The 112667-nt window shown below is 40.3% G+C and overlaps 8 protein-coding genes across 11 annotated transcripts; 3 read left to right on the plus strand and 5 right to left on the minus strand.

Annotated features, from left to right (window-relative positions):
- Window positions 1-349: 349 nt before the first annotated feature.
- Window positions 350-11444, minus strand: timeless (timeless circadian clock). 2 transcript variants are annotated; one of them, XM_056437667.1, is made up of 30 exons: window positions 11342-11444; window positions 10818-10900; window positions 10542-10695; window positions 10141-10255; window positions 9955-10017; window positions 9730-9831; window positions 9480-9635; window positions 9264-9397; window positions 8959-9046; window positions 8495-8671; window positions 7530-7747; window positions 7349-7452; window positions 6961-7130; window positions 6745-6870; window positions 6473-6624; window positions 6287-6384; window positions 6081-6198; window positions 5773-5974; window positions 5522-5661; window positions 5247-5326; window positions 5028-5151; window positions 4734-4816; window positions 4429-4583; window positions 2694-2913; window positions 2478-2546; window positions 2216-2334; window positions 1798-2035; window positions 1272-1323; window positions 1108-1172; window positions 350-884 (listed from the first exon to the last, which is right to left on the minus strand). In XM_056437667.1, the coding sequence occupies exons 2-30, from the start codon at window positions 10897-10899 to the stop codon at window positions 754-756; spliced, it is 3735 nt and encodes a 1244-aa protein (XP_056293642.1). In that variant the 5' UTR covers window position 10900; window positions 11342-11444; the 3' UTR covers window positions 350-753. The 2 variants fall into 2 exon arrangements, with proteins under 2 accessions (XP_056293642.1, XP_056293641.1); XM_056437666.1 differs by having other exon boundaries at window positions 10818-10929.
- Window positions 11445-15998: 4554 nt separating this feature from the next.
- prph (peripherin) lies at window positions 15999-21804 on the minus strand. The gene is made up of 9 exons (XM_056437668.1): window positions 21215-21804; window positions 19337-19397; window positions 18647-18742; window positions 17872-18036; window positions 17662-17787; window positions 17338-17558; window positions 17108-17160; window positions 16894-16967; window positions 15999-16808 (listed from the first exon to the last, which is right to left on the minus strand). The coding sequence occupies exons 1-9, from the start codon at window positions 21760-21762 to the stop codon at window positions 16740-16742; spliced, it is 1413 nt and encodes a 470-aa protein (XP_056293643.1). The 5' UTR covers window positions 21763-21804; the 3' UTR covers window positions 15999-16739.
- Window positions 21805-27202: 5398 nt separating this feature from the next.
- pmela (premelanosome protein a) lies at window positions 27203-33356 on the minus strand. Of its 2 annotated transcripts, none has more exons than XM_056437538.1 (12): window positions 33229-33356; window positions 32102-32197; window positions 31855-32001; window positions 31255-31389; window positions 30748-30909; window positions 30362-30646; window positions 29343-30251; window positions 29092-29253; window positions 28874-28976; window positions 28458-28663; window positions 28280-28370; window positions 27203-27791 (listed from the first exon to the last, which is right to left on the minus strand). In XM_056437538.1, exons 1-12 carry the CDS (start codon window positions 33284-33286, stop codon window positions 27638-27640), a joined length of 2508 nt encoding a protein of 835 aa, XP_056293513.1. In that variant the 5' UTR covers window positions 33287-33356; the 3' UTR covers window positions 27203-27637. The 2 variants fall into 2 exon arrangements, with proteins under 2 accessions (XP_056293513.1, XP_056293512.1); XM_056437537.1 differs by having other exon boundaries at window positions 29092-29256.
- Window positions 33357-36661: 3305 nt separating this feature from the next.
- cdk2 (cyclin dependent kinase 2) lies at window positions 36662-40676 on the plus strand. Its single transcript, XM_056437967.1, has 7 exons — window positions 36662-37343; window positions 37952-38029; window positions 38135-38255; window positions 38347-38517; window positions 38795-38896; window positions 39023-39226; window positions 39709-40676. Exons 1-7 carry the CDS (start codon window positions 37228-37230, stop codon window positions 39811-39813), a joined length of 897 nt encoding a protein of 298 aa, XP_056293942.1. The 5' UTR covers window positions 36662-37227; the 3' UTR covers window positions 39814-40676.
- Window positions 40677-40934: 258 nt separating this feature from the next.
- On the minus strand, window positions 40935-46845 carry olfml3b (olfactomedin-like 3b). Its single transcript, XM_056437966.1, has 3 exons — window positions 46747-46845; window positions 45152-45437; window positions 40935-44544 (listed from the first exon to the last, which is right to left on the minus strand). The coding sequence occupies exons 1-3, from the start codon at window positions 46843-46845 to the stop codon at window positions 43760-43762; spliced, it is 1170 nt and encodes a 389-aa protein (XP_056293941.1). The 3' UTR covers window positions 40935-43759.
- A 5356-nt stretch (window positions 46846-52201) lies between these two features.
- On the plus strand, window positions 52202-60569 carry avil (advillin). The gene is made up of 19 exons (XM_056437859.1): window positions 52202-52261; window positions 52520-52594; window positions 52780-52976; window positions 53060-53168; window positions 53261-53371; window positions 54185-54390; window positions 54515-54593; window positions 54811-54909; window positions 55055-55208; window positions 55302-55402; window positions 55973-56110; window positions 56291-56449; window positions 56541-56720; window positions 57429-57586; window positions 57695-57839; window positions 57968-58156; window positions 58233-58301; window positions 58776-58886; window positions 59607-60569. The coding sequence occupies exons 1-19, from the start codon at window positions 52202-52204 to the stop codon at window positions 59718-59720; spliced, it is 2454 nt and encodes an 817-aa protein (XP_056293834.1). The 3' UTR covers window positions 59721-60569.
- Window positions 60570-60580: 11 nt separating this feature from the next.
- si:ch1073-456m8.1 (leucine-rich repeat flightless-interacting protein 2) lies at window positions 60581-66938 on the minus strand. The gene is made up of 6 exons (XM_056437860.1): window positions 66719-66938; window positions 66358-66432; window positions 64731-64769; window positions 64331-64492; window positions 64103-64186; window positions 60581-63291 (listed from the first exon to the last, which is right to left on the minus strand). Exons 1-6 carry the CDS (start codon window positions 66815-66817, stop codon window positions 62770-62772), a joined length of 981 nt encoding a protein of 326 aa, XP_056293835.1. The 5' UTR covers window positions 66818-66938; the 3' UTR covers window positions 60581-62769.
- Window positions 66939-70469: 3531 nt separating this feature from the next.
- On the plus strand, window positions 70470-97471 carry gdf11 (growth differentiation factor 11). 2 transcript variants are annotated; one of them, XM_056438184.1, is made up of 3 exons: window positions 70470-71215; window positions 87692-88065; window positions 94065-97471. In XM_056438184.1, the coding sequence occupies exons 1-3, from the start codon at window positions 70801-70803 to the stop codon at window positions 94443-94445; spliced, it is 1170 nt and encodes a 389-aa protein (XP_056294159.1). In that variant the 5' UTR covers window positions 70470-70800; the 3' UTR covers window positions 94446-97471. The 2 variants fall into 2 exon arrangements, with proteins under 2 accessions (XP_056294159.1, XP_056294160.1); XM_056438185.1 differs by having other exon boundaries at window positions 94068-97471.
- Window positions 97472-112667: the final 15196 nt, after the last annotated feature.

Genomic DNA, 112667 nt, shown 5'->3' on the forward strand with positions numbered 1-112667 from the left:
GAAACTTCATAGATACAAAATCCTTGTTGAAGAAAGCTTAATCAAAATATATCTAGCCATGTCCTCTCTGCAGAAGTATAAAACACATAAGGACAGATTGAGATTATAATCAGTCATTTACATGAGCCTTTTCTCAGTCACTAATTAGCAACTAAAATACTTATACAAGTTGTTAAACAAATAAATCTAAAGGGATATACAATATATTAGAGTTAAAATGATATATTCTACATAGATATTCAAATAATACTTGAAGTAATTCCATAAGCCAATAGTGTAACATTGAAGTGCCCTCTACTGTTTAAAATGATGCAGTGCACAAATATGACAACAAAAGCTGCCAGTGAGACAATATTTTGACATACGTTTTTTTTAATTATATCACAACTTTTACTCTGAAATCCAAAAGATGTTACTGAAATAACGAGAAAACTAACTTTTAGCTAAAAAATAGCAATATCTGTATAATGTACACACCAAGAATGCATAGAAAAAAGGAACAAATCTGACAGAACATATAACATAAAATAACTACAAAAAGGCACCATAGGGATGACAATATGAAAGTAATTAATAGGATCCAACAGGCGCCGGTCTAAGGACCTGTTTTTTCGGGGTCGTTTGGTTCTCCATTAATAGTTTCTGCGCTCTGGACTACTCCAGACTCCAGAGGGCTGTCTCCACCTCGGAGCACAAGAAGGGCCTTTTAAGACTCCCTTGTCTGCAGTTTTTACAGTCCATTACATAAAGTCACTAATCCTCATCGTCCTCCTCATCAATTAAGACAAACTTCCGTCTACGCTTCACCGGCGCAGAGACATCCTCCCTGTCGGAATCTGGGTCACCGTTGGGATCCAGATCTATCACCATGGCGGAGTCATCCTCTGTAAAGACAGTCGATGTGTGAGACAAAATGCTGCAGCTCTGTCTTGATTAAACACCAATATCATCAGAGGACCATTGCTGGCCCTGGACTGCCGTAGCACGGATGTTAAGGATAGCCTAAAATAAAATTAAAGTGACAAGATACAACCTTTAGTTTTACAAATATTGTGAGTGCCCACTTAGTGATCTTTAAACAAAAACATGAAAATCCTAGTAAAATACCATCCTCCTCATTATCGTCGTCGTCCAACACCCGGCTTCGTTTAGTTGTGGTCTTCTCCCGGGACCTGATGTAAACAGAAATAGATTAAGTATTAAGGAGTGTTTAGAATTAGACATTTCTCAGCTGTGGGGCTTAACTGAAAAAGAACAGAGTAATGCCTCACCTCTCGGGTGGATGGTCTGTCTCCTCAGTAGGACTGAAATCTGAGGCAGCAGCTAAAAACAACATACAAAAATGTATAATATGAACAAAGTAATCTCAACCCAAGACTCATCTAATACAATGGCTTCACATATTGCTCATAAGAACAGCTGGAACTATCTTTTCAAACTGCTATACCAAAGCAATTTCATTATTAGGTGTAATTCTCAATGTCCTTTTTAAACCTCGATGCGTTGCTACTGTTATACGTTTCGTACGTTTGACATGTTGATGCAAGACAAGGATGACGTTTTTTTTTACAGTCACAATTACATTGATGCTTCACTCGACTGTGAGAACTTTGGAGTAGATTCATGTTATATTGAAATTAAATTGAAGTAGTGACATAGATTTTTACATTAAAACAATGTTTGGTTGCTAGTTTAGCCAGAGCATGTCATGTCATTGAACACTGACTTACGGGACAGAGCTGGAATTAACTGCTGTCATCTGAGACAAGTTTCAGGACCTAAAGCTGCCATGCATACCTGTATGCTCCGAGTTTGGGTGCTTCCTCTTGCGTGTGAGCAGCAGAGCTCTCAGAGCCTGAGCTCGCTGTTCACCTGAGACCTCCTCCTCCTCCTCCTCCTCCTCCTCCTCCTGAGATTCTCCAGTTGGACTCCTGGAGCTGTCTTGCTCCCTGTCCTCCTCTCTCGGACTAAGAGCTGCAGCTGCACTCTGGAGCTGGGATACACTGATATGTGCTGGGATCCTCCAAAAACACTCCTGGTTACCGAAAATTAAAAATGAACAACAAAATGATGTAACTGTAAAATATCAGCTGTATAGTATTTTTTTTAATGGTTGTACTCTCAAACAGAGAAACTCCAACAGTCTTAAATGAAAGAACAAACAGCAGATCAAAGGACTATCATTACAATGAGCTGATATGGTGGAAAACCACACCTGATTATTTTGAGGTGGTCGAATTCTCAGCTTGCGCAACAGCCCCAAGAAGCTCTTGTTCTCCATGGCATCGTCATTTTCATCCGACAGAGGAAGAAGTGGAACATCCTGGGCCAACTCTTTGAATGGATTGCAACAATTTCATCAAGAGACCAAAGAGCAGCATTTACATACATCTTTCACACATATTGTAACTTCACTGAAAACCAAACCCACTTTAAATAAAATAAAGAAATAACCTTTTTTGGACAGTTGCACGTACCGTCTGTTTGTCGGTCCTTGGCTGTTTTGTATAAACTATTTTGTAGCCACAACAAAGGTCCAGACATGCCTGTCGTGAAAAGAAAACATGAAACTATTAAGAGTGCATAATGGAGGAAAATATCTACTTTTTCAGGACTTAAAAACACAAACACTGTGTGCCTTTATAATCCATATTTATCATAATATCTACTATCATTGTGGGTCCTTGTCTCACCTTTCTGCAGTAAAGCAGACACCATGGCGCTTACATCAGGTATCCTCCCTACTGTAGAGGGCAGGCTCTGGCTCCTCCTTTTTCCATTTTGTGTTTCCCTTTCTTGCACTTCCTCTTCCTCACTCTCTTCAGATTCATCCTCTTCCTTATCTTCATCATCTCTGTCAACTGGATCATCTGGTAAGTCTTGTGTTAATTCGTCAATGAAATCTTCTTCAGTCTGAAAGAGAGATTGACCTTTATTGAATCTCTCTCGCTATACACACACACACACACATATTGTATGTATGTATGTATATATATATATATATTAGGGCTGGGCACGTTAATGCGTTAATCTTGGGTTAACGCATCAATTAATTAACGCCGACAATTATTTTATCGCGCGTTAACGCAGGTTTTATTATTTATTCTATTATTGTAAAAGTTTGTTGCTCACAGGCTTTTATTTTGTAAAAGTCTGCTACTGATTGCTGCGGAACCGGAAAAGAAAGTAATTCGCGGTTTAACAAACATGGAGAAGAGTAGGCTACGGAGATTTGAAATGGCCATTTTCAATTTAAAGTTCTTAAAGACAGCGGAGTCGACAGAAACAAAGTCATATGTAACCACTGCCAAGATGAATTGTCTTATCACCGGAGTACTTCCAATCTTAAATATCATTTAAATGCTAAACACACCGTTGATGCCAGCAAATCATACAACCAAACACACAGTGGAGCGAGGCTTCGGCAGACGACGCTCGCTGCAGGGAGGAGATGAACCAAGGCAAGAGAAGCTAACCAATGCCACAGCGAAGTGGAGAGCTACTGCAGGCCGATTAGGATTGTGGAAGATGTCGGTCTGAGAAACATATGAGAATCTCAACAAATGACGGCAGGTATGAGACGCCCTCAAGACACACATCACACGGAGAATACACGAGTTGTATGAAAAGGAGAGGACTGCAAAGCGACAGCGTCACAACGTGCACCCTGTTGCTCTCACTGGGGACGACTGGACATCACTCGGTAACCACAATGACCTCGGAGTGACTGAGCATTATATTGATGAGAAGTGGGCGCTGCATTCACACGCCCTGACTGATGAAAACAGAGGAGAGACATTCTGCTGAAACGTGCGCGGGACGCTTTACTGAAGTTGCACAGCAGTGGAATGTGTCAAATAAAGTCACCACACTGAGCACAGATAGAGCACCAAATATGATCGCTGCTGCGAGACAACTGCCTTGTGATCACGTCCCTGCTTCGCGCTCAGCCTCCAGCGTTCTGTCACAGTGTCTCTGCATAACAGCGTTTGACAATGTCCTGACAGATTTTATGGCACTTTAGTTCATATGGCAGTACATTTAAAATAAGTGTCAAGTTCTAGGAATTGACAAACTGCACTGAAAGGGTTTTCTGGTGTCTCACTCTAACAGGGACAACAAATGTTATGGCACTTTCATTCATATGGCAGAACATTTCAAATAGAAGTGTGCTCCTTTTGAATTAATTATTGGATTTTGCGTATACAAATGCGATTAATCGTGATTAATCAGAGAAATCATGCGATTAATCGCGATTAAAAATGTTAATCGTTGCCCAGCCCTAATATATATACATACACACACATGCGTATGACATGAGTAACTGTCTTCAATTCCAATTTCTTAATCTGCTCCATAGTGTTATTGTAAAATATGAAATAACTGCTTCACGGATCAGCAATAAGAAGTCATCTAAAATAACTTTACCATTCCTTTTCCAGAGCTCTTCCCATGAGTGCTGCGACTCCTCTTCTTATAAAGTTCTCGTCTCTCAGACACCAGGCCCATGCTGAGCAGCTTGTCCACCACACGTGCGCGGGACCGCTTAGCTGTGAGCTTCTTCAGGAGATCACCCAGAACATCTGTGAAAATAAAGTTTTATCACTCAAGAGGGTCACCACAAAAAGCATCCATTAGCATTCCTGAGACTGGAGCTGAGGAAAAGAGGTACACTGAGAGGCTTCTTCATGTTCCTGTCATGCACGACAAAATGAGAATATGGTGTCCAGTACCATCAGAGTCCTTGTACTCCTCGTAGAGCATCTGCAGCTCCTCCTCCTGCTCCTCAGTCCAAAGAACAATCTGGGTACCTTTCCTTTTGGGGAAAAAAAACTAAATTACAATGTATAGAACAAATTCTGCAATATATTCCTCACAACATTGTCCTGGGACAGGGATGTCGTATGTGTACAGATTGTAAAGCCATCGGAGGCAAATTTGTAATTTGTGATAATGGGCTATACAAAATAAACTGAATTGAATTAAATAAACATCAGTATATTACTCATTCTGTCTGGAATACATACTTCTGTTTCTTCAGCGCTTTAGCATTTTCCACCAGACCCATATGCACCAGCTGCGTTACTACGTGCCGCCGGGTGCGGTTGCTGTTGCTGAGTAATGGCAGCAGAGTCTCCACTACATCTGGCACTAAACACAAGAATGGACAGTCAATGACAAAATCTAGACCCAAGTGTGCAAATGTGTCTTGTAACTTATAATTCAACAATCAAAACAAAGCAGACCGTCAGAATAACGATGCTCCGTGTAAAGGTTGCGCAACTCCTCTTCTTCCTCTTCAGTCCACGTTGGTTTCGTTTCCTCTCTGACATATTTAGGACGAGATGAAATATTTAAAAAAGCGGAACACAAATGTTTGCTTATTTTACAGTGAATGGAAATTATGTTTTAATAAATGTTCTGAAAAAAATATTACACACGTGCATCTTTTACCTGTAACTTGGAAACAATATTCAGCATAACAACGCACAATGAGAGAAACGCAAAAACAAGGACCAACCTGTCTTTATTGTAGCCTTCAGTCATCTCACATACGGCACCCACATTTTTCCAGAACAGTAGTTCAACATATGCCTTGTTGTTTTGTGCTGCCAGAGAAAAGAAACGGTTCAGCACAAACTTGGCAAAGGTCACCAGTTCCTGTGAAGGAGAGAATAAAGTAAGCTCCCGGTGTCATATACACCCGCCCCGATATCGCAAATAGTTTGCTCGACAACATAGGAGAACATTTTCCTCATGTTATTACTGTACCTTGTAAGCAGCTGCAGCGGGGTCACTTAGGATCTTGTTGAAAAGGTTGAAGACTGACAGCTGGAAAATCTGGGCGTCCATTTTCAGGTCAACAGCCAAGCGGTGCAGCATTCGAGCGATGCAGTGGTTCGTGTGAGGTGTGTTTTCTGAGTATGATTTTAATAAGAGGAGGTATGGACGCACAACACTGGGGTTGGCAAACCTGTGAGGGGTAAGAGGAGGGCAACATGTGCCATTAGGAAGGTCACAAGAGTACTATTTGTGCATGCAGTGTCAGCAGGTTACTGTAATATAACGGTTTCCCTCACCTCTTGATGAAGTCTAGAAAGTTGAACTCTTTTTCGGAAATCTGGACAGACTCCAACTCTTCCTCTTCTAACTCTGCTGCATCATCCTCCTCCTCTGCTGCAGGCTCAGGAGATGACCCTGACATCAGAAGGAATGGGATGAATGCTGGACAGATGCTGTGAAACGAATGATCTCTTAAATACAAACAATAAATCAAAACACATACTTGGCAGGTTGGCATGAAGGATCTGCTTCAGGAGCTCCAGTTCCTCCTCAGGTTCCACATCCGCAGAACCAAACACATCTCCCTCTGGCCACACCTCTCTGAGAATAACGAGAGGATGGTGAATACTTAAATACATTAACATGTGCGATTAGCATGAGGGTTGAAGGCATGCCGAGTCTCCCCGACCTGGCAGCACGCAGCAACCCCAGCGCTTCTGGTGCGAGTCGAACCAGCAGGGCATCCTGCACGCGCACCATGGCCTCAGTCCGTTGGTCCTCAAGTGGAGTTTCAGACGTGGCATCAAATGGCACAGTGCCTTCAGTTAAAGATTCTGACAACTGAAGACAGAAAGGTTGTATTCAGTGGTGGAAAATACTTTGAGCCTTATATTCACTGATGTCAGACTAATGTGTTTTGGGGGCTCTCTCCTGCCCCTAGAGGCTGATTCTCACACTGACCTGAAACCCTGAAGCCTTCAGCTCTTCCTCCACAATCTTCCAGGTCTCTGCCAGGGCCTCCGGACTAGTTTCTGGAGCTGAGGTTTTTTTTTTACCTCGAGACCGTCTCCGCCTCACTTTCTTTTTCTGAAAAGTTTGCGGAGCTAGGTATTAACATGATAAGGAGATACTAACAGCAACTATTACACACGTAGAAAATGTAGCACAGGAACTTACCTGAACCATCAAGCTTCTGCGACCTTTGCAGAAGCGCTCCAACATGCGCAAGAAGAGATGAGTTGACTCCACCAAGTCTTTGAGGTAGGACTGAGGCTGTTTGGTTTCATCATACTTCCTCAGCAGGGTCAGGAAAATATCCCTGTATTCCATTAGGTAAAATATGTTGCCTAAAAGGGGAAGGCAAATAGATGAGACAACGAGGACTACAATCACATAAAAACATTTTTTAAAAATATTTCAGACGTAGAGTACGATTTTAAGCAGAGTACCAAATCCATATACTTAAAGCATTATGTCGTGAAAAAGCCATGTGCAAACTCTTGTTCCAACTATTTAAGTACTCAAAAAAAATACTCAAAGTTGATAAGATCCGTTAGCATCTTACATTTAATGACACTAGAACTCTGACGGATACTTTCATCCTGTGAGCAGTCCATCTGGTTTACAGTGAGCAGCAGCTCCTGATAGGCCTTTAGAGCCAGGTGCATCCTAAAAAGAACAAGTGATGTCAAACTGGGAACGAAACACAGATTTGACATTTTGAACATGCTTCCTCATGGCCTTACCTGCGTGACCAGGACGTGGCCTCTTTGCGATCGGTGAGCAACATCTCATAGTAGTTGGTGATGTTACGCTCAATGTAATGGAAAGCACGGATGGACATGGTCTCCGAAACTAAATCAGCACGAAAACCGTTGCCACGGTTGAAAGCCATGAAAAAGCTGAGAGCCCAGAGGTAGTACGTCTCATCGTGTTGCTGAGTTTGCTCTCGAACTAGACTCTCCTAAAGAGGAGACAAGGGAATACACAGTGTTGGGAGTACTTAAGAAACGATTAAATGTACTTATGAGTCACTTATTACTACACATATCAGAGATCTTCTGTAACAGGATGTTTAGGCAATATAAATTGTATCAAACCTTTATCAAACATCGATCTATTAACTCCACTCTGTCCACCAGAGCTGTCACAAACAGGGACTGTGAGGTCCCATTTAGAAAAACCCTGTTTGGGCAAAATGTGCTGTCCTTCAAAGGATGCATGATGTGGAACAGCCTACCTCCTTCTATAAGGGAAAGCCCCAGCCTGGTCACCTTCAAAGGCCACCTGAAGGCATGGCTCAGACTTAATCAGCCCTGTGACCATTAGAGTTAATCCGCACGGTATCCAAATGTCTTGCATGCACCTTTTTATTAATCTTTTTTTCTTCTTTTGTATTACTGTACTGTCATGTGTGAAGTGATGTGTGCTTTCCATTTCACTCTGCTTGCATTCTTAAATTACATCAACCTGCCAAGGGACTACAGATGGAAACTAGCCTCCCGGCTATAATCTGGCATATTTACATGTACATTGTACTGTCAATCAATATGCACTGTCCCTTATTCTCTAAATAAATTTAAAAATAAAAAATAAAAAAAATGCAACAACTTCAGGCCTTTTTACCATTTGTATACTCGTAAACAAGACACAAAAAGGATATTTGTTGTAATGGTGCTACAAATCGGTCATTAATGTTGAAGCAGCTGACCTTGACAAGGTACATGAGGCGATTGTAGCAGTTCTCCAAGAAGTCGACACAAAACTCTCGCAGGAAGAGTCGAACATTGAGAGCCGAGCGCCGCTTGTCCTTACATTCCCGGGCCTGACGATTCCTCTTGGGAACGCGTCTCACTGCTTTGCCCGTGTCATGAGTGTAGCTTTTGAACTACAACAAAAGAAGAAGAAAAAATAAACTGATATTCATATTGAAAATACAGATGATACAAAATGAAAAATCACAATTTAAATGTTCAACTCTTCAAAATAAAGAACATGAAAGCAACCGCTGTTACGAAACAGGTGGTTCTCAAAGCTGAAAACAAACAAGAGTAAACAAGCTTACTTCTATCTTAATCTATCTTTGTGGAAATGTGAATTTACAAACATCCATTACAGATACTGTAAGCTGTATTGCCTGACACCAGAGATGAGATCTAAGAGTTCAATACTCACATTATGAACATTTCTGTGATAAATCATGTCTCTTTCCCCAATCGACTTGAGGCCTTCAACAACATAGGACCCTCCAAAGCGAGAGTGTCTGAAAGAATAACATTGACACAAACACACACAACCAGATAGAACATACAATTAATTTCTAAGCTTCAAACAAGCCATATAAATATTGGGAAGTAAACAAAAGCTTCCTGAAAATAACATGCAAGGGTTCTATGACATTTCTCAGCACAAGATAGAAAATGTAAAAGAAATGTGTCTTGGTTAAAGAATGTGGTGACTTTATGTGGGCCGGATTGTACCTGGTTCCTCTTTGTAATGTGCGGGAGCGTTTGGCTGCATGCTCCTTCTGCCTCAGCGCCTCCAGCTCCTGACAGTCTCTGTGCTTCTCTTCAGCTGAACGAGCCTGGCCGGCACTCACCAAAGCTTCCGGAGTCTGTCAGGAGAGACGAAGAGTTTAAAACACAGAACAGTTGGAAACCGATACGTGTGCCTCCAAGAGTTTTTCTAGGTCTAACCTGGTCTCTGAACATGAGGGAGATTATTTCCAACACATGCATACTCCATTGCTGCTCACTCTGGGCCGACGCAAGGAACTTGATCAGGTCATCGAAACCGCTCATGTGAATAGCCCACAGCAGCCTATCATGAATGCTGGCATCATCATCCACTTTCTTCCGGAGAGACAGAAATTAAAGCAGAAGGTGAGATGAAGGGTTACATCTCATACACTGTATGTGTCATTATATATCAGTATATATGTCAGACCTTCTCTTCACCGGGGTCTGCAGGTACATGAAGCACATTTCTGACCAGCAGCAGGATTCTCTCTATGAGCAGAGTATCCTCTTCCTGTCTCTGCTCCCAGTCCTGAAAGAGAAGAAAGTGAGTTGGCATAGACATGAAAACATATGTGAAGGAGAACCATTTAACTGATATATTGTAGGAAAGAGTGAAGGTGAAGGTTGATTATTTTGCCATTGAAACACTCACCAGTTGTAGAAGCGTGTATAATGTCTCACTTAAAATGCCAAACACTGCTTCGCTGGCAAACGCCTGAAAATAAAAGCAAAGGACAAAGAAATTACAGACTATTTTACAATCCAGTAAATTATAAACTTGAAGTACTGTTATACTGAAATGAAATAACTTTTTACAGTTACACTATGGTCAATGTACCTCTTTATACGCTTGTAAATGAGATGTAACTTGCAAATAGTGATGTCTAAACACTGGGTCATCTGGGACTTTACCAAAGCAAAGCATGGCAGGCTGAGTAAGGTTGACCATGAGCCTGAGGAAAAACAGAGGAGAGTCACATGAGCAACAGTCAGCAAATATAATGACAATATTCTGTATTTTCTTTCTTTCTGGAAATGTCCCCATTGTGGGACTAATACAAGGATTATTTTATCTTATAAAACAATTATTGGCACCAGTATAGCCATAATGCATATATTGGTGTACCAATAATCCATTTTCTAAGACCATATTATAATATATTACTAAATTGTTTTAATGCCGCCCCCTCCCCATCAGCATGCATGTCAAGTTCAAGATGTTTATGCGAGTGTTTATACCTGATGCAGGCATCAAATAGGGCCTTGTCCTGTCCATGTTGAATGATAATAGGTAAAAGGTCATTCTGTACAATCTGGCCTGCACCCAGCTGCTGTCGGACGTCACGGGTGTCATCTTCATGTCGTAAAAACCTGATCAAGTCTTTTACACTCTCTGCAACACAATTAAAGAATAGTTAGAGGAGTAAGGGAGTTTTCCTGTTCTTAGTCAATAATATCAACATATCATTAACATGTCCTCTGATGATGCAGAACATGTACGTAAAAAAGACTCACCTAAGCAATCAGCTTCCTTGTGATAGGTGTCTTCCTCCAGATAGCCGAGAGCACTGCACGTTGCCAAAAGCTCGCAATTCATCCTGAATAAGACCTTTCACCATCAGACAGCCTGGAAGTGAAGGTTCAGTCTAATCAGCAACACAAAGACCAACTCAAAACACTTTCCATAATATGACCAGATCGAGCAATGTCTTGAAATGAACCTACACAACACACTTTATTCACCTAGTATGTGTTATACAGTAAATATAGAAGCAGTTAGCGTTAAAACATATTGGCTGATCTGTCACTTAGAGACGGGATATCTTTTCCATGGTTTGCTTATTAACTGATTGATTTAACGTATCGTTAATCTGTTCACTGTGACATTATACGTCAAACTAGTCAAGGGTGTGTATCAGCTGCGGGACCTCGCTAGCTTCCGCTCCACGTACGGCTAATGTTGTGCATCAGGGGCCATTTATCCGTTAACGTTAGTTTCAGCTTACAGCGTTCAGATGAAGAGAAATAATGTGATTTACCATGTCGTTTAAACGCTGCTATTCGACAGGTTCCGTGTTCAGCAGCCGTTCGGGTATAACGTTAAGAGCTTTCCATTAGTTGGTGGTTTTGTGTCTGAGAGAATCGGACAAGTCTCGCGCCAAAATGGATAACTCAGGAAGCGGATGTGCACCGTCTTCTGTGTACGCTTTGCCCTGAGCTTGGCATTTCAGGCAGTGTCTCTCAAGGTTTAGCTATCTGACGTTGTAGAGCATACGTGTCAAACTCAAGGCCCGCGGGCCAAATGTGGCCCGCCATGTCATTTTATGTGGCCCGCGACGGCATGGAATAAATATGATGTCTTTTCTTAAAAAAGGGAGAAAAAAAATCTTGTGCTTTTATTTTGAAGGTCATTTTTTTTGCAACGGACTGCGGTCTCTTCATTCTCCTTGATGCTGCGTTCACGCCAGAGAGGCGAACCCTTGCGTTGCTTTACTAAATGTACTCGCGTGAGTCACTCGCCGGACTGTTTGTCACGTTTTCTTCACTCGCGCTAGAAGCGCCGGCGAGGGGGCGTGGCTTATCGTGGCATAACAGATCGTTACCACCGTCCACCACAGAACAAATACACACTCTTTGTTCTGTTGAGAAAGTCCCACACACGTCGGACCATCAAGCCCTCGAGTCTGGGTTAATAATATTATTATATAATATTACATATTATATTATCCGTAGTCGCACGCAGCTTCTCCAGGAGCTGCGTCTGGATGACGGCTGCTTCCAGACGATCAATATTATCCGTAGGTTCTGATTCAATGGTATGACGTCAGTGATGTCACGCGGAGCATTTCAACAGTCTCACCTACTTTTACCGCCCGAGTTTAAAAAATCAGCCCGAATGAGGCGCATTTTTCGCGTGCTATCATTCACGCGCCCGGCGGACATCCAGACGCGCGTGCGTGCGTGCGTGTGTGACCACATTGACTTTGTATTAACAAACATTCCCAGTTCCCCTATTATGAATTCCTCCATCAGGTCTATGTCAGTGGTCACTAAGGTTGAAGTGAGTGCTGCTTCATGTTTTTCAGTATTTATAATATAGTCAGAAGAAAAGTTAATGTTGAATATGTGAATCTTTTTTAATTACCCTTGTTTAATTTATTTATAGTTTGTGTATAAAAGCTGCTCCTCAAGACTCTGACTTGTAGAGCAGCTTTATGTGCCATAGGTTCAGTGAGTGAGACATGAATTACATCTTTTGAGGCTTTTTAAAACCAGACTTTTTTATTTCATGTTTATGCATGAAAGTACTGTTTAGACATGTTTTAAAGTCTGAAGTTACTGAGTAGTAATGTATGTTGTATTACCTTGTGTCCTTAAGATTCACTTGTTGGTTCATAATTGACTGTAAAAGGGAATATTACTAAATAGTTTTGTTGTGCATACTGTGATATTCTGAACTCTCAGGTTCAAACTGCACCATCTTTTCATTAAATACATTTGAGAAGTTAAAAATGTCCCTCGATTTAGGTCATAGCTTGTCATTCAGGGGTGATAGTGTCCCAAAGCCAGACCAGTGGAAAACCACTACCCAGACCAGTAGAGAACCACTACCCAGACCAGTGGAGAACCACTGCCCCAGACCAGTGGAGAACCACCTGTCTCAACTGTGACAAAGCTTTTAACAAAGTTAATGTAATAATGTTTGTTTGATCTTTGATACAGTAATGTGGGTTAAAATAAATATAATGAAATTAAATAGATTTATTTTATAATATTACATACATTTGCATATATAGTTATACATTTATATAAGTACACCTAAATGAACAATAAACAAATGCAAAGACAGTTATTTAACAATATGTTCTGAAGTAGTTAGAATTATACCGTGTTAGTGACAACCGGCCCTTTGAGGGCAGCCATGAGGCGGATGTGGCCCACGGTGAAAATGAGTTTGACACCCCTGTTGTAGAGTGTATGTATCCAACAGACTCCAGCTCCAAACTAACCATAATCAACAAATTGAAAGTGTCAGGTTGAGACAGGAGCCCCGGTTGACGTTTATGTGCGCAAGAGTTTGAGAATTTAGTGGAATATAATTGCAAACGTGTCGCCTGGGAGGCTGTACGTAGGGCCTAGCGAACACAAAATAAGTTCCTTCTACTAAAACTCGCCGTTGTTTACAAACGTTCTTTGCGTAAAGTGTCTCCATGTTGTGTCATCACAGAGGTAGTGAGTGCGATTACTGACTGGCGAGTCGGTCAGGCGTCGGTCAGGCGTCAGGTCTGTGGCGAGTCTGTGGCAAGCGTGCGATAAGTCTGTGGCAATATCTGTAGTGAGTCTGTGGCATCTGTGGCCGCCGGGGCGTCTTGTGTCAGGACAGCGGCAAGCTGCACTCGTTCGGCACCCCTGGCTTGTTAATTTAAATGTATTTTGCCGTCACTTATTGACACTTTAGGAAATTGTACACGTGCAATTATTGATTAAAGGATAACAAATAAAAAAGTAGCTGCCGAGCTGAGTGCCACATTTCCAGGGAACAACCATTGTTGTTACGACAGGTCAGCTGCCGTAAATATACTCTTTCCAAATAATTACTTGTATGATCATTTACAACAATCGGTTAAAATAATGAAAATAAATCGTTCTTTTTAATATAATTGAAAACTATTTCTCAAAACGAATCATGTCTCCACTTATCCTCTTCTTGTATGTAGTGCGGTATCGGTAGGTGCCACAAGCTGTCATTGCCAACAGTGTCACAACTTAGTGCCACTACTAGTCAGAGACTTGCCAACATGTCACCTACTGACAGCCTGGCGCAACTTGGCACTCTGTGGCAATCGTCTGACGTTTGATAGCAGTCTGAGATGAACAGGTGATAGCTGACAGCTGTCACCTGTTCAGCTGACAGAATGAAACCCAAGAAATTAAAAAGATATTTAGAAAAATGACACCGCAGTCACATCAATAATAAAAGTGGTTTGATCAAATGTCCATGGAATTTGTGTTTTTCATTACTGAAGAGAGGTGAATAAAAGAGTAGGGGGCACACTCCTCTGACATGTGGCAATATCTGACAACTACGGGCACTTCTCGGCCATAATGAGCTGGGAAATGTTGCAAGTGACAGGGAGGTCTGATTATCTCTGACTATTAACGTAGGACTTATAATTTCCTGTTCAAAAGTGCCTAAATCATAATGTTCTAAGTGGAAGTATTTCAATAAAGTACATTTCTACATAAAGTTGAACCTGGTTGTTTAAAACAGGCATACATTTTTAAGCCAGCTACATAGATCGACTTATTTGCACCGTTGCTGAGTTACATTTCCCCATCCTATTTCAATGGGTCCTGTTTATATTCAAGGGTTTAAGGTCTACGTGTAGAAAAAAGTGTATCCTCACGTTTGTTAGAATCTATATAGTTGTGTGGTTATGATCGCTGATACACTTAAGAGATATGTGCATGTTTAGGTTTACCTGGTGGAAACATGATTCCAGTGTTTAGCTTAGACTAACAGTGAAGTCTCCTCAAAGTATAGTCTCATAATTGTGGTATAACAGTATAACATGATATGGTAAAATAAAAAAGGCTGGTACATTATGCACATTATTGTATATAAATGTAACATATTGTAAGGAGAAATGAAGTGGCAAAATTATATTCAGCATAGTACAGCAGTATTGCATATTGTAAGTATTAAGTCTACACAAAAATTATCTATATCTATTTATCTATCTATTTGTACACTCAGGTATTGACAAAAGAAAAAAAAACCAGCTCCTCCTTTACTGAACTTAAATCCATTTTATGATCATCAAACTGATTTACTGAACAGCAGGAAATATGTCTCAACCAACTCAGCGTGTCACACAAGTGCTGCTCGCTTGCCACAGACTCGTCTCTGTCCTGACGCCTGACTGACACTGACTGACACTGACTGACACTGACTGACACCTGACTGACACTGACTGACACTGACTGACGCCTGACTGACACTGACTGACACCTGACTGACACCTGACTGACACCTGACTGACACTGACTGACACCTGACTGACACTGACTGACACTGACTGACACCTGACTGACACCTGACTGACACTGACTGACACCTGACTGACACCTGACTGACACTGACTGACACCTGACTGACGCCTGACTGACACTGACTGACACCTGAGTGACACCTGACTGACACCTGACACTGACTGACACTGACTGACACCTGACTGACACCTGACTGACACTGACTGACACTGACTGACACTGACTGACGCCTGACTGACGACTGACACTGACTGACACCTGACTGACACCTGACTGACGCCTGACTGACACTGACTGACACCTGAGTGACACCTGACTGACACCTGACACTGACTGACACTGACTGACGCCTGACTGACACTGACTGACACCTGACACTGACTGACACTGACTGACGCCTGACTGACACTGACTGACACCTGCCACAGACTTGCCACAGACTTGCCAGTGCCACAAGGAGGATCTTGGGCTTACTGCGGAGACACCAAACTCCGAAACTCACACTGAAATCAACAAAAGATTAAAGTGGCAAGTGATGAAGGTTTTCATTCTTGGGTTTAAAAGGGCATGACACATTTTTTGTTTCTTTAATACTGCTTAGAAAAGAGGAAATTATTACAAGACAAAGACAAATGTTGTATATTGAATTTATCGTTGTTAATGTGGACAGACAAAACAGATGTTTTGCAGTTACGTTTATTTTCAATACCATATGCATTCATCAATAGTACCAAATACATACAGCATTGCAAAGCACATTCAGCAAAGTTATTTTCAGTTGGTGACTTTATATTTTCAGTGTCAGCATTTTCTCGTGTGTTGCATGTTTATTAATAATCCAATGTCTCTGGTGATTTGTTGGTTTGCACTATAAGAGGTTTGCAAAGCTTCTAAAACAAATGCAGATAGGTCCATTTTTTATCAATCTGTCTCTTAAGATGTATTGACCTTAAGAGACAGCGGCAGTGTCAGTATATTTTTTAGTAAGTCATATTAATGACACAAGCTACTAAAATCCTCCATTTAAACTTTCTATTCCAACCTGTAGTTTAATACTCTGCTATAAAAGTGTTGTCGTCGAAGGATCCCATGGGATTGCACTGTAAACGAAGGCCTCGAGTGGTATGCTCATGAAGTGGCTTTGCTTGGCCGTACAGATGACACAAGTTTAGTAAAAGTCGGGTTTCTTAAATAGCACCAAAGCAACGCTGTCTAAACGGATTCATTCATTCAATTTGAGACTGCTGGGATATTTAATCCATAACTAGTGGGAATGAGGACTACATAGATCAGAGTTTGATTTTTCCCTATTTTTTTCTAACTTTTTGTTTATTTATTTATCTTTCGTGGCACAGGTCTTCATATTTTCTAATCAGTGTTTCTCTACTCGTCATCATCCTTGTCGGTGCGAGCTGACTCCCTGTCCTTCTCCCTCTTGGATTCCTTCACCACCTGATGGAGAAAAAACGGATTTGTTAAGATTCATTTTCATATGCTGTGCGTGAATATATCAAAATATCAAGTTAAAGCATTGTACCTCTCCATCTCTAGTCTCAACAGTCTTGATCAGCACAGTCCTCTTGCCCATGCTGCTTGGAGTGTGGTCATAGTCTGTCAAAAGTCAGATTAATTAATGTTCCGCTGAGATTTTCCACATTCAGACACGTTTTCATTCACATATAGAAGTTTTCACCAGAATTAAATGGTAAAAACTTTAAAACCGTATTTTGAAAATAGAGAACTTAGTTTACCTTGATCACCATGGTGACTTCTCATGCCAAGATTGAGGATGGGAATAGTAATCCTAACCAGGGAATATAAAGGTTGTGTGTTATAAAATAATCTGTCGTGAAGTAATTTGCTTTACTTGAGGTCAAAGAGAGAGAGAGAGAGAGAGAGGTAGAGAGAGAGAGAGAGAGATCTCTAGCGAAAGAAAAAAAAATCATGTTAAAAAAGCAAAGATTTGACTTGATTTGTTCACCTGCTCTCCTCCCCCTCCAGTAGTTTACGGTAAGTAGCAATCTCAATGTCCAGAGCCATTTTGACATTGAGGAGGTCCTGGTACTCCCGAAGGTGGCGAGCCATCTCTTCCTTCAGGTGGCACATCTCATCCTCCAGTCTGCCTACGTTGTCCTGGTAGTTGCCGATCTCATTGCTAAACTGGTCCTCCATTTCACGCATCTGCCTCATCAGACTTTCATTCTGATAAACACGGTAGAATATACGATGTGATAAGAGGCTGCAATGTGTGTCATGATAGATTATAGATTAACATAGACAACTGAAGGGTGGTATGTTGCCTCACTGTGTTCTTCAGTGCATCAACTTCACAGTTGAGGGACTGCATCTGCCTCCTGGACTCATTGGCCTCCTGCTTGGCCTGCCTCAGAGCATCAGTGTTGCGCTTTGCAGACTCAGTCAAATCATTAAACTGCAGGAAGAAAAGATGAAACACACAATAATGAATATTTGCTTGTATGTTCGTGTGTGACTGTCGGTGTATATGTCTACCCACCTTGGACTTGTGCCAGTCCTCCGTTTCCTGCATGTTCTTTGAAGCAATGGTCTCATACTGGGCCCTGATGTCCCTCAGAGCTCCAGTCAGGTCAGGCCTGACTGTGCTCTCGACCTCCAGCTTCAGCTGCTGGGTCTGGATACTCACTTGTACGTCCTGGATTTCCTGATAATATAGATAAAGATATAATATGGTCAGAAACGCAAAACTGTTATATCAAGCGCTTGCCAACAGCTACACAAATCATTTAGGTTAGGTCTGGACAGATATTTTATAAATATTAGACTACATATCGTTTTAGATTTTAGAATTTGAAGTTTTGAGTAAGTGTTTTTTGCTGGTTTTAAAAGCTGCAATAGACTAAAGTAATGCTATTTTCTGCTGTTGTTATCAATAAACATTGCATCATACCACTTCTATGTGGATCAACTAATCATTCATTTTTCTCCTGCTGAATCTCAGTGACTGCTTGCCTTGCAAATATTGCTCCCCTTTCTCACAAACAAGCTCTAGAAACTAGATCTGCACTTCTGATTTTACAAGACTTCAACTGCAGACTGAAATCCAACAATTTAAAATGTATCAGAAATGAAACCCTTTTTGCTGTTCATGCTCTAAATATAACTATGCTACATTGTCAAAAGTGCCAGCTGTATCCACACACTCATATGTTGTAAAAGATGAGTGCTATGATTATAGATCTCTAGATAACATTGTGATGTGTGACTATAAGAAATAACCTCTCCATTTATACAAGCATAGTGGAAAAACGTACTTCATCATGGAGCTTCTTAAGGAATTCAATCTCATCCATCAGAGACTCAATCTTCCTCTCCAGCTCCAAACGAGACAACGTGGCATCATCCACATCCTAATTTGTATATGAAACAAACATAGTTGATGTTTTCACAAGTGCAATATATCAGCCGTTGAACTGAAACATATCATCTTAAACATACCAACAAATAAAAAAAATACAATAATTAATACCAATGCGTAGAAATGATTTTGAGATTTTGTTATTTGAGGCAATAAAAAAACCATCACAAATTTGCTTCAGTGCATCGAAATATTTTGAAATATGATGCGGCACAAATTATTTTCATGTGGAAATGCTTCCAAATTAAAAATAAATTATAAAAAAGAATGTAATTAATTAATAAAAATCAATTAAACTAGATACAAAAAGAGGGACTCCAATCAACATCAGTTAGAAATAGTTTGATTTGTATTTTATCTTTATGCTGCTTTAGGGAAAAATTATTTGAACCAAGAAGTGTGAAGCAAATAAAGTCTCTTTCTGATGCAGGAGTCTAGATCAATGATAGATCAATGACATTTTAGAAATCCCTCTCACTGTAAAAGTATTGTGTTAGAGACCGAGCAGAGCTGTCCGTGTTGACCCGTTATCTGAGCCTTAGGACACTGTATTTAAACACACGGTAGTCATGAGCTGAATGTTTACCTTGCGGAAAGCAACCAGGTTGTTTTCAGCATCTGCCCTCTTCTGGGCTTCTTCATCCAACCTTGAGGACGAGTGAGAAAAAATATTTGAAACAATGTAAAAAAGAAATTTCAGGCATCAATATTCTCTCTTTTACAAAAACGGGAGAGGGAGAATGTGCAAATCTGACCAAGAACACCCTTTCTGTCTGAGGTTGCACCAGCTGGCAAAAAGCTTGGATCAATTTTTTAAGTCACTGTCCTGTAAAAGGTTTGAGAGTGCTCCCAGTGGAATCAGCAGCTTCTCCTTTCAGCTAATGTGGTTTCTCTACAGTTCAATAAGGTCATCTGCACACACTCAATAAGGTTATGTCTTTTCAAAAGACAATAATGTCACAAAAACTGCAGGGTACAGATACTTTCAGTGACAGGGCAGTTATATAAAATCAGCATAATGTGGGATGTGTTTTATTAAAATGAGACATGTGTACACTGTCTTAAGTCAAAAATAAATTTGATGCTCTTGCAAAAAATAAACTAAATTAAATGAAAATAGTATATTCATAATGCAAATTTAATTCCAATCCCTGAGGCAATGTGATAATCACACATGATTACCCAATGTCCATTAAATACAAATGCTTATAATGATGAGCTCCATCTGCCCTGCTATGTCAAGTCTCCCTGTTGAAGGCTTTTTTGAAGGAGTTTTTCCTGAACCGATGTGAGGTCCCGGGACAGAGGATGTCGTATGTGTACAGATTGTAAAGCCCTTTGAGGCTAATTTGTAATTTGTGATTTTGGGTTCTACAAAATAAATTGAATTGAATTGAAGTCTTGTCCAGACTGGACATTAAGTAGATTAGTGGGGAAAGCATCAGTTAGTGGGCCCTGCTCCCTCATCTTTAATTCATGTTGTGTTACTGGGATCCTTTTATCCTAATGGGGTCTCTGACACTATCCCATCAGCACAGAGGGACATTGAAAACACACCTAATGGAGACATTGAGTCACATTGATTTCCCCTGGCGCTATTCTCACCACGCCTGATATCCAATCTCTCTTGTCACATTTCCTGTCTCTCTGTCTCTCTTTCTGTCTCTCTCCAGCGCTCCTCAGTCGGCCCCACCCTGTCTCTGGTCCATCCATCCTCCCCTCAGTCTCCTCTTCATAGTTGTGTTTGTTTCTAAATGTCCATACATTTGCATTATTGAAGGGGAGTTACCAAACACTTTCTTTTGGCATTTGTCATCATGAGAGTTTGTTGTGTTTATCCCACATTATGTACTAAGGCTCTTTTCCTTGATTTTTATGTTGAATCTTTCCAGTGCAGAATACATTCAGGAAACATATACACTCAAACATAGAAACAAACTCATGAGCAAGATGCAGTTCAGAGGGTCAGCATGCTGCCGCTCTGTCGTGTCCGGTCTGGACATGTGCCACGCCCTACATCAATCTCATCACTGGAGGACTCAAGTTACAAACGCCCAGCGACTCTCCTCCTTTACTGTGCTTCAAGTGGAACATGAGCCGTGAATTATAAGTGATAATAACTATATGATGGGGACACAGGGCTACATATATATATATATATATATATATATATATATATATTATTGACAACCCCAAAACAGGGAAACATTGGAAGGAAGAGTTTGACCTTTGCCTTTTTGGGACAATATGGTTCGAACAGGATACAACTCTATCTGTATTCATACATTCTTTAATGGTTCAATTTTTTTGCTTGATATTGAGACACTACTTCACCCAACACATCTTACATTATCACCCATGCACAAACCACCATCTATCTATCTATCTATTTATCTATCTATCTATCTATTGATCCATCTCATGTCTTCATGCATCACACTTTTTCTCTCTCAACATGTTGTACCTTTGCTTGAGCAGACCCAGGTCCTCAGCCAGGTTCTCCCTCTCCAGTTGGTACTGGTCCCTCTCCTTTTCGGTGGCGTCCAGTTGGCGGCGCAGGTCCCTCACCTCTTCCTGGAAGAGCTCAGAGGCGCGGTTGGGCTGACCGTGCTGATGCTGGCCTTTGAACTGGTTGAGCTCTTGCTGCAGTGCACCATTCTGCGTCTCCAGGTACCGCACCTTCTCGATGAAGCTGGCAAAGCGGTCGTTGAGCTCCTGCAGCTCGGCCTTCTCGTTGTTGCGGGTGGTTAGGAACTCCTGGTTGATGGCTTCAGACAAGGTGAAGTCCACCTTGTCGTAGGAGAGGCGAGGGTGCTGGGCGGCAGAGCGAGAGCGCTGTTGGTGGTAGGAGGTGGAGCGGGATGCAGCCCCAGGTGGCATTGAACGCATGTAGCGCCCTCCAGAAACTGACGTACGGGAGGACACGGGAGAGTAAGAGGACATGGAGATAGGGTGTGGGCTTCCAAAGGTGCGCCTGTAGGAAGTTGAGGTATGCATTGAAGAGTGGCTCATGGTTGGTCTTGTTCGGTTCTCTGTTGCAGAGGAAAGAAGGAGAGCTGGAGGCTATGAGATGCTCGTAGAGCTGCAGGACATCAGACTGAGGAGTGCTCGCGGGTTTTATGCACATCTTCCTCACGCCTCCCCCTCCCTCATTTCTCCTCATCCCACCCACATCAGCATACATGCTTTGGCCACTCCCTACCCTTCAGAGATAGACCCAGCCTCTCTCTGTCTTTCTCCCTGTCTGGACAGCTCCACCCTTTTTACCAGAGTACTTGGCAGGAGGCCAGACTGGCTTCCACATTATTGCTTTTATATATAAAGATGTCTCCTCAAGCCCACCCCAACTCGCCTCTCAAATTCATGTCCTTGTTCACTCAGTCAGTTTGGATTTTTGTTTCTCTACACTATTCCTACACACATCATTTCACATATTTTCACATGTGTGTGTCAGGGAGTCTGTTACCTGCTTCTCACTAAGAAACTGTGAAATTGTAACCTAAATTGAATCATGCGATTCATTGATTTAACCTCCCCCTTCATCCGTCTGTCTACCTTCCTTTCTCCTCTCTGTCTCTCCCTCCTTTTACAGTAATGGAACACTTTATTGATATTCTGGGCGTCTCGGGTAGAGCTATGACTCCGCAGTTATTCCATCCTTTAAAATGCACTAGTTCCAGTAATCCCTGTTTGTAGAATAAGAGTTGTCAAATAATTATCAGTGTGTCTGGTGAACAATGGCGGTTTTGCATGTCGAGTCTGAATCAGGACAATTGAAAGCAATAATTTAAGCTTAGTCATTGATATTCTTTGAGCTCTGCAATATCAAACATACAACTTTATAGGAGCTTTACCTTTAAATGTATTTTTTCTCTTGACAATATGTATCTTTATCAAGGTCAAGGTGCTATAAAACCATGGCAGTAATAGTGTTTTAGATTCTCTGTTGAGATGTGAGTCCTATTACAAGGCTGATGAACAACAAAGGGCGAGGACTAGATGCTTTACAGTTCATTCAATTCAGTTTATTTTGTACGAAATACAAATTTCTCAGAGTGCTTTACAATCTGTACACATACGGCATCCCTGTCCCAGGACCTCACATCGGAGCTTTCAGTTAAGCACTGCTATTACAAAATGAACCACTCAGGTGAACATTAAGCCTTAACTCAGAATGACTTGGCAATGCAGCAAGAGCCATGAACACTACTTCATACTTATCACTGTTGTTTGTACATTTTCAGGTGTATACGTCAAATCTTCCTGCAGACTGTGTGTGTGTGTGTGTGTGTGTTTGTGTTTGTGTTTGTGTGTGTGTGTGATAGAGAGAGAGAGAGAGATCCATAGCCTTTTTAATTGAGGACTGCTGACGGGCTACCACTCTCATATAAAGTTGACGTAATTCTGAGCATGCTCTGTGGCGACTGGGTGTGGTACTTTCATCTCTTTGTGTCCCCTCCCTGTGATGCTTGCTGTATGCTGTATGCTCTCTTGTATCTACACAACCAAATATAATATTTTGATTGATTGATTGATTGATATATTTATTTGTCGTTTGCCAGAGTACAGGTACAAAAGCATCGAAATTACAAGAAAGGGTGGATGAAAGATTACAGCATAACATGAGGGAAGAAGGCGAGAAAAAACACCAACCCCCCGACTATGCCCCGAGAGGGGGTACAGTGTGGGAGCAGGAAAACACCTTAGCACATAAGCACATACATTTTAGACATGACTTGCAACGAGTAGGAAGGGGAGGGAGGTAATCCAACAACTGGGTGATCTAAGCCCATCCATTGGGGCAGAAGGTAACCAGCACCGACAAGCAGCCAGCCAGTCCGCGCCAACATAGCAGCGCCAGCCACAGCCCCGTCCGTCCCACTGGGGTGAAAAGCAGGCGAAGTGGGATGGGGAGGGGTAGTGAATGCAATCAGTATTATTGAAAGTTCGTGTGCGTGTTCTGGTATGTCTCCCCAGGCCACAACCGACAAGAGTTCTCAGTCCGCAAGATGGTCGTTGCCATGGAGATAGCCTTGAAAGGTCCTGGAGAAAACAACCACAGGTGTCTGTGGATAGGGGAAGGGAATGAGAGAGGTTCTCACTTCAGCGATCTTCAGGGAGTTGTTGTTCCCGTAACGCCTTGGCCAAGGCACCGTTCTGGTTGAGGGAGCCGAAGCAGATAAGATTGGGATTGTTTGGTCTGCCAGCAGCTACATCCAATTTGCGCACCTGCTATTCCACCACTTTCCTCCCATTTTTCAAATCGATCCAATCTCGTCGGGCAGCCTTAGGGGCTTTTTAAGCTGTCACCCGCTTAATTTTCCGATAAACCAGGGCAACGCCAAATCCAAACAGCAGAAATCCTGTAATCATAGTTCCGATAGGGTGATGTCATCTACGCCTCCACGGAAAGGCTGCTAGGCACACGACACGCCCATCGTAACCAGCTGCAACGTCCGCCGCAGGACGGGCAGGTTCCCCAAACCCAAGCTTCTCGTCGAGAAGAGGTGGTCATTGTTGAGAGACCAGTTGATCAGATGATCAGTTGATCGGTCCATGGTTTTTAGTTCAAGAGCGATGAGGAGAGAGTCTCCTATAAAACAAGACAAGACATGACGAGAGAAGCCAAGCAGGGAAGGGAAGATCATGGGGAGGAGAGGGAGAGAAAATGCGACCGCCTCCGAAGAGAGCCAAAGATATATTGTGTCATATTTGTTTCCCTTTCAAACACATGTACACACAAGCAGCTTTCATTTTGACCTGCAGTCACCACTTTTTCTGATTCAATTTAAGTTTAGGTTTCCTCTTCCTGATGGAGCATCGGGAGCACACAGTAGTAATACACACACACACACACACACACACATATATATGTGTATATATATATATAAATATATACATTATAGTTATCTGTTCTTCTGTCTGTCATTCACAAACACACACTGACACTCTTGATTTTCCTCTCTCAAGGCCTGCATGGCCGTTACTGCTGAGGTCTGGCTCTATGTGTAATAAATGGCCCATGCTAGTCTTAGCTCTGTAATCTAATCTACCAGCTCTATGGTCAGTAACTCACTCCCTCCCCCTCTGTCTCACCCTCTCTGCTCAGAGCACATCTCCCTTTCTATTATTTCCCTTGATCCTGCTCCAGGATGTGTATGTCAGGCAGAAACATGCACATGCAAACACAAATACGTTGGAATGATTTTGAACTGGACTGTATCAGTAATTCTAACCATCAGCCAGATTTGGCGATTGATTTGGTGATTGATCCTTCTGGTTCTGTGAGAATTCCCAAAGGGGCCATAAATCCAATATTGCATTTTCGACAGTGACAGGATAGAATATATCTGTTCTACACATTGTACTCTCGGTGTGTGTGTGTGTGTGTGTGTGTGCATTGTCTTAAACCTAAACAGGCATTTAGCTATACGTATACAAGCGAATGGAATATCGTGCTATGATCTAAATTTAGACAGCACCCTGTCTTCATGATGCCCTGGGTGTGGCCTCTGATAAGAAAATCAATCAAACTTTCGCAAATCGTAGCGATAGCATCCAAACCAAATTACTCGACAAGAACATCCATATTGAACACATTTGCAAAAATACTCTTGATTCCTTTCAATGACAATGTTTGTTGATGTTGTTGTTTTGTTTGCTTTCTTATGAATCAATAATACAAACATATATTTAATTCTGTATTTCTAAAGAATTTCCATCTAAAAACTATTGAGTTTTATAGAGAAAGACCCCCCCCCCCCCAAACAGTCAAGTGATTAATGTAATAATGTTTCACACGCTAGATTATTAGATTTGAGGATGGTAGTAGAATTTTAATTGTGTGGGGGTTAAGGCTGATGTGTGCTTATAAAGAATTACTTGAAACACAAGATAAAATACTAAAAGCTTGAAATAAAGAATGTGATACAATGTTGTGTCAGAACTGGTACATGGGCTGTGGCGTGACTCATCAAAACCTCCTTGACTGTGATGGCTTCTGCAATGGAGAGGACAGGCAAAGGAAATCGCAACCTTTTAACGTCAGTTGAGTGGTGAGCAATAAAGAATCGTTCAAATGAATCTGAGCTGTGAAGCTGCTTGTGTGATGTCAACCCACTGACTCCTTTGCAAACTCACTGTCCAGAGAGGACTTAAAACGTGTAGAAGTCTGGCCAGTTAGACTGGGAGTGGTGAGGATGCTGTGACCTATTAAAAGCTGCTGGTCTGGTAAGATCCGGGAGGACTGCCGTAGATCCAAGATAGATATGATCATTTGAAAAATGATGGCCTTCCAGACGTGAGGCTTTGGCTTGGCTGCAGTGCAGTGAACTTCCAGAGAGAACGGATTTGACTGAACAACACAAGAGACACACGCTAACGGTGGGGGATGACTGACGACGTTGTTTGTGTAATTACTGTCATGGAGCACTGCAGTGTTACACAAGTCTGTTGGCAGGATATTCATTTGGAATATTCATATATGTAAGTAAAGGGAAACAGAGAAACCACACAATGCAAGATTCTTTCTGGTATCCTATATAGTTTTGTTGAGAAAGGTGCACAGTATGTATATATTACTTAATTATATGTGTCTGACTTATAGATTCCCACTAAAGTGCAATAAGACAAGAGACAGCCGACACTTATTTTGCATATTTACTTCACAGAAGCAAACCAGGTTATCAAGAGCCATCTTCTGCTTTCCTTCCCTGTCACATCTTCTTCACACCGTGCGGGCCGAGCCATGTGCCTTCTTCCATCAAGATTTTGCTGCATTGACGTCAGCCTTTTTTCCTGCACTGCAGTGTGTCATATGATGTACATGTTAGGACCGGCAGCTCTTTGTCAACTCAATGCGTGAAGGTAGCCTGGAACGTCTTGATAAATCATTTTAATTGAGAGTCAGAGAGAACCGGATGGTAGTAGTTGTTAAACACACCCAGCTGCAGTGTAACCACACCCCCTCTGACCACGTCTCTGCTCCATCTAAATGCCTGCTCACATCGCATGGGAAACATTTAGAATATGGATGTACATAGTCTTTTATACAAGACATCTTTTGTTGTTTTAAGAATATTCTGCTTTACATTATTTCTACAGAATATATATGCTGTTATGTTTTGCCCACATGTTCTTGTATCTAATCTGTGGCTCAATGTAAACATAGGATGTGTACAAGAGTCCATATCACACTGTTATTAATTTTATTTAATTTGTTTTCTTTTAATGTAAAGTTAACTGATGGGTGTTTAGCGGTAATGCAGATTAAATTGATACATTTGTTATTGATCCCGCCATAACCTTGTATTGAATTATTGAGTACATTTATCAAATGTTTGGATTTGTGATGATTGCTCTCATTATTATTGTTATTCATTCAGGACATACATTCCTGTGAATATCACATGCAGTACAAATATAGATAAGTAAATAAATAAGGAACACATGATGGTGATAAATTACCACTTTATTCATTTCAGGGTAGCAAACAAGATAACATGTTGTGATATAAGTAATTTCAATGACTTTGTAAAAAGATTGAATTGAAATGCATTAACATTGATTTTCCAATCGGTTTACTCTAAATTGGCCACAAATGAGAGAATAAGTTATGGCTTCTATAAACTACCAGTACTAATTAATACAAAATATGTAGGTCAAAATAAATATCACTTTTCTCTTCAAATGTTGCAACATTCTTATGATACTTTTTTGTTCCACACTTGACTCCTTTCTATTTCTGCACTTGTTATACACAGGGCTAGTTCACTTAATTAGTTATGGTTTAATACTTTGAGCAGGGGTTATAATATTTTCTTATGTGTATAAAGTTGATGTTTTTACGGATGTTGTAAACGCTGAGAGCACGAGCTGATGATGATATTCAAACCATCCTCCCCTGAAGCAGTGGCCGACTCTCTCCTGGTGACTGTCGACTCAGCAAGTTCCACAATAACAAAGGCACTGAAGTCACCTGTGAGCTGCCTCCATTACCGTCACCTTGGTCTTCTCTTAGCGGTTGGTACTGCTTGAACCGCCTGTTTGAAGAAAAGAAAAAACAGTGTTCAGAGTTCATATAACATTATATACAAATCTCTATCAACAACAAAATCATAAAAAAATAAACAAGAAATTAGTACTGTAAAATGGGAAGAAAATAGTCATTTGAAATTTGGGAAAGACATTCATGTTCCTTCCAGTAATACCTGTATTTACTCTAATGATTCCATCATTAGGATAAAATGTAAATGTGTCCAATATTTTATTTGTAATACCTGCAGACGTATCACTATGTTTGGTCCAGTGCTTATTACTGAATGTGAGCATGTTATTAACACGCTGAACTAAGATGGCGACAGGGGTAAATAGTACCTGCGAAACAACAGTATGTATACATTGACGTCAGCATGTTAGCATGCCGATGTTATCTCTCAGCACTGCTGTTCAGACTCGGTTGGACATACCACAAGGATCAAATCATTTACCATAAAGTCATAAATTAAAAGTTGATAAATAAGGTATTCACCTGTACATCAAACCAACACAACAGACAACACAGGCGAGAACCATAACACCCAAGACTGTGGCTGCTGTTCCACCTGGGGAACCACCGGAGGCTGAAATCGAAGCACATCACACAGATGAGAGAATAATCTATAGATTGAGGACTTTACCGGTCATTATGTATTTTTTCTTCAACCCACCTACTGTTACACTGACTCTTGCACTTGCCACAGCAAGACTGACGTCATTGGTCAAGGAGACATTGATGCAAAATACCCCAGAGTCATTGAAGAACTGGCGAAGGATAATTTGGCAGTCTGGAGAGGGTGTCGCTGCACTGCAGACGGTTTCCATCGGCGTGATACAGTCAGCATCTGAAATAACTGTGCAGACCTCACTTGGCAGACTGAAGGAAGGATGATGAGAATGCAGAGATATAGACACAAGCAGAACAACTGTGAAAATGCAGTTTACATAAACATAATATGTAATGAGACATCATAAAGTTTCTGTGTCTAACGAGAGGATCATTATTTATTTTTTCTGAGCTGAAAAGTAAACTTCTTGACTCTGAGTTGATAATGCTGAAGGTGATGATGCTGATGTTGATGCTCACCTTCCCTGGCAGGTAATGGTGAGGTCCACAGCATTCTGATCCAACTCAGTTGCTAAGGCTACAACGTTGGTTACCTGTACAATCTCTACACTTTCAATACCCTCTGCAGGGTAGAAAGGTAGAGTGATTATACCACCATTAAATCATACCGTTTTTATAAAAGCAGACTAATTGGTTGAGATTTAAAGTGCTATCGTACAAACACTTTATTGACTCACGGACAACATCTACAGAGGTGGCGAGGGAGCCATAACGGTAGACCATGCAGTCAGCCGTTAGCTCTGGTGCTTGTCTTTTAACCAAAACAAGGGCAACCTGTGCTGGATCTGTTTCCACCTCTGCTTGAACTTCGCCCTCAGCTGCAACGGCTTCTTCAACGCCTGCTGGAAAAATAAGTAAAATGTTGTCATAAAGAACCATTTAACAAATTATAATTGTATACTGATTTTAGTTTCCTGGAAATACTCACCTGCAGGAGCCACAGTAGCTGCAACTGCATTCTCAGTCGCTTGAACTTCCGCCTCTGTATCATCAGCTGGTGCTGCCTCATCTACAGCTGCGGTCTCAGTGGCAGCAGGGGCCACAACGTTATCAGCAAGGGCTTCTGTTTCAGCTTGGACAGCCTCTGTAGCAGCATCATCAGCCATTGCTTCAACAGCCTGAGCAGCAGTAACAACAGCTTCTTGCTCAACAGCTACTTCTGCTGCAGGAGCAACAGTGACAGTGGCCTCAACTGCAGCCGCATCTCCCTCTGCAACAGGTGCAACTGAAGCTGCAGCATCAACAACAGGGGCAGTTTCTTCAGTTGCATCTATAACCACTGCAGTTTCATCCGCAGCAGCTGTATCAGCAGCTGCAACGGCATCATCGGCAGCAACTGTATCAGCATCGGCAGCAGCTGTATCGGCAACGGCATCATCTGCAGCAGCTGTATCAGCAGCTGCAACGGCATCATCGGCAGCAACTGTATCAGCATCGGCAGCAGCTGAATCGGCAACGGCATCATCGGCAGCAGCTGTATCAGCATCTCCTGGCTCTTCAACTGCAACCGGGGCAGCAGTGGCCACCTCATCTGCTGCTGCATCGGCAACATCTGCTTCAGCTGCTTCAGCTGCAGTGTCGGCCGGATCTAGTTCCTCTGTAACAACAGCTGCGTCAACTCCTGCAGGCGCTACTGAGGCCACCTCTACTGCCTCAGTGTCGGTATCAACAACTGCTTCTCCATTCTCTGCCTCAGAAACAGCAAGTGGAGTGGAGTCAGAAGCAGGAACGTCCAGAGCAATGACATCTCCTCCTTCGGCCGGTGTTGCCGGGACAGCGGCAAGGGTGGAGGCTATCACAACTACTGCTGGAGCAGCAGAGGCATCATTAGGAACAACTGAAATAAAAGTTAAAGTTAAATAAAACAACTTATAAAGACTTTGTAAAGACTTCTTATTGTATGTACGTCTAAAAGATAACAGCAGAATAATCAGTGTAAACTCTAACCAGCAGTGGGGTTTCCGCAGCCGTTGGGGATGCTTGCCATCAGAACCACCTGAGGTTTGAAGGTCCCGACTGCGAGGTATGTGTGTGTGACGGTGAGGTCTCTGGAGATCAGAGTGCCAGTGCTGTCACCAAAGTCCCAGCTGAAGCTGATGTCGGCACTGGTGAGATACTGGCTGGGATCATGGAGCTTGACGTTGAAAGCAATGGCTCGGTTCTGGATGAAGTTCTGGTCGTCCTGGTTTACATCATTGACTTGGGCAAGGGATATGGTGAAGGGAATCTGGTCTGAGGACGGAGTAAAATATGACCTTGAAGGTGAGGATTGTAAAGAAATAACAATATAATTTATTTTCTCAAATGAGGTTAGAAACGGTTTGATAGGTCACCTGTGATGGTGAAGACCGTGGAGGCATATCCGAGAGGGATGAACATGTTTTTTCCACGGCAGTGATAGATGACAACCTCCATGTTGTAGGAGCCCAGGGGGATGTTGTCTGTACCGATAGTGAGGGAGGAGGATGGTCCGTCCGCCACCTGCCAGTAACGACCTGCAATAGAGCAACATTGTAATTATTTACATGGTAATTAGAGATAAATTAACTTTTTTATTATTTTTGACTGGTTGGGTGCTCTGCTTTTAAACAAATGCAGGGTTAGACTTCTTCTTTTTTAACAAAATAAGTAAACCTAGTGATAATCGGACTACTATTCAATTAAAATTCTTGCAGATATTGAAAGAATAATTAAGGAAAATAAAATCTTGAATTAATAGCACAATTACAGATGTATTTTCTGGTTTGGAAGTTTGGGATTTCCTATTGCAGTATTACATAGATCTAAGGAGCTGTTTAGGGTTTTAACAGTCTAAATATTACATAATTAAATATGTTTACCCCATGCCTTCCACACAAACACGTAGTGGGGTTTCTTGTTCTGGCTCCTGGTGAACGGTGTACCATCAGGGAAAACTCCAGTTGACTGGGTTTCCTGGTCAGGATACACAGCCTGGCCCTCCTGGTACCGTTGTCCTGAAAAAGTCAACGGTCATAGGTCAAACATACATTTGAACATATACATTATCAATATGAGGCAACACATCATCATTCATCGTCTTTTGTGCTGTCAAAATACGACTCAGTTTTATTGTCAGTGGTTTAACTGGTTATTCACAGATTATTTTTTTCTTTTTGATTATGACTTGTACATTATCAAATTAAAAACATATAATTTCTTTCTTATTTATTGATACGGAAAGTTTAAAAACTATAATTGTTCATGAGAAAATCGTCAAATCTGTGAAAATATTTTTTTTCTTCAGATGCCGATGTGAGGTTCCGGGAAAGAGGATGTGTTATGTGTACCAGATTGTAAAGCCCCCAGAGGAAAATTTTTAATTTACTTTTTTTTTGAATTGAATAAAAGGATCTGCTATTTGGTTTGTGTATTGCTCATGAAAGAAAAGAAACCTGCCCTCAGTGGAAAGGTTTTATTACCATTAATGGTGCAGTTCTGCGCCCAGACCACCTGCCCATCAGAGAGCGTTGTCTGGTTTGGTGGGAAGTTGAGATTAATATTGAAGGTTGCGCTTGCTCCTGTCAGCGTGGGTGCATCATTCTTCAGATCAAAAGTTACTTCACCACCTAGAAAAAAGATTACGCAAGAATTGAAAATCTTAAAATTGACTTGCAGACAGAATATTGTAACTTTGTATTTTAATAAAATAAAGAAAGTTGGACTCACCAAACCAGCAGTTTCTGAATCTTGAGTCTCCATGTTTCCACACCGGATACATCCGCGAGTTCCATGAGCGGTAACGTGTGAACTGACTTCTTGGCTCTATAAGAAATATCACAAACACGCTTCAGCGAAAGAAGCTACTGATCGAATTACTGCAATTGATGCACAATCGATGCACTACCAATAGTCAAAAAAGATAGTATCAAAAGTGATTTTATTGTATTTATTCCCTTAGCTGTACCTGTAAAAATGTATTTCAGTTGTGTAGGTTTTTTAAACTATTATAATCAAGAAGGCTTTGAACATAATGACGCTTATGTGACCGAGAACAAGTGCATGTTTTTTAGTCAGGAGGGGTAAGGAGTGACGGGGTTCTTGGCGGTGGGAGTCACACGACCTGCAATCCCCTTCAATCCCTTTCATGTGACTATCAGCTGAGTAGCAGCATCAGTAATCCCAGTGAGAGGAATGAGGGATCCCAGACTGCCGGCTTCCTGGGTTGTTTTCTGAGTTTGTGAAGTGTGTGAAAAGGTTTTCGCATGAAATACCCTCACAAAAACATGACAAATGGTTTTAAAATGTTCAAGTTTGAAAATAAAAGACCATTATTAATTACAGTATTCTGAATTGCACATCCTTGAAACATAATTGAGCCTGTCATATAGACACATTGGCATAAGCAATAGCGTAAAATTGGCACGCAAAAGTTGATACAACTTCACTCTCTTTTACAGAGTGGGGAGTGTTATACCATGAAATAAGCGTGAAATGACAGATCAATCAATTCGCTGCTCAATTTGTAGTCCAAACAAATAAATACTAACATTTGAATGTGTAATTAATGGGATATGTGTTGATTTAGATTAGTCTCAGAAAATGACAAGTAATCTTCCCCTGTTGCTAAACGGTGTTGGTAAAAGGTGTTATGTCGCAGACAACAAAAAACTATTATTTAAAATCAGTTTTCAAACATGGTTTCCCTCAAACATAACAGAAGAATGTTGCTACTTAGGTTATACCACTCTATCTGTTTCTTTGGATATTTTGTGTCAATGTTGGTGCATTAAGAAAAACGAAAAAAATGTATAATTAAACAAGTGGTTTCTGATGGGGAAAAAAAGTATACTCACTTATCGCAGTTGCAAATGAAAAGGCCGAAACCAGAAGCACCAACGCCAGAGTCCTCATCCTGTATTTGGTCGTCTGTCTCTGCTCTCTGAGCCCCGATCCTCACCAAGCAGTCCTGTACCTCAACACAACTCCCAGAGAGACTTAAGAAATGTCCTCTCACTCTCTTTAAGAAGGTTTCTTCTCACCTCTGACATCATTGGGAGTCTGAAGCTGGCACCACCCCCTTGGTAAGAACAGATATGAGTTCTGTTGCGATAGCTTAGGTGTTTTTTTTTACAATAAATTGTTATGTTTACCTACAGTTTTTGACATTTTGTTTTACATGTTCAAGGCCATCTGCGCTAGAAATGCTTTTACTTAATGTGTACTGTTTTGTAACGTAAGCCAAAATTCAATTTCTATTAATAAATGCCATATTTCCAATAAAGCTCATGAGCTTGTACAGTAACTTAATAAAAAGCTCTAAAGGGTAGATTTAGTGCACATATATTATTAAAATGAAGACAAAGTGGCAGATATACCTCAAGGAAGACATTATTTTCTCAGTGCATTCAAAGCAAATGAACGGATGCTTTCGGCACAGTGTAAATGAGCATGGTGTACGTGATGCCTGCTTCAGGGCAGAGAGTGGTGAGAACTGTGAGCTGAGCTCGAGTCATGCCTGTTTTTGACATATGACCTGAGAGCTATGTGTGCACGGGCATCACGAGAGGAGTGTGTGGGCAGCAAATCAATAGCATCCTTTTATTTCCTCGGCCATTCCCCCATAACCTGCTGTCCACCTCAGGCTGCTACAGAGCTAAGAATCTGTGCACGCAGGAACGCAGACACGCCCATGCTCCTTTTATGAGACATAAACTAACGTTTTATTGAGACAAGAACAAGAATATATTTCGAGAAATAAGCTGATGGATTCTGGAGGTGATCAAAATAATAATTATTAAAAAATTGACATTCTAGATTACGGATGTTTTGTATCAGGTCTATTATTTTCCTCATGTTTTTTACAAATATAAGTCACATTTAGCCAAATAAAAATCGTTATGTCACACAAGGGAAATTACATCAATGAATCCAGGAACAAGATATCATTGATACATCACAATTAATTATTAATCTGATTGCCTTGGTGCATGTTCTACAAAGCTAGAAAATGGACATTCATAGCCTGCATTAAAATTGCACAATAGCATAATATTAAAACAGTTGCTAAAAAAGAGAGGCTGACTCAACCATTGTTGGTCAGGGCCTCCACTATGATACTATAAATACAGTAAGTATGTAACATAAGTTCTTGAAGTATATAAGAGAACATAAAGTTATAAAAAGGTGATGAAAATAATGTTAAAAAGTCTACAAAGGAAATAACTTGTATATATTTGTGACTTTTTTTAGGTTTCTTTTTTATTTACTTTTGGACTTGTTTCATCACTGTAACTACATTTGTGTGTTCATTTTAAGAATGTAATTAAATCTCAAAATAGATTAGTATGTAGTTATATTTTTACTGAGAAATGGGGCATATATTTTGCGGCTTGTCGGATGTCGTATGTTTACAGGTTGTAAAGCCCTCTGAGGCAAATTTGTAATTTGTAATTTTGGGCTATACAAAATAAACTGAATGGAATTGAATATTTAACAAATAAACATCTTTATGAAGACAGAGACATTGTGAGCAATTGGTAGTTTTCCCACTGATGTTATCTCATGCATGCTCAGGCTGCACTACATGTGATCCCTCATGTGCTAACAGCCGAGTTCAGGGGGAAATAAATCCTTCCCTAAGAGCAACTGACTTAACATACCACACATAGTGACCGTTAGCTTCTTTCCTCATTAGTCTGCATTGTGTTTCGTATTTTAATACAATTGTTCCTGATGTTCTGAGAGATTCTAGAATTAACAAAGGTGTATTTCAGACTATAGAAATCGAAGTCAACCTTATATATTCTCAGAAATAATAACAAACCTGGCATGTTCTGTTTTTTAAACGATACCCAGCAGACAAAGTGGTTGTGTTGTATTATTGGCCAAAAGCCATATCAATAAGACCATCTGGTTTGTAAAATGCAAGAAAAATATCAGACCAGACAGAAGAATTAGTTCACGAATACAACGAGAGTAGCAGTCATTCGGTGAATTCACAAGGCTTCAACAAACGTCCCCTAATTTGCCAGTGATTTTAATTCCCTTTTTTTGTTGGTCATATCATTTCCTCACTGACACAAACACCAGCATTCTTCTGCAAACACAAAGCAAAATGTTCAGTCAAGAGATAGATGACGGAAATAGTCGTCACTTCACGTAACTGCTGGGTGGATGCACGTCGAGCCTCATGGGCTTTGATCATGTTCAGTGCTGTTAAGAGCAGCTCTAACAGAGGCTGTTTCTTCATGCAGTAACAGATGACATCCAATTCCTCATGACCAATTCTTTGTCTTTTTCACAACACACATTTCTACTTGCCATTATGCACAGGTGCTACTAAAAACGAAGGCTATCTTTATTCCAGAAAGCCATGACAGTGGGACAATAAGCCAGCCAGCATTCACAATACCAGGACCTTGGAGGTTCTATTTTAATTATTTAAACCTGTAATTTACCTACAGACATGACAGCTTGATGATTCTCAGTGGGGACCTTTGATGGACGTTGCCCAAAGGGGTTTCATAATGGGCCCAGCAGCTCCATGGTCCAGTAACTGGTTAATCAGTCCCCTGAAAGCACACAAAGCCACTGTATGATGGGACTAAAACATGTGCAGTGAAACCAAAGTGGAAAAGACCTTCCCCACAAAGGTCATTTCAAAAACAGTGAATTGCTGCAACATGTTGTAATGATAGATTGAGCGGAGACATTTTGAATGTTACGGGTTTCTTCTGTGCTTTTCCTGCTATAACAAGGCAAATGTATGCTGTGAAAAAGGTCTATGACTTTGACTACTGTGTCTATAGCTTCTTCAGAGGCGCATGATAAAATTTCAGGGTGCACAACTGCACTATTGCCAGTAGAGGGAGAAACAGTATTTATCTTCTTTCATTTCTCCTCCACTGTGAAACATTGGGCCATTTAGTACATGAATTGACATTCAGCAGCATACCATAAAACATGAAAAAAATATAGACTGCTTGTCTAATCTCTATATGTTGGATTACAACCTGGCTGCGTCCAAATGTTTGGCTAAATTAGGTGTGAAGCCGAATATAAATATATATACAAATATATATACAAATATATATATATATATATATATATATATATGTATATTCTATTGCTATTGTATTGTAGTTTTATGTTCTTGAATTTGAAGTACAGCAAGAAGTTTGTACTTTTCTTTGCTACCACTTCCGTTTCCGACATAAAACGTCATCGTCGTGTCACCATATGACCTGAGAGGTTTGCTTGTTGAACGTGTGAGCCTCTCCCGGTTTAACATATCTGGACTACCAAACAAAGCATTTGAACTCAACTGACAGTATTTTTTGTCTTTTTTAAACAATGAAGGGATCGTACTTATGTTTCGGCACCAGTGTTCCTCACAAATATTCCTAAAGAAAACGGTTTTGGCGAGTTAAACCACAAAACTCTGAACTACCACCCGGAGCCGTTAGTCGGTGTGTCTTGGACACCAAAACGAACGCTGCTGAAGTAACGCGGGAAACGCTCCAGTGTTGGTTCAGTGTTTCCCAGGGAGGAGCAGCCGCTAATTCATAGACTTAAGGATATTACCATTATTAGAGACATTAAATGACCCCACAATCTAGCCTTTCGCTCTGATCTGAACCAAAAGGCATCCTTGACAACCCCGCTGCCAGCCGGCCGTGTTGTGTCCGGACCGTTTGAACCCGGAGGAGCAGTTCAGTATATGTCGGTCCCCGCGCTGCTCGTCAACGCTCGTCTCTAGCTACCGAGCGGTTGTTAGCTCACACACAAAGAGGGCAGTCCGGCTCACGAGCTCCACAGCCACCAGACGGCCACCAGCTCTGTTGATTTGAGACATGGATACGTTTCAGAAGGTGGAGAAGATCGGAGAAGGGACGTATGGGGTAGTTTACAAAGCCAAGAACAAAGTCACCGGAGAAACTGTTGCCCTCAAGAAAATCCGCCTGGACACGTAAGTTGAGTCTGTTGGTGAACCACCTGGCGCCGCGGGAGGCCCAGCTAACGCTGTCTGCTACTTCTACTCTGGACAAGGGGATTACACTGTAGCCCTCCCGTCAGGGGATGTTACACATACAACTACATATTCAACATAGCGTTATTATTGTACATATTTGGCATTCTACACATTTTACTGCAGCCATTTCACTTTAATTAAGGAGATGAGACTTTTTTTGTAGATACATTGAATGGTGCCTTGAGAAAAGGAACAAATACTTTTCGAATACTTGTCGGTTGTCTAGGTGCACTTTACTATTACAAAATACTATTATGTAGGCCATATATGTACAGGACTGTATGCGGTTCCAGTATAAGAGCGAGATTGTACAGCTCTCGTCATCTCTCCCCAATGGACAAACAAGTTTGTTTGTTTCTTAAGTTGCTTTGACTGTTTTCCCTGTGAAGAAGCAGAAGTTATAGACTAATATGATTTAAACATCTAATTGAATGTGAAACAAGCAAATATATGGGGGGCGGGGGAAACCCAAGCAGTAAATAACATTAAATTACAAGTGAATGAGCTTCTTTAGCAAAGACGGTTAATTCAATGTATTTTTTCAGGGAAACGGAGGGTGTTCCCAGCACTGCCATCCGAGAGATTTCCCTTCTCAAAGAACTCAGTCATCCAAATATTGTCAAGTAAGTGCCCAATGTTACAGCTTTTAGCTAAATTGGTCTTGCAAGATTCTCCTATTACTTGGTTTTGTCAGTTTTTAAGCCAACCTGCCCGTTAATATGTTTCAGATTGCGTGATGTCATCCACACCGAGAACAAGCTCTACCTTGTTTTTGAGTTCCTTCATCAGGATCTGAAAAAGTTCATGGACTCCTTCACAGTTGCTGGTATCCCACTGCCTCTCGTTAAGGTAAATGTCAGCTATTTTTGCAAAGCAAATCTTTCTCACTTTCTTTAAGAAATTAAGAGTTCATTTACCTGAGTTTGTGTGTGTTTTGTAGAGTTATCTTTTCCAGCTGCTGCAAGGCCTGGCCTTCTGCCACTCTCACAGGGTTCTTCATCGAGACCTGAAGCCCCAGAACCTCCTCATCAATGCCCAGGGGGAGATCAAGCTTGCAGACTTTGGCCTTGCTAGAGCCTTTGGGGTGCCTGTCCGCACATACACACATGAGGTAACGTGTACAGCTACCCACACCCAACAAGGATGGTTTAAAGTGCATTTTCATGCACTCATCATGCTTCTTTCTCACTGAATTTAGTTTTCTGATATAGTCGAGAAAAAATGCTTATTGTTTTTTTTTTTCATTGCCGAGTGTCACTAAACCAAGCAGTTTTCAGGGTTTTCTTTTTTTGTTTTAGTGCATTGTTGTGGATATTGTAATTTGGGTTAATTTCTTCCGGAGAAAAAGTGTTTTCCGAAATACAAACTGCTTCTGTGATATTTTTCAGGTGGTAACACTTTGGTACAGAGCACCAGAAATCCTCCTGGGCTGTAAATACTACTCCACAGCTGTTGACATCTGGAGTCTGGGATGCATCTTTGCTGAAATGGTATTTGCACGAGGTTTCATATTTTATAATACGGTTGTCTGTGAATGAATAAAGCCTTACATGATGCACATGGATCAAACGTAACATCTAACCAACAGGCGTTCCTCATTGTCCACTGTTGTACAGCTCACCAAGAGGGCCTTATTCCCCGGCGACTCTGAGATTGATCAGTTATTCCGAATCTTCCGAACCTTGGGGACACCTGACGAGACCGTCTGGCCAGGAGTCACATCGATGCCTGACTACAAACCTTCTTTCCCCAAGTGGGCCCGGCAGGATTTATCCAAAGTGGTGCCGATTCTCGATGAAGATGGAAGAGAACTGCTTGGGGTGAGAACATCTGTCAGTAATTCATAGCTTGAATTAGCATTAATGGACTTCTGCAAAGCAAGTTGGTCTTGTTTGTTTGTGTGTGTGTGTGTGTGTGTTAGTCAGAAAGATCAAAAGATGATGTTCAGAGGTATGATGAATTTGGTGAAACGGGTCATGAAGCATGACCGACTGGACTTCAATAGAACACACTCGTCCCAGGATCGTCTGTCCGTCTGTTCATTTGGATGAAGATCCAGATGCAGATTACAAGCTCTGGTGGAAGGATGTAATGTTTGTTTTTATTTTGTCAGTTGTCAAATCAAGGATATGAAAGCTTAAGTATATTAAACCTCTAGTAAAATTGCTGCAATTAGTTGATTAATTGAAAAGTCCATAAATAGAAAGTCAACATCAATTTCAATAATTGATAATCTTATATAATGATAAACTGATTATATTTATTATATGTTTATAATATTTGTTTTTTTTTGTCTTTGCAGGAAATGCTGAATTATGACCCAAACAAAAGGTTATCTGCTAAAAACGCCCTTGTACATCGATACTTCCGCGACGTCACGATGCCAATTCCTCATCTGAGACTCTGAGTCATCCAAACATCCGTCGATTTTAAGGCCAACAATGTCGCACCAATAAGGACCTCCTCGTCACGCCTCGTATCCACGACTTGAATGGACAGAAAAAGTGGACACTACAGGATATGTTGCATCCTTAAATGGATATTTGTTAAAACCTAAAACCAGCTTTCTAGCCGATCGTTGTCCCGAGAGTTGTTTTTCCAGCCGTGATGTTATCATTGTTATGAACGTTTAACTGTAATCTTCAACATCATTATTTTTGCATATATATCTGCAACTGCCATTTTTGATGTAAATGTCAATTTGTGATCGAGATGCTCTGACCGAGTGCAGGTAGACTCAATCTAGTTGTCTATTATATTTCCAAGTATAAATTATATATGTTGACTTTAAATTCAAATAGTCAAGTAGTTAGAATTTAAGTTTGTGGGATAGTGCAAATAGCAAATGTCGTCCTTTGAGAGACTGAGCAGTGGCTGAATGAAAGAAGTCAGTGACGGTCGTCACGCAACAGTTTGTGCTAAAAGAACACGAGCCGACAATCGTGTTCTTTTAGGTTTGTTTTCTTTGAATTCATTACCTTTGGGTCTCAAGTATCTTGAAGGGATTTCATAGCGGCACCTTTTGGTTGTTAACACACAACAATGTTTCTCGGTCGTTGAGGTTTGCTGGCGGGATTTCTCACCAAACTGAAGTTCTCAGCTTTGTACATACAGCTGTGATATACAAACGTTCCCTGTTGAAGTTCAGATTTTACAGAATTCCATATGCGGTTGCATCTTTCTTACTCTAGATTTTATTCAAATGTAATGAACCTTTTTTATGGATATTGTTTATTTACAGTTTGCAAAAAATAAACTTGTCTCAACAACTGTTGTTTATTTGAGTGAGGATGATTCCGGTCTTGCGGCTGCTCTTCAGGTGGTCTATTTGAGGGCTGTCAGCGGGGCTTTCTTCTGTTCTGGTGCCAAGGAAACTTATTCCAACTAGTAACTCAAAAGCTGTCTTGCATTATTAAATCAAATTCCTGCTACACATCTCTTTTCTTTGACTGCACACAGTTGGCTTCTTGTCACATTAATAATGAATGCTTTTGTTAACCCATTCAGTTTTTAAAAAATTACAGCCGAGACAATCCAATAATGATATATTCTCAAATTATGCAAAGAAACACATGACAGTTTAGGGTGGTTTTCTTTTGCTTAATTTATGTATTCAAAAATCACCTGACTAACTTTAATCATAAATTGTTCATGACACCACTCACTGGAGCCATAAATACGTGAGTTTGAGTATAATGACGCCTTCGCCTGGTTACAATCTGCTGGAAAGTATGTCCGTGACACAATGCACAGTTACAAACAAATCTCTGAACACTAATTTCATGAACTCCGTGTGCCGATTAGTCGCTGATCTTTGTGAAGTGGACTGAGGCGCAAAGGCTCATTTCTGAGCCAAATGTGTTGCCTGGGTCCAGACCGTAAGGCCTTAGCGCTTGAGTAAAGTTTGTTGACAATAACTAATTTCAGGCAACCAAATGCATGTATTTGATCTCATTTCAATATGTACAAGCAGCACATGAGCAACAAGAAGTCATATCTCTGGTAGTGCAGTTGAGCTGCATTTCACCCATCACAAGTACTTTGAGATTTACAATTTATTTTTGTCTTTTTTTGTGTGCATTAGTAGCCGCTAAAGCCGCAAAGTCCTTTTGTGAATTTGGCCCTCAGTATTTTAAGTGTAATGTTTATCATTCTTGGCAAACAAAAAACATTAATCTAGTTTTAAATTGAATTTAAAGTGAATTGCCCTGGAAAAAGTTGCACAAAACTCCAAACCACTAATTGGGTGCTCCAATGAAATTTAACTAACGGACTTCCAACTAAATACGTTTTTATTAGTCATATTTAGATGGCATGTCAGTCCAAGGAGTTCAGCTTCAGGAAACTAAGTTGAAATCAAGAACAGATGTACAGGAACAGAAATTAAGCACAGAAAGTAATGCATAGCTTTGGACCACGGCGATGCTACCACTGGGAGCGCCAACGTCTAAAATGATTAAATCTTACAAATAGCGGCTTAAGTATGTTTGCGTCTTCTTTTCTGTTTAGGAGAGGACAGACCTCTTGCATTAACAGGTGACGTCTGCCTTTTCTTTCAAAGTGAACAATAATTAGAGGCAGAAAGGATAGATGAAAATGGGAATATTTGCATATTATTAAACATTAGGAAATCAAAGTTATATTTAGATAGAGATTGATTGCATTATTTTAAATAATCAATTGGTAAAAAAAAGTTAAAGCCACAATATACGTATGCGCTCGGCTTCTGAGAGAAGTTCATCCATAAACTGAAACATTTAACAGTTTCTTGCAATGTATCCTCATATCAAAGTTATGTTTATTGAAGTTGTGAGGTTGCCTGTCAAAGTGACAACATTGTTGTGGTAGCATTATACCTGACAACACTATAGTACTTACTTTGATTATGACCAGAAATGTTTAAAGACTGATGAATAAATAATGCTCCAAAATTAAATCTGAGGCATTTAACTAAACATTTGTATTTGTATTGGTATCTTTTGATCTCAGGGTTGCCTTTTGTTTAATATTAAAATATCAATAATTTGTAGACATAGTATATCTATTTTAATGCATCCAGCAAATCAACCAAGATGTATTTTTTTAAATGTATTCATATAGCAAAATGTCATGTAAAATAGAAAAGGATAGATTGTAACAGTTATATTATAGTGAGCAGTCTGGTAAATTGTAAAAATGAAAAAGTAGAATATTTGCAGCATGAACAAAAAGAAACAAGATGGAGTGATTCAACACAAAAGATCACAGGCAAGTTGACACGCCAGCAGACACAAATATGACTGATAAAACTTAAGTGCAGTGCATTCTGTTTAGAAATAAGTGTTTGGCCGCGATGACAAATTGAAATCACATGATTGCTTTCAACAAGAAGAAATATGTCAAACATTCACATCTGAAAGTGTGAAAGTATACAGATATTGTAACGACTCGTGTGTAGACCCAAATGCACCCTCGACTCCAGGGATCCTTCGAACTTATATTCCACACTCTGGAAACGGCAGGCAGACTCAACAGGACGAAGGGCTGGTAGGTTCTCGGGGAGTCGGACTAGCGGGTTAACCAGGGACAGGCAGGGTCGGCGACAGGAAATCCCTCTAGAAACAAGTGCTGGAGAGTCTGGCATAGAAAAGGAAGAAGTGTGGGTGTGTGTGGCAGGAGACTATATAGGGATTTGATTAGTGATCAAAGACAGGTGTGTGAACAGGTGAAGGAAGTCAGACTGACGAGGTGGGAGTGACTGAACCATAGAGTGAGGAGCTGAACTGTGACAACAGGTGTGTGAACAGGTGAAGAGAGTTAGACTGACGACGGGGAGTGAGGAGGGTGTGGAGCTGAAACTGTGACAGATATAGTTCAACAATCCAGCACTTTAAAACCTTTTTAGGCTTTTGGAGATTCAGAATGTGAGCCCATACCAGTGATATTGCATGTTTAGCTGATTCACTACAAATCATGAATACTTTCAATTCTGACCATGTTGCATAACAAGTGTTTGGACCTTTTAACACTATGGAATTTTTTAGCCTGTGTTTTTAGCCTGTGCCATTTATTTCCGTATGGTATGAAAATCAAGTTGCAGACTCGTGAAACTATCGTCAAAGTGCACATATAAAAAGAAAAAAAATCCGTCTGGACTTTAACTGTCATATCACAATAACTACAATTTTTAAAAAGAACACAGTTACAGTCAATTTAAAGATTGATTTTTTTTACCAGGAGCACATAAAGAAATCTTAAATCCGACAGCATGCATTTAAAATGTTCATCAGTTTTGTGGTTAAGGAGCCAAAACTAGAATAAAAAAACACTGGTATGGTACTTTAACGGGGTTGGGTTGGGTTTGTGCATTTAGTTTAAATCTCGAGTTTCTTTTTCATGTTAAGCTTGTAGAGGATCTGGTAGCCATCATCCCAGGCATAGAGAAGCTGCTCCTGCGGGTTGTACTTCAGACTGGAGTGTGCTCCGTAACGCTTTGGGAAGTAAATCAGTGGTGCATCTTCGTTGGTCACCATCCCGTTGGCGTCAAACACGCACTGGACACGTGAGCGACCGGGCTGCTTGGTGTTGTACACGACATACAAAGTGCCACAGATGACAAAAGACGCCTCCGCATTCTCTCTCGGACAGTTTGTGTCCCACATTTGCTCGATGTCCAGCGAGGTGGCGTCCATTTTTGCCAGAGAGATGTACCTCTCGTTCTGCCGCGTGGCATAGATGGCCCACAGGCCTTCCTCATCCACAGCCAGGTCCATCACTGTCTCTGGGCTCAGGCCGTACACTGGGACGTGGTCCTGCACTGGGAACACTGCTCTGTCTGTCACAGAGCTGTTCTTCATGTCAAATTTAACCATCATTATCTCTTCAGCCAGAGTTATATAATATGCATAATTGTTGAAGACAACGTGTCCTGTTCCGCTCCAGGCAGACGGCAGCTTCAAGGCCTTGGACAGGGTAATGCCAACGGAGCGGGAGAAGTCTTGCACAGAGGCAAACTCATGGATGGTGTCTTCATCTGTCCCGTTAAAAATGTAGACCTTCCCAGAGCCTCTGCCGGCGTCTTTGGCCCACATGCCCTTTGGCCCTCCGACTCGCTTTAATATCTTCATGGCTTTTATGCTGGAGATCATGTCGCTGCAGTCTGAATAGGAGAGAGCGACAAGCTTTACATGTTAATATATATATGTTTATATTTGACCTTCATTTAATTATATCAAGACTGTCGTGTATGGCAGAGCTCGACGAAGTTATTTATTGTCAAAAGTTAGACAAACGGTTCATTGCCACTTCCTGTTCAATCAAATCTCTTCACTCTAAGTCTTCTTAAAAATACAGATTTTTGCAAGAGTTAGTGGTTCCAAGAAAACACCTTTTGTGACTTTTGATAACATGTGTGATACTCAAGGTCGTTCTCAGACACAAGTTAGTCAGTCTACATATCAACAAAGCCAAAGTGGGGGAAAGGGTTTTTATTAAGTTGGTGACTCTACAGGGAAGTGTTTGTATATAATATTATCACAGTACAATAATACAATACACTTCAAGTAGTTTATAAGTGATCTATCAATATTATATAACTGCTCTGTAGTTTAGATTATCGAATTGATGCCTACATCACTTGCTTTTTTTCACAATTTTACAAATGATTGTAGATTGAGTATGTTAGGCCTAAGTATTTTCAAGTTCATCCTCAATACAATACAGTGTTTATTCAGATACTACGTTGTGCTGTGCACATCATATCTCACCTGATAGTTTTGAATACTTGGCCTTCTGCTTCTCCTTCACCAGCATCACCTGCTGCTCTATCAGCTTGTCGTCCACGTCCACACACGGCTGAGCTCCGTTCTGAGTCTCCAGGTAGTCCAGCTCACGCTCAACCCGATCCACCCTCGTCCCCACACCGTCCAGATTCATTCTCAATGTCTCTTTCTCTTTATCGAGGGACTCCAGCTGGGAAACCATCTGTTGCTTCAGAGCCCGCAGCTCGGAGGCGTAGCGGGCGGTCTGTTCATGCCACAGAGAGATCCGGTCCTGTTTTAAAGGAAGGAGTTGTAGTGGTCACTATCATTCACATGTATACATGACATCTATTGCATCTGTCCTTCCGGGGAGAGGGATCCTCCTCTGTTGCTCTCCTGAAGGTTACTTCCCTTTTTTCCCTGTGAAAGGGTTTTTTGGGAGTTTTTCCTGATCCGATGTGAGGTTCTGGGAAAGGGATGTCGTAAGTGTACAGATTGTAAAGCCCTCTGAGGCAGATTTGTAATTTGTGATAATGGGCTATATAATATAAACTAAATAGAATTGGATCGTTCCCATTTCACCTGTTTGTACTTTAGTATTGTCTTGTGTACTGTGAGCAATACATGATATCTCTTTCACAGGAACTGTGACTGCACTTCTAGAAAGCTTTGAGGAGGCTATAATTGTATGTTATTTTCAGGCTCAGTAATAAGGGACTTAAGAGGGACATAATAAGAAGGACACGCATCCTTCAAACAGCCAGGTTCAGCCCACACGTGGCAACTCTCCACCGTGCTCAAAGCTCTTTTTTAGCAAAACACTCAATCCTACCAGCACACTTTGTAGCAGACACTGACCTTTGACCTCGCAGCGGATGAGGACAATTAAAAGAGATTTTTCTCGACAGGTGATCATTAAGGTCTGACAGCACACTACAGAACAAAGCAGAAACGGAGGGATCTGGATATATAATATTTTTTAAGAGTTCTGAGCTATACAAATTAACTGAATTGAATTGAATTCTGTTTAAAATATATAATAAAGGGATTAGTAAAATAATTCTGATGAAGTATGTTATAATTATTTTAATATAATGTTTATATTTAATATTTTCACATTAACAAAACCACAACATAAAAACAGAATAACTGAACGACAATATCCCCATGGGGAGTTATTGCTGGGTCCTTGAGGCATATTTTAAACTTTGAGAGATATTTGTACAAAATAAGTGTTGTAATTACTTTTATCTCATCGACATGATGAATGTAATATTGGGAAGTCACTATGGCAGAATCCTTCTCAACAAACCAGCTTTCATATCATTATTTTCCATTTTGTAACTTTAAGAAAACTGCATTTATCTTTCAGATTATAAGCAAATACGGACTAATTTAACTTTTAAATTTAGGTTATTTCTAAGTCTCTGAACCCAGACAAGAAGCTCATACACTTATACATTTCAGAGAGCTGTATTTTCCAGCATGTGCCCCAGGATTTGCCCACATCTGCATTCCATTGCCTTTTCCCTGTCCCAGGAAGTTTCCTCTCAGAGGGACTCTGGAGCGCAGGGCTCGCAGGGAGGTAAAAGGAGTCTTACCTCAATAGTGAGCAGCCTTCGCTCCAAGTAGTCAATCAGTGCTTGGTGCTGGGCGCTGGCAACGCAGGCCAAAGTTACCAAGACAACAAGTCCTCTCATTTTGGGTCAGCTCAGTGTCTTTAGCTCCTTGAGTTGAGTGAGAGTGAGGAGGCAGCAGCAGATTCCCAGAGGTGGGCTGGAATGTTTTAGTGAGCTGTCTGGGAGGAGCCAAATACATCTGGTGAAGATGAAGGCACACAGTCGCCAACAGAGACAAGACACTGGTTTTTATTTTTACATCAGCGTTTACCTGATTACCAAACTACTAAAAAAACAGCCACTACAAATATATAATATACAATCTGATGTTTAAATGTATATGTGGCTTTTAGGAGGGAGTACGTTTCTTACTCAGAACACATGACAATAATGTGGCACAGGACCACACGTTACGTAGGAAGAGGAAGCGTAATGTGAGAGGGAGTCAGGAGTCAGTGAGGCACTGTCCTCCTGGGTTGAGGGGAAGACCATCGACTGTAGATTTAAATCAACTGCCAATAAACTCTCTGACAACGCAATAATGGCCTATTCTGCGTATCACCATATATTAACTATTCTAACTTAGATGTTGTCTTGAGCTCTAATCCAAACAGGCAACTTAATGCTTAATGGAGAAAGTAGACAGATAATGCGCTTCACTTTGGCAGGACATGAAATATTGATGCTAACATTTTAGATTTAGATTTGATCAAATAACATTAATCCTAAAAATGGAGGTTGGTTGCCCCGTGCCAGGCACAAGTCTGAGAGATCACATCTGGCAACAAATAAATTAAAATCAGTTGTAACTCTCAGAAATAACGCATTTGATACAATCGATCATTGAATAACTAGAGGTTATATCAATATCAAACATTTGTAAGAAGTTTAATATATTGATGAAGTATTTTGTTGTCATGTTACATTCAGTGTCTGCAGCGTTTTCCAGCCGCCTCAACAGAAACAGTTGTAATAATAAATATATGTAGCATAACAATAACAGCAGTTAGTTTGGCGAATGGTGAATTACTGGGGAAATAGGACATAGTGTCTCTGGTCCCACCCTAATTATGAGAACACCTTGCTGTACTAAAGTCAATAATGACACTGCACACCTCTTTTTCAACACAGCTGGCTTTATTTAAGACTGTGTTCATGCTATGATTCATACCTTGCTGTCCTTTAAACATAATATTCCACAGAAACACATTTCTGGAGGACAAAACCTTTTTACATTGCGTTAACTAGAGCAGTCAGTCGTTCATTCAAGCTCTCTTGTATGATTATATGTAAATTACACCATGTGAATCTGAAGTGGTAAATCGATTTTTGCAAATCAAAACAGGATTAATTTCATTCTGTACAAACTACAATGCCATAGTTTTGCATTTTCTCATTTTCAGCACCACGGCAGAAGGTCTCCCGATACACACGGTGCATTGGCCCAATCAAAACAACATAATTTATCAAAAGTGAAAAACAAAAGGCACTGTTGCCGGGTGAATGTCAGCTATTGCAAGGGAGAGAGTGTCAAAAGCTTTTAGTTTGAAAGGCCCGGGTGAGCTTTATCAAGCTAAAGATTGTGCTGGTGTTGGCCAGGAACTGTTATAGAGGAGGTCTGCTCTGCAGTGGTTGGTTATGCTCTGCACTTCTAAGTAAAAGATTTTTTTAAAAGTTTTAAAAAGTTAGAAGAAAATGCTTCCAACACTTCATTATTATAAAAATAAGGTAATTGCCTGTACTTGTATAGTGCTTTTCTTGTCTTCCGACTACCCATAACGCTCTAACAATACCCATTCATACACTGATGGCAGTGGCCAAGGAAAATATAGAAAAGAAAATATAACCCTCTATACTGGGTGTGTCCTGCCTCATACTTGTTTACAGGCTCCAGATCACCATAAACATGAGCAGAAAAAGCAGTTTAGAAAGTTAATGAAGCAATGGAAAAACATGTGGAAGGGTCACAGTTTACTATATTATATTATATTTGAAGATCCTATTTTAAAATATTCTATACTCTTGGATAAACACATCCTTCTACTTTAAAGGGTTGTTTTTTGAGCTATCCATATCCATATATCCACAGCAGGCTGTGTAGTACTGGTGACAGATCAAATTAAACTTAGAAATTGGACGAATGCGCCTTAAAACATTTAAGCATGACTTGAATGACAACAAAGCCCTGCTTTGGTGTGGAGAACAATATAATACTTGATACATAGAGGATGCACGTTTTGCCAACTTTGAACATTTACATTTGAACATATTTTTACAGATTTATCTTCACATTCGCAAACTCTTTCAAGCAATTGCTTTCAGTCAGAGACATTATTCAGGAAAAGAACAGGTAGAAAGTGAAAGCTGCTCTGCACTGGCTCCCTGTAAAATCAAGAATCACATTTAAATTTCTTCTCCTCACCTACAAAGCCTTGATTGGTGATGCTCCATCATATCTTAAGGAGCTTGTAGTATCATATTGCCCCACTAGAGAGCTACGCTCACTAAATGCGGGGCTACTTGTGGTTCCTAGATTCTTAAAAAGTAGAATGGGAGCCAGAGCCTTCAGTTATCAAGCTCCTCTTTTATGGAACCAGCTTCCACCTTCAGTCCGGGAGGCAGACACAGTCACCTCATTTAAGAGTAGACTTAAGACGTTCCTCTTTGACAGAGATTATAGTTAGGGCTGAATCAGGTTCACCTGGTCCAGCCCCTAGATATGCTGCTATAGGCTTACAGCTGCTGGGGGAAGTTTAGGATACACTGAGCACCTATCTCCTCTTCTCTCTCTACTTATGGATGAATTTTCATCTCTCCAATGCACATTATTAACTCTGCTTCCTTACCGGAGTCCTTTTGACTTCACGTCTCATGGGGCATCGGACCTGGCTGGGTCTGATGCCATGGCCCTACTGATGCTCCGCCCACTCATCCTCTCTACTTCCATCTGCCTGATGGATTGTGGAGGTCTGGATCGTGGTTCATGCCTATTACGAACTATTCATACCCTCTGTCATACTCATTGAATGTGTTGTAACTCTGTAATGTTTCCTTCTGTACACATGACATCTATTACTTCTGTCCATCTGGGTAGAGGGATCCTCCTCTGTTGATCTCCTGAAGGTTTCTTCCCTTTTTTTTCCCGTGAAAGGGTTTTTTCTATTTCTTGGGAGTTTTTCCTGAGCTGATGTGAGGTCCTGGGACAGGGATGTCGTATGTGTACAGATTGTAAAGCCCTTTGAGGCAAATCTGTAATTTGTGATATTGGGCTATACAAAATAAACTGAATTGAATTTAGCATTATAAAAGATTCTAGTAACATTACTTGATTAGCCTAGAACATTTGTGACAATCAATTGAACCTGTGAGGCTAGAGGGATGTGTAGTCCTTGGTATGATAGACTACAAGTTAAAGATACCGTATTTATATCGTAGAGAAAGTCGCGGAACACTAAGCAGCACATTAAATGTCGAAAAAACACAATATATACAACGAGATAGAATATACAACAACAGATATTCTATGTAAACATCAGGCTTCAGCCATGCAGAGAGAGTTTATTAAAAGCAAAACACTCATGTTGAAATCCATTGTTGCAATGCCCCTAAGAAGTGGAGGGTTTAACTTAAAATAAAGCAACACATATGGACCTCTGAAGAGCTCCAATGACAAAGTATTAAAATCCAAGGCTGCAGCGTTGTTACTCATTTGTAAATCTGTCCGAGGCGCTCAAGCTATCTGAGCTTCATACACACAGATGACTCACGACGATGCTGTTTAATGCTGCTACAACTGAAGGTGTATTGTTTTTGGTCATCATTTACAATATGGTCATCCTAATTTATGGTAGTCCGAGGCAAGTTTATGACTGTTTATTGCACTTTGTCCAATCATTGCTAAGGTTTGTTAGGATAAGCATAGACTCATATGAATGTCTTTTTATTATATATGTTGTAGTTATACATGCCTACAAGTTGCTATACCAACCTGGATGTATATGGTTAAAAACAGGATAAGCTGATTATTGTTAACATTTGGTAATGTTAGTATGTAATATTAAAATGTTTCTGGGTAGTGACTGTTTGATTATAACAGAGACAAACATTTGTTAATTATCATTAACAACTCTTGTTTTAAATGAAAGTAACTGACTGAATTGGGTATTACGTTGTTTCAAGAAAATATTGAAAATAGATTAATCATGATTGTCAAATCTCTGGTGAGAATAAATGTAATCAGAAATAGTTGTTGTTGTTGTTGTTGTTGTTGTTGTTTTGCTAGTAGCGGCTAATGTAGCCTTCAGGTCACCTCACTTCTTTCAAATTAGTTTTCACTCCACTGACGCTGACTCTTGTATCATCACTGGAGTCAATGTATCAGATGTCAGCTCAAACAAACACCTGTGAACAGACGTTGTGATGTGTAAAGGTTTCCTTAAAAACTAAGTGTATGTAATTTGATAAAAATTTCTTAATGTGAGCTCTTTGCAGATCATTTGTGAGCAGTGTTCAGACCCTTTCAGGTGGAGAGTCGCACAGGATGGGGCCACACCTTTGTGCTCTGTACTGTAACCATAGGAACCCACCTCACACAGGTGTGTCAGCAGTGCCAGAGTAAAGAACAACAAGGCCTGACCTCATCGTGTGTGTAGAAGTTAACGTTATTCTTATCATATTCATAGTATGTGCAGCAGATATATAAGGTATATAACACTACTAAAAAGAAAGCTAATATTGCTACTTATATTAATATAAACACATAATCCTTTTTATCTTTATGCTTATCAGTATAGCTATGATAATGCATGTGTCATACCATTCTCGAGAAAGCCCAGAAACATAAAGTTATTATTTATAGGCAGTATTTCAACTCATTGCTGTGCATATATCCATTTATGGTGTGAATGTGGTGTAGAGGGCATGGGGACGGACAACATGGCGGTGATTACTGTGTGTGTTTGTGCATTTGAATATGAGTCAATCCTTCTTTCAGCACATTTGCCTACATGATTTTGTGTTCTCCTCAGTGATTCGGTAGAATCCTGTGAGAGGTCCTGAAACATGCAAACACAGGCAAATGTTGTAGGTGCAGGGAAGGAAAGAGGACTGAGGGCCCTTTATTATCAGATGACAGGGAAGTCTCCAAGAGGACAAGACTACCAGGTATGTTCTGTTGGATAATATATACATTAGGAGATTTGATCATGTTGGCTCTTTAAGGTTTCTTATGTTGTGTAGTTTATCAAGAGAAAAGAGACTAAAGAGGCAAACCTTTTAAAATAATGTCCACATGTGTGTTGTTGTAGGTCTCTACTGAAGGGAATTGTATTTAATGTACCAAAAAAACGTAATTTAATCATGATCTCATCTTCCAGAAAAAGAAGACAAAGCAACAACAGGGCACAAGAGCCATTGACACCGAGTCCATCCGACCAACATGGATCAGACATTTAGAGCAGTGACTCACAACTCTGGGATTATAATCTGGAGAATTGAGGTACTTTGATTTTACAGTATGACGCAATGGTTTCTGTTGAATAAAGTTTTCCCAAATCAGATCTTTGGTTTAATGGAAAAGAAGAACAAAGTCTGCTACTCTTGAAGTGAATGACTAAAACAGCAGTGACGATGTGGGGGAAAAAAAGAGGAATACTGGTTATTAGACCTGAAATGTAAATGTTCCCCTCTCTCTCTCTCTCTCTCTCTCTCTCTCTCTCTCTCTCTCTCTCTCTCGCCCTCTCTCTCTGGGCAACAGAGAATGGAGTTGGTCCAAGTGCCTGAGAAATCTTATGGAAACTTTTATGAGGGCGACTGCTACCTACTTCTGTATGTAAGTCTGAGACGGTCACTTTTTGTGGTTTTGGGTGCCATGGCTGCTTGTTTGAAAACCAAAGCCCACTGTTGTATGTGTAGACGTTGTATGCTGCAGCAGAAACAAAAGGCCTTTGTCTTTTAATATATCAGATAAGATCCTGATCTGCACATCACACCACTCTGTTCCCCCTCTGTCCACAGACCCAGAAGGTGAGCAACTCTCTCTGTTATGATATCCACTTCTGGATCGGCTCACAGTCATCTCAGGATGAACAGGGCGCAGCAGCTCTGTACACCATACAGCTCGATGAATTTTTGGGTTCCAATCCCGTCCAGCACCGCGAGGTTCAGAACCACGAGTCTGATACTTTTAAGGGCTACTTCAAACAAGGAATAATGTGAGTGAAAATGTTGGTACAGAAGGCTATCGCATTAAAGACAGTGAAATAAACCCTCATAATTGTAATCCTGTCTTGTTTAGCTTTAAGAAAGGTGGAGTTGCATCAGGCTTGAAGCACACTGAAACCAACAGCTATGACGTCAAGAGACTGCTTCATGTCAAAGGGAAGAAAAGAGTGATTGCAAACGAGGTGTGCCACACTTTATTAAACATTATGGGACATTATGGGACATTTTGGGATGTCAGGAAGAGAGAGTGATTTTTTGCTTGAAATTGTTTCAGGTGGAGATGAACTGGGATAGCTTCAACCTTGGAGATGTGTTTTTGTTGGACATTGGAAAGACCATCGTTCAGTGGAACGGACCCAACTGTAACAAACAGGAAAAGCTCAAAGTAAGATTTTTTGTTAAATAATTCAACATTTAAATATACTCTATTTCTGAGTGTACTATAACAGCTTAACAATAACTTTTCATATTTTACTATCTTCATATGAATTGAAAAGTGACATGGAAGTCACATTTACCTCCTCTTTCAGCTCTAGTGTTTTATTTGCAGCATTGCATCTGAATGTGAGATTTAAGCTTGAGGCGTAGAGTCTGAAACAAGACTGCTTTCCATGACACCCTCACCAGATCTAAATATCATCATTAAATCTCTATGGAAAGCTGTGGGAGTGTGCAGTCAAAGCTCATTTCCTTCTTCCTGCAAGAAGGTCTGATGCTATGAATGATTCATTATCCCACTGCATACAGTTAAAACTATGTAACAGCAATCCAGTGAGGACTGGATTTTCCAGGCATTGATATTCATATTCTAGGTGCTTACATAATTTTGTCTACCCCACATTTAAGTGAGTTCAGATATACTATTTATTTATTAGTTAGGTCACATGTCCGATCATAATAAATATAATTCAGCAGACAACTGTTGCAAAGATATAATGGAGTAGTATTTACCTCTTCTGTGTGTGTTGTTGGCGACGCTTTGTTGACATAGTTTTGCATGTCTGTGCATGTGAGCGTGCCCACCTGGCTAGCACACGGCTGCCGCTCTGCCGCTCTGCACTGCGCTCATACAGCTGTTAAGTGTATCAACTATGACATGAAATGTTCATAATTTATTTAAAACAAGTAGTGTATTTTCTTTTTTCTTCTAAGATTTCTTGATTTTGTGTTTTGTCTGTGTTCTATTTTTGCTTCTCAGGGTATGATATTGGCCAAAGACATCCGAGACAGAGAGAGAGGAGGCCGGGCGGAGATCCGAGTGATCGAAGGCGACGACGAGAGCAACTCTCCTCAAAACATGGTGGTCCTGAATGGTGTTCTTGGAGAACGAAGCTCAAAGCTGACAGACGGACCTCTAGATGAAACCGCTGACCAGGAACAGAAGTCGAAACTCATTCTCTACCAGTGAGCGGCTTCCAGGATGCGGCTTGGAGCATTTCATGTACTTCATGTCCAAAACTGGACATGAACTACATGGTTCTGCAACGTGTTGTTTGCTACTTCTCATTTCTTTGTGTATTTATTTCAGTGTGACAGATGCTGATGGGGAGATGAAGGTCACAGAAGTTGCTTCCAGACCACTTGTTCAGGATCTCCTGAACCATGAAGTGAGTTGGTGCAATATTGACCAAATAAAGAATGTGTACACTTTATTTAATGGCCACACCAACATGGGTGCCAATACCACCATGAAAGATGGTATGGTTGTCCGTCTAGTGTGACATTTAACCATTCCTGTTCACTACTGTCTGGACTCAGATGACTCTAATTAATAGTTTATTTACTGATGGAAAGACATTATGTGTTTTATTATTGTTTGTTTAGGACTGCTACTTCCTGGATCAGGGTGGGACAAAGATCTTTGTCTGGAAGGGGAAAAAAGCAAACAAATTTGAGAGACAGGCTGCGATGGCAAGAGCTTTGGTGAGTTTGATTGCTTCTGCACGGCGGTGTATTAGATACAACACCTCGCTGAAACTAAAACTATTGCAGTCTGATACAACAGTCCTGCAATACAATATACCAGTGTATTTGTTATGATTTTGTCTGATTGGTTGTTATACTGTAGGAGTTCATCAAAGCGAAAAACTACCCTATCACTACAAATGTGGAGACGGTAAATGACGGGGCCGAGTCAGCTCTCTTCAAGCAGCTGTTCCAGAGGTGGACTGTAAAGGACCAGACTCAAGGTCTGGGCAAAGTGAATACAAGAGGAAAAGTGGGTATGTGTGTTTATAACTTTTCAGAAATACAACCAGCACAGACCAAAAAAAATGCTCCAGATGAAAATAAAAATAAACAACATTTTGCTTTAGCTCATATCAAACAGGTAAAGTTTGATGCCTCTCTGATGCACGCGATGCCAGAGGTTTCTGCACAGGAGCGAATGGTGGACGATGGCTCAGGTCAAGTGGAGGTAACTGACAATTTCACTTTGAAGTGGATCAGTCGATCATCTACTATATGAACAGGTCAAACAACTAATAACTGAATACTGTCAGCGTCAACCCTGCTATGCTACCATTAGCATTTAGCTAAAAGTGCAGCTAAGTGTATGATTAGTTAAAGAAGACAAACAGAACTGCATTACCAACAGGGCTGGTCTCAGTACCAAGATCCTTGGAGGCCCCGGGTTATCTGTGTGGTAATTGCTTTGTAGTAATTTGATTAATGACGACTCAAGAGGCCCTTTTTACAGCTGACATTTTTACATGTCATTGCAGGAAAAGCAGCAGGTGTTACTAATAACATTAACGATGGCTCTGTTCTGTTCAACTAAGCTACGACAGTGTGAGAGCTGTGCTATTCTTACTGTGTATTCTTTCTGTCTTGTAAAAAAAGGCCTACTTTGCTTTTTATTTCTCGACAACATCTTTTTTTCCTATTACGTAATGAGTTTTACAGCCTCATAGGGGCACTTACCTTCCTACAGACATTAAATGCAACTCTGTGATTTTGTGTTAATTAAACCCTTTGATTTTCCCAGGTGTGGAGAATTGAGAATCTGGAGCTTGTCCCCGTGGACCCTGAATGGTACGGATACTTCTATGGTGGAGACTGCTACCTGATCCTCTACACTTACTTGGTTAACAACAAGCAGTGCTACCTGCTCTACATATGGCAGGTGAGGATTTGTTTCACACCCAGTGTATTACAAAATGATAATAAGTCATGTTCATACACTCTAATTTTAAGATTATCACAATATTGTTTAAATACAGTATATCCGTCACCGTCCTTGCTTTATTATTTTTTTTATTATTACTGAAATATATGGAGAAATATTTCACCCCTTTATTTTCAGGGTTGTCATGCGACAACGGATGAAATTGCAGCCTCAGCATTTCAGGCTGTGGACTTGGATCAGAAATACGGTGATGAGCCAGTTCAAGTGAGATTAACAATGGGCAAAGAACCTAGGCACTTTATGGCGATGTTCAAGGCTAAAATGGTCATCTTTGAGGTACAACTGCATTTATAATTGTGCATCTGTAAATATTCTGGTGTATAAAGTTTCAATATCAGTAACGACTATTTCTTGTTTTTTCTGCAAGGGGGGCACATCTAGAAAAGGGTCCTCTGACCCAGAGCCACCAATAAGGTTGTTCCAGGTCCATGGTTCTGACCCGTCTAACACAAAAGCCATTGAGGTTCCTGCGCTGGCCACCTCTCTGAACTCCAATGATGTGTTTTTACTCAAGAGCCAATCAGGAATCTTTCTGTGGTGTGGAAAGGTAAGACAGGTGTTACAATCAGTTCAATCAGAAGAGACTTCATTATAATGTTGCATTAACGTATTACATATGCATCCAATTTGAATAGTGCAAAGTATTTGGCGATTTGACTCCATCCTGAAGTAGGATAATCAAGGAGAAGTGATGTTGAGGTCAGATAAGGTAGAATCCCCTCGCAGTCCAGACACTGGTAGTGGTGGTGGTGATGAAGGGAGTTTTTGCAATCTGATGATTGTGATGCTGACTGGGATGGAAGAGGGTTGCATCGGATAGAGATTTTTAAAGTTTAACAGCAACAGTGATTAGCTTAAGGAAACTGTGCAGACTCTAGTTGATTGATTTAAGTTAATGCACACAATCAGCTGATAGACGAGTCACAGGGACAAATAGAGGCTGAGAGATTATGAATGAAAAGGAGTGTAAAGAGCGTCTTCCTGAACTTCCGTTTGGAGAAGGCCTTCGTGCACAAAGCCAGATCTTGGATTAAAACAAAGAGATTCGCTCCTTTGACTGAATGGGAGCAGTTCCCTGCATACAAGTTCAAAAAAGCAGATGTAAAGCCTTCCCAAAATAATGTTATAGCAGCACAGATACCAGTGGTTTGGATGAGATGTTGTACAATCCCATATGTCTAATGTCTGTGTGTCCGTTTAATTGTGGCCATACAGTGTACATGCTAACTAACTATGACTGACTATTTATTGCCAGGGATCCAGTGGAGATGAGAGAGCCATGTCAAAGGAGGTGAGCGCTGTGATTGGCCAGAATTCAGAGGAAGGCTCTGAAGAGATAGTGGCAGAGGGTCAGGAGCCCGTTGAATTCTGGGAGTTGCTTGGAGGGAAAGCCCCCTATGCTAGTGAGAAGAGGTGATGATGAAACACGACTAATATTTTCAATTGGCTTTGTGGAGACTGTTGCAGCAAAAGTAATACACTTGTTTTCCACTCTTTTGCATGTCACCTGGTTGACTGCAGATTACAGCAGCTGGTTTGTGACCACCAGCCTCGCTTGTTCGAATGCTCCAATAAGACGGGCCGTTTCATTGTGAACGAGGTGACTCAGTTCACTCAGGACGACCTCAATGAGGATGATGTTATGCTGCTGGACACATGGGACCAGGTATGATAGAGACTTAAGCACGGTACAAACCTGAAGGATAACCTCCTCAATATACCTGCATTTTTGTGTCGCTTTTTTGTGCCATGTTACTGAACCTAAAAAGTGCCTTTTCTTATCGTTGGTCCCAGGTGTTTCTTTGGATCGGTAAAGAGACCAATGATGTAGAGCGTAAAGAATCAGTGGTGACAAGCCAAGAGTACCTGCGCACCCACCCGGGCGCCAGAGACCCAGGCACCCTCATTCTCTCGATCAAGCAGGGATTTGAGCCGCCCACATTCACCGGGTGGTTCACAGCCTGGGACCCCTCAAAATGGAGTGTGAGTGTTTTTGAACCGACATGGAGCATCAACATGTACAGTGATGAGAAACAAACTAACATATTCTTTCTTTTAGGGAGGAATGAGCTATGAGGAGTTGAAGAAAGAGTTGGAAGAAGATTTAACACCGGTTGATGTTACAACTGTATGTGAGGTCAAATTTATTTTTCAAGCTATATCAGGAGCAAATTATTTTCCCTTGCTGATAGAGCAAGAATAATGTGTCTGATACATTGGTTTCCTAAATGATACCATCCTTCTTAATACATGTCACATGTAGACACAGTTTCTATGTTAGTGGTTGAGGTAAGAATGTTGTATTACATACAGAAGGACATTCAGGAACAGTCACTGTAGGACTGCAAACATCCAGGCTAACCTCAAGCATTAACTGGTTAGCAACTCTTTCCTGAGGAGAACAAGAGACATTTCAATAACATGGAAGAATGTTGAATGTTTAACTCGCTAAACTTGATGTCTAAGAGCTTTGATAAAAAGTAAAGGTCAAAAACTTGTATTAACAAAGTCCTCGACTATCTTATTCAATGCCACAACAGGAAGTGATCAATTAGATACAAATATGAATGATCCTAAATGTAACCTAAATGTGACTTTCTAGGAGGAGGAATGTGTTGTAACCGAGGAAAACGCTGAGCCTTTTCCTCCAGACGACTTGATCAACAAGCTTGTCAACGAGCTGCCTGAAGGTGTTGACCCAACCCAGAAAGAGGTAGGTAGAGAGTGAGGAAGTGAGTGTATGTCAGAAATGAATATTTGATGGTGAGCTAGATGTCATTGGATAATGCAAAACAACCACAATGTTCAAGGTTGGTTTTGACAAGTTATTTTTTTGTTATCTTATAGAGCAAAACATACCCGTATATTAACAAAGCGATATATATGCTTCATGGGAAAAAACACATTGTTGCAGTGTAGGACAGGTGGACCCAAACGCAGAACACTAACAAGCAGTTGGTGTAGGTTAATGAAGTCAGGCTGGATGAAGATGAGAGATGTGGGCAGGTTTGGGAGCAGACAAGCTGACAGAATCCTGGATCACAGGAAACAGACACAAATTAATTCAGGAACAAGAATACAAGTTCAACTTGTACACCAATTCACCAAACCTGGCCTGAGCATATGCTACCACGTACGTTGAGCAAGTGATTTAGTACGGATAGTTTGACCCTCTGGGTATATATGCAGGCTGATGAGAAGCAGGTGTGCAGACTGGGGGGATGATTAGCTGATTGTAGACAGGTGTGTATGATGAGCTGAGCTGGGAGCGAGGAGGACCACACAGACAGGGATGTGCTGGAAACACAGGGGAGGGAGAAACACTTGGAAGTAAGCAGCAGCACAGCTGCGGCCGTGACTTGCAATAATACTCTTTTCAGACATTGAGAATACAAAACTGAAACTTTATTCTGAATATTTAACTGTTTTTCAGAAACATCTGTCTGACTCTGACTTCAACCAGGTATTTGGGATCACCAAAGACGACTTTGCCAGCATGCCGCTGTGGAAACAACAGAACATGAAGAAACTCAAGGGGATGTTTTGATCCGATTTTTTCTTTACTAGAAATCCACTACAATACTTTCTCTCAGTTCCCCATCCACTACAATTAATGACTTTCCATGTAAACTCATTCGGATTTTTATTGTAATTCATACATTTGGTCCAAATTACTGTATTCAAACTCTTTAATACTATATTATTTTTAAACCTGTGCTGATATTGTAAAATCGATACTGAATAATTGTTTGTGATAATATTATTTGAACTCAGTTTGAAAAAATATTAACTGTATAGCCGATTGTGCTGTTTGTGTTTCCGTGTATATATATATATATATAGAATAGAATGAATACATGTTAAACATAAAAAATGTAAATTAATAAATAGGCACATATCTACGTTAAATGTGTAATTTATCAAACTCGGTACCAAACATTTATGTTATTTATTATTATTATTACTTCTGTTAAGAGGGTGATGCACAAGTGAGCTCCAAACCAAACGTAAAGAGAGCTCTACTTTGCCATCTGTTGGACAAATAATATTACAACGGGTCAGGCAAAATATTTCAGGGAACAGAAATGCTTACATTTTTTTTCATGTATTTCAGGAATAGAGTAGTTCATTGTTATCAGTGCTGATAAATTTCTGTTATACTTTTAAAGCATTTTAAATGTTATAGAAACCTTGTGAGGTGACATTTGACTTCAGAATTTCGATAATTATCATCAATGCGATTTTCTTTTTTTACACAAGTTTCTGAGGACACGGCCTGAACTGTCCTTTTGTTTTCAGCGTCATAACTAAGTATCTTTAGTTAGTTTTAAAGCTGCTTATGATGGATATTCTTTGTCACGTCATGATTATAAATATAAGTTGAAATAAATGACTAATTGGCATGAGCATTCTTCAATTTTTTTTATTTGATTTGTCTGGAATGTATTTTTCGTTACAAGTATAAATGTATGTAATTAACAGTTACATTTGAACATGTCATTCAAAGAAAATGTCAAAAATATGTAGACCCATAAAATACATCGTTACAGTAAGAACATCATTTTTGCATGAAGGAAAATGAAACACATCCCTTTGATTACAAATTGTCAATAAACCAACTGCTGTTTGTTCAAAATCCAAAAAAGCTCCAGTGATGGAAGTCTAAATCAGAGTGACCTAACTTTACTAGTTTGTTTCAACAAACCAAATCCACTGACCTGACAGGAAATCAACAGGAACATACAATTAATCGTGGATGACAACATAAACAATCATTGATTGTGGAAACATCTAACCAACCCGAAATGACCCAATTGCTCACGACCCGACTACAATGCCACCACACAGGGCCACAGCAACAGTAACTTCCCATCGGCTTATTGTGTGGAACAAGCGGCATGTATTCTGAGCTGTTTGTGTGCGAGGCTTTGGGCATCATGGCAGCCAACACAACAAATAATCAGGTATTAGCAAGTGAATCAGCATAATGTTGAAATGCAAAAGGAAAACGAGTCAATGCGAACATTAACACCCTGCCTTAAACTCCCAGAATGATAAGCAGCTTCAGCATTCTACTCATTTCCAAATGTCCACAAATGTATTGATATTGCAGCTTGTTTTTTATTTTGTGTAACAGAATTAGATATCAAAATTATTCAGATTTGTTAAACAAAATCTGAAATTGTGTGCATTTTGTAAAGAGCCACCATAAAAGAACAGGAAATGACACGATACAAAATTTAAATCCCTTCAAAATACCAATTCTTGCAGTAAATACCATATCAAATTGTTATTTTATATGCGTACTGCGTACTGATTAATGACATTAATTCATGCGATATTTGGAAATCAACATAAATTCTTACAAACTATCACACATGAGGTGAAAGGCTCTTTTCCGGCCTCGAGCATGAAAGAAATCCGACATTGTAAAAAGCAAACATAAAAAATTGTGATTAAATACAAAGTGTTTACAGCAATCAGAGAAGTCAAAAGAGACGACTTACAGTAAATTTCACTGCATATGTGCAAACATACAGTATCACCACGCAGGCAGCGAAGGCGCCTGCAGCAGGTCAGCTCATTGCGTGTTTGGGAATATTGTTTCTCATGAAATCGGACAAATTTATGCCACAACACAAGAACTTTGAAAAGTGCAAATGCGGCCAAATCCATTTCCTTAAATTCAAAATTCAAACAGGAAAAAGGGGTATAAATGGTAAGTTAGAAACAATAAAAAAGATTGTTGTACAGATCAAAAAGGCAGCATTTTCTCTTCCTTAAAAAAAATCTCTGTCTTATAAACTTTAAAACAGCTATTGTTGATTTCGTGTTGCAGGTCTTGCCCAAAACATTCTTCACGGTGACAGACTCTTGATTCCTACGTTTCTGATGCGATAGGAGCCGAAACAGAAACCGACCCTGTCAAAAATAAGTAGAGCTCCCTTTGTTTTGTCTACAGGTAAATCCTGATCTGTGACCTGGCAGTATAGAAACACACCTTATTAAAAGAGGTAAACAGTCAAAGCAGCATGGACTATTATCCATGTCTATCCACACATTACAAAACAGATAGAAAAAGAAATCATTGGCAAAGAATATTAAGTAGTCAGTAGCAGAATTCCAGCTAGTAAACCACCTGGATCCTGAGTTTCTTTGTGACTTTAAAACATACATTTTACAACTCATCAGTAAAGCTGCAAAATAATTGATCTATTATTTTGTTATAAACAATTTTCAAAACTAGTGTAAAATTATAATTAAAATTACAAGCAGTCCAAATGCCAAAGATATATATATTGTTATAATATGAGAACAAAAAGCAGCACATTTTCACAATGAAGAAGCTAAAGGCAAGTTAATTAGAATCTTTATGCAAATTGACAAAAGCATAAAATCGGATTGTCAGAATAGTGGCCGATTACTCTTCTTTCCATTACCTACTTGTTAAAGTTCTAATTATTAGTTATTATTGGCCTCAAGATTTTTGAAGAAAATTAATGTCAGATGTGGGAAAATCACAGAGCTCTTGAATTATACCAAATGATCAATAATCAATTACCGTTACCCTTTTCTCCAGTAGTAGGTGAAACAGATTAAGACACAACACAAGCTTCAGGGTTTTTGAGGTCTTCGGTTTTCTCGTCGTTGACCAGGCAGTTGCTCGTAGAACTTTTCTCTGAGTCATCAGGCAGCTCCAAATTGTCCGCTTCACCCAGAAACATCCCGTCCTGCTCTGGAGTCTCAGCAGATGCGTCCTCGTAGGCACTTATGCTGTCGGAGTCGTTCCTGTCTGGAGAAGGATCTCGTCCGCCCTCGACACCGTTTCCGTACGGCCTCTGTAGGACGCCGTCCGCAGAGGACGGGTCGTCCACTGCAAGAGACGGCATGTGGTCCAGGGGCTTAGAGACCATCTTCTGCAGCTTGGTCAGGAGGCTTCCTTCCTCCTCTACCTTCTCTGACGCTCTGCTTCCACTGCCTTGGGGTTCACACAGCAGGGAGTCTTTCATCAATTCTTTTGCATCATTTTCCATTTGGCATCCTTGACTCATCACCCCATCCACACCGTCACGTGTGTTCACTGTAGCAGGTGCTTTGTTATCTTTATCTTTGTTGTCCTGCAAAGAGAAATTCAGTTGTCTATAAGTAAGTTAAGTGTCCTTCCAGATAAAACACAATATAGTTACATTTGCTACTTAAGTATTGTATCTAAATGTGCTTGTCAATTTAATACCATCTCTAATCTTCATGCAAGGAAAGAAAAGCTTTGTAAACAAATGAAGACATGATTGTGAAATGTAATCACAACTGAATACATAATAAATAACAAGCAGTGATGTTTGTTATGTATTATGTAGACTTTATGACATCATCAAAATTAGTTTTGTTCCCTTCATTGAAACTTCAAGAAGCCCAGATGTCTTTGACGTGACATGATTTTTTAGATTTAACTTCAAATTAGGTTTGGGTAATCATCTCGATATCTGTCTTTTCATATCTCGAAAGAAACACAGAATGATTTTTTGCTAGTTCAATTTAGAAATAGTCGATATGAAAAATGACATTGTGGGAATTAAATACTTAGAGCTTGAGTGCATTATAATCCACTGTTAGTTAGTATATGCTTGTTATTATCAATGTAGACGACTTAATGTTTTCATGATATGATACCATTGACCAGATCAATTTGAGCAACCTGATTTTAGGTTGAAATTGCTTTATATATATATATATATATTTTATTTTTTTATTGAAAAGAGTCACACTATTTTAAATACCTTTTCTGGAAATGTTATGGGGAGAAGTTACTTTTTCAAAGCTACGAATTCAGTGGTACTTAAATTTGAATATGAAGTATTTATTTAAAGTATTTATTACTGTCAGAACTCTTAAGAATCCCCCTCCCCCCCTCACACTTCCCCATTTTACCTCTTTTAATCTTTCCACCTCTTGCATCAGAGAGCAGACCACGCTCTCCAATTTCCTCTTGGCCTCCCTCTCTCGTTCCAAATCCTAATGCAAAGAAAATCAGTTTGATAGTGTGATACAAAAACAAACTTCTCACTAAAGAGGGTGAAAACTAAAAGAAGTTTATATATTGCTGAAGTGTTTAAGAGTTTATAATTGTAGTGTTGTTTCAGTGCTGGTGAGGCGTACCAAACCAGCCTGTCCGGCTTCCCTCTGGGACTCCGCCAGCAGCTCCTCGACACCCTCCAGCGTGTCCTGCAGGACGTCCACCTGGAACAACAGAGTCTCTCGCTCGACCTCCATCCCACGCAGCTCCTGCACCACCTCTTCATAGCTGGCCTGCAGCTCAAGCTGCACCACAAACACAGTTACAAATCAGTGTGGGCAAATTTAGAGGAAGGCATGTCCATCAGTGGGTGGACAAGTGTTTAGTAAGCTCTCAGAGGCATCAGGAGGAGGCCTCATCTGGAAGAACGACAACCCTCCATATGCAAAAGAAAATGATCACTGTAGTGATCTATGAGACCTGACAGAACAGTGAACAGTACTTTAAATAGTAATAAATGTCATAATAGTAAGAAATACTCACTATTTCTGGGAGTCCCATGTAGAGGTCCTGGTCCGAATGCTGAAAAAAATAATTGAATAATTTGTTTTATTTTTTGGTAAATAATGCTCAAGTGAAATAAAGGGAAGCATGTTGTATAAGGTCATATTGGAAATTGTTTAATTCATCATTGTGAGCTTCATAGAGTACCATGTGTGACAGGATTCTGGTATTAGCTTGCGTAAGATACATGAGCCATAAGAAAAGCAATGTTCAGATATGTGTTGTGATATATGAGTTTCTGTACAATTTGAAAATCTTTACCATTGTAAATATCTGAAGTTATGCATCCTAAGCAATATAACTAACTGAATAGGTTTTTCTGCTTCAATTAATATTAGTAGTTTGTTTCTGGGATTACTTTTTAATATGAAACACGCACTAAATTCTGAGACCCAATAAGGAACAAAAATGTTAATGTTTAATCATACCGTATCACATACTCTGTGATAGCAGCAGTCACCAAAAACTATACCTCTACAATATTTAGAAGGAATCAAACTTCTAATAACTGTGCTAGCAGAAACTGTAATCTCTCTGTATGTCTGGAGAGAACCAACGCTTTATCAGGTCACTCCTTTGTTCATTTTATTTTCATAGTTCGTAATCTAGCGTCAACATTTCGACAAGTAAAATACTTTTGTCCACCACAATCGCAGCTATCACAATTTACGACCTCATACAAAGATTATATAGCACCATGTTTGATAACAGCTCTCAAAGTATTGAATATGTGATTTTGTGCAGTGGCAAAAAAATGACATTCCTAACTGGGTCATAGAATATTCAATTAAATGTAGTTTATTTTATATAGCCCAATATCACAAATTAGTCTCAGAGGGCTTTATAATCTGAATATGATGGGACACATAAATTAATGCAACATCATTTTATGAAGCCACATTTGCATCACCCATTGCCTTTACCCAGTGGTGAACCTATAAAACAAAAAAGAATGCCAAACAAAGAGATAGTATTATATTTTCAAAGATACACAATGTATTAAGTACAATGTAACGCTTTTAATCCAGTTATACACCTTGTCCCAACAAGGTGACTGAAAAATGTGGATTTAAAAACCGCCTTTGTGAAATCAGACACCAACCAGACATAATGCCGTATATCAGAATCTAGCTAAAATGTATGTCTATTAAGTGCAGGAAGATATTTTCAGATCCTTTACTTTAGTTAAATAATAATACAACAAAAACATTCACATACATACACATGTTAAAGCTCTTCATTAACATTGTACTTCTGTAAAAGTACAGAAGTAGTCATCAATACTGCAATTACCAAACGTTTAATTATTAATCTTTCAGAAATGCAGATTGAATATAATAGAGTAGAAGTATCATAGAGTATCATTATACGTAGTATAAAATGGAAAACAAGTATCTAACAAATTTAGAAAGCACAGTACTTGAGTAAATTGTCACTCCTGCTTGTGTATTATTATCACACTTCAATAACAATGACACGTGATGAGACACACTGTACAAACCTTAGGACCATGGAGACGTTTGATTTGCTAGATATTTAAACAATGTCCAGGTGTTTGGATTTTTCTGTCCACTCCTGGCTCCGGTTCATGTTATCGGGGTCCTACCTGACTGTCAGTCCGCCTCGTCACGGTGCCTGCTCGACTGTCGCTTCGCGTGAGACGTCTGGAGGAACTCTCGGTCTGACAAGGAGACAAAACAAAAGCACACCTCGGGTGAACGAGCATCACATGCAGTCACTCAGCGAGCTAACGTCACTGACGAGGAAGTGAACTGGAGCCACAGGCCCAGCCGTTCATTCGAGTCGTCGGTCGTTCTTAAACGGTCCAGAAAAATGGCAGAGATTCTCACCGACTACTTTGCTGACATTAAATGTGTAAAACGTCCGGATACTGCGCGGTAACGAGCCGTTAACGTTAGCTATCTGTCTCGACACAAACAGTCAGCGATGACGTCGTGATTTCCCACCTCTTTTATAATGCTGCGGAGCGACTCATCTTCGCTCAGTCCCCGAGATAAGGTCCGTTTCTTTGGCGAACCACTACTGTCCAGCGTGACTGAATGCATGTTGATGTTTTCTTATTAAGTTTTCGTTTATGAAAGAAACAACTCCGCCCTTCCTGAGTGAAGGGGTGTTTGCTGTTTTGTTTTCTACGCCGCAGCAGTGAGTGAAGTGTATTGCCGACGCCCAGGCCTACGGAGAGCGACGAGGACCAAACTGTCTTTAACGCCGCCTTTACTCCGCCCACAGTCACACAGAGAATGTAAATATCAGTTTTTTTAAACTGTTGTCAGGTTTTAAAAAAAGTTAGTTTTAGGGTTCAGATAAGCACCGTGGCGGGTTTCAAGTCCTGGAACATGAAGTAGATGAGGAAAGAAAAAAATGGTACAATAAAAAAATACCTCGCCTCGTAATTAAAATACAAATAGGCTTTATAAAGAAAATATGTATCTCTGCCAATCACCATGCACAATTATAGTTGTCATCATCCTCACAAAAGCAAGTTGGATTCTCAAGCATTGCTCAAACACTAACACTGCCCCACACATCCAAAGGACACCAAAGATGTAAGCATATTATACTTTTAAAGAAGAATTGAATCAAGCAGACTTTGTGATACTGTCAGCGTAATATTTTCTTACTTCTAAACATGAATTTACTAAGCAACAATATTTGAAAGCACCTAGACTTCCATTGTCGACAATGCAAAATACTTTGAACTTCTATTTACATTATATAATATTTGGTCTACAGTGTACATGACTACTTTGTTTGAGTATTATAGATGTTATGTCAGTGTGGTTCTAGGCCCACTCATTCACTTCTCAGCCAAAGGTGTGACTAATAACATTAACGATGGCACAGTTGTATTTGAGGTAAGCCATTACAGTGACAGTAAGCCAGCATTAACAACACCAAGACCATGAAACCAAAGCAGCTGAATGGAATCAAGCCATAATTAATTAATATATTCACCTGTTATTTATGTCAAAATGCCTTCATTGAAAGACTAAGTTGAATGAGGTGGTTCACGGTGGATGGAGTGACTTGAGAATTGTCTGTTTGATTGTCTTTATTCATATGAAAGAGCATATAGACAAAATACTTTACAGCTCTTCGTTGGACAGATGCTCAGCATCAGAAGGTTGGATTGACGGTCAAAATGTCAAGCAGCGCCTGAAACCATGACTTCATTCAAAAATAGGCTTCCTCTCTGGTAGGAAGGTCTTTGGTGCCGCAGGCACAAGAGTTGTTAATGCAGATGAGGCTGTGATGAGTACTTTGACTCATATTCAGCTATAAACACATTAAAACAACCTTATGTTTCTTAAGCTTAATATTTAATGTACATGTACTGTCACGGCGCTATTAGAGTGGACCCAAAAGCACGACTCAGACAGGAGTAACAAAGAATACTGTCTTTGGTTGGAAACAGGCTGGGTCAAAACCGGGAGATCAGTCGAAGAAGCAAACAAGTCCAAAAAGGGGCAGGGCAGAGACAGAGGTCAGGGCAGGCAGGCAGGTCAGGAATATATACTAATAACGCTGGAGAACTTGGCACGAAAACACAAGACAATCTGGCAGACGACAAGTGGAAGTGAGGGAGCTAAATAGTGAGGGACTAATGAGGGGATGGGCTGCAGGTGAGAAGGGCGTGAGGACCAGGTGAAGGGAATGAGGGACTAACGAGGGAGTGATCAGAGGCAGGTGAGGGGAGTTGGATTGATGAGATGGTGTGACAGGATGAAAACAACTATTACAAAAAGGAAGGCGTGGAGCTAAACTGTTACATGTACAAAAGTATAATTACCTATACATTGTGCGAGAGTAAACGCACTTACTTTCCAACCAATGCTGAAAAGCATTGAGGTTGTTACCTTAAACTCTGCTTTTGTGTTGTTGCGTGGTGAACTTTCCATTCCATTATCCAAACCACTTATTTTATTCAGAATCTGGAGCCGATCCCAGCTGACATTGGGCGAAGGCAGGATTCACCCTGGAGAGGTTGCCAGACTATCACAAGACACATAGACAGACAACCATTCATGCTCACATTCACGCCTGAGGGCAATTTTAAAGTCCAATTAACCTAATCTGCACATTTTTGGACTGTGGGAGGAAGCCAGAAAACCAGAAGGGAACCCACGCTGCCATGTGAAGATCTAAACGTTCAAACTCCACACAGAATGACGGCCCGGAACCCGCACCCGGGCCCCTCTTGCTGTTGAGGTGACAGTGCTAGCCACTACACCATTGTGCAGCATGTTCATATATTTCATTTAAGACTGTCACTGTTACTCTGTCACTCAAACTATATTTATTTGTGAAGAAGTTCAGCAGTGAAGTGACACTTAATTGGGATTTGATTCCTTCCATCAAAGTGGAGAGAAGGGAATGTGAGCAAACAGTAGCAAAAGTGTCCCCATGTAATAATTTCTGAGAAGCTCCACCTTACATGAAGAGACAACAGCCAATGCTTGATCCTCATTTACTTCTAGTTCTATCAGTATTTCATCTATAAAGATGTAATACTGTTATATTCTCAAGCTAAATGATGTCTGTTTCACAAAGTAACACAAGTGGACTGCAACAAACAATAGAAAAGGAAGCACATAATTAATAACTGAAACATGAACGATCCTGCAGCTGTGTTTCCCTCCAGCAGATGACACTAGTGGGTCAGTGATTTTTACTGAGTGTAGGCGGCTCATTGCTCCTTGAAGTAAAATGTGTTCATAAATAAATCAGTTCCAGAAATATCCAAGCTTTAAATAAGTAGATAATTAGTAATGAATACAGCAACTCTGAGTTGTTTGAAGTTGGGTAACATTTAGTTCAGGTTCTATGTCTTGGCATACTGTGGGTTTACAGATCAAATGACATACAGGAGACTTCAGATTCTATAACCCATAATTCCTCAGGAAACAATAAAAAATGTGACATTTTCACAAGTCTTATACCACCTCCACTGATCAGTGCAAATATAATTTCAGCAGCCGTATATGCTTATTAAACCACCTTTATACTAGCAGACCTGCTGCTCCATTACTTAAAGTAATCTATTAAACGGGCATCTTTTATTATAATAACGGAATGCAGCCTTTTTAAAACCACGCTTGTGCATTGTTTAGAGCCCTTGAATTTAAATGAACAGACCAGTTATGCTTTCCTGGTTTACACAGACACGCTGAGGCTGAATTTATAGCTCTATGCATCGGACAAGCTCGTGCAACTTCTAAATAATCCGCATCTAACCATCTGGTCTTCATGAAGATTCCTCATCAGTGGGTTTCTTGTTCAAATGCATCGTAAATGTATAGATACATGTGATGTAGGAGTGGATGTGATGGATTCGGTTTGAGTCCATGCAGTTTATGTTAAATTTACACCATAATAAACCATTTGTAACAACAGGCGCAATGAGCCGTATTATGTCATCATCATATTAACCTAATTGGGCAATATCTCTAATGTGAGACATTGTTTGTGCACTGTAAAACATTTATACTCTCATAACAGTGAGTGCACCCTCCCTTCGCTCTGTCCCTCTTGACTTGGTGACAGACCTAAAAGCCTTTTGTTGCAATCTTAGCCAATGGAGACGGATTACGACACCGGGCAGCTGAGATATATAAAGAGCCCCTTTTTGACCGCACTTGCACATTTTTCAGTGACACTTCTGAACATTTACACACCTCCATGGACTAAATTGTACAGAAGACCCCAAAACAGCCATTGCACTACACGTGAGCAGGCTATGCATTCATCAGATACGTAATTTGTTCACTTTCAATCCAAACAGCCTGCACCGAGACTCACTGGAACCTACTTTTTTGGGGGAAATTGATTGCAAAGACTCCCATGCTGCCAAAATCAGGAACTTTTGGGTGATTGTATTGGATTAGATGCATGTCACTGATTCCTTGCCTCGTGTAGGGTAAGGAAAGGAGAGGCGCACATCCGAGAGAGGGGGTATAACGGGATATAGCGAGTGAACAGACAAGAAACAGAAAGAAAAAGTTGCATTGCCTGGTGTCCACGCATCGTCATGCCGAGGTACAACTTCCTACTGTGCTTAATGGTGCTCATCTCCCTAGGACAGTCGGGGAGCGATGAGCCCAATCTGCTGCTGCCTTCTGCCAGCGAGACACCCACGGATGCCGGGCTGTCCCTGCTGGACGAGGACGCTGGTTCCCATGAGTGCTCCGCCTGTGTTTGGAGGGAGCAGAGCAAAGTGCTGAGACTGGAGACCATCAAGTCCCAGATCCTGAGCAAGCTGCGTCTAAAGCAGGCGCCCAACATCAGCCGGGAGGTGGTCAATCAGCTGCTGCCCAAGGCGCCTCCGCTCCAGCAGCTGCTGGACCATCACGACTTCCAGGGAGACGCGTCGTCCCAGGATGAGTTTATGGAGGATGATGAGTACCACGCCACCACGGAGTCCGTGATCACCATGGCCTCTGAGCGTGAGTAATAGTTTACAAACCAACAATATTCTCTCCAAATGCGTCATGCGCGTAATTGCGGAGCAGATACGTTCAAGTGACTCAGGCCTGCTCTGTGGCCAGTGGTCAGTGACCATATACTTTTTGAGTATGAGGGTCCACTCTGTGTGTCTAAAGTGGACTGATAATATTTTGAAATGGGTCAGCTGATGGCCACTGCTGTCAAAATAGGGATTACGTGTGATGCTGATAAATCAATAATCAGCAGAATAAAGAGCCTCGTCACTGAAAACAGACATCTCCAATATGGCCTGATGAACTCTTGTTTTCATAGTGGCGGTGATGATGGTGACGACAATGATAATGATGATAATGATAATGATAATGATGATGATGATGATCATGATCATGATAATGATGATGATGATGATGATAATGATCATGATGATGATGATGATGATGATGATGGAAGTCTATTCCCTGTTGGAGTAGTAGTATTTTGCTCCTCAGTCCACCTGCTGTCATGTTCAAACTTTTCCTCTGTTAGATGCTTTCAACGTGTTTGACGGGGAGTAAACGCAGGACGGACCCGTGTGAATGTCAAGTGCATTATTATTGTATAGGGCAGCATTTGGTCGACAGTTGCATCCATTCATCCTTTGATGTCTTATTTTGCATAAAGGCCGGACATTCTGGAGTTATGATTACGTCGTGAAGCTCCCTGGTTATTGCCTCTCTAACAATTTGCTCGCCCGCTTATAATTTCCCATAAATCCAGAGATATACCGCAGGCAGGACCCTTTGAGACATTTGATAAAATTACTGTTGAACCCTGGCAGCTGTGCTCTATCGGTCTTTTATAGGAGGCTCTACCGGTTTCCCTGCTGTTCATCGCAGTGAGAAAAAGTGTGTCCAAAAAGCTGCTATTGTTCCCCTCATGCAGCGGCCCCCCTCGGCCGCACTTGCCTTTTAAATGCGAAGTTTATGGGCGCAGCTTGTTTTTTTTTCACCACGAGTACACAAAGACAGAGAATCACTTAAGGTCGAGGGGAGTGTGTGACCTTTTCCTGGCGAATCACGGGGTTCAACAACATTTACACATGTAATATATTCTGCTTAAGGCTGATAAAACACACTCCAAATAATCAGGTTTTTTTACCCCATGAGTGAACAAAGATTACGCCTATATGTGCAAGAGACTTGGGCCTCATGTGTTGTCTAAGACTATTAATACCTCATTATAATATCTATCTATCTATCTATCTATAGTGTGCATAATAGCATTATATTACTGCAAATCAACATTCACTTAACTGCAGGCTCAAATGTCATCTGAATTTGATCTATGTCCTTCCTATTTTACCACAAAGCATTTCACTGTTATTTTTTAAACTTCCACTTGCAAAAATCAAGTCTTACATCTTACATGTGAATTGAAGTAGTCAGCATCTATCTATATATCTATCTATCTATCTATCAATCTATCTATCTATCTATCTATCTATCTATCTATTTATTTATCTATGAATCAATCAATCAATCTATAACTACAGTATCCCCATCTGTTAATTAATATCACTGGCTCACTAACACAGGTGTATGCATTCATGCCGACAATAAATATAACTATAATAACTTGCGGTTATCTCTCCATCAATTCTACATTCATAATTATTTCCTCTCCTCTGAAACTCTGCATGCTCAACACACTCATCAGCACATTACATGTGAAATCAACAATATTGTCAAAGGGCATTTCTGACTCTTTGCTTTCCGTCCTCTGCACAGACTCACTCACACACACAACACACCATACAAAGAAGTTTGACACCTTCTCAAGCCAGAAAAGAGCATTATGCATGACGCTGGCTAATTGCATATTTCTAACGGCATGATGCCAGCCAGAGGAGCTAATGACTGACATTACAGCTGTATCTGTCATGTTACAGCACTTCCTGTTCTGCTCTGTTTGCTTCATCTCTTTATGTCAGCTGCAGTTTTTGTCATCTGCTCCTTCTCTCCATCTCTCTCTCTTTCTCTCTCTCACCCCTCCCCCCCCCCCCCTACGCCCCCACCTTCCTCCCTGTAAGCCCCCTCTCTTCTTCCTCCTCTTTTTCTCCGGTACTCATGGAAGAGTTGAGATAATGAGTGCATCTCTTTCTGCCTGTGGCACCTTAGTGATCCCACAGGATTAAATATACCTTTTTCTGTCTCTCAGATAGAAGGAGGACTTCAAACACTATTCCCTGCTCACCTCAAACCCATCACCCTTTCACGGTCGTGCACACTGCCTTTGATGGGCCATGTGGGTTCACACAGTACATACTGAACTGGACCTGTGCCAGAGTTGCTTCTTAGTATTCACTCAAGGTACGTGGGTGCCGCAGTGGGGGTTGAGAGGGTCCATGCTTCCTGGTCTCTAATTACTATGAAATTTCATGGAAAAGTACAGCTATTTATATCATAGTGCGGCACTAAAACATCTCTCTCTATGAAGTGTGTTGTGTAGGTAACCGCTCTGCTCGCTGTTCATGCATTACAAATGAGTCAGTTTGGAGCAGTTTATCAGGGTCATTTCCTTGCGCAACACTATGAACGAATGTCGATTTGTAGTAACAAATCTATTTGCATTAACATATGAGCTGTTTCTATACGTTTATTTATGTGGGTAATCATGCGTGCGTAGTGTGTATTTTAGAACTCAGTTTTGCCCGCGGTGGGGTGAGAATTTGACCCCACTAGTCTTTCATTTGTCACCTGTCCAGGACATTTAGAGCAGAGCTTCCTCAGTGGCGCATTGCTCCTGTCTTTTTCTCTGTCTCTGTGGATGTTCTGATGATGATTAATAGCACACTGTTCGATGAAATACTCCAGCAACATTGAGTACTAAAACAAATTCCTTCCAGAGCACATCATCAACAATTTAGAGAGAAGAGGCACCTTGTTCGACTATACAAATATTCTTGAATTGCGTTTGGGTTGTTTATGAAAAGCCACAAATGCATCAGCTTGCCTATGAGAAAACGTCATTTCTGTTCTGTGACATTTTGAATAATTTTTACATTGTAAGAGAGAATCCAGCAGAGAGAGAGAGCAGCACTTAGAGCCTTAATTTCATGTTTAAATTTTTCATAGCAGTGTGTCCAAAACATAGGTAATGAGTGACCATCTGCGTTACCTTTTTAATGAATGAAAACTTTGTAAAACTATTTCATAACGACAATTTAATCTTTTTCATCATGCTTGTGTGTCGGCTAACATTAGGAAGTGCTACACTGATGTGATTATGTAATCCACTTTAAATGAAGCCCATTCAGTCCAAGCACACAGGCTTACACAACTGTTGAGTTGGAAAATCAACATCTACACACATGTAAAAGTATGAATGTACAAATTTCCACATGTGCACACTTGTGTAGACACATGAAAATGCTCTCTCAGGCACACACAGTCACACAGTCACACACACACTCCAGAGAAAAGTACTCCTATTGACAAAAAGGGTCACAGAGTTCACAGCTATGTGATATATTGGAAGAGGAGACTATTAACCTCATCGGGTCTCTTTCTTTGGCAGCAAAGACGAACCGGTAGTAACTTGAACACTTATCCCCCACCACATACACACATGCTCACACACACATACACACACACACACACACACTCATCCATTAACCACTCCCACAAAAAAACAAGTCTTTTATAGTGTTGACCCTATAAAAGGGTCATTTCCTGAAGGTGCAGGAACCATAAAAATGAAGAGGGAGAGCGCTAAAAGGACAGAGCAGCAGAAGTGGACTGTCTCTGACTCACTGGCCAGTGTTTGATGGAATTTGATGACTATGTGAGGTTTTTATAGATTTATTTATTCCATGGATGTCTTAGTTTGACGATGACACCTGTTCTCCCTGTTTAGTTGCTGGCTTCAGTTGAGGGAAAGATAAACGTTAGTGTTGAATTGTTTGGACACTGGGGGGCACGACCGATTTGTTTAAAAAGAAGTAAAAACATAAGAAAGAAAGGTCTGTAGAAATTGCACAACATACTGTCAACTTAATGGCTAATAAAATTTCAAAGGGACCAAAGTCTATTAGTACAGGGACAAAATTTCCCCAGGACCTCAAGAATCTCCTTTCACCCTCCTTCCCCTATTCCCACGCTCCCGTGTACCAGTCCCTGCAGCCGGTCTTTTCTCTTGACATTTGGGAATATGTTGCTTCGAAATTAATGTCTGCTTTAACAAAAATAATACACTCAGAAGTTGAGAGAACAGATGTAAGACTGCATTACTGTCAGTTTAAAGACATGGCTGTGCAAGAATATTTGTGGCCTCCTTACTAAAGAAAAGACAATCTTTGGACTGCTTGTGAGCACTGGTGAGCTCCGCGTTGGTCCTTTAAAGGATTTCAAAGACGGTCCTCGAGTTAGGTACACCACAGCTCATGCCACAGCTCATGCTGCGGGTGGGGGGCAGGGGGTGGGGGAGTCCACAGGGAGCAACAAGCAGCCCAGTCCTATCCTAAAGGGACAGAAATCATGCAAGGGTTTTATAGGTACAATTAAAAAGACCTGAAACAGATGTTACGTTTCACTAATAAAGGAAATAATTACTTCACACCAGTAATTAAGCCCTGTGTAGGGACATGAGTGAGGAGGAGGAAAAGGAGGGGAGTGAAAAGATAAAATGGATATCATTGAGGGGATTATTGTTGATGGATGCATTCAGGCTCTGTGTGGTCGTGTGCAAGGAGCTTCTAAAGATCAGTTTATAGAAGAGTCCATTAATTCTATGAGGCATTTAGGCAAAGGAAATGCTGCATGGGCATAATGCTTGATCCCATGAGGGAGCTACTGTGTCGGATAGAAGCACAATTAACAGTGGATTACCTCATCATTATCGACATGAAAATTTAATTAACCTCTTTTCTGGTGAGCAGCTTCTCGCTGTATTTATCGCCTGTGGTTGTATTTCCGCCTTCCATACCCACATCACCCCAGGGAGTTCATTAGGGAAAATGCACAGTCGAAGTGATTTCTTTAGGGACAAGAGCCAAGTTTGATTTATATAATGTACAACGCAGCTCATAAAGGGAACAATATGTTCACGTTGCTTAGGAAATAACAGTGTAGGAGTACATGCCTTCTGGAGGTTGGACACAATAAACAAAACATTGTCTTTCGAGAACACTTGGCCAAGACGCTGAAAGATTTGGCTGGCTTCGGGGATTCTCTTCACGAACTGAGTGAGCTCAAACAAAAATACTTCCAGGGAGAAATATGGCCCCTTTTTTTAGCGTTTAAAGTGATGAAACTAATCAGTGGTCAACATGTGAGTATTAGATCAAAGCACACATTTTGGAAAAGCAATTCAGACCTGTTGGTGCCCAAGGGGGAACCTTCGGGTCTGGAAAGTTAAGCCAATGCCTTAAACATTCATTCTCTCGAATAGCCATCAGGGAGTGACTGTAAAATAAGTCTGAGTGCATAAAGGTCTCTGAGAAAATGACCCTACTTCACACTCGATTTATTACCTCAGTAAACATTGTAAGTGACGGTAATGGTTTCAATCACTAGATTCTAATCTTCTTTAATGCAACATGATGTTCATTTAGTAAATTAGGCTCCTATTTAGCGTCAACGAGATGATGAAGCAGGGTATGTTGTAGGGAGTGGCGGGCTCTATAGTGGTTGACAGGTCGCTACCACAGTGTTGTTGGGTTTCGGAGTTGTCCTTGTTTTCTTTGCCACCTTATTTAGCCTCACTGTATCAGCCCTTTATGTCACTACTGATTCCAAAAACAAGATGGTGAAGCCCAAAAGCCAAGATGTTGAATTTTCAACTCTAGGCTTTAAAACCGTAGTTCATAAACCAATAGGGGACATCATGATGACTCCGTCCACCTATCTACAGTCTATGGCTGGTCGCTGAGTTTGAGAACTCTCAGGTTGAGTGACAATAAATGAAATACTGATCAGTCCCCCTCATGCCATGGTGCATGCAGGCTTTTTTGTGCTGGATAAGATTAACTGTTGTGCAAGAGAGAATGCTTGAAGTTCATATAGGTGTATTTAGCCACAGTTCATACACAAGTAGACATTAAACAAGAAACAAAACAACATGAAAAACACCAATGGAATTAGACTAAATAAAAACACAGACAAATAGAGACGCTTCCAGGGGATATCTTAAGATGATGAGCAAACTAGTTTTAACCTACTTCTAGAAGTGAACTTCATTGTCCTACATATTGTAGTAGTTTGTTCCAATTCAATTCAATTCAGTTTATTTGTATAGCCCAATTTCACAAATTACAAATTTGTCTCGGAGTGCTTTACAATCTGTACACAGACATCCCTGCCCCAAAACCTCACATCGGATCAGGAAAAACTCCCAAACAACCCTTCAGGGGAAAAAAAAGGGAAGAAACCTTCAGGAGAGCAACAGAGGAGGATCCCTCTCCGGGATGGACATGTGCAATAGATGTAATGTGTACAGAAGGACAGATTTAGAGTTAAAATACATTCAATGAATATGACAGTGTATGAATAGTTCATAGTAGGCATATTCCACGATGGAGACCTCCACGATCCATCAGGCAGATGGAGGTAGAGAGGAGGAGTGGGCGGAGTCTCAACAGTGGGCGGAGTCTCAACAGGGCAGTGGCGTGGTCGGTAGCAGGAATTCCACGACCCAGACCTCGATGATCCATCAGCAGATCGGATCTATGTCGTCTCATAGGGTCCGACGACCCCATGAGACGTGAAGTCACAAGGACTCCGGGGAGAAAGCAGAGTTAGTAACGTGTGATTGAGAGATGAAAATTCATCCCTAAGGAGAGAAAAAAAAAAGAGGAGATAGGTTCTCAGTGCATCCTAAAACGTCCCCCGGCAGCTATAAGCCTATAGCAGCATATCAAGGGGCTGGACCAGGTGAACCTGATTCAGCCCTAACTATAAGCTCTGTCAAAGAGGAAAGTCTTAAGTCTACTCTTAAATGAGGTGACTGTGTCTGCCTCCCGGACTGAAATTGGAAGCTGGTTCCATAAAAGAGGAGCTTGATAACTAAAGGCTCTGGCTCCCATTCAACTTTTTAAGACTCTAGGAACTACAAGTAGCCCCGCATTTAGTGAGCGCAGCTCTCTAGTGGGGCAATATGGTACTACAAGCTCCTTAAGATATGATGGTGCATCACCAATCAAGGCTTTGTACGTTAAGAGAAGAATTTTAAAAGTGATTCTTGATTTTACTGGGAGCCAGTGCAGAGCAGCTAGTGCAGGAGTGATGTGATCTCTTTTCTTAGTTTTAGTGAGAATACGAGCTGCAGCATTCTGGATCAACTGGAGGGACCTAAGAGACTTATTAGAGCAGCCTGATAATAAGGAGTTGCAGTAATCCAGTCTCGAAGTAACGAACGCGTGAACCAATTTTTCTGCATCTTTTTGAAACAAGATGTGACTGATTTTTGAAATATTACGTAGATGAAAGAATGCAGTCCTTGAGATTTGCTTCACATGGGAGTTAAAGGACAAGTCCCGATCAAAGATAACGCCAAGATTCTTTACAGTGGTGTTGGATGCTAGGGCAATGCCGTCTACAGAAACCACATCACCAGATAATTGATCTCTGAGGTGCTCAGGGCCGAGTAAAATTACTTCGGTTTTGTCTGAGTTTAACATCAAGAAGTTGCAGGTCATCCATGTTTTTATGTCTTTAAGACATGCTTGAATTTTACCGAGTTGGTTGCTCTCCTCTGGTTTTATCGATAGATATAGTTGAGTATCATCTGCATAGCAATGAAAGTTTATGGAGTGTTTCCTGATAATATTGCCCAAAGGAAGCATGTATAAGGTAAATAAAATTGGTCCAAGCAAAGAACCTTGTGGAACTCCGTGACTAACGTTGGTGGTTATCGAGGCGTCATCGTTTACAAATACAAACTGAGATCGATCTGATAAATAGGATTTAAACCAACTTAGTGCCGTGCCTGAAATGCCAATCGACTGCTCCAGTCTCTGTAATAGGATGTCATGGTCAATGGTGTCAAATGCAGCACTAAGGTCTAATAAGACCAGTACAGAGATGAGTCCTTCATCTGATGCCATTAAGAGGTCATTTGTAATTTTCACCAGTGCTGTCTCGGTGCTGTGGTGTTTTCTAAATCCTGACTGAAACTCCTCAAATAAACTATTATGATGTAGAAAGTCACACAACTGATTTGCGACCACTTTCTCAAGGATCTTGGAGAGGAAGGGGAGGTTAGAGATCGGTCTGTAGTTAGCCAACACCTCTGGATCCAGAGTGGGCTTCTTCAGGAGAGGTTTAATAACAGCCACCTTGAAGGAGTGTGGTACGTGGCCTGTTAGCAGAGACACATTGATAATATCTAATAGAGAGCTGCCAATTAAAGGCAAAACGTCTTTAAGCAGCCTCGTCGGGATGGGGTCCAAGAGACAGGTAGACGTGTTAGAAGTAGAAACCGTTGACGATAATTGGTCACGGTTGATGGGAGAAAAGCATCCAAATATACACCAGGGCATACAGCGGTTTCCAAGGCCATTCCACTTGAGGACAGATTGGCACTGGTTAAGGGCAAGAGATTATTAATCTTGTCCCTAATAGTTCAAATCTTTTCATTAAAGAAGTTCATAAAGTCATTACCACTAAGGTCTATAGGAATGCTCGGCTCCACAGAGCTGTGACTCTCTGTCAGCCTGGCTACAGTGCTGAAGAGAAACCTGGGGTTGTTCTTATTTTTCTCTATTACTGATGAGTAATAGGCTGCTCTGGCATGACGGAGGGCCTTCTTATAAATTTTAAGACTATCTCGCCAAACTAAGCGGGATTCTTCCAGATTAGTTGATCGCCATATGCTTTCAAGCTTTCGTGACGTTTGCTTTAGTTTGCGGGTCCGAGGGTTATACCAGGGAGCAAACCTCCTCTTCCTCACTGTCTTCTTCTTCTTCAGAGGGGCTATCGAGTCCAGTGTCATTCTCAGTGAGCCTGTGGCACTATCAACAAGATGATCAATCTGGGACGGACTAAAGTTAGACCAGGAGTCCTCTGTTATATTGAGACGTTCCAGCTCCATGGAGCATACAAATGAAATGGGGCTTCTCTCCATGTTTAGTTTGGTGTCTCAGAGTGTTTATTAGACTGCTATAAGGCATATGGTGTTTCAATAGAGAAAGTACTTCATACATTGTGTCTGTATCTGTATTATCTAATCCTTGATTTGTTAAATACAGTGGTTTCTGAGTCTGATATAGGATTGTCACTGGGTGAAAGAGATACATGTAGGTGTCATCTGTATATGTAGAATAGTTATTTTTGAATTATTTTGCCTTTTAACCCTTGTGTTGCCTTCGGGTCATTTTGACCCGATTCAATATTTAACCCTCCTGTCGCCTTCGGGTCAATTTGACCCGATTCAATGTTTAATGTCGGTGTTCTTTCGGGAGTCAACAAACAAACATAAAGTACCTCACACTTAAACTTGGAAAACAATATTAATTCTAATAATTTTCTGGAGATTTTAATAGCTGGGGTCATATTGACCTCAAGGGTAAAATATGTTAGTAAATATAAAGGTAACAGGAGGGTTAAACATTGAATCGGGTCATATTGACCCGAAGGCGACAGGAGGGTGAAACATTGAATCGGGTCAAATTGACCCGAAGGCAACACAAGGGTTAAACGTTTTAAAAGCCATGTATGATGTCTACATGTGTGCCATGTGTGCACATGTAGACATCATGTTCAAACTAGGGAAGTAAGTGAAGGGTCATGCTGTTCATGCTCAGATCAACCTCCTGGCCCTCTACAATGAAACAATCTCATGGTATCACAGACAAATGATCTCAGACATTAGATACACAATATTCAATATTTTAATTGTGTTTTTTACTGATCACATGCAAAGATATCAGGGGCCATGACTCAGTAGAGAGAAAAGTGATTTCAGAGATCAAGCCTTCATCTCTGTGTTTACTTGTTACAGTAGGTGTTGCTGTAGGTCACTTGTTGTTGATAATGTTGCTTTCACAGGATATGAACTGAACTGCTTTTGTTTCTGTTTCAGAGTAGACTCACACTCTGTTTTTTCGCATTGTATGTTGCTGCAAAATGCATATATTGAGTAAGCTGTGCTTGTTACATTTAGCAAGAGTTAATAAGAAAGCAGTAAAAGACTCAGACTGATGATAAAATCAAAGCTTTTGAAGGCCGGCCAGGTTTCTGTCACACGGTTTTTGCTGATTTCCTTTGTGACATTATTTTACAGTAAAGCAACTAGATTACTTCCCTTGCAGTGCAAATTAGTAATAGGTGTACATGTTGTCTTCGGGTGCAAATCAATAGATGATCTGTTAATTCTGTATGAGTTGGAAGTTTCTCTAAATCGTACTCTCTGTAAATCTAACTACCTCTCAAGTTTTTATTCTCTTCCTTCCGTTTTCCACCAGTCACCTCTGAGCTACGTCTCTGTTGAAGCTCTCGCCTCGGGGCTTCAGCCATGTCTAAAACAATAATCTCTCAAGAGGGTCACTAATAAATTGAATGCCGTACACACTTGGCTATACGTTCACATGGTTCTGTTGCAATGTATTTCAGATAGAGAAATACATTTACAACAACAATATTTTAGTTTGCTGTATGTTTTGACTGTGTGGTGGATGCCTGTAGACTTGGTAAAGATTAATCTGAGCCAAAGAAATGTGAAGTATATATATTAACACTAAAGATAATTTCCTCTTCAGTGCTTCAGAATGACCAAGTCACAACTGCTGCTTCGGCTTGGTATGAGTTAACAAACCTCTGCTCAGCTTTTAAATAGCAAAAGCTAAATAGTTTTAGTTTGAGCCAAGTTGTGTTAGTTTTCAGACTTTCTCTGTACTTGTACAGGCTTGATATTGATTGGACTATCATGACCTGTGACTAAAATGCAACTCAAGTGTGTATGATAGTCTTGAAATATAATAAATGTTCAGTCTTGTCTGAGATTGTCATATGACAGAGGTGTTTCCGTTAAATAAAGTACACAAATACCCGTTGGGTGCGTATGTTAGTATTCGTTCAGAATCTGAGCGAAGCCTGTCACCAATCCAAAGCAACAGCACAAAAAAACACTGCATACTTATCAATCAAAACCACCTTTTCTGTCTTGTTTAAATATCTGCTTTAATGTCAAATGTTGAAAAAATCCAAAGCAAAAAAAATCTCAAAGTTTGGATTGAACTTTTTAAAACCCAGCAAACGTTGTCCTCTGACGTTAACGTCTTGCATGTATGTGTGGATGCACATAAACACAAGCGGTGAGACCCCAGCATGCTTCCTGCTGTCCAGCTGTCCACCTAATTGCAGTTCACTGCACGCTGGCTCTTTTCATCATCCGACCCTGTCCTGCTGGAGCTGTCCCACAGACGTTTCCCTCGTAATATAAACACATATAACCCCAACACCAAAGACAATGAGTCTGTTTGCTGAAGACAGTCAGTTTGGAGCTTGTGTATGTCGTGTGTTTATGTGTAGTTGCATGTTTCCATGTGTGTGTTCACTGAGCTAGAACAGGGAGCTTTAGGAGGTGTCTTTTGTTGCTCCTGGGGGGCTACTGTGCTCAGTCCTAATAGGAGTCTTGTGCCTGCCGTTGTCCCAAGGGAGGGCTTCTGAATGAGGGGGTCTAACTTCACACACACACCCCCCTCATCTCCATCCCCAGCTCGAGCCAGGCCTCCCCCACCACCCTCTCTCGTCCCTTGGGACTGACCGAGAGACAAAGAGGGAGTGGGGCTGGGGTGGGGTGGGATGTTTGAGGGGGTGCACTGTGGCCCCTGTCTTATTAGAAGGGTCGTGAACGTGTCACGATGATTAATATGCCGAGGTGCGTGGGGATACCCTAGAGTCACATTTATTCAACATGAGGGCTCCCAAACACACACTCGCCCTCAAAATGGCACATTTGCATTTCCCATTAAGAAAAGAAAAAAAATATATATATATATATGCAAATGAAACTACAATTTTGGTTTATACCATTTTGCATTATCCATTTGGATATTAACAATAGATGACATTTCTCTCGCTGCCTCATTTTTGCTCCAGATTTTCACCTGTTCAAAGTGTGACGACCTTTCAAGAGTTTGGATCAAGAAGTGAACTCTGATGATTTGGTTTCGAAACATGAGTTAGATCTGTGGAGATCACATTTAAATTCCTTAATATTTTGTGATGATTCATAGTTAATTCATACCATTCATGGTTCCCATTCATTGTTGCTGCTTGACATTTGACAAAGAGCCTTGAATAATTTTGATATAAAGATATGAAATCGCTCCTCGTTTTCAACTCTTTAATTAATTTATTATGCTTTTTTATTATGATGTATTCTATCATGTTATGATCATTGGGTGGGGGTCTTGTAACTAAAGTAAGTATTGTATGGTTGCTTTTTGGTGCTAAAGTTGATAGTCTTCAGAAAAAAAGAACTCTTTGTGAACTTTGCCTATTCTTTTTTTCTATGTTTTCTAAATGTAACTAAACAAATTATAAATGTCCATTTACCATTTTTGCCATACTGCGAACATTAATGCAGTCCCACCAGTAACATGTGTTAACTATTCATTGTATAACTGCACCATAACTTTTCCTCTCCATCTGTTTTCAACTCTTTAACTGGCTCAGCATTGCTGCATCTGATTATTAACATTTAACTTTGAAACAGGCCGTAGTTAAATGCTTATTAAAATGCGCAGATGGCATGGTGAATAAACTCTTATATACATATGTTTCCCCCTAATATACACGTATAGAAGGCTCTGCACTAACTATGGGACACAGGTACCCAGGGAGTCCACCAGATGTTTGATAGGCTCACCTGCAGGCCAGCTGCGCGCTGGCAGTAAAATTCATCCGCTGCATATGCTGCAATTATACCACGGGGAAATAAGCTGCTATAATAATGAAGTAGGCTGGGGGAGAAGAAAACAGGCCGGTTTCCTTTGGAAAAACACATTCTCTGTCCATACTTAACTTTACTTGTTCTTTACTTTTTAATTAAAATGAGCATTATGTCTGTATAAGGACTAGTTTCTATCTGCATCTACAGTTTGCCTGAGGATAGAGGTGTCGTTGCTCCAGTAGGTGGTGCTGAATGCAAAATCAGAGTTCATATTCTTACTGAGTGTTGAAAAACTGAAGTATAACTAACCAAATTGTTCAGGAAATTAATCCATAAAAACAGTCTTGCAGTTGCAGTAAAATCATGAGCTCTTTTATAAATAATGTGTTATGTTCAATGTGCAGCAGGAGCAAAGTTAGTGCAGGTCGAGGCATTAAATGTCTTTACAAGGTAGCTTTGCTCGTTTTGCACAAGTGGAGCGCGATCAAGATGTGGGGTGCAATTAAGCTGCAGGCATTCATCCTCTGTGGCTTGCCTCTCACTTGTGCACTTACAGGATCTATAAAGTCACAAATTGATTTCACCTATCAATGCAGTCATTGTTTAACATGACGTAGCTCATATGTTGTGCATGTGTGTTTAATAATGGAAGTCCTGACTGGATCACAGTGTATGGGCCCTGCTTCTCAGATTACTTACTCCTCCTCAAGAAAGAGTCTCTGCTCAAGAAGCTGAACCATTTCAGCTCTGCTGTGTTTGGTGGTTTGTTTCTTTGTTTTCTTCCTAGGATTCAACAAAAGCGATACAAACTGTTTGCAAAGGAAGAACTAGTGTGTGTCGGTCCCCATCTGCAGCGATTAAAAACAACAAAAAGTAGTAATCACAAGTAAACCCCAAGCAAAATGCAGAATCATTCATTCCCAATTTTGTGCTGGTGAGCAAACACAACACCACCCACGTTAATTGCTGTGACCCCAGCAACCCACCAAAAGGAACATTGACATATTGTTTGTTCAGCGTCAGACACTGTATAATTTACACTCACTAATGACTGTCCCTGGAAATACAAGCTGAAGGACCACGTCTGTCCCTGGCTTGGCCCTTATTCAATATTCGCCCTGGACTGTTCTAATGGATATTCCATCTGTACCTCAGTGAATTCATATCCCTCAATGCACGCCCATAATTCAATTACAACACTTGTTTCGTGTAAAAAGAAGAAAACAGCCTGGTGCTCTGTTCTTCCTGGCCAATTGAGGTTTGGTAAACAAATCTACGATTGGCTGGAGAATCTCCTCCCTAATCAAAACAAAAACAAACTGGGGCTGTTTCAGTGCTGTTGTGTCTTCTAGATTTTGAATGAATCTCTGTTAAAAAACAAAAAAAGCGTGTTGTGAGGAAAGACATATTACCTTTACCATGGGGTCGACCTTGACCTTCAAACTCAATCTGGCTATTAGGACTGCCCCTCCCCAGCACCCCTGAGATGTAAAGAGGCTGACGGTTTTGACCTCTGATCCCATTTCTTAACTAGGCTGAGGTGCCAAATAACCTTTTGACCCAGGAAGCATTTGCAGGTTGCCTGAGCAACGTCAGATTTAGCAATGATTGACAGTTTCAAACTGTTTTTTTATCCACTTTTTTTCTAAAGAGGAAGGACAACACTGTGCAAGCTAAATGACAAAAAAAACAGTTTAATTGCAAAATCTAGAGTTGTGATATGTGAAAATACGCTCAGAGAAAATGGGCCGATTATATATTCTATTGTATTCAGTTGGCACATTATTATGCCAGATAGATGCAGAATAAATTTCCCTTAGTAAATGAACGTTTTACATGGAAATGGATGTTTGAATGCAATGGATGGATGTCATTATATCAGATGGAGGTCTATGTAAATGAACCATGAGCAGATTTGACATGTGGTGCAAATCACAGAAACACCGAGTCGAGGATCATGACAGGAATAAATCTGCCTATTTTAGAGGTGGCTTGTGTTCTTTGACATAACCCTTAATCCACTTCTCCAAAAATATTATCAGAAAGGGTGAGCCACTAAAAAACTTGAGATGTTTTAATTTTGCTATTTGTAATAAAGGGGTAGATCATTTCATTACGATTGACCCAGGGGAATCTAAGGTTACCATCTGGCCACTGGCCACCATTACTGATCCTTGTTTTAATATGCAAATAGATCAACCTTGATGTAATCGCATATGTAACCTGACTGAATGGACCAAAGGACCGTGTGCACATGTGATAACAGGCAGCCTTCATGCAGATGTAACTAAAATGAGCAGTTGGGTGGAGAATGGCAGTCTGTTTACCAGAAAAAGCAGTGTTCACATTCAGTTCAGAAACCCCAGTCCTATTTGTGACCGATACGGATTATCTTCTCCGGGCCATGGATTGTGTCTGTTTTTCTGTGAATGACTTGGACTGAATCCTAATTAAGATTCATGACAGAGAAAAAAACAACCAATATCATCCCATATGTTGACAACAGCAGTGTAAAGCTGAGCTAGAATTATACAAAAACGTGTTATCACTGCTCAGTGACATGCAGATCTGTGGTCGTGTCTGGCTTCAAGATCAGTGTGCAAGACACATCCACAACTTTCTTGAAGAAATCTTATTTTTCCAGGATGTAATAAAGTAAAGAAAAAACGTGTTGAGAGACATGTAGCTTAACATGTTAGGTGATAGATTAAAGCACAAGATAAACACAACATAATTGGATGTTAAAGTTTTCTAACTTGCATTAATTATACCTACCACTGTCTTTTGTTTCCTGCAGAATATAGTATTTGTTAGCATCATAGAGGAAGAAGTGTGCACTTCAATAATACACCTTTCCTATTTGTTGTGTGAATAAGTAGTTCCTCATAAAACTGCTGAGAGATTTTGTGGATTCTTTGTGTTACTTTGGGTGTAAATTATCTTTTATCTTCTTCCAGTCCACGCTTGGCTCTATCAGAGAGGATCCATCTCAGTTATCCGGCTGCGTATGATTGTAGTTATTAAAAATACATGAATGAAGACAGTCGTTGTTTGTTACTTTGGTGAATAAATAAGCATGGGTATAGCTCCCTCTGTTTTTGTTTAGTCAGGACCAGCCATGTTGTATTTTTCTTGCCATGTGCTTAGGAACATGCATTGAGTTGATAAGGGATTTGTTCTCCACAAACAGTGTTTTGGACTTCTCTTTTAGAAAAAAAATATATATACACAGGAAGGGTTTTAGAGTCAATGTTGCACAAACAGACAGAAAAGAGCACCACCTGCCCCTCACCAAAGGTCGAGCTAAAATAAAAACTATACAATGTGAATTAGGTAACACAGTCAGGTGAAATGCATGTTACGATGAGATGTTTTTTGGGAAATGTTTTTGGGAGCATATTTATATATCCATTATCTATGAAAGAATAAAAACAACAGGAAATGAGGGAGGAGAAAGATGGTAACTACATAACAAAGGTCCCTTGTTGGACGCTTGGATCAGGGTGCAGTGCTATGTGGAGGATGATGATGATTGATCGTGTTGTGTATACAACAAACTGCATATCCAATATCTTTTATAAATATAACTGTCCTCTTTTCCACAGCGGAGCCCCTGGTGCAGGTGAACGGGAAGCCGAGCTGCTGCTTCTTCAAGTTCAGCCCCAAACTGATGTTCACCAAGGTGCTGAAGGCCCAGCTGTGGGTGTACCTGCGGCCCCTGCAGCAGACATCCACCATCTACCTGCAGATCCTCCGGCTGAAGCCTGTCACGGAGCAGGGCAGCCGCCACATCCGTATCCGCTCCCTGAAGATAGAGCTCAACTCCAGGGTCGGCCACTGGCAAAGTATTGACTTTAAGCATGTGCTGCAGAACTGGTTCAAACAGCCCCACACCAACTGGGGAATTGACATCAACGCCCTTGATGAGAGCGGCAACGACCTGGCAGTTACTTCGCTGCGACCCGGGGAAGAGGGGCTGGTAAGGACCCTCAGACCTGTCCCTGGGGCAGGAGGGGAAGCACTTTTCTTAAAGCTCACATTTCTGAACATGCTAATTTATATTTCAATCCAAGGAGTGTAGCCCCAAATTCTTGCGAGAGAAAAAAAAACTTAAACCGAAGAAGAATGTGGGCGTGTATTGATAACTATACAAGACTAACATTTATTTTTAGACAAGTATTCATAGAGAAAAAGAAGGATGGCATGAATGTCATCCTGCATATAATCTCTGTTTCTCTCTCCCCACATCATTGTTAATATACTTAGTGAGGAAGTAGTACAAGCTACTATACTGACGTATACCTCACTTATTTAATTTGATGATGCCCTACAATATTTGTCTTGCATCATTTATGATTTGTCTTGGTTTCAGAGCAGATTTTTTTTTCAGTTTACAATCGTTGTAACCAGTAAAAGTACACTGCTGTGTTTTTGATTTGAGAATATTGTTTCCTACCTTCTCGGCAGCCACTGCTTATTTAATTTTAAATCACTTAAGAGTCTACAGGCATCATCATAAGCAAGTTTTGAGCATTTGCAAGTTGTATCTTATATTACAGTGAAACTAAAGAAAACCAGAGGGAAATATTTCTCTGTGGTTGAAATATGAGCCTCACAAAAGTGACAGTCGAGCATCATGTAGCATCCATCTGCAAATACTATGATGGGCTGTTGAAATAAATAGTGACCCTATTGTTTTGGGCCACGGCTGAAGCAGCTAGCTACACTTGTTACACAAATGGTGTTCAACAAACCTGCAGCCGAGACGTTTTTGTAAAGCTGCATTCATTCCAACAGCCTAAACCGTAAAGTCCCACTGTTAAGAGAACCGCTTCAGGTTTGTGTAGGTTGTTTACATGGCGGAAGACAGGTAAAGCTCTATTGTGTGTCAAAAAAAGATGAAAAAAAATTCTGAACCTTCATGGATTTCTCCACTGCTCTATATTTGAACATGTCAGTCATGACCTCTCTATATTTAGTTCAGTCCAGAGAAAAAAACGCTGTCTTATTTTAAACAGCCTACACCACTCATATATTCTTCACATTTGCCTAAAATTCAAACACATTTTCTGTGCAGATGCAATATTTTGCATTGTTTTGGAGGTAACAACTGAAATTGGGCTTGCAGAGACAATTATAATAAAAGTTAAGTAGAATATATTGGATTCCTTGCACAATATGAAGGGATCGTAACCTGATGTTCCTCTGAATATTTGACGTTCCGTTGCATATTTTCACCTCAGGCTGTGAATCATTTAATTCAATTCAGTTTATTTGTATAGCCCAATTTCACAAATTTGTCTCGGAGTGCTTTACAATCTGTACACATAGACATCCCTGCCCCAAAACCTCACATCGGATCAGGAAAAACTGTAAAGGTTACAGGTACTGGAACCCAAAAGCACGACAAACACAGGAATGCAGGAGGAGGCAGTTTACTCAATGTTTCAGGCAGGGTCAAAACCAGGTGGTCAGTCAAACAGGGCAACAAATCCAAAAAGGGGCAGGCAAAAATCTCAAGTCGGGTTAACAGGCAAATAGGGTCGTAACAGGCAGATCAGAACTAGTACTAGGAATTTGCTGGAAAGTTTGGCGGTGACACACAAGACAATCTGGCAGAGGACAAGTGGAAGTGAGGGATCTAAATAGTGAGGGACTAATGAGGGGATGGGCTGCAGGTGAGAAGGGCGTGAGGACCAGGTGAAGGGAATGAGGGACAATCAGGTGAATATGACAGGATCTGGAATGACAGGAGGATGAATTGAGCTAGGAAGGTGGGGAATTCGTGACAAAAACTCCCAAATAACCCTTCAGGGGGAAAAAAGGGAAGAAACCTTCAGGAGAGCAACAGAGGAGGATCCCTCTCCAGGATGGACAGGTGCAATAGATGTCATGTGTACAGAAGGACAGATTTAGAGTTAAAATACATTCAATGAATATGACAGAGTGTATGAATAGTTCATAGTAGGCATATTCCACGATGGAGACCTCCACGATCCATCAGGCAGATGGCGGTGGGGAGGAGGAGTGGGCGGAGACTCAACAGGACAGTGGCGTGGTCGGTAGCAGGAATTCCACGACCCAGACCTCGATGATCCATCAGCAGATAGGATCTATGCCGTCTCATAGAGTCCGATGACCCTATGAGACGTGAAGTCAAAAGGACAACGGGGAGAAAGCAGAGTTAGTAACGTGTGATGAAGAGATGAAAATTCATCCCTAAGGAGAGAAAAAAAGAGGAGATAGGTTCTCAGTGCATCCTAAAACGTCCCCCGGTAGCTATAAGCTTATAGCAGCATATCAAGGGGCTGGACCAGGTGAACCTGATTCAGCCCTAACTATAAGCTCTGTCAAAGAGGAAAGTATTCAGTCTACTCTTAAACGAGGTGACTGTGTCTGCCTCCCGGACTGAAATTGGAAGCTGGTTCCATAAAAGAGGAGCTTGATAACTAAAGGCTCTGGCTCCCATCCAACTTTTTAAGACTCTAGGAACTACAAGTAGCCCCGCATTTAGTGAGCGTAGCTCTCTAGTGGGGCAATATGGTACTACAAGCTCCTTAAGATATGATGGTGCATCACCAATCAAGGCTTTGTAGGTTAAGAGAAGAATTTTAAAAGTGATTCTTGATTTTACTGGGAGCCAGTGCAGAGCAGCTAGTGCAGGAGTGATGTGATCTCTTTTCTTAGTTTTAGTGAGAATACGAGCTGCAGCATTCTGGATCAACTGGAGGGACCTAAGAGACTTATTAGAGCAGCCTGATAATAAGGAGTTGCAGTAATCCAGTCTCGAAGTAACGAATGCGTGAAACAATTTTTCTGCATCTTTTTGAGACAAGATGAAAGAATGCAGTCCTTGAGATTTGCTTTACGTGGGAGTTAAAGGACAAGTCCCGATCAAAGATAACGCCAAGATTCTTTACAGTGGTGTTGGATGCTAGGGCAATGCCGTCTACAGAAACCACATCACCAGATAATTGATCTCTGAGGTGCTCAGGGCCGAGTAAAATTACTTCGGTTTTGTCTGAGTTTAACATCAAGAAGTTGCAGGTCATCCATGTTTTTATGTCTTTAAGACATGCTTGAATTTTACTTAGTTGGTTGGTTTCCTCTGGTTTTATCGATAGATATAGTTGAGTATCATCTGCATAGCAATGAAAGTTTATGGAGTGTTTCCTGATAATATTGCCCAAAGGAAGCATGTATAAGGTAAATAAAATTGGTCCAAGCACAGAACCTTGTGGAACTCCGTGACTAACGTTGGTGGTTTCATCGTTTACAAATACAAACTGAGATCGATCTGATAAATAGGATTTAAACCAACTTAGTGCCGTGCCTGAAATGCCAATCGACTGCTCCAGTCTCTGTAATAGGATGTCATGGTCAATGGTGTCGAATGCAGCACGAAGGTCTAACAAGACCAGTACAGAGATGAGTCCTTTATCTGCTACCATTAAGAGGTCATTTGTAATTTTCACCAGTGCTGTCTCGGTGCTGTGATGTTTTCTAAATCCTGACTGAAACTCCTCAAATAAACAATTATGATGTAGAAAGTCACACAACTGATTTGCGACCACTTTCTCAAGGATCTTGGAAGGGGAGGTTAGAGATCGGTCTGTAGTTAGCCAACACCTCTGGATCCAGAGTGGGCTTCTTCAGGAGAGGTTTAATAACAGCCACTTTGAAGGAATGTGGTACGTGGCCTGTTAGCAGAGACAATTTAGCCTCCTGTTGAAAGGATGCTTTATGTTTGTTTCTTTAGTGTTGTATTTAAATGTACTTGGTTGATTCTAATGAATGGAATGAGTTTGCATGGATGAGTTCAAACTTAAAGCAAAACCATCCTTGACCCATCAACCTAGTCAAAAATCCTAGAGTTACTGCGACTGAAAGTTACAGACAGCATCCACGCTGAATTATGTAGGCCACTCATCCCAGTTAAGCAACACCAGATATTTACCAAGTGATCATTTGGATCACATCTTAACAACACACATCAGAGGTCATCTCTGGTGTCTTGGACAATAAATATCTTTACTCTGAGCACACAGTCGTGTTCAATATTATTCTTGAGCCCCCAAAGAAAGGAAAAGATGAAAAACACAGGCAAGTATACCAAAATAAAACAAGTCACAACAAGCAAAGAAACTCTGCTTCTCCCTGATCCTCTGGGTCTTTTTCTCAACAACAAAAGCCCTAAAGGCCAAGCTGACATGGTCTCACCCCAACGGCCTTTCGGCTTATTTCCTCTTTTAAATGCGTCACAAAAACTGTGCTCGAGCCCAGCTGGATTCACCGTGGGGAGAGGAAGGCTTTGTAAAACAAACATGACGGAGTAAAATATTTGATCTGCTTGCTTTGACTAAAGGTCAAGGTTATGGTAGCATGAAGATGACATGCTGGGTCATGGATCAAACCAAGTATACAGAGTCAGCCATCGATGTTAGAAAAGGACAATAACTATGTAAACCTAAAATCTACAAATTGTAAAAAAATATCTTTAATTCTCTTCAATTGAAATTACAATGGAGAGGCTACGGTAACCTCTATCTTTACATTATGCATTTACATGTTTTCAATTTAAGGCTATTATAGTGTCTTCCTTTAATGAAACTACACAAATGTGACCAGTCAGATAATGATGAAATCACAGCATTATGCTTCACCCTTTAATTCACTTTGTCTAAGCAGTTTAATCTGTACTTTGGCATCTTCAGTCTACTGAGGGATCAGAAGATGTTTGTAGCTTGTCGTCTAGTTTCTGTGAGTTAGGAGAAAAGCTGACACATGAATTGAACACACAATATGTGATTTTATGTGTGTTTGTGTCTTTACTTGTAAAAAAGCTAATTCAATATGCAACTTCAGTTGTATTAAAAATAATATGAATCAATATATACATATTTATGTCTTGCATCAACAGTTCGTTCTGTACCTTTGAAGCTGTTTTGTTTAATCCATTAACAGGACTGTAAAAATAACTTTCTGAGGCTTTTTGGAGACTAGCATGCTGAAACTATTTATTGGCAAATCACTGCTGGGAGCTGTAACTTCCCAGAGTCTTGACGTTGTCGTGAGGTTGCCGGGTAACGAGTTGAGACACAGAAGGGCTGGGTGGACAAATTAACTGTCGTTAGTAAAGAAATAGTAACAGTACCTCCCCTACAAGCCACAACGTGTCTTTTACTCTTCAGATGTGCACAGATTAAAACAACAGACACAACATCATCATTTGTGAGTTTTAGAGGTATTGGCTCAGTGGTAGCTCCGGGTCGTCCTTCAATCAGAGGTGGTTAGATCCCAGTTCATGCCGATGTGAAGCTGTCCCTGCGGTGTGTGTGAATGGGTGTGAATGTTAGTTAGAGTCCTGGTGGGCAGATGGCACCTTGCATGGCCGCTCCTGTCATCAGTATATGAACGGTTGTGACCGGGTGAATAATGACAAGTATTGTTACAGATAAAAGCGCAATGCAAGTCCATTTGCCAATTAGCATTACTGGATAGTTCAACGTGAAATAATGATATCATGTAAATCATATGTATATGATGATATCATGTAAATAATCCAGCACCATTTACATTATTTTAATAATACAGTTAGGATTACAGATTATCTCTTTTCTTTCTTACACTCGTATTTTAGGTGTAATTAAATTGCCAAGAAAGAGACAGAACACACAATTGTTTATGCCAAAGATGGATTTGACTGTCACCATTGCTATCTTTCTTTTCAAATGTTATATATCACAATGAAATCCTTATAAAAAAAATGTTTTAGTTGCGCTAATTGTCAATCTGATATTGTGACATCCTTAGTGGGCAAGAGGAAAAACATAACACAAAGTGCCATTACGCAGTGATGTCTTGTACTGGAGATGTTTTCTTCTTGTCAGATAGGTGTATCTTCCTTTCCTGATATATGGGCCAAGTTGTATAACCACCTCTTCCTCCCTGTCCTGCCTCTCCTCCCCCTGATTCCAGCAGCCGTTCCTGGAAGTGAAAGTTCTTGAGACGACCAAACGCTCTCGGAGAAACCTCGGCCTCGACTGCGATGAGCATTCCACGGAGTCTCGCTGCTGTCGCTACCCTCTGACTGTGGATTTCGAGGCGTTTGGCTGGGACTGGATCATTGCCCCCAAACGCTACAAAGCCAACTATTGCTCAGGCCAGTGCGAGTACATGTTCATGCAGAAATACCCGCACACCCACCTGGTACAGCACGCCAACCCCCGAGGCTCCGCAGGGCCCTGCTGTACCCCGACCAAGATGTCCCCCATTAACATGCTCTACTTTAATGACAAGCAGCAGATCATTCACGGCAAAATCCCAGGGATGGTGGTGGATAGATGTGGCTGCTCTTAGGCTGCAAGGGGGATGCACACTTGTGTTCAGCCACCATCGCATCAAACCACCCAAAACCCTTACGGAGCTCTCCCTTGGCACCAGAACCCACTCCTCGGCACCCGATTTCACTTTTGCTCAGCCACAAAATCATCCCACTGGGTTTCCATTTTTCCAGTAATTAAATTGATTCTAACTGTAAAAAAAAAGAAGTTATAAATGAAACGTGAATCAGAAAAGGACTGAGTGATGGAAATACAGTACATTATGAATAATTAAAGAGGTTGTCCTTGTGGAGCAGCTTCAGAAAACGGCAAATGAGACAAAACTATGTTCTCGACCACGTGTTAGTTTTGTGGGTTTTTGAAGTTGTTTTTTTATTTAAATGGCATCTTTGTAAAAAGTCCAGGTTAGTGGATTGAGCTGACAGGAGACATAAGCATTTACAATAATTTTAGAGCAATTTCAGTTCTATGGTGAGTTTGGAAATATACAGATAGGCTCACTTACAGGTGAGATTTCATCCACAAAAATGTTTGCACGGGGGGCATTATCAGAATTATTTTGTAATCCATCATTTGAACAAAAAGAACTAAATCCATGCCAATGTGAGGAGGGTTTACTATTAGAAATACTCTTTGTATAAATCCAAAATGTTTACAGATGCTTAGAGATGTGCTCTAGAGATGTAAAGTGTTGAGGAGATCCAAAACCAAACCTATACCCTCTATTAATGTATAACACCCCAGTGTGACATTCTTGAGTATCTATGAAACCTTTCACTGGTACTTTGATCTTTTTTTATGTGTAGTCTTGTAAAACTCAAAAAGGAACAGGGAGAGAAGAGGTTATACTATTTTCACTCTGTCTTTCAAAGCGGATAAATAAAGCCAGTATAGCTATTTCTGTCATTCTGCAAATGTAGATCAGACATATTTAGGTTTCACTGCAACGCTAAAGTCTAAAACTAAGTACTGTAAAGTAGATGCACTCAGTTATTTTGCACCACCTGGGAGAGGAGGAGGAGCAGGATCCTGCAGGATGACAAGAACACCAACACATATCTTTCTTCAACGTAACAAAAGGGAAAAACACTTTAACACCCTCAACTTTTGCATTAAATGTTAAAAACAGAGAAACTAAATGCAATGTTTCATAGCTTGAAGAGGACTGGAACTGAGCATGTTATAACAGGCAAGAAGCAAAATCCAAACCCTGAAACAAAACACACAAGGGTAATGCTCAAATGTTTCCCCTGCTGGGAATTATCGAGCTGAAAATAGCACAAAACAGGATCACAGCATTACTCGTACTTACAGCAGTGTTTGCCTCCCTGTTCAAAAATACTCTTGAATCTAGAAAGAGCGGTAGCTTCATTATTTACAAAGTGCATTCACTTTTCTCAATACTAGTTTCAGAACAGAAGAACATAGTAATCCTGTGCAGTGTTGTACTCGGAAATAATAGCTTTTATAAATCACAACAGACCACATAAAACATTCAGATCAAGACATGTAACTCAACATCCGACTAACAGTTTAGAGAACATGTTGCATTGCGTTTTGAAATGGCCGCATCCACCTCAACTTTATTGCCATTATCATAAAATATTGCTTGAACACAGAGTAGATTAGTAACGCTTGAAGTCTGTCTTTGTCTCCTGGATGTCAAAGCAAAGATATCCTTTTGTTGTAAACGAAAGCACTATGCTGTTGGATAAAGGAAGAGCCTTCTGACACTATATATAAATGATATATGTATATATTAAAAAATGGGTACAAAAACCTTTTTTGGGGCACTCTACCTTACCAACAATAAATTTTGCACTATGGGACGTTCATGGCTTGAGGAGGTAAAGTGTTGTTTGTGTTTTACCAAGCACAAGAGAGCTTGTACAGTATAGGATAAAAAAAAGAATAAAAAAATATTCAAGCTTCTGGTGATAAACCATGAACTAGAGAGGTTATCACTTCTTTTTGATACCATCACGCTTTCCTGACTTTGGTCTGAAGCGGGGGCCTGTCCATACACTCACACACTTTTATCCAATCTGGAACCTGGACGTACTGTACCAGCGGCCTGAAAGGCCTCCTTGCCCACTGTGGGTGATAAGTCATATGTATAATAAGTGTCTGGATCAATGAAAATAGAATGCTTTAACTGGAAATGGCCCGCCCACCTACTTTAATTTGTTACCATGTTAGAGAGACTACGTCCTTTTGACTTAAACAATGTGTCGACTGACTTGCATAGACATGTTTTTGCCTTTGTGTGTATTTTAAGTGAAAGCACCCATGTAAGAATGGGAGGAGTATCCAGGGATTGTTAGCCAAAGTAGAGGATGACATGTTGTGTGCTGTAACTTTTGTGATCGCAGGAATATGCTAGAACATTTCAAAGGGAGGAAAAAGCTGGTTTAGGGGCAGTGGTTGGAATTAATTCAACTGGCCAATTGTCTATTTATTAATATTAATTACAATGCATTTCAAAGTATGTCTACCTCACTGTAGCCTCCTAAAAACCTTGCTTTTTAAAATTTGTAATCGATTAATCTGTGCAAACATTTAACCAATAAGACCCCCACCCCACACCCCCAAAAATGTAGATGAAAACCACAGGGTCCCCTCTCAGGTTCAGGTTGAGTTATGAGTGACTGATGGTAGCGGCTCTGGTAATGTGTGGTCAAAAGAAATAATTAGCTGTGCCCACATCTATGGCTTGGTGAGAAGTTGCATTTTGAATTTTAATGTTTGTATACTGGTATGTGTGAGAGTGTTTTCATATAAATATATGAGAGGAAAAAATCTCTATGTAAATACCTACCCAAATGTTGACATTTATGATGTTTTGGACAGGTTCGCCGCTTTCAATGTTTTTCTCACTTTCCCACTTCATTCCTCCATTCTTTGTGTAGTTAAAAAAAAAATCACCCCAACTTTGTAGTTTAATGGTTGTGCATATGAATAACTGTTCAATTGTTATTTTTGCCTTTTGTTGTTTATTTACTGTCATTTTTCTTTTGTACAATAAATCATTTATTTAGCTTATGGAAGTTGTTGTTTATTTCTGAATGCTCTGATGAACCCACTGTGCACTGCCAACCGACCCATTTAGCAGCTCGCTGGTGAATATAGTGGAGCATCGAAAGAGACAGATATTAACCTCAGGAGTGATAGAGACCAAAAACAGAGCTAAAAGAAGGTGAGTATTGGTCTTACGTTCATCGGGGGCCCGGAAACACACCTTCAAATGAATGCATGTTTCTCCATGTCTGCTGCGTGTGAATAGTCAACTGTTTGCTTTATGTGCATCATATCAACTTAAAAGATTAAAATAAAACTGTTGGGTAATAAATACAACAGAAACATTACATCTTCAAAGTTATTCAGTCAGTTTTGTGTACACAGCTTTTTTCTGCTGTAAATGGGAAGTCACACCTTGAGAAGCACACACACACACACACACACACACTTGGTTAAGCCACCAGTGGCATCCTGATAAATAGAATAAACAGTAACGGGCAGCAGAGGTGGCAGGAAGCAGATTCACCGCGAGGCTAATTGGTGAAAGAAAGCGTTCAGAGGACAAAGGTTTAGTCTTGGGGTTCAGGTTGCCATTATTTGGATGTCATATAAAATCCAGCCTGACCCAATTAATATGCCACCTGATAGAAGGGCCTCTCATCAACCTAATTTAGAGAATCAATAGGGGACAAATGAGAGTGAGAACGAAGCTCTTTACGGATGCAAACAGACAAAGACCACCCAGTACAAGCTCGAGGAGACTGATGCCAGCAATGACATAAACCTTTTGACAAATCCTCACTTGACATAAACAAACATTCACACAGTCCCCTGCCCCTCAAGTGCATCAATGTGCGGTACACATCATCCGTCATACCCGCCCTACATAGACAAGGGAGGACATTGATGGATGTTTTTATTGTTTTGGCACATAAGGAGTAGTTGTACAAGTTGGACGTGAAGTATTAGAAGCTTTACAAGCTTTAAGACTAAAACATGATGAACTCTGACCCTGCTTCATTAAATAATGATGAAGAAGTGCCATGAATGAATTTGTGGAAGTAAAAAAAAGTACAGTTCAATTGAAATATTGAATATTTTATAAAGCCCTCAAGAAAGGCCCGTGGGGGCTGGGAGGATTTGGGAGGAGCTTTATGACAATTAAAGCCATAAAGTTAAGAAAGAAGGTGAATTGGGGGGCAGCTCAATAGCTTAAATTGCTGGACACAGTCATCAGTAACACCTTTTTGTCTGGCTCATTAACTGGCCGCTGTTGAAAGAGGGGAGCTGTTCAGGGAAGATCACACACACTCTTATGAGATGAAAGAACCTCACATGACAATAAAATAAACAGTGGAGACTATTAGAATATTTGAGTCTCGATGAGTTGAAATCATCAACAAGGAATAATTGTGGACTTAGGTGTGTGGTTGATTATTATAGCTAATTACATTTCGTCAATACTATTGCACCTAAAAAATAATGAGATATAATATGATTATTTAACTTTTTAGAATAACTACAACAGAAACATGACATCTGGAAAGATATTTCTGTCACCAGAATCTCAAATTGTTTAAAGTTGTTCATAGAGTCACTGAGTATAAACTGAATTGAATTGAGCTATCACTAAGGCTTCTCTCATTCTAAACTCCAAACAAATGTGTTTTTTTGGAGTGAAACACAAGTTCTACTTTATTTAATTGATATCTTGACTACTTTTTCTCTTATGTGTCAGTCTGGATTTATTTACCAGGTTATCTTGGTATTATGAATCAGTTGCTTTGCTGTTATGCTTTTTTTTTTTTTAAAGCATTCATGGAAAACACTCTTGTCCCATCACTACTTGACATATTGCACTAAATGCTATTATTTATTGTTATTATTGGCTTTAACTTAGAACATCTTTAACATGGTGCATTAAAAAAAAGTGCAATGTCTCTTCCGCTAAAAATGCTGTCTAATTCAATCTAAATTTTAACAACAGGCTCCTTGAAAGAAATTCCATTCTTGAAGATACCTACTCATTTTATTTCAACTGTAGTGAAAGTGGCAATCATTAAACCAATTTAGGTCCCGTTCACTGTGGTGGTTCAGTGTCTCTGTGAATGACAGCTGTCACTTTTGTTCTCCCAGCGCACCATCTGGTTTGAAGCTGGCGATTACCACCATCGATGGTGGTGAGGGGCAGTCCGGTGGGCCAAGCTGACACTCCTGCTGGCCTTGCAGGGCCATGTTGCTGCCCCGGCCCACAGATCTGAGAGTACCTGTGGACAGGATGACCAACCCTACCCAGAGGATTTCCTTTCTAACAGTCACGCCAAAAAAGGGAAGCAAAAAAGGTCTTACTTCTGATCAAATCCCTTTAGTGTTTCACATTTTCTATGCAGTGGGACCTTTTCCTTTAGATGAATGCAGCACAATTAAAGATTCAGCAGTATTTTAACCTGTCTTAGCCAAGAAAGATGGACAACAGTGCTGGATAAACATTCATTTCTAAATAATGTTGAAACAAGTCTATTCAAAGTTTGATTAAAATCAAATATTGTCTAAATTAAATCTGGCATGAAGGAACAGAAATAGATCTTCTTTTGTGTTTTAAAGTGAGAATATAAGGAAGCACAACTTAAAGTATCGAACAATAACAGGACTTCATAATTACTCTATCCACATCAGAAATCCTTTTATAATGCAAACATGCCAATGATTAAACTAAGTAGTAAATTAAGTCGTTTTTAAAAAGCAACAAGTAAGTCAAGGATGTATCTCAATCTTCTTTAGCGTTCTGTTACTCTGCCTCAACAGAGAGGAATCTATTATAAAGTGTCGAGCATGTTTGTATTTGTATTCATATGTAAAGTAGATGTAGATATGTTTAAGACAGAAAATTATTTTAAGATATCGTAATGATCTTTATGTAAAACTTCCGGAGGTCAAAGGTCATGATGTTGAAATAAGAATAAACTCAGATGAAGATACATGAAAAGCAAAGTGAGAAATTAATGATCTCTCTGGTTTACACAGGTACAACCTCCTGATGACTGAAAATATGAAACGCAGGTTATTCTCTGCCAATACACAGCAATCTGCACATTCCATCCACTTATTGTGGATGCTCCTCACAGCAGTGTGTGATTACTTGAAAGTCAGCCGGACATCTCTCTTTTGGCAACAACAGGAATCAGCCCGAGAGCCAACAACAAAAACTTTTGTCCCACGCTGTTGTCCTGCGGTCCTGGTAATAATCTTTGATCTGCTTTGTACTATGTACTATGACTAAATATTAAACAGAAGTATCAAAGTACAATCTTTTAATATTGAAGTTATTAGGGGGAAAAACTAAACAAATGTAAAGATATGAAACAAACAAAAAATACATCACGATTCGAATCTTTCTATAATATGAAATATTGGCAAAACTGCTATTTCTATTCTTGAGTGGTGTCAGATCAAATTCAGTGGGATGATATAATAATAACACAGGAAGGTTATACAAGGACACAGCTGCACTCCATCTTTAATGTGGCAGAGCTGACACAACAACAACCAAATTCAGGTCACTGATCAAACCTCCAAAAATACAACCCTCAATCGAGTCAGTATTCTTATTTGCATAATTGAGACCAATAATTTAAAAAAAAATATTTGGTTTATGTATAAGAGGAATTACAAAAGTTCTTCCAAATTTTTGATGTATTTATGTTCATGCAAATATTTTGTAAATACTTTTAAAGTTGATTTTCTTTTCTTTTTATATGTAAAGCACTTGCTGTAAGTATATGAACAGATACATATAAATAAATGTTCCTTTCAGCAGTCTGCTGACATTAAAAGTTCCCATTATGAGGACGTAGTGAGGATGAGTAAAAATGGCGAATGGCAAATAATAAATGAAAGAGAGAAAAGCAATGCTCCATTGCTCACAAATAAAGTTCATATTTTGTTCTGTTTCACAAGCCTTGCAGATTGTAATCACAGCATGGCAGATTCTGGGGATTAATACAACATGACAGCAAAAACAGCAATAATGAATTGCCAAAATATAGAACTCAGGCAGAGATGCCGTCGGTTACAGTGCTGGCCAATAAAAAGGGGTTGTGGATTTCTTTGAGGCCTGAGCAGTCAGTGAAAGGCACTGTGGGGTCTCCATAGTTCACATGGCAAACTCTCAAACACCCACGGGGGGGTTGCCCTCCCTCCCTACTTCCCTGTCATGCCTTAACTGAGGCTAGTGTTGACACAGTGCTGGCCAATCTAATTTTGATTGTCAGGAGCAAGGAATGGTGATCCTCCCCCCGCCCCCCTGAGATCATCAAGTTCATTTCTCTGGCCGCATAGAGATTTTTTTTCCTTTCACCCCCACCCCTCCATCTCCCCACCACTAGAACAATATTCAGCCATTCCTGGGCCTCTCAGAGTGAGCTCACTGGAGTTAATCTCTCAGGCCTCTCTCCTCTCTATTGCTGCCTCTCTCTCACTCTCTCCCTCTCTTTCTATTCAAAAAGCCATTTGAGAACAGCTTGAATTAGTGACAGTTATTATTCAGACTAATGAGTAAAATCTCAAAGGCAACAACAGTGGACTGTGACATCGGCTATAACAGCATTCATAAATCATTCATTCTTGGCAAGAGGGATTTATTAATAAGTGGGTGACAAATTTAATTTCTGGAGCTTATATGGTTTTAATTAATCGAGCACAACAGTGGTGACGAAAATGGCAATTATCTGAGTGTGGGAAGTGTGAGGTATTTAGAGGGAAATCTGTGAAATGTCACGAAGCTTTCATTGTTTTCCCAGATCTGTACCATCAGGAAAGACAGATGGCCCTCTGCACCTTTGTGTGTGAGTGTGTGCATGTGTGTGTGTGTGTGTGTGTGTGTGTGTGTGTGTGTGTGTGTGTGTGTGTGTGTGTGTGTGTGTGTGTGTGTGTGCAGATGCACCTGCACATCTTAGAGGTCGGTGGAGTGAAGAAGATCAGGTCTATTGACAATATTGTTTTACATTTGAATGCCTATTTGCCCGAATTCAAATTAAATAATACAATCACCAATATTTATTCAAAACAGCAACCATTGTCCACCTATTGAAGGAAAACTGAGTTAAGATTAATTTATTATTCATACATTTTTAATTACACTCATTTAGTTCAATGCTGTCCATCGTTTTAGAATTGAGTATGCATGATGAGTTACTGCAATAAAAGGCTCCTAAATGTCTTTTGTGTGGCACAGAAAGACAGACAGGGAAGTTACACTATGACATTGCTGGAGGCCTCTGAGTCAGTATAATCAAATTCAAGCAGGCGCAGACCTTCAGACAGATTTTCTCAATGAATTCCCAACCAATGAGACGCAGTGACAGTCCAGCAGTGAGTGGCTTTGTGGCGTAATTGAAAATGATATGTAATAACAGAGAAGAAATTAGGGGACAGAAGATCAGTTGACATGAATGGATCAGTCAAAATACCTGAATTAAAAACCTGCATCAGAGAATAATGGAGATGATCAATCACAATGCTTTGTAACCATTGGCATGGAATTATTTAAATTATGTTATTTAAATAATTTGCATATTAGCTATCCATAAAACACCTGTGGCACTTTAAGTTGATGCTTTTAAGTAATATTTTTAATTCTCAATGTCCTGAAATGTTGTTCAAAGTAGCAGAGATAAAACGTTGTAATAACGTTATATGCAGTATAACAAGTTTGCCATATGAGGGCACTACAGCTAAAAATCTAAGTTTAAATTGGTCCTTAACACTCTTTGCTAATCCTGCCATGCTTCCGCCATCAGTTTTTTAAGATTAAACATGTTTTAATCAACAACAAAAATAACCTATGTGATTCAGAAAATAGCCACAAAACCTCAACACAATCAATGTTAGCCCAATCAAATATCCAAACCAATCGTAGTTACAAATAATAAAATACAAAGAATTTTGAAATGTCAAGATTGATTGTTGTTGGAGTTGGTGAGCTGCAATACAAAGTACAGTTTATCTTTCAGCTTTCCATCACTCACATTATTTACATACTTATTTAATAACTTTAAATATAAATGTATAAACTCCTACTTTAAAAAATAATTTAATCAATATTCAAATACTAAATGCCCTCAATGATTACAGAGACACAAAACCAGGAAATTTGAAGAATTCGAGTAAGAAAGTAATTTTAGTACCGTGGTATGAACTAGCTACCATAACCAGCTTATCATACAAAGATTTTGAGAATACTTCAAGTTTGGCATTATCAATCATACATTTTATCCAACAGAAAAAAAGGGGAAAAAAGAGTTGTATCTCTACCAATATCACCATCAATAATTTGAAAACAAAGCTGACACCATTTTTAAATAAAGTACAATACAGGGTTCAGCGACTTGTACAACTGCAGCTTGTCAGAAATGATCTTGACATTACAGAAAACTATTTCAAATCGAAAGATCAAAGGTGAAAGGTTGAAATTATTCCATCAGGGGTGTTGGGTTCACTGGGGAAAACTGACAAAACCAGATCCCGATCTTAAGAAAATAAATAAATAAAAAACTTGATTCAGATAGATGTTCATATCGCTGTAAAACAATTACACGTGTTTCCTTTGTGGTTAAAGAAATGCATATTTGAAAACTGGAGAAAGGTTTAAATTGAAGCAGGGGGTCGGGTCGTGTGTTCGGCGTCGGTGCATGATTTGCAAGCTGTCAGATGACGGCCTTGCGGATGGAGAGCAGTAGGCCCCTATTCTCTGTCCGGTGCTCCCAACCCCCTCTCCATACCCCATGGGAGGAGGTCTGTTGCACTGCGGCCACACTAAATCAACACCGTCCTAATGAGGTGTCACACTTGACCCCCAGCAGCCTCAGACCCTCACATGGGTGTCAGACCCACAATGAGCGGCCCTCCATCTCCAGCGCCTGCCTGACACATTTTGATTCATGAGAGAGCCTGGGCCCTGTCAGGTCCAAATTACCCCGATCAAAATGCCACCATCAACACATTTATCAACCCTACCTCTGAATCCACCCTTTTTCTTTCACCTCAAAAAAATTATTCTTCTCCAAAAATCAACAACAATTTCTTGCTTCTGCTCTACATGCGCCGCTCCCTCTGACTCCCCGAAAGCAAACACACATTTGCACACAATCGTACCTCAAAACGACGTACACACATGCTTGTTCTTGCTGATGACCTCTCATTGCGCATGAAGTGCACGCCTGCCTGTCATTGGTCGAGGTCCAGCCTTCTGCTCCTAATGTGTCTCTGAGCGATGAACTCTGTGTCCCCCAGGTGTTGGTAAGCCTGTCCTCTGACCTACTGACCCAACACACTCCTTATGTGAATAGGTCCTCACAGCTAATAACGAACCTGAGAATTAAATCTGTGTCCCCATTGAGTCGAAACAGAGAGAGAGGGGCCGGGTGCTTACTCATAGCAGGAGGTGAGACACATTATCTTCACATTTGGTAGTGCACGCAGTTCAATCAACTCATTGTGCGTAAGACACCATGTGACAGGCGGAACTGTTTTACGATCATGGTCGCACTTCCTGTGAAAAACACATCCCACTCCTCAACTATCACGATGAAGACTGACTCCTGAGTGGCCGCTCTTCATCCCCTGGAGATCAGCGCTTTCATTGTGAACACAGCTGATACTTTCACCTTCCTGTTATCACCCCGGGAGGAGATCATCTCCTGCCTAATCTAGTCGGCCCGATGGCAGCAGATGCTCTTCCCAATTCAAACAAGGAGAATCAATGGTAACAACCAATCACAGCCAGCTTTGCAGATGAAAAATCAAAAAGGTTCCAACCTTTGTTACAGTTTGGTACAACCTTGTTCTTTATTTTACAAAGACAAGCTATAACACGGTGGCCCCTTGCTGAGAAGATCATTTACTGTCAGCTGACACTTAACTTTGCCCACTGCGGCAGCCATCTGCTCCATAAACTTTCCCCTGAGAGACAATGGTAGTCCAGTAAGACCAGTATACCTGTCAACTGACTGGTCGGGTTTTGAGCCTTTACAAATAACCATGATCTCATTGTCATTATCATGCAAAGCGCGGATGTCACTATTTATTACTATCTTCATGGATTCTTGCCACAGGTGATCAATTAGGCATGGCAATATTGTGTTTGGTTAACAATCTCGCAACAGTTTTACCTCTGCAATGTAAAACAGTAAAATATGTATGTTAACAACATTAGATAAGGATTACAACAATATCTATAATGGCATATGCAATATGTCTCTAATGAGGCTCTGACGTTATGGGTCATAAACTGGAGATTATGCAAAGTGTTAATGAAAAGTAATAAAACTGTAAGATGTTACGACCCAACACCCATAATGCTAATGTAGCAAAGCAAATGTCTCTATGCCTCATTTGTGTCCAGACACAAGTCGGTCATTGTAATGACAAGAAGGACTTTTGAATGTTAAGATTTGTGGATACTTTGCATCCAATAAGAGTTCTGTTTTAGGACTTCTGTACTTTAATGGTTTACCCTTAATGAGATAATTTTGTATGTATGTGTATTATTTATTTAAGCATATGTCTGTAATAATGGTTGCTTATACATTTTTAAATAAAGAGAATGCAAGAAAATGCAGTGTAATGCTTGTCAGCTCTGTAGGTCACTTAGTCCGGCCACAAAAATGTACCTCCCTTTGGCCATAGTTGTCCTACTATAGAGGCTGACATTTGGCATAGAGGTCAAGTGTTTTGGAGGTGGTGTGAATGCAGTGGTGGGCCGTCAAGGCCAGCAAGGCCTTCTCTGCTGGCCTAAACATCATCAGAATATAATTTTTTTTAAATATCTTTTCCCACAAATATGTATTAAATTATTCCCCAGAGTAACAGTTATACTCTTTATTTCATTCTTGGTTGCACTGCTTCCAGCCCCAGGAGCCTTAACAAACAATGCTCTGATGTTTTGAGCATGCAGTATACCAAGAGGTTAACAAGGTGCTCTCCTGCTGCTCCTTATGACAGCTGAGTTTACATCACCACACAAAATCACACGCACAAACACAACACATTATTTCAAGATTTAAAGTTTAAGAGAGTGAGAACTTAATTGAACCACATGTCATTAACAGGGCTCTTAAGTTTTGAAGACAGGCAAGAGTGACATATCTGAAATGTTCAATTCATTTGATCAATAAAAGTGTGAGTTTTCATGGAAGACACGAAATTGTCTGGGTGACCCCAAACTTTTGAACGGTAGTGTACATAAGTACATGGTGAACTAATCTTACATTAGGTTGTTCAGCTGTAGTAAGACGACATTGAAGGCCTAGGTAGAAAATGCACGGCCCGCCACTGCGTGAATGCTGGAACACGTGGATGCATGAGTGTAGCTGGTTGCAGCCATTGCAAATGCATGCACGTTTGACCACTGAATCATATTCATTTGCTGTGTGACTAGAGACCAAAAGAAATATGATATAGTTACAATGTGTTAGGTGTTAGCTACGACATCAGTGCCTGTGGTGTGGCTAACAGTATAACATCCCTTTAAACAGGAACTTGTTGCAGGCTTCTTAATAGGCTCTAAATTTGAGACTAAAACACTTTTGTGTCAAATATATTAATTACAATGCAGCTACAACAGCATGAATCATACAATTATTTTTCAGTTCATCAACTTCTTCCATGTATGAGCTTGTTTCCTCGCTTTGGGCCACCAGCTGCCAGCAGGGCTTTAGTAATAAGGATTTTCCTACTTAATGATTTAACCATCATAGTCTCCCCCAACTAAAACCTGATCCCACCAGAGGGCCAACAGGCTCCTCCTGTCTTCTCTCAAAGCTGCTCGATATGTTCTTAACATCAGATGAAACATGACTTCTCTCTGAGTAGCTAAGCCGTGTGTTTACTAAATGCACTAACAGATAAGCAGCACTCGGAGAGACACATTGTGACGGAAGGCTTCCGTTTTTTTCAAGTAAATTCAGTAGGTAATGGTCCATTTGCAATTAAAGCATCAGATTAAAAAAGAAACACATTAGAAAATGTGATGAGTAGGAAAACACAGGGGATAAAACAATCTAATAAACAAAGTAAGACTGACTGCATGTCAGTTAAACCTCCACTTATTTCTCAATATCTCAATATTTAAATATTTAAATATCTCAATATTTCATTGCTTTTATACCATAGATTCAGAGGCTGATGACCTAAAACAAGCTGATCAAACACAAAGGAACATTTTACACAGTAATATTCAGTTTTAGCATGCAATTATGCAATATTTTACGTTAAAATCCATTCCTGAATGTGCCATCAAGCAGTAGAAAAATGCCATCTACACTGAGCAAGCAGTGGTGCATGCACAAGAGTAAAAGGAATACCCTGCCAATATGATGCCAATAATCATGCCTAATGTTAAGAGGGTAAAAGACACTCGAGATATATTTGGATTTTTATTGTGTGATACTGTGTAACTTAAATTTAAGAAATTAAATTAAATACTCCAAATCCTGTAATAAAACATGCAGTTAAACAGTTACTGGTAAAAGTTTTTAAAAAATAGTATTCACTGTTAGTACACAGTAAACATAGTACTCAAAATGTAAAAATGTCTGTTGAAATTCGACTTTGCTAGGACTATTGATTCCTTAAATGTAATTTATAAAAACTTTAATAACCTTATTTACACAGCTCTTTTAAGAGAAAGCCACAAAGCAAGGCAATAAAACAACAGAAAGCTCAACAGTGACACACAACAAAGAAAGACAAACTAAGGTAGGAGTTAAACCCAGATGAAACATAAAATCAATCGATCTGATAAAAATAAACTACCAAATAAAATTTGTAAAATAAAATTATAATATCAATATTAAAATAGTGAAGTAAAACGATGGCATCACATGAAAGCCAGTCTCTAAAAATGGGTTTTAAGTAGTGGTTTACATTTTTTCATTGATAACTTGCTAAAGCTGGGTCACTTATAGTTTTTTGGCTTTGACTTTGGAACAGAAGTGCCCTACTTGAGGATCTAAGGCGGTGAGCTGGCTCGTAGGGGGTCAACATTTCTTTTACATATTTTGGGGCCAGATCTAGATATGCTATAAAAGTTATTGGTAAAATGTCCAAAATGTTATCACCATGATATATGGCAATCACTGCTATTGCTCGTGTAGCGCAAGATTCTAGGGAATTAAAAACAGTATCATTTAGTTAAGAGATTAACCGGCCACTCCAAAATTTAGGAAAATGACAATGCATGACTGTCAGTTATGATGCAAATAGAGGGGATAAGTATGAGCCCTAACTCTCAATGTCCTGCTCACTATTGAGTCAACTATTACATAGTGAAAAGTGAATGAGGGAGCAAGGGAGTGACACAGGACACAGCCTGAGTAACCACCTCGTGAAATCCTAGCAACCCCACCAAAGATCTTAGCAACCAGTTCACAAACTCTACTGAAGTCTCGGCAACCACTTAATAACATGGTCGCCACCACCGATCAATATGTGAATAACAATGTAACAAAACCTGGATATCATCTTGAAAATGTACTTAAACGCAGCGGTAACGGAGGGCCAAACACATAACAATTGTGGCCCCATGTTAGCTAGCATGTGTGGTTAAGCAAAGTGACAGAGGAATACAGTTGTTATTCTCAAATTGGTATTTTTTTATAGGTGCAACCTGTGACCATGTTCTGTAAATATCTTGTATCGTGTGGAGGATGTGAAAAGTGGATCGTGAAGTTTTCAAACAAAAGGGAACAGTTATAAGCCCATCATCACTTAAAATGACACAAGGACTTAGGCTGTGCAATCCTTTGTGTTGAAAGAACTTTTGATTGAGTTAAACAGCTAAAACCCAGAACCTTTCACACCTTTCACAATAGACTCCTTTTCTCAAACTTAGCACTCAACAAGTGAGGAGCAAATTGTAAGTGTGTAGGTGTGCATGTGTGTGTGTGTGTGTTTGTGGGTGTGTGTGTGTGTGTGTGTGTGTGCACATGTGTGCATGTGACCTCCCCCTATGTCTAACAATCATCCCGACGCATACCACCCTTTATCTCCTCAAATAAAAACAGAGCAAAAGAAAAAGAGAAATCATCCACTGTTGAAGTACTTTACGAGATCCTCCTCTCAACAGAAAAAGGACTACGTATCCATGGGAATCTTAGCACGTTAGGAAGGCCTTTCTCCCTTCCTCTCATCCGCTCTCCCCCGCTGCACCCATGGACCAATGCAATTGTTTATTTTCTCCTATTGAGGCTGCTCCATTCACTGGCTCTCACATTTACTCTGCTCAATTGGAGTGAGACAGCACTTATTCCAGGAGAGGAATGTAGCGTTCCACTGACAGAGCAGCAAGAATGCAGAAGATATAATTAAAACTTTTTAAAGGAAAAAAGGTACAGCTGAGCATGAGGGAGAACGACGTCAAACCGAACAATGCGGGACTGACAGGATTTTCTGCCGTGATGAGTCTATCCACACATCACCTTGACACTACAAAGTAAAAGGAGTGTTTGAATAACGCACAATGTTAGAAAGTGGAGCCGAGATCCTTTAAAGAGGTCATTCATTCGCTGTGCTTTCTTAACTGAAACTCTCCAGCAGAACAATGAAGCGTTCTTTGGCCTGTTGTAAGTGGGGCCTGTCCTCCAACCCCTCTGCTCCTCCCTTCCACAGCACAACAGCTGCAAGACGGACCAAGGAGTTAATTTCGCCTGAGTCTATTCTGCCTTGAGAAGGCAGTCGTACAGACAGTTTCCTTCTCTGTAACAATGGCTGCCAAAGACTCCTCTGTCCTGTCAATCTCTGTTATCTTTCGCGTGTATCACCGAGATAGAAGCAACGGGCTGCAGGTTGAATCCAGACTGACGACATTGCAGTATTTGATGAAGATGAGCTGCTGATACAGTGTCCAGCAGTGTCAGGTTGCAACGGATTGTTTCCATGTTGGTTATGGGTTTTTACACTATGTTTCTTTTAGCTGATTAAGATAAACCGCTTTATCTCCACATCATATTACCACTAACATTGTCTGCTGCCTCAGAACACAAGAAGCTGCAGCATGTCTATCAAGCATGAAACACATTTCCCCAATCTTGGTTCTTTCCAGGTCACAGCTACATGGCAGTGGGATGGTCAGGTTTCTTTCTATGACCCTCCCAAATTTGCCCACAAGGGCTTTCTAATATCTACAGCATGTTACCGTCACTTTATATAAGAAAACACTTTCTTTGAAAAAGAAAAAGGGATACACTTAAGGAAAAACAACAGAGTAGGGATCCCCCTCCATACAAGTCATGTTTTGTGTAAAGAATAGACACAAATAACAATAGATTATTATGTCATGGAGAAACAGATTATTATGTCATATCGAGTTGCATATCAGGTAGATAAATAATCCCTGAATCATTATGCACAACATAAAGTGATATGATATCTAACTATTGGCTACACTCACACTTGCTCAGTGATTCACTGCTTAAACAATGCTGAGACTGGCCTCTGCACACGGTCAGTAATAAAGTGGACGTGTAAACAAACCAGTTCAATTAATGAAAGACTGGTGAAGGGTTGTAAATACAAGAACAGAGCAGTGTACATCCAGTTTGTTTCAATAAAGACTATAGTTATGTGTCAGCGCTCAATGACAAGTAAATGCTGTTTAAAAAGACATTTGACATGGACTCTGGTTTATATGAGCATATTTAAAGTGATAGCAATTATTCCTGTATTTAATCCCATATTAACTGTCCTGACCTGTTTGTTTAGGGACGTTCTGTCGGTGTGTGTGTTATAATTGTGAGTTCCCATCGGGACTGAAGATGAAATTCTCAACATTAATATTAATGATTGATATATCTTACAGATACATTAAATGGTATCAGTATCAACTTTGTCATGATGAAGTCCAAAGTGATCCATTAAGGCCACTTTCTTTCTTCACAATAACACAAACACCTCTGCGTATAGCACACAATAAAGGAGCTATACGAATTGTAAGTGGGCTGTGAGCCTGCACATTACAGCATTTGCTAAATGTGTTGAATATATGGGTACACAGCAACTCAAAAGCTTTGGTTTGAATATTGAATGAAAGGATTGGTGGAGTAAATCACCATGAAATTCATCATTTGTAAATTGACTTGACAACAATATGTAACTCTGACTGCTTCTTCTGTTTAGAAGAATATTTTCACAAAGGAGAAAGAAATTCTCAGAGAAGCAAACATTTTTCTTTTGCAGAAGATCAGTGAAATTTGCTTCAGAACACAGGCAAGAGGTCGGCAGATATAAAACACAAGTAAATCGTACCTGCCCCCTACTGGTCACACACAACTAACACACCATCTGATACGAGAGCCATCATATGTGGTAGATCATTCAGGAATATATCCATAAGGCAGATGTGACAATTCATGTGGGTAAATATCTATATTAGTATAGTATACCACATGCACACACATATACACACTCTGTATTGGGAAATATATACGTTTTTTTTAAACTGCTACAAAAATATTTAGAATCTCAAAAGCGTACATGCTTTTATGAAGCAGTGCACAATATTGCTCATCAAGTTTCAAACTGTGAAATGTTTTCATTCCATTCGATAAATAAAAACAATCAGTCATTTTGTCCCAGCTAAATCACAGTGATAGAACACAGAGGAAGTTGTAACAGACAGGCAAAGGAAAAAAGAAGGAGAGAGCTTAAATATGATATATCTTTCTCTGGGGTCTACAAGTCAAATCAAAGCAATATCCAATTCAATTCAGTTTATTTTATATAGCCCATTCTCACAAATTACAAATTTGCCTCAGCGACTTTACAATCTGTACACATAGACATCCCTGTCCCAGAACCTCACATCGGATCAGGAAAAACTCCCAAAAAACCCTTTCACAGGGAAAAACCCATCAGTCTACCCCAGGGCAGCTGTGGCTCCTGATGTAGCTTACCACCACCGGTATGACTGTGTGTGTATGACTACTGGACTCTGGACTGTAAAGCGACTTTGGGTATTTAGAAAAGCGCAATATAAAATTGAATGTTATTATAAAAAGGGAAAAACCTTCAGGAGAGCAACAGAGGAGGAACCCTTTCCCCGGATGGACAGAAGCAATAGATGTCATGTGTACAGAAGGAAACATTACAGAGTAATAACACAGTCTTACCCCACTGAGCGGTAAGGGGGTCGTCCTGCAACCCCAAGGTCGTCGGTTCGATCCCC

This window comes from Pseudoliparis swirei, chromosome 18 (genome assembly GCF_029220125.1).
Source record: "Pseudoliparis swirei isolate HS2019 ecotype Mariana Trench chromosome 18, NWPU_hadal_v1, whole genome shotgun sequence".
In the NCBI taxonomy this organism is placed as follows: Eukaryota; Metazoa; Chordata; class Actinopteri; order Perciformes; family Liparidae; genus Pseudoliparis; species Pseudoliparis swirei.

What these genes read in the sequence shown, in the direction of transcription:
- prph (XM_056437668.1), bottom strand. Translation starts at nt 21,762, where the DNA reads ATGAGCCACTCTTCAATGCATACCTCAACTTCCTACAGGCGCACCTTT. An exon ending in AAGTCACCATGGTGATCAAG is followed by an intron (nt 16,968 to 17,107) that starts GTAAACTAAGTT and finishes GACTTTTGACAG; the next exon opens with ACTATGACCACACTCCAAGC. An exon ending in TTGAGACTAGAGATGGAGAG is followed by an intron (nt 16,809 to 16,893) that starts GTACAATGCTTT and finishes TTTCTCCATCAG; the next exon opens with GTGGTGAAGGAATCCAAGAG.
- cdk2 (XM_056437967.1), top strand. Translation starts at nt 37,228, where the DNA reads ATGGATACGTTTCAGAAGGTGGAGAAGATCGGAGAAGGGACGTATGGG. An exon ending in GATGCATCTTTGCTGAAATG is followed by an intron (nt 38,897 to 39,022) that starts GTATTTGCACGA and finishes ACTGTTGTACAG; the next exon opens with CTCACCAAGAGGGCCTTATT. An exon ending in ATGGAAGAGAACTGCTTGGG is followed by an intron (nt 39,227 to 39,708) that starts GTGAGAACATCT and finishes TTGTCTTTGCAG; the next exon opens with GAAATGCTGAATTATGACCC.
- si:ch1073-456m8.1 (XM_056437860.1), bottom strand. Translation starts at nt 66,817, where the DNA reads ATGCATTCAGTCACGCTGGACAGTAGTGGTTCGCCAAAGAAACGGACC. An exon ending in CGAGGCGGACTGACAGTCAG is followed by an intron (nt 64,770 to 66,357) that starts GTAGGACCCCGA and finishes TATTTTTTTCAG; the next exon opens with CATTCGGACCAGGACCTCTA. An exon ending in AAGCCGGACAGGCTGGTTTG is followed by an intron (nt 64,187 to 64,330) that starts GTACGCCTCACC and finishes TCTTTGCATTAG; the next exon opens with GATTTGGAACGAGAGAGGGA.
- timeless (XM_056437667.1), bottom strand. Translation starts at nt 10,899, where the DNA reads ATGAATTGCGAGCTTTTGGCAACGTGCAGTGCTCTCGGCTATCTGGAG. An exon ending in ATTTACAAGCGTATAAAGAG is followed by an intron (nt 10,018 to 10,140) that starts GTACATTGACCA and finishes TTTTATTTTCAG; the next exon opens with GCGTTTGCCAGCGAAGCAGT. An exon ending in CCCTCATGTTCAGAGACCAG is followed by an intron (nt 9,398 to 9,479) that starts GTTAGACCTAGA and finishes CTCTCCTGACAG; the next exon opens with ACTCCGGAAGCTTTGGTGAG.
- pmela (XM_056437537.1), bottom strand. Translation starts at nt 33,286, where the DNA reads ATGAGGACTCTGGCGTTGGTGCTTCTGGTTTCGGCCTTTTCATTTGCA. An exon ending in ATTCAGAAACTGCTGGTTTG is followed by an intron (nt 32,002 to 32,101) that starts GTGAGTCCAACT and finishes TCTTTTTTCTAG; the next exon opens with GTGGTGAAGTAACTTTTGAT. An exon ending in CTGCGGAAACCCCACTGCTG is followed by an intron (nt 30,252 to 30,361) that starts GTTAGAGTTTAC and finishes CTTTTATTTCAG; the next exon opens with TTGTTCCTAATGATGCCTCT.
- avil (XM_056437859.1), top strand. Translation starts at nt 52,202, where the DNA reads ATGGATCAGACATTTAGAGCAGTGACTCACAACTCTGGGATTATAATC. An exon ending in AGGATCTCCTGAACCATGAA is followed by an intron (nt 54,594 to 54,810) that starts GTGAGTTGGTGC and finishes TTGTTTGTTTAG; the next exon opens with GACTGCTACTTCCTGGATCA. An exon ending in CCCTATGCTAGTGAGAAGAG is followed by an intron (nt 57,587 to 57,694) that starts GTGATGATGAAA and finishes GGTTGACTGCAG; the next exon opens with ATTACAGCAGCTGGTTTGTG.
- olfml3b (XM_056437966.1), bottom strand. Translation starts at nt 46,845, where the DNA reads ATGAGAGGACTTGTTGTCTTGGTAACTTTGGCCTGCGTTGCCAGCGCC. An exon ending in GAAGGCTGCTCACTATTGAG is followed by an intron (nt 45,438 to 46,746) that starts GTAAGACTCCTT and finishes CCTTTAAAACAG; the next exon opens with GACCGGATCTCTCTGTGGCA. An exon ending in CAAGTATTCAAAACTATCAG is followed by an intron (nt 44,545 to 45,151) that starts GTGAGATATGAT and finishes TCTCCTATTCAG; the next exon opens with ACTGCAGCGACATGATCTCC.
- gdf11 (XM_056438184.1), top strand. Translation starts at nt 70,801, where the DNA reads ATGCCGAGGTACAACTTCCTACTGTGCTTAATGGTGCTCATCTCCCTA. An exon ending in GATCACCATGGCCTCTGAGC is followed by an intron (nt 71,216 to 87,691) that starts GTGAGTAATAGT and finishes TCTTTTCCACAG; the next exon opens with CGGAGCCCCTGGTGCAGGTG. An exon ending in GACCCGGGGAAGAGGGGCTG is followed by an intron (nt 88,066 to 94,064) that starts GTAAGGACCCTC and finishes CCCTGATTCCAG; the next exon opens with CAGCCGTTCCTGGAAGTGAA.